Source organism: Saccoglossus kowalevskii, chromosome 8 (assembly GCF_978046115.1).
Source record: "Saccoglossus kowalevskii chromosome 8, keSacKowa6.1, whole genome shotgun sequence".
NCBI classification, from domain to species: domain Eukaryota; kingdom Metazoa; phylum Hemichordata; class Enteropneusta; family Harrimaniidae; genus Saccoglossus; species Saccoglossus kowalevskii.
Window position 1 is genome coordinate 37765802 of NC_140648.1, and position 144179 is coordinate 37909980.

General features: G+C 40.3%; 4 protein-coding genes and 1 long non-coding RNA gene across 6 annotated transcripts; 4 read left to right on the plus strand and 1 right to left on the minus strand.

The window, feature by feature from the left end:
• Nucleotides 1-29428: 29428 nt before the first annotated feature.
• On the plus strand, nucleotides 29429-72990 carry LOC144354722 (uncharacterized). 2 transcript variants are annotated; one of them, XM_085502580.1, is made up of 11 exons: nucleotides 29429-29520; nucleotides 56921-57120; nucleotides 57974-58184; nucleotides 61879-62011; nucleotides 62170-62331; nucleotides 62502-62627; nucleotides 63123-63206; nucleotides 63484-63719; nucleotides 64431-64502; nucleotides 70320-70488; nucleotides 71351-72990. In XM_085502580.1, the coding sequence occupies exons 2-11, from the start codon at nucleotides 57036-57038 to the stop codon at nucleotides 71675-71677; spliced, it is 1605 nt and encodes a 534-aa protein (XP_085358706.1). In that variant the 5' UTR covers nucleotides 29429-29520; nucleotides 56921-57035; the 3' UTR covers nucleotides 71678-72990. The 2 variants fall into 2 exon arrangements, with proteins under 2 accessions (XP_085358706.1, XP_085358707.1); XM_085502581.1 differs by having other exon boundaries at nucleotides 61942-62011.
• A 7958-nt stretch (nucleotides 72991-80948) lies between these two features.
• LOC102802408 (uncharacterized) lies at nucleotides 80949-88995 on the plus strand. The gene is made up of 10 exons (XM_078013093.2): nucleotides 80949-81055; nucleotides 81786-81945; nucleotides 82147-82282; nucleotides 82456-82602; nucleotides 83008-83139; nucleotides 83413-83490; nucleotides 83717-83970; nucleotides 84158-84229; nucleotides 87670-87838; nucleotides 88479-88995. The coding sequence occupies exons 1-10, from the start codon at nucleotides 80971-80973 to the stop codon at nucleotides 88803-88805; spliced, it is 1560 nt and encodes a 519-aa protein (XP_077869219.2). The 5' UTR covers nucleotides 80949-80970; the 3' UTR covers nucleotides 88806-88995.
• A 13062-nt stretch (nucleotides 88996-102057) lies between these two features.
• Nucleotides 102058-108920, plus strand: LOC146740166 (uncharacterized). The gene is made up of 2 exons (XM_085502859.1): nucleotides 102058-102263; nucleotides 102709-108920. Exon 2 carries the CDS (start codon nucleotides 102990-102992, stop codon nucleotides 108918-108920), a length of 5931 nt encoding a protein of 1976 aa, XP_085358985.1. The 5' UTR covers nucleotides 102058-102263; nucleotides 102709-102989.
• A 264-nt stretch (nucleotides 108921-109184) lies between these two features.
• LOC146740167 (uncharacterized) lies at nucleotides 109185-109901 on the plus strand. Its single transcript, XR_014930231.1, has 2 exons — nucleotides 109185-109390; nucleotides 109836-109901. It is a non-coding gene; the product is annotated as an uncharacterized LOC146740167 (long non-coding RNA).
• Nucleotides 109902-116578: 6677 nt separating this feature from the next.
• LOC100377258 (calcium-activated chloride channel regulator 1-like) lies at nucleotides 116579-125060 on the minus strand. Its single transcript, XM_002731380.4, has 11 exons — nucleotides 124893-125060; nucleotides 124379-124670; nucleotides 123210-123484; nucleotides 120441-120689; nucleotides 120120-120344; nucleotides 119715-120014; nucleotides 119379-119615; nucleotides 119018-119294; nucleotides 118756-118923; nucleotides 118435-118665; nucleotides 116579-117236 (listed from the first exon to the last, which is right to left on the minus strand). Exons 1-11 carry the CDS (start codon nucleotides 125058-125060, stop codon nucleotides 116737-116739), a joined length of 2922 nt encoding a protein of 973 aa, XP_002731426.2. The 3' UTR covers nucleotides 116579-116736.
• Nucleotides 125061-144179: the final 19119 nt, after the last annotated feature.

A 144179-nucleotide genomic window follows, 5' to 3' on the forward strand; every position in this document is an offset into this window, starting at 1 on the left:
CCTTCTAATTTTCAAGTACAAGTTGTTCATGCCGTCGGCACGCAGTGGGTTTTATGCTGTTAACACACCGTGCAAAATTGTACAAAGTGAATGCAAAGTTGTACAAAGTTATTGCAAAGTTGGTAGATGTACTTGTATATATGACCTAAGTAGTTGGCATATAGAAACGCGCAGTTGTAAAGTCGACAAATTAAATAAAAGTTAGTTGAAAGCAGCCTATAGATGTTCACATGAGCTGACTGTGAAATGTTAGAAAAAAAAGTGTGCAAAGTTTAAGAAAACGAAAGAAATGTTGGCGGAGTTGCTTTTATATTTAACCTAAGTCATTGTCATGACAACCCCGCAGTTAAATTCCGAAAACATTAAGTAAATGTATCCATAATGCCTCATATATAAGCAGATTATCACAACAGCCAACTGAAAAATCGACAATAAACTACATACAAAATTGCAAAGTTGGTAGTTTCATTCGTGATTTTTGCCTGTGATATCATATTAACAAGTCCCATACTTAAAAGTTCGAAAATATGAATAAATATTTCTGAAAAAGCTGTTAAATTACCGTAGTGTTACTCCATGCTTGTAGAGGTCACAGGTCAATTCTACAATGTACCTGTGACAGCGATATCGATTTTAAAACATCCAAAAACATGAAATAGCCGCCAATTCGACTTAATTTCATATAATTCATGCAGCTATGTAGTTAGGTCACCTACAAATGTTTAAAGTAAGGATAATTCGGGCGTGGTTAGTACTTGCATGGGAGACTCCCTGAGTGAACGAGCTGTTGAGTTTATTTTTTTTTTGTTTCATCACACTCATGTAAAACATATAAGACAACGTTGCTGCATTCTTTCTTACTGCGATGTCAATCATTTATAGTGGAGAATTGTGGAATTTTTGTAACTATTTTAATTAATGAAAAGTGTTTAAATTCCTTCAAATTTTCAAGGACAAGTTGTTCATGCCATCGGCACGTAGTGGGTTTTAAGCTGTTAACACACCGTGCAAAGTTGTTCAAAGTGAATGCAAAGTTGTACAAAGTTATTGCAAAGTTGGTAGATGTATTTGTATATATAACCTAAGTAGTTGGCATATAGAAACGCGCAGTTGTATAGTCGACAAATTAAATAAAAGTTAGTTGAAAGCAGCTTATAGATGTTCACATGAGCTGAATGTAAAATTTTAGAGAAAAGTGTGCAAAAGTTAAGGAAACGAAAGAAATGTTGGCGGAATTGCTTTTATATTTAACCTAAGTCATTGTCATGACAACCCCGCTGTTAAATTTCGAAAACTTTAAGTAAATGTATTGATAATGCCTCATATATAAGCAGATTATCACAACAGCCAACTAAAAAATCGACAACAAACTACATACAAAGTTGCGAAAAGCGATTGCAAAGTTGGTAGTTTCATTCGTGATTTTTACCTATGAAATCAGATTAACAAATCCCATAGTTAAAAGTTCCAAAATATGAATAAATATTTCTGAGAAAGCTGTTAAATTACCGTAGTGTTACTCCATGCTTGTAGAGGTCACAGGTCAATTCTACAATGTACCTGTGCCAGCGATATCGATTTTAAAACATCCAAAAACATGAATTAGCCGCCAATTCGGCTTAATTTCAAATAATCCATGCAGCTTTGTGGTTAGGTCACCGACGAATGTTTAAAGTAAAGTGCAATCGGGCGTGGTTAGTACTTGCATGAGAGACTCCCTGAGTGAACGAGCTGTTGAATTTATTTATTTTTGTTTCATCACACACATGTAAAACATATAAGACAACGTTTCTGCATTCTTTCTTACTGTGATGTCAATCATTTATGCCGGATTAGCAACGTGTTTTGCAGTAAATCCGTTGTTTATATTTTGGTGTGTAAACGTTCGAATTTCCCTCGCGTAACCGTCAAAACTGAAACGAAGTAAATTTTTAAGTTGCGCGTTTGATACGCCCAATGTAAACAGCGGAAATATCCAAATTTGCTGTCGTTTTATGCTGAACTTAAAGAACTTATATACAACGTTGCCCGTTGTATATTTTCAACGTAAATTGACGGGAAACTCTGAGTTTGTCGTTATTTTACGTTCAACTTATTAGCCGGGTATCACACATCTTGAACTGCCGCACTACTGGCTTGACATGCTAGAAATCATTCACTTTTTATACAAACCTGCTTCTGCTTAAGTGGCCATGTCTAAAGACTATAGAAATATATTTCTAACTAATCGGTTTATAATTTACTAATTTATCGTCAACTATATAATTTTTTGTTTTACAATGGTATTGTTTGAACTAATACTCAATGATTCGATTGTGGCGAAGTGCTTAACTAGCGACTGTAACTGTACATTACATAAATATGCTATTATAGCGACATATAATAATTTATTACATACGCATCCGTAGTGACTAATAATAATATTACTCCTGTTATTGCGCCCTCGCCGATCTCAAATCCACTTTACAATTCATGCGAAGCAAAATAGCTCCTTATCATGGCTACGCAAAGGTTGTGCGACCACAGTAAATTATGTATGTTTGTCTATGGAATTAACACTTTAGCGACTATTGACATTTTGTGAAGTGGCCTTGGACCTTCCATGGATAAGGCATGGGTTTAACCAGAACTTCGCTAATCCACAGTCCCTCTATAGAGGGACTGTGGCTAATCATACGAGCACGAAATATGTTTTGAAGTTAACCTCAGAATTTGAGATTTACAGGATTCCGGCAGAGCAAGATCCCGGCGGACATTATCTCAGAAAACATGTGTTTAGATAATGTAATTTTTAAGTTACTGCCAGCACATTACAATAGAACAGGATCGACGATGAACGTTGATGTACTGTTTTAATACTTTATTTTAGCTGGAATTAATTTTTGCTGAAAAGTGTTTTTGAGTGTTTTGTATGGATTTTTTTCACTGATTTGAATGTTGAATGTGAAATATAAAAAAAGGTATATTCGCTGGATTTTATTTTCACTGAATCACTCCTTGAGCGAAAATAGCTAAAATTAATTCCAAGCGAAAAATAAAGTATTTCACAGTAGATCTAAAAGGTCACCAATTTCAATCTTTATTTTAAAATACAAATAGTCCTATTGTGGCTTTATAAATCATAATATATAATATACAGCTAAAAAATAGGTGGTTTAACAATTAACGGATAATTGTACGCTCACATTAAATGCCATTGTCTCCATGCGATGTACTGTCTGGGAGTTTGTTCTACCCGGATTGTGTCTACAGGGAATGTTTTCTATATCATCACTTATATTACAATTTTTAAACAAAATGCTATATTACTATGTAGTGTATTGCAATACTTGATGACCATGTAATTTTCAGGGAAAATTGTGTTTTTTATAAAGATGATGTCTACTCATGAGTTATTGTAGCACACGAATCTACAGGAGTGTTTTTGTGAACGGCGGGTCGGCCCTGGGATTCTGGCCCAGATTTACGCGACTAATTGACGTAATTTTAAAACATACGACAATTCGTTCCACGCAACCCACTCTGTAAAATAGCGTTATTTCAAACAACATCACTTAGCATTAAGTAGTAATTATCCCCCGAGGCGTTATATTCGGACAACTTGAAGCGGGTGAGCCAACAACCAACAGCCAACACAGCGACAGGCGTACTAACTGTTTTGACGTTACTTCTCTTTCTTTCAAGGGCTAAAAATCGTTCTACGATTACATCACTTCCGCTTTATGATCTTGTAATCGTGACAAGCACTACGGTTGACGCTGTGACATCACGTCTATTCAGTCTTCCTACTTAGAATTCATAATTGAGATTGTTCTAGCATTTACTAATATTGTTGACGTTTATTATTTGGGCTTAAATGTAATATTCAAAATAATAAATGTTGTTGGATATCGATAATAAGGTGGTTTCACATTGTAAAATAATGCAAGCTTTTGTGGAGGGGCTGTGGCTTAACTCAATTTCGAACCAAATTGTTCGGGCGGTATAAATATATCATAGCTTAGAAGAGGCCTTTGATGAAAGGGCGGTGGTCTTTGCTCAGTGCGTGTTTGAATTTTATGTAAGTAAACAACGTGTTGTATACGTCGCTATGAGTCCATATCAAACACGACGCGGCGCGACGACCATTGCATTTTAATCTCAAGGTTAGGTGGCCTAACTACAGCATGATCAAGCGCTAGATTGCGTAACCGCAACTATCATTGACCATGGAAGTATAAACAGATACCTCCATGCATTGACTAAATTAGGTTCGTGACATTTGTTTTTACAGTTGCAACAACGATAGCTGTGAGAGGTGTCAATTAGCCTGCCGAGGAAACAAAACCAATGGTTGGTATATTAAAGGAAAACTAATTTCTCAATGGTTATTCCAAAGACAGCATTGTAGAAACATAAAGCAGAGACTTCAATTTAAAACACTATTCCGATGATGCAGACTACCTTTTCGTCGAAATTTGCTACGTACAGAAAGGAAAAGACCGAGAAACAACACGCTGAGGTCCGGCGTGTTTGACACTTCTGACGTAACCAAACTGCGGCCTAAATAATAATGTGTGAAAGCGAAAAAAATAACTGACGTCGAGACACCGTGTCCAATTCCTGTTATACTGTAATCTGCATTTTCTGAATTTGCTTTGGCATCGATTTATAACTATAAATCGAACATGTATACCTTCATTGTTACTTTACTGAGTAATCATATTTAAAATGACTGAAGATTGGGTTTGGGCGTTCAGGTGGATCGGTGAAGGGTTTCGACCAGGACGGACGTCTCGGTCCTTGGTTCTCTTCTGTAAAATAAACGATCTTCAATATTTGAAATTCGCACCTATCGTTATATGTGTAGGTATCAGTTACTCGTATTTCAAACAAAAAGTATGATTTTTGGCCATTGAAAAAATGGTGTATACTTGTATTTTGTGCATGTATTTATGACCAATTTCAAGAATAAGAGTCGTAACTTTCGAAGGTACAAGTATCGTGACTCTTCCATACATTTCACTTATGTTCATTACGCTTGAATGAAGTCGCCGCTTGAAAAGAATGCTATTTACGAAGTTTAAAATAGCCAAGTCTTCCGGATTCGAGCCACTTGGTTGATTCGACAACGGTAGCTATCATTTATTCTAAAAGGTTGAAGATCGGTAAACATGAAACTAATCTAAAATATCTCCTGCTTTTCACGTGCGACATGTTTATTAAAAAACAGAGTCAAGCGAATTTATTTAGATATTAATGCGTGAATTCTGGAGGTCATTGCCCATTGCCGCACATAATTCAAACACGTTGTAATAGAGTTCATATTCATATTCACTCCATTTCAAATAAACTAATTCACCATTGGAACATCGCCCAACAAAGATGTCGCTGATATGTACCATAATACACCCAGTTTCGACTTTTGTAAAATGCGATAGTAAAAATATACGTTTCACTTGGTATCACCACGGATGTAAAAAAAGATTTTTACCTCCATGGTATCACATTAGGGTAAAGCTGCGGGTGGGGCGCTAAACGGCGGGATATTCGATACTCTTGAACATGCAATAGAAATTACGTGTATACAGTACATTCTAATTATTCTTCGCAAATAAAGCAACAATACAAATAAGAACTTTTCATTATCTAATTTACATAATACTGAACATAATAATGACTGAGAAGACTGGTTGTTACAGTTGTTTACAGAAATATTTAATACATAGTCTATTACGTGATATAAGTGATCAGTTGTTCACAGAAATATTTAATACGTCGTCAATTACGTAGTAGAGTGACTGTGCTGTGATGGTCTGAAATTCTTGATTTTTGTTATGTCAATTAAATGAACATATCTTTTAAATTACACGTGTATCAGGAAGCTTTCACGAACACAAATTACACACGCAACTCGGAATAATTTCGAAATAAGCTGTATAAAATGACAAAGATTCACAGGCACAGAGCGGAAGACAGTGTAAATCTAGGAAGATCCAAAGATGCTATGACGTCACCGGTTGCACTTCACAAGTATCAGGAGTAAATTCTTCTCCACGGGGGTTCCCCACACTTGTCAGGGGGAAATCTCGTCTCGTCTCTATATCTCATCCCCTTGAGGTACGGGATCGGGGAAGTCACTTAAGCTTTACAGTCAAATAAGACACACACAACGAAATACGTTTCAACTCTCGTCTTAGTCGATCAGTCGAGCACTCTATAAGACACAGCGCCCTGGGGAAAAATCCCCAAGACTATCTATCGCAAGACTGACCCAAGACTCGCCCAAGACTCTCTAGGACTGGACTTAGACTCTCCAGGACTGCGTCTGTTCTGGTGTACTCGCCAAGACCAACTCAAACTCTCTTTATTCATTTTCAAAACTCTAACCCATTACAAAACAGTAAAAAGACTCTAGGGCGTAACTTTCAATCATAAAGCCAATCACACTAAGTACTGAATACGTCATATATTTTGATTAATCGTTCACTACATCAATAACTACGGATACCAACTCTCAGAAATCGTAGTCAGAATAGCGACGGTTATCTCGTAATTAGTTCCAAATCACTGAGCCAAGTTCCGTCCAAAACTTCAATAGGCCTAAACGATGACAGATATAACACAGCAATTCGCTAATAATCAGCTAATTAAGTCGGTCAACAGATACGCGAAAACTAATTCATGACACAAGCATAACGCACACTGTTACCAGCGATTGGGGGATTAACATTTTAGAACAAAGGCGTTTCCCAACCGGGTGTTGAGGGACTGTGGTAGAAATAAGTACAGTCTCTTTAGAGTGTGACTATGTAGAGAGAAAAAGGAGTGCATTTTTTTAATAATTTCACTCGAGCGACGTCACAACTTTGGCGTCCCGGTCAGTTTTTGTCGCTCATTTACGCAGTGTCAGGGGTTGTTTTAGAGTTCCGGTCTGTTTATAAATATTCATGAAGGAATTACAGCCGTTCTGGGTTAGGGTTAGGACAGTCAGTTAACAATATATCTTGGAACTTTGCAAAACACTTGAGTCTTTTAAATTGTTATAACTATATGAGTCCACTTGACATAACACAATTTACAAACCAACTCCCTAGTGTCGAGTAACCCCAGGTATTAATGAACTCATTGGCGCCGCTGTAACATTAGGTGCGTTCGGACATTTAAACTCACACATTCACAAGATAATAACGGTGTGAAATATGTCTGTTTTTTTTAGAAAATGCTTTGTCACAGAATAATAGTCTGTGGAATAGTATGAAATAGTTAGAGGACAAAAACAACAAACTTGCATTGAAATCGAAAAAAATAATTGGTCTTTTGATTACCGGGGACACATTTCAATGAACTTGATTACGGGAAATGCATGGCGCAAATTTCAAGCGGAAATTCCGTTGTGTGCTCTCGCAATCGAGAATTTAGTCATTTTTACAAGGTTCGCTATTTTTTTTTGTCACGTGGTAATTGTGTGAACCATGACTATCCGATTAGTGCGAACATGGAAGGTACTAACGGAATGAGCCACGACGCCTCTCAAGTGGCCACTTAAGCTTCTTAACGGGCTTATTTTCTTTTGTTTCAACCCAAGTAAATCCTGATGAGGACCTTGTCTAGCTCATCTTTGATGTCGATGATAGTTTGCGCTTGTTTACACAAGTAAATGTTAGCGGAATATGATACAACCCCGCTGATTTCTAAATGTGACCATCAAATATATGCGCATTATGAAACTACGGTCATCACACATGCGCACTTGGTTGGTTTAGGTGTGAAGGGTCAAAATACGTATTTCGCAGCCGGAAATTTAACAGATGAACGTTTGACTTCACAGATTTCACATGTTTTAGTTATTAGCAACTGTAACAAGAACAGGGTTTCGAGTGTCTACAACAAAAATTCCTAAAGACTCCTAAAAAATATTATCACAGAGAAAGTGCCTAGACATGCCCTTCTTTTGATACTATCTTTTCTGGTGGTGTTCGCCGATGCCCGGTGGTCGAAAATTTCAATAGTTTCGGGCGTCAAACCCACTTTTGGTTAAGTCTCATCACCATTACAAATACAAAGAGATTCACGATAATTCATCAGTTCTTCTCTAATCGATGTTATATCTGCTAATTTTTCATTAAAGTTCGCCAAGATCTCCGGAAACAACAGCATTCAAACTAGACGCCATTTTCAGCATTTTACATGCGAGGTTCGTCTATCGCTTCCGAACATGCTCCGAATATTACCGAATGCTCGAGACTTGCGTAACCCATTGTACGAAGGTGTTAAGAACTAACAGTTCCAATGTTTGTGAACAAACATTGACAAACGATCATGGGGCAAAGCTAAAACAATAGCGTTGTGGCTTCTTCCGTTAGTACCTTCCTTGGTGCGAATGTGTCCCTCTATATTTAGGCTTTTGAATCATAAATTCTATAGTATGGTTCTGAATGGAACAACAGGCAGAGAACACTTTATTCAAAAACGTCATCAAACCCTTCTCACTAACTTAACGTGACCATGGAAGGTACTCCTTCCATGTCGTGACAATAGCATAACACCAGACTAGTAATATAACAAGTCTGATGCTTAACGGTCCAGTGGCCGACATCCTGTGTGTATTGCAAACAAATTGCGGAGGGAGGGAGAGAGGGAGGGAGGGAGAGAGGGAGAGAGAAAAAAAGAGAGAGAGAGAGAGAAAGAGAGAGGCAGTGCAGGGTGATCGGGATGGGGCGGTGTGCACCACGACGATACAGTGGGTGGGTGTGATGGTGCAGGAGGGCGGAAGAGATGGTGTGCACCACGGTGATAGAGGGAGTGGGTATGGTGGTGCAGGGAGGTTGGGAGAGGTGGTGCAGAGAGGTCGGGAGAGGCGGTGCAGGTAGTTGGGAGAGGTGGTGTGCACCACAGAGATATACAATGTAGTGCACAATGGAGATACAGAGAGTAAGTGTGGAGGTGCAGGGGGATCGGGAGAGGCGGTGCAGGGAGGTCAGGAGAGATGGTGCAGAATGGTTGGGTGTGGGCTGCAGGGAGGTCAGAAGAGGCAGTGCAGGGAAGTTGGGAAATCTGTATGCACCACGGTGATACAGGGAGTGGGTATGGTGGTGCTGGGAGGTCGGGAGAGGTGGTGCAGAGAGGTCGGGAGAGGCGGTGCAGGGAGTTGGGAGAGGCGGTGTGCACCACAGAGATATACAAAGTAGTACACAATGGAGATACAGAGAGTAAGTCTGGAGGTGCAGGGGGATCGGGAGAGGCGGTGCAGGGAGGTCGGAAGAGGTGGTGTGCACCACGGAAATACAAGAAGTGGGTATTGTGGTGCATGGAGTTCAGAAGAGGCGATGTGCACTACAGAGATACAGAGAGTGAGTGTGCTGGTGTAGAGAGGTCGGGAGAGGCAGTGCAGGGCATTCCGGCGAGGAGGTGCAGGGAGGTTTGGAGAGGCGGTGAAGGAAGGCCGGGAGAGGCGGTGTGCACCACAGAGATATAGGGAGTATATGTGGCGGTGCAGGGAGGTCGAGAGAGGTGGTGCAGGGAGGTCAGTAGAGGCAGTGCAGGAATGTAAGGAGAGGCGGTGAAGGTTGATTGGGAGAGGCGTGCAAAAAGGTCGGGAGATGCGGTGCAGGGATGACGGGAAAGGCGTTGTACACCACAGAGATACTGGTAGTTGGTGTGGCGGTGCAAGAAGGTCGGGAGAGGCGGTGTGTATCACAGAGATGTATGGAGTGGGTGTGACAGTGCAGGGAGGTCGAGAGAGTCGGTGCAGGTAGGTCGGAGAGGTGATTCAGGGAGGTCAGGAGAGGTCATGCAGGGAAGGCGGTTGTGGCAGTGCATGAAGTTCGGAAGAGATGGTGCAGTAAGGTCGAGAGAGGCAGTGTGCACCACGAAGATACAAGGAGTGGGTGTGGCCGTGCAGGAAGTTCCGTAGAGGCAGTGCAGGGAGGTCGGGATAGGTGTTGTGCACCACAGAGATATAGGGAGTGAATGTGACGGTACAGGGAGGTCGAGAGAGGTGGTGCAGGGAAGTCAGTAGAGGCAGTGCAGGAATGTAAGGAGAGGAGGTGAAGGTTGGTTGGGAGAGGCGGTGCATGGACGTCAGGAGAGGCAGTACAGGGAAGTCTGGAGAGGCGGTGCAGATAGTTCTGGGGTGTTTGTGCAGGAAGGTCGAATGAGACGGTGAAGGTTGGTCGGAAGAAGCAATGCAGAGAGGTCGAGACAGACGGTGCAGTGAGGAAGGGAGAGGCAGTGTGCATCACGGAGATAGAGGGAGTGGGCGTTGCAGTGCAGGGATGTCGGGAGAGGCCGTGCAGGGTTGTCGGGTGTGGGGTGCAGGAAGGTCTGGTGTGGCTGTGCAAAAAGGTCGAGAGAAGCGATGAAGGGAGTTCAGGAGAGGCGGTGCAGAGAGGTCGGGTGTATCGGTGCAGGGCGGTCCAGCGAGGCGATGCAGGGAGGTCGGGAAAAACAGTGTAACCCACGGAGATACAGGGAGTGTGTGTGGTGGTGCAGGGAGGTTGCGAGAAGTGGTGCAGAGAGGTATGGAAAGACGCTGCAGGGAGGTCAGGAGAGGCGGTGCAGGTAGGTCGGAAGAGGCAGTGTAGGAAGGTCAAGAGAGGCGGTGAAGGTTGGTCAGAAAAGGCAGTGCACAGAGTTTGTGAGAGGCGGTCTTCACTACAGAGATACAGTGAGTGGTTGTTGCGGTGTAGAGAGGTCGGGAGAGGCAGTATAGGGAGGTCGGGAGATGCGGTGCAGGAAGGTCAGAAGAGACAATGCAGGGAGGTCTGGAGAGGCAGTGTACACCACGGAGATACAGGGAGTGGGTGTGGCGGTGCACGGAGTTCGAGAGTGACGGTGTGCATCACAGAGACACAGGGAGTGGGTGTGGCGATGCAGGGAAGTCAGGAGGATGGAGCAGCGAGATGCAGGAAGGACAGGTGTGGTGGTGCAAAGAGGACGGGTTTTGCATGCATGGAGGTCCGGAGATGCTGTGCAGGGAGGTCGAGTGGGACGGTGTAGTACAGTCGAAGAGACTGTGTGCACCACAGACATACAAGGAGTGGGTATAGCGGTGGAGGGAGTTCGGGGGAGGTGATGCAGAAAGGTCGGGAGAGGCGTTGTGCACCACAGAGATACAAGGAGTGGGTAAATCGGTGCAGAGAGTTCGGGAGAGGCGGTGTGCACTACAGAGATACAGAGAGTGGGTGTGGTGGTGTAGATAGGTTGGGTGAGGCAGTGCAGGGCAGTCAGGCGATTCAGTGCAGGGAGATTGGGAGAGGCATTGAAGTAAGGTCGGGAGAGGTGGTGTGCACCACGGAGCTACAGGGAGTGGGTGTGATGGTGCAGGGAGGTCGGGAGAGGCGGTACAGGGAGGTTGGGAGAGGCTGTGGAGAGAGGTTGGGAGAGGCGGTGCAGAAAGGTCGGGAGAGGCGGTGTGCACAACGGAGATACTGGGAGTGGGTGTAGCGGTGCAGGGAGGTTGGTAGAGGCGGTGCAGGGAGGTTGGGAGAGGCGGTGCAGGAAGTTCGGTAGAGACGGTGTGCATCACGGAGATACAAAGAGTGGGTGTGGCGGTGCAGGGAGGTTGTGAGGTGGTGCAGGGAGGTTTGGAGAGACGGTGTACACCACCGAGATACAGAGATGGGTGTGGCAGTGCAAGGAGTTCAGGAGAAGCGGTGCAGGGAGGTCTGGAGAGGCAGTGCAGAGAGTTTGGGTGTATCGGTGCAGGGCGGTCCGGCGAGGCGGTGCAGGGAGGTCGGGAAAAACAGTGTACACCACAGAGATACAGAGAGTGGGTGTGGCGGTGCAGGGAGGTCGGGAGAAGTGGTGCAGGGAGGTAGGGAGAGATGGTGAAGGGAGATCAGGAAAGGCGGTGCTGGGAGGTCGAGAGAGACAGTGCATGGAGGTTGGGGGAGGCAGTGCTTGGAGGTCGGGAGAAGGCGTGAACCACTGAGATACAGGGGTGAATGTGGTGGTGCAGGGAGTTTGGGAGAGGCTGTGCATGAAGGTTGGGAGATGCAGTGCAGGTATTTCAGGAGAGATGGTGTGTACTAAGGAGATACAGAGAGTGGGTGTAGGGAGGTCGGGAGAGGCATTGTAGGGAGGTCGGGAAATGCGGTGTGCACCACGGAGGGAGGTGGAGAGAGACGGTGAAGTAAGGTCGGAAGAGGTGGTGTGCACCACGGAAATACAAGGAGTGGGTATAGCAGTGCAGGGAGTTCGGAAGAGGCGGTGTGCACTACAGAGGTACAGAGAGTGAGTGTGGTGGTGTAGGGAGGTTAGGAGAGGCAGTGCATGGCAGTCCGGCGAGGAGGTGCAGGGAGGTTGGGAGAGGTGGTGAAGGAAGGCTGGAAGAGGCGGTGTGCACCACGGAGATACAGGGAGTGGATGTGCGGTGTTGGGAGGTTGAGAGAGGCGTGCAGTGAGGTCGAGAGAGGCGGAACAGAGAGCTCGGGAGAGGCAGTGCAGAGAGGTCGGGGGATGCAGTGCAGGAAGGTCGGGAGAGGCGGTGCAGGGTTGTTGGGTGTGGGGTGCAGGAAGGTCGGGTGTGGCTGTGCAAAAAGGTCGGGAGATGTGGTGCAGGGATGATGGAAAAGGCGTTGTACACCACGGAGATACTGGTAGTTGATGTGGCAGTGCAAGAAAGTCGGGAGAGGCGGTGTGTATCACAGAGATGCATGTAGTGGGTGTGACGGTGCAGGGAGGTCGAGAGAGTTGGTGCAGGTAGGTCGGGTGAGGCGAATCAGGGAGGTCAGGAGAGGTCATCCAGGGAGGGCGGTTGTGGCGATGCATGAAGGTCGGGAGAGATGGTGCAGTGAGGTCGAGAGAGGCAGTGTGCACCATGGAGATACAGGGAGTGGGTGTGCGATGTTGGGAATTTGAGAGAGGCGTGCAGTGAGGTCGAGAGAGGCGGAACAGAGAGCTCGGGAGAGGCAGTGCAGAGAGGTCAGGGGATGCGGTGCAGGAAGGTCGGGAGAGGCGGTGCAGGGTTGTCGGGTATTGCGTGCAGGAATGTCGGGTGTGGCTGTGCAAAAAGTTTGGGAGATGCGGTGCAGGGATGACGGAAATGGCATTGTACACCACGGAGATACTGGTAGTTGATGTGGCGGTGCAAGAAGGTCGGGAGAGGTGGTGTGTATCACAGAGATGTATGTAGTGGGTGTGACGGTGCAGGGAGGTCGAGAGAGTCGGTGCAGGTAGGTCGGGAGAGGCGATTCAGGGAGGTCAGGAAAGGTCATGCAGGGAGGGCGGTTGTGGCGATGCAAGAAGGTCGGGAGAGATGGTGCAGTGAGGTTGAGAGTGGCAGTGTGCACCACAGAGATATAGGGAGTGGGTGTGGCAGTGCGGGGAGGTTGGGAGAGGCAGTGCAGTGAGGTCAGGAAAAGCGGTGTGCATCATGCAGGGAGGTCGAGAGAGACGGTGAAGTAAGGTCGGAAGAGGCGGTGTGCACCACGGAAATACAAGGAGTGGGTATAGTGGTGCAGGGAGTTCGGAAGAAGCGGTGTGCACTACAGAGATACAGTTAGTGAGTGTGGTGGTGTAGGATGGTCGGGAGAGGCAGTGCAGGGCAGTCCGGCGAGGAGGTGCAGGGAGGTTGGGAGAGGCGTTGAAGTAAGGACGGGAGAGGCAGTTTACACCATGGAAATACAGGGAGTGGGTGTGCGGTGTTGGGAGGTTGAGAGAGGCGTGCAGTGAGGATGAGAGAGGCGGAACAGAGAACTCGGGAGAGGCAGTGCAGAGATGTCGGGGGTGCGGTGCAGGAAGGTCGGGAGAGGTGGTGCAGGGTTGTCGGGTGTGGGGTGTAGGAAGGTCGGGTGTGGCTGTGCAAAAAGGTCGGGAGATGCGGTGCAGGGATGACGGGAAAGGTGTTGTACACCACAGAGATACTGGTAGTTGATGTGGCAGTTGAAGAAGGTCGGGAGAGGCGGTGTGTATCACAGAGATGCATGTAGTGGGTGTGACGGTGCAGGGAGGTCGAGAGAGTCGGTGCAGGTAGGTCGGGAGAGGCGATTCAGGGAGGTCAGGAGAGGTCATGCAGGGAGGGCGGTTGTGGCGATGCATGAAGGTCGGGAGAGATGGTGCAGTGAGGTCGATAGAGGCAGTGTGCACCACGGAGATACAGGGAGTGGGTGTGCGGTGTTGGGAGGTTGAGAGAGGCGTGCAGTGAGGTCGAGAGAGGCGGAACAGAGAGCTCGGGAGAGGCAGTGCAGAGAGGTCAGGGGATGCGGTGCAGGAAGGTCGGGAGAGGCGGTGCAGGGTTGTCGGGTGTGGGGTGCAGGAAGGTTGGGTGTGGCTGTGCAAAGAGGTCGGGAGATGTGGTGTAGGGATGATGGAAAAGGCGTTGTACACCACGGAGATACTGGTAGTTGATGTGGCGGTGCAAGAAAGTCGGGAGAGGCGGTGTGTATCACAGAGATGCATGTAGTGGGTGTGACGGTGCAGGGAGGTCGAGAGAGTCGGTGCAGGTAGGTCAGGTGAGGCAAATCAGGGAGGTCAGGAGAGGTCATCCAGGGAGGGCAGTTGTGGCAATGCATGAAGGTCGGGAGAGATGGTGCAGTGAGGTCGAGAGAGGCAGTGTGCACCATGGAGATACAGGGAGTGGGTGTGCGGTGTTGGGAATTTGAGAGAGGCGTGCAGTGAGGTCGAGAGAGGTGGAACAGAGAGCTCGGGAGAGGCAGTGCAGAGAGGTCAGGGGATGCGGTGCAGGAAGGTCGGGAGAGGCGGTGCAGGGTTGTCGGGTATTGGGTGCAGGAAGGTTGGGTGTGGCTGTGCAAAAAGGTCAGGAGATGCGGTGCAGGGATGACGGAAATGGCATTGTACACCACGGAGATACTGGTAGTTGATGTGGCGGTGCAAGAAGGTCGGGAGAGGTGGTGTGTATCACAGAGATGTATGTAGTGGGTGTGACGGTGCAGGGAGGTCGAGAGAGTCGGTGCAGGTAGGTCGGCAGAGGCGATTCAGGGAGGTCAGGAAAGGTCATGCAGGGAGGGCGGTTGTGGCGATGCAAGAAGGTCGGAAGAGATGGTGCAGTGAGGTTGAGAGTGGGCAGTGTGCGCCACAGAGATATAGGGAGTGGGTGTGGCAGTGCGGGGAGGTCGGGAGAGGCAGTGCAGAGAGGTCAGGAAAAGCGGTGTGCATCATGCAGGGAGGTCGAGAGAGACGGTGAAGTAAGGTCGGAAGAGGCGGTGTGCACCACGGAAATACAAGGAGTGGGTATAGTGGTGCAGGGAGTTCGGAAGAAGCGGTGTGCACTACAGAGATACAGATAGTGAGTGTGGTGGTGTAGGATGGTCGGGAGAGGCAGTGCAGGGCAGTCCGGCGAGGAGGTGCAGGGAGGTTGGGAGAGGCGTTGAAGTAAGGACGGGAGAGGCAGTGTACACCACGGAAATACAGGGAGTGGGTGTGCGGTGTTGGGAGGTTGAGAGAGGCGTGCAGTGAGGACGAGAGAGGCGGAACAGAGAGCTCGGGAGAGGCAGTGCAGAGATGTCGGGGTGCGGTGCAGGAAGGTCGGGAGAGGTGGTGCAGGGTTGTCGGGTGTGGGGTGTAAGAAGGTCGGGTGTGGCTGTGCAAAAAGGTCGGGAGATGCGGTGCAGGGATGACGGGAAAGGTGTTGTACACCACAGAGATACTGGTAGTTGGTGTGGCGGTGCAAGAAGGTCGGGAGATGCAGTGCAGGAAGTTCGGGAGAGATGGTGCTGGGGTGTCTGGAGAGGTGGTGTACACCACGTAGATACTGGGAGTGGGTGAGGCAGTGCATGAAGGTCGAGAGAGATGGTGTGCAGCACAGAGATACAGGGAGTGGGTGTGGTGTTCCTTGGCAGTCAGGAGGACGGTGCAGGGAGTTCGGGAGAGGCGGTGCAAAGAGGACAGGTTTTGCGTGCATGGAGTTCCGGAGATGATGTGCAGAGAGGTCGAGAGGGATGGTGTAGTACAGTCGAAGAGATTGTGTGCACCACGGACATACAAGCAGTGGGTATAGCGGTGCAGGGATGTCAGGAGAGGTGGTGCAGAAAGGTCGGGAGAGGCGTTGTTCACCACAGGAGATACAGAGAGTGGGTGTGGTGGTGCAGGGAGGTCGGTAGAGGCAGTATGCACCACGGAGATACAGGAAGTGGGTGTAGCGGTGAAGGGAGGTTGGGAGAGGTGGTGCAGGGAGGTCGGGGGAGGCAGTGCAGAGAGTTCCGGAGAGGCGGGGCAGGAAGGTCGGGAGAGGTGGTGCAGGAAGGTCAGAGGAGGCGATGCAGAGAGGTCTGTAGATGCGGTGTGCACCACGAAGATACAGGTAGTGGGTGTGGCGGCGCAGGGAGGGCGGTAGAGCCGGTGCAGGGAGGTCGGGAGAGGTGGTGCATGGTGATCGGGAGGGGCGGTGTGCATCGCAGAGATATACAGAGTAGTGCAAAATGGAGATACAGAGAGTAAGTGTGGAGGTGCAGCGAGATCGGGAGAGGCGGTGCAAGGATGTCTGGAGAGGCGGTGCAAGAAGGTTGGGTGTGACAGTGCAAGGTGGTCAGGAGATATGGTGCGGGGAGGTCAGGAAAGATTTTGTATACCACAGATATACAGGCGGTGGGTGTGGCGGTGCAGGGAGGTCAGGAGAGACGGTGTGGGAGGTCGGGAGAGGTGATGTGCAACATGGATATACAGGGAGTAGGTGTGGTGGTGCAGGAAGGTTGGGAGAGGCAAAGCAGGGAGGTCGGGAGAGGTGCTGCAGGGAGTTCGGGAGAGGCGGTGTGCACCACAGAGATATACAGAGTAGTGCACAATGGAGATACAGAGAGTAAGTGTGATGGTGCAGGGAGATCGGAAGAGGCAGTGCAGGGAGGTCTGGAGAGGCGGTGCAGGAAGGTCGAGTGTGGCGGGTCAAGGAGGTCGGGAGAGGTGGTGCAGGGAGGTCGGGAGACACGTTGCTGGGAGGTTGGGAGAGGCGATGTGCACCCACATGGAGTGGGTGTTTCGGTGCAAAAAGGTCGGGAGAGGCGGTGTCGAGAGATCGGGAGAGGCGGAGTGCACCATGGATATACATGGAGTAGGCGTGGCGGTGCAGGAAAGTTGGGAGAGGCAGTGCAGAAAGGTCGGGGGAGGTGAGGCGGTGCAGGGAGGTCGGCAGAGGTGGTGCAGAGAGGTAGGGATGTGGTGCTGGAAGGTTGGTGGAGGTGGTGCAGTGAGGTCGGAAGTGGCGACGTGCACCACGGAAATACAAGGAACGAGTGTGATGGTGCAGGGAGGTCGGTTGGAGGTGGTGCAGAAAGGTCGAGAGAGGCATTGTGCACCACGGAGATATATGAAGTGGGTGTGACAGTGGAGGTAGGTCGGGAGAGGCGGTGCAGGGAGGTTTGGAGAGGCAGTGCAGAAAGGTTGAGTGTGGTGGTGCAGAGGTCGAGAGAAGCAGTGCAGAAAGATCGGGAGAAGCGGTGAAGGGAAGTCAGGAGACGCAGTGCAGGGAGGTCGGCAGAGGCGGTGCAGAGAGGTTGGGATGTGGTGCTGGAAGGTTGGTAGAGGCGGTGCAGTGTGGTCGGAAGTGGTGGCGTGCACCACGGAAATACAAGGAGTGAGTGTAATGGTGCAGGGAGGTCGGGGGAGGTGGTGCAGAAAGGTCGAGAGAGGCGTTGTGCACCACGGAGATATATGAAGTGGGTGTGACGGTGCAGGTAGGTTGGGAGAGGCGGTGCAGGGAGGTTTGGAGAGGCTGTGGAGGGAGGTTGCAAGGGGCTGTGCAGGAGGTTGGGGGAGGCGGTGTGCACCACGGAGATACAGGTAGTGGGTGTGGCGGCGCAGGGAGGGCGGTAGAGCCGGTGCAGGGAGGTCGGGAGAGGTGGTGCATGGTGATCGGGAGGGGCGGTGTGCATCGCAGAGATATACAGAGTAGTGCAAAATGGAGATACAGAGAGTAAGTGTGGAGGTGCAGCGAGATCGGGAGAGGTGGTGCAAGGATGTCTGGAGAGGCGGTGCAAGAAGGTTGGGTGTGACGGTGCAAGGTGGTCAGGAGATATGGTGCGGGGAGGTCAGGAAAGATTTTGTATACCACAGATATACAGGCGGTGGGTGTGGCGGTGCAGGGAGGTCAGGAGAGACGGTGTGGGAGGTCGGGAGAGGTGATGTGCAACATGGATATACAGGGAGTAGGTGTGGTGGTGCAGGAAGGTTGGGAGAGGCAAAGCAGGGAGGTCGGGAGAGGTGCTGCAGGGAGTTCGGGAGAGGCGGTGTGCACCACAGAGATATACAGAGTAGTGCACAATGGAGATACAGAGAGTAAGTGTGATGGTGCAGGGAGATCGGAAGAGGCAGTGCAGGGAGGTCTGGAGAGGCGGTGCAGGAAGGTCGAGTGTGGCGGGTCAAGGAGGTCGGGAGAGGTGGTGCAGGGAGGTCGGGAGACACGTTGCTGGGAGGTTGGGAGAGGCGATGTGCACCCACATGGAGTGGGTGTTTCGGTGCAAAAAGGTCGGGAGAGGCGGTGTCGAGAGATCGGGAGAGGCGGAGTGCACCATGGATATACATGGAGTAGGCGTGGCGGTGCAGGAAAGTTGGGAGAGGCAGTGCAGAAAGGTCGGGGGAGGTGAGGCGGTGCAGGGAGGTCGGCAGAGGTGGTGCAGAGAGGTAGGGATGTGGTGCTGGAAGGTTGGTGGAGGTGGTGCAGTGAGGTCGGAAGTGGCGACGTGCACCACGGAAATACAAGGAACGAGTGTGATGGTGCAGGGAGGTCGGTTGGAGGTGGTGCAGAAAGGTCGAGAGAGGCATTGTGCACCACGGAGATATATGAAGTGGGTGTGACAGTGGAGGTAGGTCGGGAGAGGCGGTGCAGGGAGGTTTGGAGAGGCAGTGCAGAAAGGTTGAGTGTGGTGGTGCAGAGGTCGAGAGAAGCAGTGCAGAAAGATCGGGAGAAGCGGTGAAGGGAAGTCAGGAGACGCAGTGCAGGGAGGTCGGCAGAGGCGGTGCAGAGAGGTTGGGATGTGGTGCTGGAAGGTTGGTAGAGGCGGTGCAGTGTGGTCGGAAGTGGTGGCGTGCACCACGGAAATACAAGGAGTGAGTGTAATGGTGCAGGGAGGTCGGGGGAGGTGGTGCAGAAAGGTCGAGAGAGGCGTTGTGCACCACGGAGATATATGAAGTGGGTGTGACGGTGCAGGTAGGTTGGGAGAGGCGGTGCAGGGAGGTTTGGAGAGGCTGTGGAGGGAGGTTGCAAGGGGCTGTGCAGGAGGTTGGGGGAGGCGGTGTGCACCACGGAGATATAGGGAGTGGGTGTGGCGGTGCAGGAAGGTTGGGAGAGGCGGTCCAGGGAGGTTGATAGAGACAGTGCAGGAAGTTCGAGAGAGACGGTGTGCATCACAGAGATACAGGGAGTGGGTGTGGCAGTGCAGGGAGGTCGGAAGAAACGGTGCAGGGAGGTCGGGAGAAGCAGTGCACCACGGGGATACAGGGGGGTGAGTGTGGCGGTGCAGAAAGTTCAGGAGAGGCAGTACAGAGAGGTCGAGAAAAGCGGTGTAGGGAGGACGGGTTTTGCGTCCAATTAGGTCGGGAGATGCGGTGCAGGGAGGCCGAGAGAGACGGTGCAGTCAGGTTGGAAGGGGCGGAGATACAAGTAGTGGGTAAATCAGTGCAGAGAGTTTGGGAGAGGCGGTGTGCACTACAGAGATACAGAGAGTGGGTGTGGCGGTGTAGAGAGGTTGGGCAAGGCATTGCAGGGCAGTCAGGTGAGGCGGTGCAGGAAGGTTGGGAGAGGCGGTGAAGTAAGGTCGGGAGAAGGAGTGTGCACCATGGAGCTACAGGAAGTGGGTGTTGCGGTGCAGGGAGGTTGAGAGAGGCGTGCAGGGAGGTCTAGAAAGGTGGTGCATGAAGGTCGAGGGACGGTGCTGCGAGTTCGGAAGAGGTGGTGTGCACCACAGAAATACAGGGAGTGGGTGTGACGGTGCAGGGAGGTTGGTAGAGGCGATGCAGGTGAGGTTGGGAGAGGCGGTGCAGGAAGTTCGCGAGAGATGGTGTACATCACGGAGATACAGAGAGTGGGTGTGATGGTGCAGGGAGGTTGTGAGGTGGTGCAGGGAGTTCTGGTGAGGTGGTGTACACCACGGAGATACAGGGAGTGGGTGTGGCAGTGCAGGGAGGTCAGGAGAAGCAGTGCAGGGAGATCTGGAGAGGCGGTGCAGAGAGTTTGGGTGCATCTGTGCAGGGTGGTCCGGCGAGGCAGTGCACGGAGATCGGCAAAACAGTGTACACCACGGATATACAGAGAGTGCACGTGGCTGTGCAGGGAGGCCGGGAGAAGCTGTGCAGGGAGGTAGAGAGATATGGTGAAGGGACGTCAGCAAAGGTGGTGCTGGGAGGTCGACAGTGACAGTGCAGGGAGGTCGGGAGAGGTGGTGCAGGGCGGTCGGGAGAAAGCGTGCACCACTGAGATACAGGGGTGAGTGTAGCGGTGCAGAGAGTTCAGGAGAGGTGGTGCAGGAAGGTCGTGAGAGGCAGTGCAGGGAGTTCGGGAAAAGCGGTGTGCACCACAGAGATACAGGGAGTGGGTTTGGTGGTGTTGGGAGGTCAGGAGATGCGGTGCAGGAAAGTCGGGAGAGATGGTGCAGAGAGGTCTGGAGAGGCGGTGCACACCACGGAGATACTGGGAGTGGGTGTGGCGTTGCAGGGTAGTCTGGAGGACGGTGCAGGGAGGTCGGAATGGCGGTGCAGGGAATACGGGTTTTGCGTGCATGTAGGTTGGGAGATGCAGTGCATGGAGGTCGAGAGAGACGGTGCAGTAAGGTCGGAAGAGGCGGTATGCACCACGGAAATACAAAAAGTGGGTATAGTGGTGCTGGAAGTTCGGGAGAGGCGGTGTGCACTACAGAGATACAGGGGGTGGGTGTGACTGTGCAGGGAGGTCGGGAGAGGCAGTGCAGGGAGGTTGGGAGAGGCTATGGAGAGAGGTTGGGAGAGGCGGTGCAGGAAGGTCGGGAGAGGTGGTGTGCACCACGGAGATACAGGGAGTGGGTGTGGCGGTGCAGGGAGGTTGGGAGAGGTGGTGCAGGGAGGTTGGGAGAGGTGGTGCAGGAAGTTCAGGAGAGGTGGTGTGCACCACGGAGATACAGGGAGTGGGTGTGGCGGTGCAGGGAGGTTGTGAGGTGGAGCAGGGAGGTCTGGAGAGGCGATGTACACCACGGAGATACAGGGACTGGGTGTGGCAGTGCATGGAGTTCAGGAGAAGCAGTGCAGGGAGGTCTGGAGAGGCAGTCAGAGAGTTTGGGTGTATTGGTGCAGGGCGGTCTGGCGAGGCGGTGCAGGGAGGTCGGGAAAAACAGTGTACACCATGGAGGTACAGAGAGTGGGTGTGACGGTGCAGGGAGGTCAGGAGAAGCGGTGCAGGGAGGGGGGGAGAGATGGTGAGAGAGATCAGGAAAGGCGGTGCTGGGAGGTCGAGAGAGACCGTGCATGGGGGTCGGGAGAGGCGGTGCTTGGAGGTCGGGAGAAGGCGTGAACCACTGAGATACAGGGGTGAATGTGGCAGTGCAGGGTTTTCAGGAGAGGCGGTGTAGGGAGGTCGGGAAAGGTGGTGCAGGAAGGTCGGGAGAAGCAGTGCACCACAGCGATACAGGGGTGAGTGTGGCAGTGCAGAAAGTTCGGGAGAGACAGTGCAGAGAAGTCGGGAAAAGTGGTGTGCACCACGGAGGGAGGTCGAGAGAGACAGTACAGTAAGGTCGAAAGAGGTGGTGTGCACCACGGAAATACAAGAAGTGGGTATTGCGGTGCAGGGAGTTCAGAAGAGGCGATGTGCACTACGGAGATACAGAGAGTGAGTGTGCTGGTGTAGAGAGGTCGGGAGAGGAAGTGCAGGGAGGTTGGGAGAGGCGGTGAAGGAAGGCCGGGAGTGGCGGTGTGCACCACAGAGATATAGGGAGTGTATGTGGCGGTGCAGGGAGGTCGAGAGAGGTGGTGCAGGGAGGTCAGTAGAGGCAGTGCAGGAATGTAAGGAGAGGCGGTGAAGGTTGATTGTGAGAGGCGGTGCAAAAAGTTCGGGAGATGCGGTGCAGGGATGACGGGAAAGGCGTTGTACACCACAGAGATACTGGTAGTTGGTGTGGCGGTGCAAGAAGGTCGGGAGAGGTGGTGTGTATCACAGAGATGTATGGAGTGGGTGTGACGGTGCAGGGAGGTCAGGAGAGGTCATGCAGGGAGGGCGGTTGTGGCGGTGCATGAAGTTCGGAAGAGATGGTGCAGTAAGGTCGAGAGAGGAAGTGTGCACCACGGAGATACAGGGAGTGGGTGTGGCCATGCAGGAAGTTCCGTAGAGGCAGTGCAGGGAGGTCGGGATAGGTGTTGTGCACCACAGATATAGGGAGTGTATGTGGCGGTGCAGGGAGGTCGTGAGAGGTGGTGCAGGGAAGTCAGTAGAGGCAGTGCAGGAATGTAAGGAGAGGAGGTGAAGGTTGGTTGGAAGAGGCAGTGCATGGACGTCAGGAGAGGCAGTGCAGGGAGGTCTGGAGAGGTGGTGCAGATAGTTTTGGGGTGTTTGTGCAGGAAGGTCGAATGAGATGGTGAAGGTTGGTCGGAAGAAGCGACGCAGAGAGGTTGAGACAGACGGTGCAGTGAGGAAGGGAGAGGCAGTGTGCATCACGGAGATAGAGGGAGTGGGCATTGCAGTGCAGGGAGGTCGGGAGAGGCCGTGCAGGTTTGTCGGGTGTAGGGTGCAGGAAGGTCTGGTGTGGCTGTGCAAAAAGGTCGGGAGAAGCGGTGAAGGGAGGTCGGGAGAGGCGGTGCAGAGAGGTCGGGTGTATCGGTGCAGGGCGGTCCAGCGAGGCGATGCAGGGAGGTTGGGAAAAACAGTGTAAACCACAGAGATACAGGGAGTGTGTGCGGTGGTGCAGGGAGGTTGCGAGAAGCGGTGCAGAGAGGTATGGAAAGACGCTGCAGGGCGGTCAGGAGAGGCGGTGCAGGTAGATCGGAAGAGGCAGTGTAGGAAGGTCAATAGAGGCGGTGAAGGTTGGTCAGAAGTGGCGGTGCACAGAGTTCCTGAGAGGTGGTGTTCACTACAGAGATACAGAGAGTGGTTGTTGCGGTGTAGGGAGGTCGGGAGAGGCAGTATAGGGAGGTCGGGAGATGCGGTGCAGGAAGGTCAGAAGAGACAGTGCAGGGAGGTCTGGAGAGGCAGTGTACACCACGGAGATACAGGGAGTGGGTGTGGCGGTGCACGGAGTTCGAGAGTGACGGTGTGCATCACAGAGACACAGGGAGTGGGTGTGGCGATGCAGGGAAGTCAGCAGGATGGAGCAGCGAGATGCAGGAAGGACAGGTGTGGTGGTGCAAAGGGGTAGGGTTTTGCCTGCATGGAGGTCTGGAGATGCTGTGCAGGGAGGTCGAGTGGGACGGTGTAGTACAGTCGAAGCGACTGTGTGCACCACGGACATACAAGGAGTTGGTATAGCGGTGCAGGGAGTTCGGGGAAGGTGGTGCAGAAAGGTCGGGAGAGGCGTTGTGCACCACAGAGATACAAGGAGTGGGTAAATCGGTGCAGAGAGTTCGGGAGAGGCGGTGTGCACTACAGAGATACAGAGAGTGGGTGTGGTGGTGTAGATAGGTTGGGTGAGGCAGTGCAGGGCAGTCAGGCGATTCAGTGCAGGGAGATTGGGAGAGGCGTTGAAGTAAGGTCGGGAGAGGTGGTGTGCACCATGGAGCTACAGGGAGTGGGTGTGAGGGTGCAGGGAGGTCGGGAGAGGCGGTGCAGGGAGGTTGGGAGAGGCTGTGGAGAGAGGTTGGGAGAGGCGGTGAAGAAAGGTCGGGAGAGGCGGTGTGCACAACGGAGATACTGGGAGTGGGTGTGGCGGTGCAGGGAGGTTGGTAGAGGCGGTGCAGGGAGGTTGGGAGAGGCGGTGCAGGAAGTTCGGTAAAGACAGTGTGCATCACGGAGATACAAAGAGTGGGTGTGGCGGTGCAGGGAGGTTGTGAGGTGGTGCAGGGAGGTTTGGAGAGACGGTGTACACCACCGAGATACAGAGACTGGGTGTGGCAGTGCAAGGAGTTCAGGAGAAGCAGTGCAGGGAGGTCTGGAGAGGCAGTGCAGAGAGTTTGGGTGTATCGGTGCAGGGCGGTCTGGCGAGGCGGTGCAGGGAGGTCGGGAAAAACAGTGTACACAACAGAGATACAGAGAGTGGGTGTGGCGGTGCAGGGAGGTCGGGAGAAATGGTGCAGGGAGGTAGGGAGAGATGGTGAAGGGAGATCAGGAAAGGCGGTGCTGGGAGGTCGAGAGAGACAGTGCATGGAGGTTGGGAGAGGCGGTGCTTGGAGGTCGGGAGAAGGCGTGAACCACTGAGATACAGGAGTGAATGTGGCGGTGCAGGGAGTTTGGGAGAGGCTGTGCAGGAAGGTCGGGAGATGCAGTGCAGGGATTTCAGGAGAGACGGTGTGTACTAAGGAGATACAGAGAGCCCACTCTCGGTGTAGGGAGGTCGAGAGAGGCATTGTAGGGAGGTCGGGAAATGCGGTGTGCTCCACGGAGGGAGGTGGAGAGAGACGGTGAAGTAAGGTGGGAAGAGGTGGTGTGCACCACGGAAATACAAGGAGTGGGTATAGCGGTGCAGGGAGTTCGGAAAAGGCGGTGTGCACTACAGAGGTACAGAGAGTGAGTGTGGTGGTGTAGGGAGGTCAGGAGAGGCAGTGCAGGGCAGTCCGGCGAGGAGGTGCAGGGAGGTTGGGAGAGGTGGTGAAGGAAGGCTGGAAGAGGCAGTGTGCACCACGGAGATACAGGGAGTGGGTGTGCAGTGTTGGGAGGTTGAGAGAGGCGTGCAGTGAGGTCGAGAGAGGCGGAACAGAGAGCTCGGGAGAGGTAGTGCAGAGAGCTCGGGGGATGCGGTGCAGGAAGGTCGGGAGAGGCGGTTTAGGTAGGTCGGGAGAGGCGATTCAGGGAGGTCAGGAGAGGTCATGCAGGGAGGGCGGTTGTGGCGATGCATGAAGGTCGGAAGAGATGGTGCAGTGAGGTCGAGAGAGGCAGTGTGCACCACAGAGATACAGGGAGTGGGAGTGCAGTGTTGGGAGGTTGAGAGAGGCGTGCAGTGAGGTCGAGAGAGGCGGAACAGAGAGCTCGGGAGAGGCAGTGCAGAGAGGTCGGGGGATGTGGTGCAGGAAGGTCGGGAGAGGCGGTGCAGGGTTGTCGGGTGTGGGGTGCAGGAAGGTCGGGTGTGGCTGTGCAAAAAGGTCGGGAGATGCAGTGCAGGGATGACGGAAAAGGCGTTGTACACCACGGAGATACTGGTAGTTGAAGTGGCGGTGCAAGAAGGTCAGGAGAGGCGGTGTGTATCACAGAGATACATGTAGTGGGTGTGACAGTGCAGGGAGGTCGAGAGAGTCGGTTTAGGTAGGTCGGGAGAGGCGATTCAGGGAGGTCAGGAGAGGTCATGCAGGGAGGGCGGTTGTGGCGATGCATGAAGGTCGGGAGAGATGGTGCAGTGAGGTCGAGAGAGGCAGTGTACACCACGGAGATACAGGGAGTGGGTGTGCAGTGTTGGGAGGTTGAGAGAGGCATGCAGTGAGGTCGAGAGAGGCGGAACAGAGAGCTTGGGAGAGGCAGTGCAGAGAGGTCGGGGGATGTGGTGCAGGAAGGTCGGGAGAGGTGGTGCAGGGTTGTCGGGTGTGGGGTGCAGGAAGGTTGGGTGTGGCTGTGCAAAAAGATCGGGAGATACGGTGCAGGGATGACGGAAAAGGCATTGTACACCTCGGAGATACTGGTAGTTTATGTGGCGGTGCAAGAAGGTCGGAAGATGCGGTGTGTATCACAGAGATGCATGTAGTGGGTGTGACGGTGCAGGGAGGTCGAGAGAGTCGGTGCAGGTAGGTCGGGAGAGGCGATTCAGGGAGGTCAGGAGAGGTCATGCAGGGAGGGCGGTTGTGGCGATGCATGAAGGTCGGGAGAGATGGTGCAGTGAGGTCGAGAGAGGCAGTGTGCACCATGGAGATACAGGGAGTGGGTGTGCGGTGTTGGGAATTTGAGAGAGGCGTGCAGTGAGGTCGAGAGAGGCGGAACAGAGAGCTCGGGAGAGGCAGTGCAGAGAGGTCAGGGGATGCGGTGCAGGAAGGTCGGGAGAGGCGGTGCAGGGTTGTCGGGTATTGGGTGCAGGAAGGTCGGGTGTGGCTGTGCAAAAAGGTCGGGAGATGCGGTGCAGGTATGACGGAAAAGGCATTGTACACCACGGAGATACTGGTAGTTGATGTGGCAGTGCAAGAAGGTCGGGAGAGGCGGTGTGTATCACAGAGATGTATGTAGTGGGTGTGACGGTGCAGGGAGGTCGAGAGAGTCGGTGCAGGTAGGTCGGGAGAAGCGATTCAGGGAGGTCAGGAGAGGTCATGCAGGGAGGGCGGTTGTGGCGATGCAAGAAGGTCGGGAGAGATGGTGCAGTGAGGTCGAGAGAGGCAGTGTGCACCACGGAGATATAGGGAGTGGGTGTGGCAGTGCGGGGAGGTCGGGAGAGGCAGTGCAGAGAGGTCAGGAAAAGCGGTGTGCATCATGGAGGGAGGTCGAGAGAGACGGTGAAGTAAGGTCGGAAGAGGCTGTGTGCACCACGGAAATACAAGGAGTGGGTATAGTGGTGCCGGGAGTTTGGAAGAAGCGATGTGCACTACAGAGATACAGATAGTGAGTGTGGTGGTGTAGGATGGTCGGGAGAGGCAGTGCAGGGCAGTCTGGCGAGGAGGTGCAGGGAGGTTGGGAGAGGCGTTGAAGTAAGGACGGGAGAGGCAGTGTGCACCACAGAGATACAGGGAGTGGGTGTGCGGTGTTGGGAGGTTGAGAGAGGCGTGCAGTGAGGACGAGAGAGGCGGAACAGAGAGCTCGGGAGAGGCAGTGCAGAGATGTCGGGGTGTGGTGCAGGAAGGTCGGGAGAGGCGGTGCAGGGTTGTCGGGTGTGGGGTGTAGGAAGGTCGGGTGTGGCTGTGCAAAAAGGTCGGGAGATGCGGTGCAGGGATGACGGGAAAGGTGAGATACTGGTAGTTGGTGTGGCGGTGCAAGATGGTCGGGAGATGCGGTGCAGGAAGTTCGGGAGAGACGGTGCAGGGATGTCTGGAGAGGCGGTGTAAACCACGTAGATACTGGAAGTGGGTGAGGCAGTGCATGAAGGTCGAGAGAGATGGTGTGCACCACAGAGATACAGGGAGTGGGTGTGGCGTTGCTTGGCAGTCAGGAGGATGGTGCAGGGAGTTCGGGAGAGGCGGTGCAAAGAGGACGGGTTTTGCGTGCATGGAGTTCCGGAGATGCTGTGCAGGGAGGTCGAGAGGGACGGTGTAGTACAGTTGAAGAGACTGTGTGCACCACGGACATACAAGGAGTGGGTATAGCGGTGCAGGGAGGTCGGGAGAGGTGGTGCAGAAAGGTCGGGAGAGGCGTTGTTCACCACGGAGATACAGAGAGTGGGTGTGGTGGTGCAGGGAGGTCGGGAGAGGCGGTGCAGGGAGGTTGGGTGAGGCTGTGGAGAGAGGTTGGGAGAGGCAGTGCAGGAAGGTGGGGAGAGGCGGCGTGCGCCACGGAGATACATGGAGTGGGTGTGGCGGTGCAGGTAGATCGGGAGAGGCGGTGCAGGGAGGTTTTGAAAGGCTGTGGAGGGAGGTTGGGAGAGGCGGTGCAGGAAGGTCGGGAGAGGCGGTTTGCACCACGGATTTATAGGGAGTGGGTGTGGCGGTGCAGGGAGATTGGGAGAGGCGGTGCAGGGAGGTTGATAGAGGCGGTGCAGGAAGTTCAGGGGAGACGGTGTGCATCACGGAGATACAGGGAGTGGGTGTGGCGTTTCAGGGAGGTCGGGAGAAACGGTGCAGGGAGGTCGGGAGAAGCAGCTAGTGCACCATGGACATACAGGGGGTGAGTGTGGCGGTGCAGAAAGTTCGGGAGAGGCAGTACAGAGAGGTCGAGAAAAGCGGTGCAGGGAGGACAGGTTTTGCATGCAATGAGGTCCAGAGATGCGGTGCAGGGAGGCTGAGAGAGACGGTGCAGTAAGGTTGGAAGGAGCGGTGTGCAACACGGAGATACAAGGAGTGGGTAAATCGGTGCAGAGAGTTCGGGTTAGGCGGTGTGCACTACAGAGATACAGAGAGTGGGTGTGACGGTGTAGAGAGGTTGGGCGAGGCAGTGCAGGGCAGTCAGGCGAGGCGGTGCAGGGAGGTAGGGAGGGGCAGTGAAGTAAGGTCGGGAGAGACGGTGTGCACCACGGAGCTACAGGGACGTAACTCTTATTTCCTCGGCGTCGACTCCCGGTAAATGTAACAGTCCGGGCACAGTTTGTATAAATAAACGAAAGTATCCGTGTTCCCAGGTGTGTATCTGTTTATTTATACAGTGAGATTAAAATCACTGTTGGTTCTCTTTCTAGGATGGCTAACACCCACTGGCTTTCCGGTTATGTTCGTTCGCCCGCTACGCTACGTTTGGCTTCATAGTATTCGTCAAATCCCCGCCCTCCCGTGAAATTTAAAAGAACTATTACACAGAAAGAACAGTTGCCAATAATATCTACCTTGATTGTTTGAAAACACTAGTGGGATGGGGTAACGATACAACTACGTACATGTGCCCGGGTACGCATCCCTACGCACAGTCAATCCAGCTGGACCACGGCGGCGATCTAGCGTAGTGTAGTGCAAGTCGTGGTGAACACCAATACGGCGCACCAGTCCCAGGTACCAGTCACGGTGTGCCGTTCGCTCGGGCGATCACTGTAATGCTACTCCATATCACACATCAGTCACTCATTCACTCGCAATGTAAATGAGTTCAATACAATTATATTTGATGGATTAAAACTAGTTTCTTCCTTCCTTTGCCATGTGAAATTGTGGAAACAATTTCCAGAAAGACATTTTAAATTATTCAGATTCACGGGCCAGTGACTTTGAAAATATTCTGTTCAAGCACACTTTGAACAGAATATCGCTTCGTACATATATGTCGCACAAAGCACAGTCACTCTCCTAGTAGAGTGACTGTGCACAAAGTGAGCTTTCGCCCATTATGGGTTGGCGGGTCGTTCATTATTGTTTAAATAAACCAATGTCACGTGATTTATGAGTAGGCGTCTTCCTTAAGTGAAATGTTGTTGAAAAATATTTGAAATCTCGACTTCATGCAAATTTTAATAGCATAGAAGTATAGCATACTGTATATATACGGAAAAAGAGGCCTACTGGCTTGGAGAAATCCGGTCAGGGCTATCAAATAAAACTAAATGCTTCTGTATGAAATTCAAACAATTCGTGAGTGTATTGCTATAATAACGAGCCTTGGTTATATAGATGCAATGGATTCCAAGACAAATTACAATTCCACAGAATAGCCTGAATACCCATTGTACATGTATCTTCAAACAGGAACTATCATCATATTCATTTCAGAGTCGGAAGCGAATCGGGACCGAATCTGAATCAAACGCCAGCTTTACGCTCACTATTGACCCGCAGGTCAACATTGAGATTATCACCTGACTGTGGTTCAAAAGTGCGCCTTCTCGCGGCGAGATGTGTCGGAACTGTTTGCTTCCAAGTAATGCAGAGTAATGCCGGAACGTGAGAAATGACTAAGCCCACGGAACAGCGAGTGTTAACAGTTAACTGCTGGTGAGTTTGCTTGTTTATTTTTTATTAGATCATGTAATGATTACCGTAGATCCCATCCATGGTCACGTGACATACGGAGAAAAGTATCCTCGTCGCCGGGATCCGTCCCTTCATCGACTTTGCACTGCGTCAGTGGTGGGTTTTCTAGTAACCTTGTAACCATATGTAAAAGTCTGTGAGTCTCAGGTATGACTGTGTGTACGTATTTATTTTCAAAAAGTAGGAGAATATACAATGTACCTACCGGGGCCGGGGTGCATGAGTTTATTTATTTATTTATTTATTTATTTACACACAACATCCACCGGAGGGGATGAAAAGGGTTACAAATCAGATATTAGTAAAAAAAAAATAACTACATAAATAGTAAAGAAACAAAAAGCATAAAGAAAAAAAATGATAAAAATTTGTATACAAGGAATGTGTTACTGTCACTTAGTAATGATATGAATTTATTTTCATTACTAAATTTGTCAAAATTAACATCGAGGTACCAGGAGGTTTTTGCTGGCGTCGTTTCAGCGTTACTCAGTTTTAAATAAAGATTACCAACGCCAAATGAGCAACATTTTAACTGGTAATCAAGACTCATTCAATCCATGGTGAGAAAGCAACATCACAAACAAAGTTGTTGTAGCGTGCGCTCAGCAGCAACCGCTGTCGACGAAAGTTATCCCGTCAGTGGAGTCCCGCAGTTGCACGGCATGTTTGCCAATGCACAATTTTGTGGAGGAACCTTTAACCTCAACATAAACTGTGTATCATAGTCATCCAGTTGGTTCTGTCGTGGTACCAACTAAATGCCCATGAGTTATTTACTTGGACAGTGACTCAGATTAGACGTCTGGTTATTTTATTTTCACACAGACAGTGACACGCGTTCTACACTGACACACGTTTTGTAGGGTGTAACACTATCTTGGAACATATTAATGGGCAATAGGTTTATGTTATAACAAGTGTGTATTGTACCTAGTATTTAAATGTTAAATAAATCTTTTGTTGTGTAAATATAATTGTTTATAAAAGTTCTTTAATTATTCTGGGATCTTTGCTTGAGAGTATATATGTGAATTGTTTATTTTTATTTTTGGATCATAATTTTTCTGATGAAGTTTTCCCTGTGTGTGTTATAGTTTGGGTAATTCAATAGAAAATGTTCTTCATCTTCAATTGAATTTGTGTCACAGTTATTACGTATTATTTTGCTTATAGGTTTCTTAGGAAATGAATATCTGCCTTCCTCTATTGCTAAGTTATGATTACTAATTCTAAATATGGCTCAAAGATGTATTCTTTTTTAAATTTAGCAGAGGTTCACAGTTTGCTATTGTCTTTGGAAATCATGTCTTTCCAGAAACTGGCGTATTTATTTTCAAGGGAAGTTTTTAAAATTTGATTAATTTGAATTTTTTGTTTCATAGTGAGTGTTTTTTTCTTTTATTACGTTTAGTGAATTGTCTTTCAATATTGTATGTATTTTATTCAGCCATTTGTATTGTATTGTATAGTATTGTATTGTGTTTGTTCTAGGTATGCCTGTTTTGTAAGATTGTCATCTGGGAGATCCTTTATATGCAGCCAGTAATTAATAGCTTGAACTTTTGCACTGAGTAGTAGTGGATAATTACCCACCTCTGCTCCTGATGCTAAGTTACAGGGTTTTTTATTTACTTGTAAGATTTGTTTGCATTATTTAAATTTGATTTTTTCAATTAATGTTTTGTCCCATTTAGCATTGTCCTGAATTTCTGCATGTCTAGGGCCCATAATTTTGAGCCATAAAGCAAAATTGATTTTATATAAATGTTAAATAGTTTCATTTTTAGTTTTATGTCGAGGTTTCCTAAAAGTACTTTGTTCATGATGTAAATTGATTTACCAGCTTTACCTGCCAAATTTACTCATCTGAGACTCTTGAACAAAACATATCAACCCAACAAAAATGTACCATGGCAAAATAGTAAAGAAGATATTTGCACCAACAGTTAGTGAGGCTACTACCTACATTCACAATGTTAAAAACATTGATAATGTAAATAGAGTAATAATGCATAATGGGACAAATGACATTAAGAATGACATTGACTTTGTCAGTGGACAATTGGATAGTCCGATTGATAATATGCGCAACAAGTTTTCTGGTGCACAGATTGCTGTATAAACTATAACAGAACAAAATTGAATCAGAGAATAAAGAACAAATATGATGCAACTGAACAATGTATTTATATAGAGCACAGGAAACTCAGTGGGAATGAAGAATTCTATTGTGATGATGGAATACACATTACTATCAATGGTACACATGTATCAATAGGTGATATTAAATACACATTTCTATCAATGGTACACGTGTATCAATAGGTGATATTAAATACACATTTCTATCAATGCTACACATGCATCAATAGGTGATATTAAATACACATTACTATCAGTGGTACACGTGTATCAATAGGTGATATTAAATACACATTTCTATCAATGGTACACGTGTATCAATAGGTGATATTAAATACACATTACTATCAATGGTACACGTGTACCAATAGGTGATATTAAATACACATTTCTATCAATGGTACACATGTATCAATAGGTGATATTAAATACACATTTCTATCAATGGTACACGTGTATCAATAGGTGATATTAAATACACATTACTATCAGTGGTACACGTGTATCAATAGGTGATATTAAATACACATTACTATCAGTGGTACACATGTATCAATAGGTGATATTAAATACACATTACTATCAATGGTACACGTGTATCAATAGGTGATATTAAATACACATATCTATCAATGCTACACGTGTATCAATAGGTGATATTAAATACACATTACTATCAGTGGTACACGTGTATCAATAGGTGATATTAAATACACATTTCTATCAATGGTACACGTGTATCAATAGGTGATATTAAATACACATTACTATCAATGGTACACGTGTACCAATAGGTGATATTAAATACACATTTCTATCAATGGTACACATGTATCAATAGGTGATATTAAATACACATTTCTATCAATGGTACACGTGTATCAATAGGTGATATTAAATACACATTACTATCAGTGGTACACGTGTATCAATAGGTGATATTAAATACACATTACTATCAGTGGTACACATGTATCAATAGGTGATATTAAATACACATTACTATCAATGGTACACGTGTATCAATAGGTGATATTAAATACACATTACTATAAATGGTACACGTGTACCAATAGGTGATATTAAATACACATATCTATCAATGCTACATGTGTATCAATAGGTGATATTAAATACACATTTCTATCAATGGTACACGTGTATCAATAGGTGATATTAAATACACATTTCTATCAATGGTACACGTGTATCAATAGGTGATATTAAATACACATTTCTATCAATGCTACACGTGTATCAATAGGTGATATTAAATACACATTACTATCAGTGGTACACATGTATCAATAGGTGATATTAAATACACATTTCTATCAATGGTACACGGGTACCAATAGGTGATATTAAATACACATTTCTATCAATGGTACACATGTATCAATAGGTGATATTAAATACACATTTCTATCAATGCTACACGTGTATCAATAGGTGATATTAAATACACATTTCTATCAATGGTACACGTGTATCAATAGGTGATATTAAATACACATTTCTATCAATGGTACACGTGTACCAATAGGTGATATTAAATACACATTACTATCAGTGGTACACATGTATCAATAGGTGATATTAAATACACATTTCTATCAATGCTACACGTGTATCAATAGGTGATATTAAATACACATTTCTATCAATCGTACACGTGTATCAATAGGTGATATTAAATACACATTTCTATCAATCGTACACGTGTATCAATAGGTGATATTAAATACACATTTCTATCAATCGTACACGTGTATCAATAGGTGATATTAAATACACATTTCTATCAATGGTACACATGTATCAATAGGTGATATTAAATACACATTACTATCAATGGTACACGTGTACCAATAGGTGATATTAAATACACATTTCTATCAATGGTACACATGTATCAATAGGTGATATTAAATACACATTTTTATCAATCGTACACGTGTATCAATAGGTGATATTAAATACACATTTCTATCAATGGTACACATGTATCAATAGGTGATATTAAATACACATTTCTATCAATGATACACGTGTATCAATAGGTGATATTAAATACACATTTCTATCAATGGTACACATGTATCAATAGGTGATATTAAATACACATTACTATCAATGGTACACGTGATATTAAATACACATTTCTATCAATGGTACACGTGTATCAATAGGTGATATTAAATACACATTTCTATCAATGGTACACATGTATCAATAGGTGATATTAAATACACATTTCTATCAATGGTACACATGTATCAATAGGTGATATTAAATACACATTTCTATCAATGGTACATATGTATCAATAGGTGATATTAAATACACATTTCTATCAATGGTACACATGTATCAATAGGTGATATTAAATACACATTTCTATCAATGGTACACATGTATCAATAGGTGATATTAAATACACATTTCTATCAATGGTACACGTGTACCAATAGGTGATATTAAATACACATTTCTATCAATGGTACACATGTATCAATAGGTGATATTAAATACACATTTCTATCAATGGTACACGTGTATCAATAGGTGATATTAAATACACATTTCTATCAATGGTACACATGTATCAATAGGTGATATTAAATACACATTACTATCAATGGTACACGTGTATCAATAGGTGATATTAAATACACATTTCTATCAATGCTACACGTGTATCAATAGGTGATATTTAATACACATTTCTATCAATCGTACACGTGTATCAATAGGTGATATTAAATACACATTACTATCAATGGTACACGTGTATTAATAGGTGATATTAAATACACATTTCTATCAATGGTACACGTGTATCAATAGGTGATATTAAATACACATTTCTATCAATGGTACACGTGTATCAATAGTTGATATTAAATACACATTTCTATCAATGGTACACATGTATCAATAGGTGATATTAAATACACATTTCTATCAATCGTACACGTGTATCAATAGGTGATATTAAATACACATTTCTATCAATGCTACACGTGTATCAATAGGTGATATTAAATACACATTTCTATCAATCGTACACGTGTATCAATAGGTGATATTAAATACACATTTCTATCAATCGTACACGTGTATCAATAGGTGATATTAAATACACATTACTATCAATGGTACACGTGTACCAATAGGTGATATTAAATACACATTTCTATCAATGGTACACATGTATCAATAGGTGATATTAAATACACATTTCTATCAATGGTACACGTGTATCAATAGGTGATATTAAATACACATTTCTATCAATGCTACACATGTATCAATAGGTGATATTAAATACACATTTCTATCAATCGTACACGTGTATCAATAGGTGATATTAAATACACATTTCTATCAATGGTACACATGTATCAATAGGTGATATTAAATACACATTTTTATCAATGCTACACATGTATCAATAGGTGATATTAAATACACATTTCTATCAATCGTACACGTGTATCAATAGGTGATATTAAATACACATTTCTATCAATGGTACACATGTATCAATAGGTGATATTAAATACACATTTCTATCAATGCTACACATGTATCAATAGGTGATATTAAATACACATTTCTATCAATGCTACACATGTATCAATAGGTGATATTAAATACACATTTCTATCAATCGTACACGTGTATCAATAGGTGATATTAAATACACATTTCTATCAATGGTACACATGTATCAATAGGTGATATTAAATACACATTTCTATCAATGGTACACATGTATCAATAGGTGATATTAAATACACATTTCTATCAATGCTACACATGTATCAATAGGTGATATTAAATACACATTTCTATCAATCGTACACGTGTATCAATAGGTGATATTAAATACACATTTCTATCAATGGTACACATGTATCAATAGGTGATATTAAATACACATTTTTATCAATCGTACACGTGTATCAATAGGTGATATTAAATACACATTTCTATCAATGGTACACATGTATCAATAGGTGATATTAAATACACATTTCTATCAATGATACACGTGTATCAATAGGTGATATTAAATACACATTTCTATCAATGGTACACATGTATCAATAGGTGATATTAAATACACATTACTATCAATGGTACACGTGATATTAAATACACATTTCTATCAATGGTACACGTGTATCAATAGGTGATATTAAATACACATTTCTATCAATGGTACACATGTATCAATAGGTGATATTAAATACACATTTCTATCAATGGTACACATGTATCAATAGGTGATATTAAATACACATTTCTATCAATGGTACACATGTATCAATAGGTGATATTAAATACTCATTTCTATCAATGGTACACATGTATCAATAGGTGATATTAAATACACATTTCTATCAATCGTACACATGTATCAATAGGTGATATTAAATACACATTTCTATCAATGGTACACTTGTATCAATAGGTGATATTAAATACACATATCTATCAATGCTACACGTGTATCAATAGGTGATATTAAATACACATTTCTATCAATGGTACACGTGTATCAATAGGTGATATTAAATACACATTACTATCAATGCTACACGTGTTTCAATAGGTGATATTAAATACACATTTCTATCAATGCTACACATGTATCAATAGGTGATATTAAATACACATTACTATCAATGGTACACGTTGATCAATAGGTGATATTAAATACACATTACTATCAATGGTACACGTGTATCAATAGGTGATATTAAATACACATATCTATCAATGCTACACGTGTATCAATAGGTGATATTAAATACACATTTCTATCAATGGTACACATGTATCAATAGGTGATATTAAATACACATTTCTATCAATGCTACACGTGTATCAATAGGTGATATTAAATACACATTACTATCAATGGTACACGTGTATCAATAGGTGATATTAAATACACATTTCTATCAATGGTACACATGTATCAATAGGTGATATTAAATACACATTTCTATCAATGCTACACATGTATCAATAGGTGATATTAAATACACATTACTATCAATGGTACACGTGTACCAATAGGTGATATTAAATACACATTACTATCAATGGTACACATGTATCAATAGGTGATATTAAATACACATTTCTATCAATGCTACACGTGTATCAATAGGTGATATTAAATACACATTTCTTTCAATGGTACACATGTATCAATAGGTGATATTAAATACACATTACTATCATTGGTACACGTGTATTAATAGGTGATATTAAATACACATTTCTATCAATGGTACACGTGTATCAATAGGTGATATTAAATACACATTTCTATCAATGGTACACATGTATCAATAGGTGATATTAAATACACATTTCTATCAATGGTACACGTGTACCAATAGGTGATATTAAATACACATTTCTATCAATCGTACACGTGTATCAATAGGTGATATTAAATACACATTTCTATCAATCGTACACGTGTATCAATAGGTGATATTAAATACACATTACTATCAATGGTACACGTGTACCAATAGGTGATATTAAATACACATTTCTATCAATGGTACACGTGTATCAATAGGTGATATTAAATACACATTTCTATCAATGGTACACATGTATCAATAGGTGATATTAAATACACATTTTTATCAATCATACACGTGTATCAATAGATGATATTAAATACACATTTCTATCAATGGTACACATGTATCAATAGGTGATATTAAATACACATTTCTATCAATGATACACGTGTATCAATAGGTGATATTAAATACACATTTCTATCAATGGTACACATGTATCAATAGGTGATATTAAATACACATTACTATCAATGGTACACGTGATATTAAATACACATTTCTATCAATGGTACACGTGTATCAATAGGTGATATTAAATACACATTTCTATCAATGGTACACATGTATCAATAGGTGATATTAAATACACATTTCTATCAATGGTACACATGTATCAATAGGTGATATTAAATACACATTTCTATCAATGGTACACATGTATCAATAGGTGATATTAAATACACATTTCTCTCAATGGTACACGTGTATCAATAGGTGATATTAAATACACATTTCTATCAATGGTACACATGTATCAATAGGTGATATTAAATACACATTTCTATCAATGCTACACGTGTATCAATAGGTGATATTAAATACACATTACTATCAATGCTACACATGTATCAATAGGTGATATTAAATACACATTTCTATCAATGCTACACGTGTATCAATAGGTGATATTAAATACACATTACTATCAATGGTACACGTGTACCAATAGGTGATATTAAATACACATTTCTATCAATCGTACACATGTATCAATAGGTGATATTAAATACACATTTCTATCAATGGTACACGTGTATCAATAGGTGATATTAAATACACATTTCTATCAATGGTACACATGTATCAATAGGTGATATTAAATACACATTTCTATCAATGCTACACGTGTACCAATAGGTGATATTAAATACACATTTCTATCAATGGTACACATGTATCAATAGGTGATATTAAATACACATTTCTATCAATGGTACACGTGTATCAATAGGTGATATTAAATACACATTTCTATCAATGGTACACATGTATCAATAGGTGATATTAAATACACATTACTATCAATGATACACGTGTATCAATAGGTGATATTAAATACACATTTCTATCAATGCTACACGTGTATCAATAGGTGATATTTAATACACATTTCTATCAATCGTACACGTGTATCAATAGGTGATATTAAATACACATTACTATCAATGGTACACGTGTATTAATAGGTGATATTAAATACACATTTCTATCAATGGTACACGTGTATCAATAGGTGATATTAAATACACATTTCTATCAATGGTACACGTGTATCAATAGTTGATATTAAATACACATTTCTATCAATGGTACACATGTATCAATAGGTGATATTAAATACACATTTCTATCAATCGTACACGTGTATCAATAGGTGATATTAAATACACATTTCTATCAATGCTACACGTGTATCAATAGGTGATATTAAATACACATTTCTATCAATCATACACGTGTATCAATAGGTGATATTAAATACACATTTCTATCAATCGTACACGTGTATTAATAGGTGATATTAAATACACATTTCTATCAATGGTACACGTGTACCAATAGGTGATATTAAATACACATTTCTATCAATGATACACGTGTATCAATAGGTGATATTAAATACACATTTCTATCAATGGTACACATGTATCAATAGGTGATATTAAATACACATTTTTATCAATCGTACACGTGTATCAATAGGTGATATTAAATACACATTTCTATCAATGGTACACATGTATCAATAGGTGATATTAAATACACATTTCTATCAATGATACACGTGTATCAATAGGTGATATTAAATACACATTTCTATCAATGGTACACATGTATCAATAGGTGATATTAAATACACATTACTATCAATGGTACACGTGATATTAAATACACATTTCTATCAATGGTACATGTGTATCAATAGGTGATATTAAATACACATTTCTATCAATGGTACACATGTATCAATAGGTGATATTAAATACACATTTCTATCAATGGTACATATGTATCAATAGGTGATATTAAATACACATTTCTATCAATGCTACACATGTATCAATAGGTGATATTAAATACATATTTCTATCAATGGTACACATGTATCAATAGGTGATATTAAATACATATTTCTATCAATGCTACACGTGTTTCAATAGGTGATATTAAATACACATTTCTATCAATGCTACACATGTATCAATAGGTGATATTAAATACATATTACTATCAATGGTACACATGTATCAATAGGTGATATTAAATACACATTTCTATCAATCGTACACGTGTATCAATAGGTGATATTAAATACACATATCTATCAATGCTACACGTGTATCAATAGGTGATATTAAATACACATTACTATCAATGGTACACATGTATCAATAGGTGATATTAAATACACATTTCTATCAATGCTACACGTGTATCAATAGGTGATATTAAATACACATTACTATCAATGGTACACGTGTATCAATAGGTGTTATTAAATACACATTACTATCAATGGTACACGTGTACCAATAGGTGATATTAAATACACATTTCTATCAATGCTACACATGTATCAATAGGTGATATTAAATACACATTTCTATCAATGCTACACATGCATCAATAGGTGATATTAAATACACATTACGTAATGTATCACAGCGTGTCCATGGCAGATACAGAGACGATCTCATTCCAACAAGACAAAACACAAAACAGATGACAGGATCACAATGCAATAATGGATATAGACGTCAACAGAAATGACAAAATGATAATAACAATGAATATCGCAGTCGTCATTACTACCAGTACAGAAATGAAAGACAAAGAAACTATGACAACATGCATAATAATCAATATCGTGATGATGCATTATATGAAGGCCATAATAAAAAGTTTAACCAAAGAGACTTGTACCAACATGCCCCAAGGATGTATTGTTATGACAGATATGACGACAATCTACACTACAATTATGATTCTGAATATTATAAAGACAATAAACAAAGAAGAGATTATATGTATAATCACCAGTATGATGAGTACATGCAAATTATTATTTTTCCTTTTTTGTAGTAGTACAAAATTATAATATATTTTGTATACAAGAAACATGGCTTGGTAGTATTAGTAATAGTTTAGTATTAGATGTAGAAAATTATAGCCATTTCAGGTCAGATAGGATAAGAAAATCTAATAGGAGCAGAATAAATTCGGGATGTGTTGCACTGTTGTTTAAATCAACATTAAGAAATGGGTTACATGAAATTTCTTCTGACATTTTATAATTTTATGTGGTGCAAACTGGATAAAAGCTATTTTTCTCTGGACAAAGATATCTGAGTTGCATTTATATACCGCCAGAGAATTCTGTATACCATTTAGACCATGATTATTTTGGAACTTTAGAAAAAGATATTACAAGGTTTTCCCAGAAGGATTACATGTAGGTGATTATTATTGGTGATATGAACAGTCTAACAGGAAACCTTACTGACTTCGTACCATTTGATGGCAATGTGCATATTCCTGTTCCAACTACTTATACTTCAGATAATTTCAGTAAAAGACAAACGCAAGACAGTAAAATTAATAAGTTTGGTAAGCAGTTGATTGATCTTTGTATTGGTAATAATATGATAATTGTTAATGGGAGGACAGTTGGTGACCTAGTGGGAAATTATACATGTTATCATCCAGCTGGATCCAGTTTGGTTGATTATTGTGTATGTACTGAAAGCATGTATAAATACATACAGCATTTTAAAGTGAATGACTTAAACTACCTGTCAGATTACTGTTCAATTAAAATGGAATTGGCAATTAAGTGAGAAAGAAACAAACAATGAAATGATGGTTAGGTTAAACCCACTCCCTCCCCAATACATATGGAATGAAGACTCAAAAAATAACTTCAAAAATATAATAATTTATCCCATTTCCACTTCCTAGGCATTGGCAAATATTCAAATTTGTTGAGAAGATCAGTTGTTGCTAAGCCATAGTCTGCCATACTGTTACCATTCCAGTGATAACATGTAGTTTCCACAAATATCACCTGCTATGCTATGATTGGAATTCTCAAATTACAGTATTTACAAAGATTTCATAGTATATTCCAATTGCTGTTTGTGTTTTTATCCATGTTACAGCGGTTCAAATTAGTATCGATCATATGATTTTGAGGTAGTGGTACATGTCTTGTCAATTTGGATGAAATTATGGAATAAAGCAGTTCTTCCATTTATTTCTCCCATTATTAAAATAGAACCCTTTGAACCCATCTCACTAATTATTTTTTCTAACTGTTCAAAAAATGTGTCTGAGTTGGTGTTGGAATTTGCTGGTGGATTGTATACAAAACATATGTATATATCTGTGGGCGTATTGAAAAAAATGTTTTTGTAATTTACACCAAATCATATCTTCGTGCTCAGTATCAATTATTTGTATACCACTCCTTATTGAATTACGAATTAGAATTGTCAGCCCGCCTCGTTTTTGCTCTTTACGTACTATTGAATAGTCCCAGTATTTGTCAATGTTAACGTTTTTATTTTCATTGGTTAACCATGTTTCCCCTAAACCAATTATATCATGGTCTGTAAGATGATTGATAAAGTGTTTATCCTGTATTTTGTCTTTGTTTAAACCCTGTACATTCCAATATGAAATAGATATAGCTGTTTTTATTGTATTCTGTTTTAGTTTCCTTTTGTAAACGATTAAATACTGTTCAGTTTGAACCCATGGCTTTTGATTCCCAGTACATGAATGGGTTATGTGGTAAAAAATAATTTTGTAAATTTTGATTGTTATGTATTTCACATCTTTACTTTGATATCTGCTATGAATGAAATTGTAACTCATTCATTTCCCTCTATTAATCCCTAATTTTTGTCCTAGTCTATCTTTAATATTTCTTACTAATATGTAGCTGTTCCCAGTCTATTCAAATGAACATTATAATAAAGGTGCCTGTCTGGTACCATATAATGGTATGGTATGTGAATATTCCTCATGGTATGTGAATAACATAGACATGAACCCTTACCAGGCTATTGAACAAGAAATACAAAATTACAAAGAGAAAGGTGCAATAATGATACAAGGCGATTTTAATGCCAGAACTAAAAATTTAATTGACACAATAACAGATGATGAGGACAATTATACTCCAATGCCAGACAATTATATTTATGATAATGATATGAAAAAGAGAAACAATATGGACACAAGGAAAAATACATTTGGAGATCACCTTATACAACTATGTAAAAGTAATCAACTACATATATTGAATGATAGATATAATGGTGACATACTTGGTCACTTTACTTGTCATGCGGACAATGGAGGTGCCAGCACTGTTGATTACTTTCTAGCTTACAATAGATTAAGTAAATATATTTTGAACTTTAAAGTCAAAACATTAGTACCAGGAAGTGACCACTGTCCTATATCAACAACAATACAAATGCCAACATTTACAGAAACAGAGTTTAACATAAACAAAAACCTGCAATATCACCCAGGAAGCTATAAATGGACGAAGTCAGCAACAGATATTTACAAGATATTTTTAAAAACAAAAGAAGGTGAACAATTAATAAAGTCATTTACAGAAACTGATTTTACAAAAAAACATGTAAATGAGATAACCCCAAAATTTCAAAATTTATTAGAAAACATTGCCAAAAAATGTAACATAAAAAAGACAAAACACAGAAAAAACATTAAGAAAAGTAAAGTAAAATACACTGACTCAAACTGTATGAAAATGAAGAAACAACTAGAAACTCTTGCCAAGCACATACAACAGAGACCTTACGATGAAAACTTGAGAAAAGTATATCATGAAGAAAGAAAACTATTCAGAAAATATGTCAAAACACTTCAAAAGGAAAGATGGCAAATGATGAAACAAAAACTAGACAACCTAGATAATGAAGAAAATACAGTGAAATTTTGGGAGGTAATAAGACAATACACAAAGAGAAAACAAGACAGCATTGTGACTGAAATACCATACAATGATTGGATAAACCATTTCCAGAATATCAGTCAAAATACTAGTACTTCAGAAAAGAGACAATCAGAAATACAGAAACTATTAAGGCAATTAGAAAATATGAGTTTCCTAAATAATATGTTGAATGCTGAAATATCACTTAAAGAAATCAATGAAGCTTTGAAAAAGATAAAAGCAAGAAAATCAGTTGGAATTGATGGCATCCCATCTGAAATGCTAAAGCATAGTCATCCATTAATAGCAGAAGCATTACAAAAGATTTTTAATATCATTTTACAAAGGGGAGAATATCCAGATTGTTGGAACACAAATATAATCACACCAGTACATAAAAAGGAAGACAAATATGATCCGGCCAATTACAGAGGCATATCAACAAGTAACACAATTGGAAAATTATTGGCAATAATTTTAAATAAACGTATAACACAACATCTTGAAACCAGCAACATAATCCATAAAAACCAAGCCGGCTTTAGACGCAATCACAGAACAACTGATCATATACTGACATTACATACACTGATCAAAAAATACCAATCAAAAAACAAAAAGCTTTACACTTGCTTTATAGACTTAAAAAAATGTTTTGATAAAGTTTGGAGAGAGGGACTATTCATAAAATTATTACAAAACAACATATGTGGTGGTGCATATCGAGTCCTAAAACATATGTATATGAATATGCAATTCAAAATTAAATTAGATGACAAAGTGACCGAGAGCTTTAAAATGCAAGAAGGTGTCAAACAAGGGTGTCCATTAAGCCCAACATTATTTAACATTTTTATAAACGACTTGGTAGCCAACATTGATAACTGTACAATGAATAGTCCAAACCTAAGTAGTCAAAACATCTCTTCACTTCTATTCGCTGATGATATAGTTCTAACAGCTATTAACAAAGAAGACTTACAAAGGTCATTAGACACACTCTATGAATATACAAAACAATGGGGTCTACAGTTGAATATGAGAAAAACAAAAATTATGATTTTCACAAAAAATTGTCATAAATCAAAAAATACAGAATTCTCATATGGGCTAAACACGATTGAAAAAACAAACCAATTCACATATCTAGGAGTAACATTTAATACAAATGGGGCAATGAACATGACCATGGAAAGATTGGTAGATAAAGCAAAAAAAGCTGATGCAGCAATCAAACCAGTATTAACATCAAACAAGTTAAACATGCTTTTACAATTGAAATTATTTGAGGGCAACCAGACACCAATTTTAACTTATGCTGCAGAAATTTGGGGAATCAATAGCAGACCAGAGTACTGGGACAAAACGTGTACAGAAAAACACCATTTAATGTTCTGTAGACGATTATTAAATGTTAATAACAGAACAAATAACATTGGTAGTAGAATGGAAATTGGACGACTACCCTTACTAGCAAAAATACAACTGAATGCAATCATATACTACCAAAATAATATTAAGAATGGCCCAATCAGTCTAGTATATGATGCAATAAAAGATCAACAACAAAACAAATATAATGACACATGGTTAATGAATCTGCATAAAATAAAACAGCTGTATGATATTAAGAATTTAGAAACAATTAAAAAAGACCAGTTTAAACAAAAAGTGAATGAATATTACAATTATAAATGGAACCAAGATAATCAAAGACCAGATTCAAAACTAAGAACTTATACATTACTGAAGAAAAATATAAATACTGAACCATACATTAAAATCCTTGATAATAAAGAAAACATTGGTCTATTAGCAAAATTGAGACTAAGTGCCCATAAACTAAACATCGAGATGGGAAGGCACAAAAGACCAAAAATAAAAACAGAAGACAGAAAATGTACTAAATGCAACCTACTTGAGGATGAAATTCATTACATCACAAAATGTGAACTTTACACAGATGAAAGAGAGTTGTTATATTCACATTTTTCAAAGAAAATTAACAATTTTCAACACTGTACAAACAAAGAAAAATTCATTCATATATTGAATACAAACAACAAATATTTACTAACAGAGCTTATCAAATTTATAAAAACAGCAAATACCATTAGAGAAAACCACCTAATGGGTCATTATTTTTTTTTTTTTTACATTATTTCATGTAACTGTATTGTAGTAGATTTTAGATATCTAACTTGTTATGTTTATTTTAACACCTTTATTGCATTTCATAAACCAAAATAGATATGTAATTCATTCTATAAGGTTGTAATAAAGAACTATCTTATCTTATCTTATCTTATCTATAATGCTGTAGAAATATAAGGCCTTCTTTCTCACATAGATTTTTCACCAAAGTGTTAACATGTCTTGAAGTTTTCGAAAAGTATTGATTATTGCGTCTGGGTATAATAAATGAAATATATATTGTGGATTTAGGAAAACATTCTTTGGCCTTTTGTATTAAAGAGTGATAATCATTCATACATGTGTCACTGACTGATGAGCCACGATCAATATCATTTGTGCCTACATGAATTATGATATGTTCTATATCTGTATACTTTACATGAGATAAATATTGTTCTACTTCCACTATTTTACTACCTCGGAATGTTCTTACTTGAGTGTTTCCGTATACTTTGGATGGTTCAATATCTTTCAATATAGAGTCACCTACTATCAGAGTTTGAGTGGTTGTTGGTTTACTCTTCTTTCTTGGTGATTCCCACTGGTATTGGTATTCTTGTCTATGCTCTAATGACAAGGTGGAGTTTGAACTGGTATTGTTCAGTAGCGTAGCAAATGGGTTTGTTGACATTTTCTGTTGTAGACTGGTATTTTGTTGCAAATGCTACATATCACCCAATTTTTCTTCCAGTTTGTTGTTTTCTTTGATTACTGCTTCTATCTTAGTTCTATCTATCTGACAGTGATTGTTGTAACATTTTCTTTTCATTTTGTAGGGTGTGAATTTGTCCTTCATAATTCACATTTGATGTTATGATTTTATCCAATTTAGTTTGGTTCTGTTTTATTGTGTCCTGCAGTTTGTGTATTGATGTATCTATGTTCCTTAATTTCTCACTAATTTTTTTAGTAGACTGTGATGTTGACAATACTTTCATTGTCACAGTGAAATAGGACCCTCTTTCCATGCCACAAACTCCCCCAAATTGAACAAGCGAGGAAGATTGGAGTAGAATAGAATAGAATAGAATAGAATAGAATAGAATAGAATAGAATAGAATAGAATGGATTTATTCCACCAGAAAAAAGAGACAATTGTACAGGGAACTTTATCTGAATGAATATTAAATATATATATTATTCCTAGTGGGGACCAGAGAGGTAGTTCTAGCAGAACTAATCTAGTCCCTGGCCCCAAAACCATAGTCAACTGTTAAAATATACGTTGTTGTGAATAGTGATACACAAAAAATTATATTGTTAAGTTAAAAATAAATAAATAAATACATAATTAAGTAAGTAAAGAGACTACAAACTCTCATAATCAATAATAATGAAGAAAACAAAAATAGACAATACTAATACATATACTGCAATAACGCAAGTATTTATACATTAGTTAAGAGATATTTTTTTAATGCCGTTTTGAACGAGTTTCGTAAAGTTAATGTTTTTAACGAAGTTGGGAGCTCATTCCAATGTTTTACAAGAGAAAATGTCAGACTTTTCTTAGTTGAACTTAAATTAATTTGTGGTGTGGCAAGTTTCTCAGAGGTTACTGATCGTGTATGGTATGGATGTGATATTGATAAGGCGAAGTGATCCAGAGAGTGTGCATGGCGGCCATTTTTCAAATCGTATGCAAATAAACATGTATTGTACTTACCGGTACATAATTTATACACATCAAGAATGCCAAGTTGCAGGAAAAGTGGTGTGGTACTTGCTCGAAAATGAGAGAAAGAAATTAATCTGACAAACTTTTTTTGTAATTTAAAAATTGGATCAATATATGTGCTAAAAGTGTGTCCCCATATTTCTATACAATAAGCAATGTGTGGGAGAATCAACGAGTTGTAAAGTAATATCATAATGGATTTTGGTAAATAATGCCTCAGAGAGAGTCCATTTTGATTGAAGTCCCGCCACCACTGTAGATCGCGGTGGAAAGGCTGAGTTAATGTTAAATGTTGCTGGAGCTTAGTTACGGTAATTGAGAGATTGATCATGCGACGCAGGAATGTCCGACCTGCAGGAATGCATTTGCAGGCAAAGCTAAGTATGCCAATTAATGACAGCAGTTTGCGTTTTGTGCATGATGTTATCAAGGACCATTTTTCCAAAGTTTCTGTAATTTCACGTAACTTGTCGTCTGGCAAACGGAGTACCATTTTAGTGGTGTCTAATTCAATTCCTAGGAATGTGAGTATTGTTGAAGGACCCTCAAGTTTTTCTGGTGCAATGGTAACGCTGAGATCTTTACAAACAGATAACATTGTCTGTAAATTGTTATTGCAAATGTCAGAATTAGGTGGTCTTGCGATGAGGTAGTCGTCTAAGTAATGGAGAATGTTATTATTGTGAGATCGATTGCAAACAATCCAATTGATTGCCTCAGCAATCTGGTTGAAGAGAAAGGGTGCTGACCTAAGTCCAAATGGTAAGACACGATCGAAGAAATAGTATCCATTTCACTTGTAACCTAGGAGATGCCAATCTTCACGTCTGACAGGACACAAGCGTAATGTTGTATGTCAATTTTAGCAAGCTGGGTACCTGATCCAAATTGATTAATCATGCTGACAGCATCGTCGACTGTCGAGTTGTGGAGCGAGAAATCCTCTTTGCAAATGTTGTCATTGACGCTGTCAGAAATTGGTTGAGATAAATCCATTAGAATTTGATGACCCCCATTTTTTCTTTGGTCGCAACCCCAAGGAGTTGACAATGAAGTTGGGAAAAGGAGGTTGAATAAAGGACCTACCGCATGTCCTGCACCAATTTCTTTAATGATGGAGTCTGTAATGATTTGTGGATTCATGTTGGCTTCCTGAAAAACCCAAGTCTGCACGTCTTTGAAATGTCTAAAATAACGGATGCTTATAGATGGTTATGAAGTTCGCGTGTGAAAACCTCTTGATTGAGCGATGTTGTAGAAAAAAGGGAATCCACAAATTCAATAGGTTTTATCATTCCCGCAAAATGGCTGTGGTGTAGGTCCTTGTTGATTTGTTGAGTTGATTGCGGCACGAAAAAACTGGCTACCTTGTTTTCGATGGAATTGTGCAACGTGATTTCTGGAATAACAAACTCTGCATTGATGTCGGCAGCCATTTTGACATGGGTTGGAGCAGCACCCTCTATTGTAATCCCTGCAAGTTTGTTGTTGTCGTCGTCTGGTTTGTCGGGAATGCGTGTTTGGAGTCTGTCTGCTGGTCCATGTGTAGCATTGTCAGAATCGCACGGTCCTGTGTCTTCCACCTATAGGCCTCTACACGATACCGTGCGTGATCGCATAGGCTAATTGCGTATTTTAAGCAGTGAGATCTGATTGGGCGCACCTCGAAACAAGGAGGTACCAAATTATAAAACAAAATTCCACTTTCTTTTTTTGTTGCTATGAAGACATCCTTCCCACACAAAACTGCGTCGATTGCCTGTACCTGATGAGGCTTGAGGGCACCAACACCGAAAACTTTCACAATTTTATCATCACAAATATCACGATTCATGGGCACCGCCATTTTGTTTAAAATGAATAGCCAAAGAAGGACTTTAACACGCAAACTGATTGGCTACTGGGGGCGCTGTTTATTGACTGTTTATTGCTTCTTTTTTTTTATTATTATTTCATCTATTTTTTTTCAATTTTTCAATATTATTACCTACATATATATCAATAGTTGTAATTGTAGTTTTTTTTAAAACCATTGTCGTGCTTTAGACAGTGTAATTCTTGTAAAATTTGTATGTTTTATATATGTGTTTTAGCAGTTAGTGTAACCATTTTAATTCCTTCTGAGGATTTTTAAGTGTTTCAATAAACCAGATAGAATACGCATATTTGATGGTCGTTCTGCCACGGTTTGTATAGAGGATTGGCTGAATAAACTTAGACCTTGGCTAGCGAAGATGTGAAGGGATTAGAACGCTGTAAATGTCAAGCCTGGGTTGGGGTTGCCACTGTTTACTGATAGGTGTGTATTGAGGGGTGCCCCGATGTTTGGAAGAATGTTGTCTGGGTGGAATTCGAATAAATCTATGAACTTATCGCGAATGGCGAGAGCATTGAGCAGTTGATGAATCGACTTGTGGCATTTATAGGTGCATCGGAGGGACGACTGCAGGAGCAATGTTGCTGACTTGCCCTGTAGCATGTGCTTGTTGTGCCAATATGTGGGTTAGACAGCTGGTTGGTTGTACTGTGCGTAAATGTGTTGTTGTTGAGCAACTGGTTGGTGTGGTTGAATGACTGGTTGGTTTGCTGCAATGAGTTGTGGTTGAACAACTGGTTGATTTGCTGCAATGAGTTGTGGTTGAATGACTGGTTGATTTGCTGCAATGAGTTGTGGTTGAATGACTGGTTGATTTGCTGCAATGAATTGTGGTTGAATGACTGGCTGATTTGCTGCAATGAGTTGTGGTTGAATGACCGGTTCATTTGCTGCAATGAGTTGTGGTTGAATGACTGGTTGATTTGCTGCAATGAGGTGTGGTTGAATGACTGGTTGATTTGCTGCAATGAGTTGTGGTTGAATGACTGGTTGGTTTGCTGCAATGAATTGTGGTTGAATGACTGGCTGATTTGCTGCAATGAGTTGTGGTTGAATGACCGGTTCATTTGCTGCAATGAGTTGTGGTTGAATGACTGGTTGATTTGCTGCAATGAGTTGAGGTTGGATGACTGGTTGGTGTGCTGCAATGAGTTGTGGATGAGCGACTGATTGGTGTGCTGCAATGAGTTGTGGTTGAATGACTGGTTAGTGTGCTGCAATGAGTTGTGGATGAGCGACTGGTTGGTTTGCTGCAATGAGTTGTGGTTGAATGACTGGTTGATTTGCTGCAATGAGTTGTGGTTGAATGACTGGTTGATTTGCTGCAATGAGTTGTGGTTGAACGACTGATTGGTTTGCTGCAATGAGTTGTGGATGAGCGACTGGTTGGTTTGCTGCAATGAGTTGTGGTTGAATGACTGGTTGATTTGCTGCAATGAGTTGTGGTTGAATGACTGGTTGGTTTGCTGCAATGAGTTGTGGTTGAATGACTGGTTGATTTGCTGCAATGAGTTGTGGTTGAATGCCTTGTTAGTTTGCTGCAATGAGTTGTGGTTGAACGACTGGTTGATTTGCTGCAATGAGTTGTGGTTGAATGACTGGTTGATTTGCTGCAATGAGTTGTGGTTGAATGACTGGTTGGTTTGCTGCAATGAGTTGTGGATGAGCGACTGGTTGGTTTGCTGCAATGAGTTGTGGATGAGCGACTGGTTGGTTTGCTGCAATGAGTTGTGGTTGAATGACTGGTTGATTTGCTGCAATGAGTTGTGGATGAGTGACTGGTTGGTTTGCTGCAATGAGTTGTGGTTGAACGACTGGTTGATTTGCTGCAATGAGTTGTGGTTGAATGACTGGTTGGTTTGCTGCAATGAGTTGTGGTTGAACGACTGGTTGATTTGCTGCAATGAGTTGTGGTTGAATGACTGGTTTGTAGCGGACTAGTCATAGTGGCGGAGTTCAGTGTTGAGTTTTTGTCGGCGTTGGTTACTAGTTTTCGTGGCTGTACATTGTTTTTTGTTCAAAGTACGGGGTTGGTTGTTGGTCTTGAGAAAATCGTGCAGGATTTTTCTAGGATCGAGTTGGTCTTCATCGTTTCTTCTGTGCTGGCATGATGAATGAAGATGGTCAACTTAAAAAGTTTGAGGAAAAAATCTGTGATATGACTGATTGTAGTGTTTTACTACCTTATACTAAAATATATTTGGATATTTAGAGTACTAACAAATTCCCACTTCCGGTCCGGTTAGACTTAAAATACACCACGAATATTCACTTTTGAGATATAATTTTTGGTATGTGTTGGTTCTTGGATATTTCAGCTTCGTCGGCCTGTACTTCATTTACTAATTCGAACTTCCCAGACCTAAAAACATTAGGTAATCAAATTCACTGGAAGTTGACAATCCCTAATATTGCTAAATCGCCAGTTGTGAACTTTATCAGGATTCCTGTTTGAAGTTACACATCATTCTAGTAAGGACAAATATTGATATTTACTTTTTGTGCAGTTTATATAATAAAATATGAAATAATTTATATTTTATTTTTGTTAGTATATCTTTATTTATTAAAATATGTACACATTATATCTAATTACTCGGTATTGCCAAGCAAGTTTATCAAATTATAAACAAATATTTTCGTAAATAACACTGATCGCAATATACGCCTTTGAGAAGTCCATGTATTACTGATGGAATATTTTATATTGCTATTTTTTTCAATTTGAATTAGTCGTATTGCAATGCATTAGTAATAATGTAAATATATATATATATATACATTCCTTTATTTCATTGTTGACACTGAGTTATACATTTTGTTACGTACTACAATTTATCTATATTGGAAAACTGTTATGGGGATTATTAATTTCAATAAACAATATTCAACTATCCTTTGCAACACCAAAAAGATCATAATGGTAATGTTTATTGGTCCTTAAAACTAGAGGTATTAACAGAGCATGGGTCTTATTTTGGAACTCCTGCTAGGTTGCTATTCCCAGAATAGCGCAAGTTGTTAAAGAAACATAAAACTTTAATTCTCAACAAGGATGAAAGGACCAGTTACTGAGACAAAGTCCTACTTCCTGCGAAACCCACCAGATATGAAACCCACTCACCGCGAAGCTACTAGTCAACCATCAATAATATGTTTAATCACACCAGCCATAATTACACTTGTTTCTCCTTTGTTTATATTACTTCTGTTGCCCTTATACAAGAGTATAATGGTTGCCACTTAAAACAGTCACAGTAAACAAAGCTTGTCACAGTTCTTTTTACCAACTACAAAGGAAGGATTCAATGGTAGCACATACAGTAATAATAATAATAACAATAATAAAATATAATAATAATAAAAAAGAGAGTAAAAAAAAGATAATTTATAAAAAAGATGTATAGTAAAAAAAGAAAATAGTGTTTCTTTGTTATGAGGCAACTGGAAATCTTTCCCTTATATTAAAACACTGGTAAATACATTTACTTTATACCTCTTTTAATATTTGTCTATCTTTTAGTTTTAGTATGTTTATCAAAGAAATATAAGTATAAGAAATAGCATCTTACAATGTATTTACATGTATATGCACAATCAGACAATCAACTGTTTCTTCTTCCTTTTGGCAGTGTTGTCAAGTTCTGTATAAATATGCATACATCTGCCTAAATTTACAAAATTCCATTTTTCCAGTCCTATCCTTCATCTACAGACACACTGACGCAAATGTTCCCATTCGCAAACTTCTCACAGGTGCATCAAAATCAGATTATGATTGTTCTTGTTGAACCCATAAGTTGTCTTTGATAGGTTGTCTTCAATTCAATTGAAATTTGGCATACATCTAATATATGATGAGTAGATGTGCTGATTGGATTTTGGTGCAATTCCATGCATATTAATTAGCTAATTATTACATTAATTAATTTAAACTCAGTCGTCTTTGAAATTTCTGAACAAATATTTGACTTGGGTGAGTAGCCTAATTTGCATATTGCGATAACATATTCCGTCGCAAGAATACTGGTAATATTTCATTGGAAGGTCTGAAAATTTGTGAGTTTTAGTATATAATGATTTATAAAGTCATGATGGATGTTATTTGAGCAGATACAATGACTAAAAGCATCAAATGTATGCGTTTTTCAGTATGGCGAGTACGCATACGTACAAGAGTGACGCAGCCATTTTTTCAGTTTGACGAAAAAGCAGGACCCTTTCTGATTTTCATAAACCAAATTCAATTTCACTTTGTGCGTCATATTCATCAATAGACAAAATCGAAGGCAGAATCCCGTACAACTTTCTGCAAATCTTGATTCAAATGTGTTGGTTACATGTACAGTATTCTCCTCTGGCCTTTCAAGCACCACGGGCATGCGTCGCTTAGACAAATAGCTTTTGTTTCGCCCATGATTCTTGAAATCTGATCTGCGATGCTTAAGTTGTTGTATTGTTTACAAGTGTCAGCCTCGTCTTGCACATCTTTAAAACAATAACATGCATTGATCGAAAGCTAATTCTGCCTTTGTTAGCCTTACAAAAACAGTGATAAAACTGAAGTCTACAAGAAGTCTTTCGAGAGAGCGGGCCTGCAAAGTAATAATTTGCCCATTGCATCGAGAAGATCTTTCCCGATTTGCTGCACTGCGGTTTCTCGGCTGTTTACAGATGGATTTTGTTCAATCGTGGTATATACGTTGGACATTATAGGACCTTGATGCACATCATTTTGTTTTTCAGATAAAATTCAAAATGGCCAACTGGCGGCCATTTTGTTTCAATGAATGAGGTTCTAGTGCCATATCTCTGACTTGCTTTGACTAATTATGTTCAAATTTTAAATATTCATTATAAATCATGTCATAGATACACAGATATATTGGTTTGGAGATTCTATTAAAAATGGCCGAATTTATTTTTCAGATTGGATTCAAAAAGGCTGACTGGCGGCCATTTTGTTTTAATGGTTGGGATTCCAGAGCCATATCTCTTAAATGCTTTGACTGATTATATATTCAAATTTTATACATTCGTTATACATCATGTTATATATATATACATGTATTCAAAATGGCTGATTTTGAATGCTGTTCCACAGCAATATCTCTCAATATGGACAAGTACTTGTTTGACGATCAGATACAAATGTCAATCATTTTAATGTTAAAAAATCATATTTCTGACATGGTTATATTTCAGCTATATTACTATAAACAAGACTATATATCCTAAATTTGATAGCATGGACTGTGCCATGCATGGCTTGTTACTACTCCATCGCCGGTTACACTAATTACCAAGAATTAAAATAGTGAAATTATGTCGCATTGGGAAAAAAAACGTAAATAAATCGAAAAAAAACGGCCGAAGAAGAAAAAACAAACCCTGACCTCTGGAAATACCTCATTCATAGAGTGCTTCATTAGCGAGGAATGCCACTGAAGTGACTGATGCATGCTGGGTTACAAGGGGATTCAATTGAGGTAATAAAGATGGTGATGCAAAGTGCATGCCGTTGTAGAAAAAAAATGTCATTATTGATTTATTAAATTTCTAAGTCATATTTTGATAACCCACAATCTGGCAGACTATACAAATTTAAGCAAAAAATGTTTTTCCTCACGTCATATGAACTGACTGTACTTGTTGTACACAAAATAATGATGAACCAGTTACCTCCATGGATAACAATATATTCATAACAGTACAAATTTCAAACTGTATTTGAGTTGATGCACACATAAAATACAATGAAGTGATATAAAAATGATAAAAAATATATGAGCTATAAAAATATCTCTGTTTTAGTTTCTGTATCACTAATTATTATGCAAATAAATTATGCAAATTAGATGTGTTGTCATGCAAATGCCATGATGCTTGGCATGGAGTCTGGGGAGAACACTGATGAGTAATAAAAATACTGGGCACAAATGTAGTTACGTTTGTTAAAATCTGAGCGAATCCGATGGAATCACAGGTGTTCGTTAGACCTGGGATCGCCGGTTTTCTGCCAAAGTATAAGAAAATCATTCCTATTTGCAAATTGATTGTAATAAGAGAACCAGTGAGATATTTAAGAGCCACATTTTAAAATGAAAATCCATACTTTACCATTATTTACGGATCGCTGCCAATATCCCCAACATTGCGCTCGGAAAACCTCAAAAGCTAACACTTACGTGACAACTGCTGCAATAAAAACCAACCGTGTCACAAATATCACAAAATACTCTTAACCCACATCTCTGGAAAAATTAACTTGAAATAAATAAATTTTATGTTTTTCCATAAAAAAAATTGACGAGAGTACCAATGTCTTCATACGAGCAGCTGTTTTTACAGTGATAGAGTCCTCACATGTTCAATATTTGATGTTCTTAATCAGAACTGGAACTGCATAGTTAACAAATATTTTTGAAGTTAATTTAATGAAATAGCTGATCCTTTACCATAATCTTCGTGGTTTCAGAAAAGTCATTTCAAATTTTTACATTTTATAAAAAATAATTATTTTAAATAATTTTAAAACTGCTGTTTATATAATCAGAATGATTGTCTTGATGTTACCAAAGTCAACCAAGAATTGTGTTCTAAAGTGGTTGTCAATCAATTGACTTAGTTGTGTTGATTAGAATCCGATTGGTCTGTGCAGCTCATCCTGGAAATTATTAAATCCAGTTGTCTCAATTAGGGTTTGAATGAAATGAATTTTTGAATTCATTTTTTCGAAACCATTAAGCCAAGACCCATTAAATTAAATTTACTTCAAATTAAAGTTGTATTTCTTTGAAATTAGGATATTGTAATGAATTATAGTTTTGCCATTGTAACTCCAATAAAAGTCTGCTCCAATTAAAATGTCAACATTGAAAGTTTCATCCTTAGGAACATATAGATATGACAGTAGTAATATATAGATATCAGGAGTCAACAAAGCATGTAAATATTTCATCATTCATGTCTTGTATTTGTTTTTACACCAGTATTTGTGTTTTCAAATCTGATAAATCCAATAGTTCAGCCCTGTTACAGCCATTTTAAGAATTATCAGGACAGTCAATTAGTAAGATTGCTTGCAAACAATGTGACTTTTGATAGCAATGTTTGACTGGGCTTACTTTTATAGCTTTCCATGGAACAAAATGTTGAGTTTATACTAATTTTATGAATTGATACCCCTCCCCCATGCACCTGGTCTAATCAAATTCAAACTGTATGCATACATCACACATATCCATGTCATTTTGTTTCATAATCTGATTCAAGATCAGATGGATGAATGGCAGCCATTTTTATGCTAAAAATTCACTAAAATCAAGCATTTTTGCTATTCCACCACTAGATTTTGGATTATTAGCATATTTAATTAAAACTAATTGTAAACTATAATTGAACATTATGAGAACTTGATGCACTACATTTTGTTTTTAAGATCAGATTAAAAATGACTAACTAGCGTTTAATTAAATATTAAATGCATTTCCAGAACCATCTCTCTTACACGCCTTGACTGATTATGTTAAACTCGCATAGCCTATGTAATGCAATAACCCTTCTCAGTTTCCAAGGTCGGGGGGGGCATAGTTCAGTTAAGCATTCAGTAGACCTAGATTATGTTAAAACAAGCCTATGCTAACTTGACCCAAATTAAATGCCTGTATGTATCCTACTCTGGTCCACAAATGCCAGGGATTGTGCATATCTCCAATATTCTACCCATCCTTCTCAATTATTTTTTATTTGCAGTAAATATTTTAGTGTTGTGTATTTGTACATCTACATAAATTTATATTTTTTCTCAGCACTATTATTTGGGACTGTAGGCGCTGTCTCGATCTCACCATTGGACTGTAGGTGGCGCTGTATAGATCTCACCATTGAATTGTAGGTGGCGCTGTCCAGATTTCACCATTCCATATGAATAAATTGATGAAAAAAGCTGTTATCTGTATTATCATTACATCTACACTATCAGTGTTATTTCTATTTTTGACTGATTCAGGTGAGTTAACAGCACTACAGATTATGCAGTTCTAGAATATATATCCACAGAACATATAATCCTAGAATAAATCCACAGAACACATAATCCCACTGTTGTGTTGGCCTGTGCTGTTCTTCACATGTTGCAGTGGTTTTACTGAAAATTACCTCACACAATTTGAAAGTGAACCACAGGAATTCAAGGGTGATACAAAATATTAACTGTAAACTTTTAGGGTATATGAAGATTTTCTCCCTAATGTGACAATTATTCACTTCGGCAAGGAGATAAATCTTTATGTACCTCTCACTTGTGCTTGATAATTGCTTATTATATATTTTCTGGTAATATTATTGATTGATAATAATTATTATTATACATCTGTCACCGTATCGCCATAAGCTACAGCGTGCCATAGTTTTGCTGTATTTTACGGGTTTTTTCATCCTACCAAATTAGGAAATGCGAATTCCAAATATGGAATGGAATGATAATAATAATAAAAACAAATATGGCTGCCACCAGAGTTTGACCGGATTCAACACAAAAAAGTCCGCTGATTTTAAACTTTTAAACTTGTTGGATTTCGGCATTCCCATGTTATATCCTTGGAAGGAAAAGATGTATAATAATAAGGTCATTACAAGAATACCTCAAAGTATACACTTAGACAGTACGCTGTTGCATTAACTCTGCTGCGTGTTGGTGTGTGTCGGTAGCTGTACTGTCTTTGTGCATACTTTGAGGTATCCTCGTAATAACCTAATTATATTTATAATATCAATGGCTTTATTTTATGGATAATGTTTTATCTCATTGAATTGTGATTCACAATTTGTCCTTATATTGTCTGAACTTAATCTCTCTGCAGATGACAAAAGCAAAACTATTAAGAAATTAAACAATATCATTAATGCAGATCCTGGAATTGGGCGAATTTTTCCAAATTTGAATAAGAAGTGCAAACATTTATTGATGATCAGGGAACAAGGCAATGCATTATGGGAAATATGTCGTGACCTTACTGAGGGTATTACCCTGGATAGTCCCTGGGCAGGTGATTGTGTAGGCTTTACAATCAGGTATGTATTCGACACACTGTGTGTTTATGCAGTCAGTCTGGTAGAAGTCCACCACCATTCCATTTATGGTCATTTATATGATGAGTTTTGTGTGCAGGCCTATAATTATCATTTTATTTTGTATATTTCTTGCAAACAGTCCAATCTTTACAACTTTATGTGGACATGTCAGCACATAAAGTTCAAATATTTGAGTCTTTAAAAGTGGCAATAGCTTAAATATAACCACATAAAAATGGCCAAATTTTGCAGAAATATTGTTTTAGACACGATTGCATGTGCAAAGTGTCCCTATACAAGGCTAATGTAATATTAGAGTCCCCGGTCTGGGAATTCTTGGCAGTCTATTGTCCCAGGGCTGGTTGCAGGTAAATAGACCATTCACACCTTGGACAGCTGAGCATACACAAACTTAAACATAGCAATCAAAAACTGCGAACAGATCAGCACATATTACCGTGATTTATCAAAATACAAACATCTGAGAGAAAAACTTACCACATCAACAAAAAGTAAATGTACATAAAAAATTCTCTATTTTCTTACTATAAATAGACCAACCCACTGACCATGCATTGAGTAAGTTTAGTAAATCAAAAACAAAATCCGGGCAAAAAAAAGTCTTCCTACTCAATTCCTGGCAGTGCTAAAGAATTGATACTGCAGGATGTTATTCTTAGAGACATGTCACCAGCATTGTAAACTACATTCCAAATATATGCTTGGAAACAAAAATAATGACACGAAAATTCGAATGGCAATGAAGCAGCTGTATATTATACAGTAGATAATATATTAAAACAAGCACAATAAACAATGACAACTAGATTTAAGCAATCTTTTAAAGGATAAAACATTGATCTTTCTGAAACAAATGATGAATAGAAGGGGCCAACCGATCAACAAGTGTTCCAAGTTGCGGCCCTTGACAGAGTACTTCAAATTTAAGTGTGATATTCATAAATAATATGTCAATATGCTACTATAGAAAGACTTACCGGCTAAAGAATTGTGTTGAGCTTCTAAATCTATATAAAGTATCAAAATTTTTGGTTGTAAAAACTAGAATATGCAGGGAACAATGAATCTATTGTTTCAATAAATTGCTCTGCTATTAAGACTATGCTTTGCGGAAAGCCATATCCTGGGCTTTTCAAGCACTGAGGGTAATTTACAACTTAGACAATAGCCGTTTCCAGACCGGGGTTAGAGGGACTGTGGTGTAAACTAAGGGTTGAATAGCTGAAATCAGTCAAGTGATGGGGACTTGCTTAACACACACTGTTATGGGAAAATTATTAGTTAGTTCATCAGAGAGAGGCTTAGCCTATCAAGATGGTGACATAATTGACATTTCAGGAACCCAGTAAGTTGTTATCTTGTATCATAATCCCTGAGGTTTGCTTGACAAGACTTGATTTCAATAGATAGGGCCCTCTAGTGACCTGGACACAACCCAGCGACCATCTTTTTTCAAATCATCTATGGTACAATTTCAGTATATAGTATATGGTGTTGTCTCTGTGTGTTTATAACATAATGGGGTTTAAGTGACTAATAATAAATGATCATGAGTAGACTGGTGTTAATCCGTAATTTGAAAAAAAAAGAATATTGTAGGTCAATACCAGTGAATGTGCTGCCACTAAAAGTTCTCAGTGAAGGAAACAGTTTCACAGTTACTGGCCCTCGAATCTACATAATTTCATTCTTGTCATTCTCTCATATGATAAACTAACAAAGAAACTAGTTTTAGTCCATCTAATATTATATTTAAATAATTTATATTGTGAATGGATGAGTGACTGATGTGTCGTGTGAAGTAGCATTGTAATGATCATGACCAGTACACCATATTGATTCCCACCGTGGCAGTGCACTACGCTATGTTAGATCACTGCTGTGGGTTGACTGCATTGACTGTGCATATAGGGGTTCGTGCCTGGGGTACATGTATGTAGATGTATCATTAGTCATTCCACAAGGTGGATGTTTTTGGCAACTGTCCTGTCTATGTAATATTTTCAAATTCTATGAGTGGCTGGTGATTTGATGAATACTTTGAAACCAAATTAAAACTTACAGGCGTAGCGAGTGTACGAACATGGCTGGAAAGCTAGTGGGTGTTAGCCATCGTAGAAGAAGAACCAGCAGTGATTTTAGTTTGACTTTATAAATAAAAAAAACATATCGGTTACTGATACTTTCATTTGTTTATGCAAACTGTGCCCTAGACTGTGACATTTACCAAGAAGGTGGCGCTGAGGAAATGCAAGTCGTGTCGTTTATCAACTATGTATCTAATTTTGCGATTAATGTAGTAATACTCACTACAAAAACAGAACAAATCCATCTCTCTGTACTCAGGTTCTGTAAACATACTCCCACTTCGTTTAACACATTTGCTTGGATAAATCACTCCTGGCTGACATTAATTCATAGACAAGATAGGGCAGCCCAGTCAGAAGGCCACAATGACGGCAGCCCCATCAACCGAGGAATCTAGAAGCACATGCTCTAGATGGGACACTGTGCCTGAGTGTACATAGTACAAAGTAGATGATGCTCCAACCAAATTATTGAAAATTAAAGATTTCATAATTTGATAGAAGTCGAACTAACACCCAACAGTATTTCTATTAATTATGAATTGCGCCCTCAAATGTTATAATAATTATTGTGTGTGCTTTTGTTTAATTTCACTGTGTTCAAGGGGGATGCCATGATGAAATTGTTAATTGTTATAGAAAGATATCGTACACCTATATACAACCGATAACTAATACCTACTGTAACTAAAATACATCTAGTTTATATACAAGTACTGATAGCCATGAGGCTGTGTCATAATATAAGAAGTAAACATTTTGAAAAAGGAATCTGTGATGCGGTTTTAAAGTGTTGTTGTTTGTATTACTTTGTATTAAGATTATTTAATACCTCAACAGCATGTATATGGTCACTTATTTATATATGATGATTTAATTCAAATTGGCCAACTGTCGGTCATCTTGCTTTCTCAAAAATACATTGACAAATTTTGTTCAATTTAGGTTCAAAAACAAGATATAATATACGTATACACAATAGTTTTTTGTTTCATTGACCTTTGACTGAGTAGTGGTTATTTTAGTCATAAATCAACATTTCAACATGTCATCAACGTTTTACATATACATGTATGCCTGGTCTGATGATATTTAAAACTTGTTGTTTAAACACACATAGTGAGTTATTGATGCACATTGTTTATGGTCAATCTAAAACAATTATCAACAGATTTTGACATGAGTTATTGTCATCTCTATGTGTATATCCTTGGGGAAGACATCCAGGCATTTTCATAACCTGGAAACCATCATGTTGAAAACAAAGGCAGAAAACTCTGATCAGAAAACTGTACTTTGGGATAGTGGCAAGATCACTCATATATGTAAAACACATATTAAATTGGTTGCTAACGATTACCTCAAAATTTTCACTTACTCTTCATCCAATAGAAATACATGGTACACCTCTTAGCAACATAGAATTTTCTGTGGCGTGGCTCCACCTCCAACGATATACACAAATCTGTGCAGACATGTCAAAAATGCACAAGTGGCATTTTACATAAAATAGATTTAATCCTGATATTGTAGTGAATAATTTACCTGATACTATCTCTAGTGTACCATTTGTATTTTTTTTGTAGTTCCCATGGAAACAAGAATCGTGATGCAGTACTTATAAATCATTTGGTGTTTATATTTAATAGGTGTGTTTTTAACCACATTGAAGTGGATGATACTTTAGAAGAATTTATAAGAAGAATAAATATTTCTGATGTAAGTCAAAGTAATCATAGTATGAGATAATTACATTATACGAGATATCTATAGGCCAGCATCTCAGTACAAAGGATATTTATATGGAGGTTTATTTATACATGGGATATGTATCGATATACCTTAATTTTATTTTCATTTGTGATATTTTTTTGCAGATTCAATTATTAAAACTAGATATTGATAAACAGAGTTGGTCTCTGCTTGAAAAATTGATTTCTTCTGGGATATTACATCGAGTGAAACAGTTGCTTTTAAGGATAGAATTCAGTCCAAAGGATCATCTTCCAGTAGAATTCCAAGATGAAGAAACAGAAAAGGTATGCAAGTTGATAAAGAGATCTACCAAACTTTTTCTGTCATTCAGTACACTCAAGAACACCTCAACTTTGTGATTTCAGTGAATGCTGCACAATTGTTTTTGAAAACTAGTCTAAGAGTAGAATAAAAACATATATTTCAATAATTTTTCTTGTTGATCCCTCGATAGAGATTAAAGCAGCTACCAAAGCTACATGATTTTGGATTTTCATTGACGTTCTCTGAGTTTGTACCAGAGCATAGCAAGACTATACAGAAGTATACAACATGCTGCTATTATTCTACATGGGTAAAGGTATAGACATTTTCACTGCTATTATATTCTATATTATTCTGACGTTTTAATAATGTTCTTGGTCACTGAAGATAAGCGCATCTATCAAAGCTACAAGATTTTGAAATATTTTAATGCACTTGACTTTGAAATGACCATTCTAATGCATCCATTTGCTGTGAATATTCATGTGAATCTGCAAGAGCTCAGTAATTGATGGTTGTGGTTGGTGTGTGGTAAAATTAGGAGATGCTCACACTTTTGGTCAGAATCATTTAAATATGTCACTCACATTTGTGTGATATCCTGACTCCAGACCAAAAATGTGGAGTTAAATTCAATAACTCACCTTCCCAAATTTCAAAGACATGTAGCAATAACACATTGAAGGCTTAAGTGACAATGTACTGACAAGATGTCACAGACAATGTTCTGCTATGATGTCATCACATTGAAGGCTTAATCACACATCTTTCCTTAGTTTCAGCTTAACTATTTTTTAATATTTTTCTAAAGTTTCTGCAAGGAAATGAAACATTCAGACCAGAAAAACTACGATGGCTTCCTGATGTACATACATTTCATGATGGACATACAGAAGTAAGTGTAGGTAGAATCAAAATGTATCCTTGGTGATATCAGTGGTACATTTCAAACTAGTGTGGCATAAAATTGAATTCTGACGCACAGTACCCAAATGTAATAATAATAATAATGTCAAATTTGACCAAATGAAAAGCCAACCCTAAGTCATTGAGGTTAAGCTGTCCCATGAATGTGCATAGAGTCTGAATATCATATATTTTGTAATATTACTGTTGAAAGTGAAATACAAACTTGGTTGTTTTTATAATTTAATCTTTCTTGATTTCTTTAGAAACTAAAAAAACCTGTCTTAATAGAACCAAAAGCCAACAAGACTGTTGAACATAAAAGAAGGGAATTTTATACACAAGATGTTGAGGCAGAACGTTTGCTTGCAAGCTTTAATAAAAAACATATCAATTGCCCAAAAAGTGAACGTATGGGCAATGCTGAAGATGGTGGATGGGATATTTGTCTTGATCCAAGCTTGGGACTGAATTCATCACATTGTCTGGTGTATTCAATCGGGTAAGTTCACTGAATTTATACAAAAATACAGTTTATAGCTCACTGGAGCCATTAGGATGGTGATCATTTATTGTTTAATCATTTGTTTGTGAATGATTTCCTCTCAAAAACTACTGGACCAATTGACTTGCTGTTTGGTGTGTAGCTATCTTGATGAGTGCAAGTAAGATTTTGTTCATCATTAGCTGATGGTCTTTTTTTCATTGACACTGTTTGATGATGCAGTGCTAATATTTGTTGTGTTGATGTCTTGAGTAATCTATCAAATTTATTTATTCTGTGATGACAATTTCAGTTTTCTAATTATTGATTAAATATTATATTTTTGACTTAAAAATGAATCACTCATTTGCTTGACCGGTTCATTTTATGACGATAATTTTTAATTTGTAGTAAAACAAATAATATTTTCAATGTTTTTTTTTAAACTTTCCTTTCAATTGTTTATTAAGTTGTACGTAAACACCAGACCTGATTAGATTTTGGTACAAATTTGTGCATGTTGATTACAATAGGTAATTTGTATGTTAATTAGTTTTATCATGTTAATAATAATATATAATTTATATAGCGTCTGATATTCATAAAATGATGCCCAATGACGCTCACAATTCACAGGAATGCTTGATGAAACAGATGAGTTTTACTCCAGTTTGTCATGCAAAATTTTAGAATTCACTAAGGTTACGTAATGTAATGTTTCATCTGCAGTATTGGTGGTGATTTTTCTTTTGATGAAGACATGGCTGACTATGGGTGTGATGTTTTTGCGTTTGATCCAAGGTGGGACACGACTTCCATTTATTCCCATACACACAATATGTACCACCTATTCATAGAATGTTAATACAGTCAAAAACAGGGATGTAATAGATGAGACGTATATAATGAACAAATGTATCATGCCAATTTGCTAATGGTATCACAGTGTTAATTCACCAGTGTTATCACAGTGTTAATTCACCAGTGGTATTACAGTGTTAATTCACCAGTGTTATCACAGTGTTAATTCACCAGTGTTATCACAGTGTTAATTCACCAGTGTTGTCACAGTGTTAATTAACCAGTGTTATCACCGTGTTAATTCACCAGTGTTATCACAGTGTTAATTCACCAGTGTTATCACAGTGTTAATTCACCAGTGTTATCACCGTGTTAATTCACCAGTGTTATCACAGTGTTAATTCACCAGTGTTATCACAGTGTTAATTCACCAGTGTTATCACAGTGTTAATTCACCAGTTTTATCACAGTGTTAATTCACCAGTGTTATCACATTGTTAATTCACCAGTGTTATCACAGTGTTAATTCACCAGTGTTATCACAGTGTTAATTCACCAGTGGTAACAGTGTTAATTCACCAGTGTTATCACAGTGTTAATTCACCAGTGTTATCACAGTGTTGATTAACCAGTGATAACAGATTTAATTGACCAGTGGTATCACAGTGTCAATTGACCAGTGTTATCACAATGTTAATTCACCAGTGTTATCACAGTGTTAATTCACCAGTGTTATCACAGTGTTAATTCACCAGTGGTATTACAGTGTTAATTCACCAGTGTTATCACAGTGTTAATTCACCAGTGTTATCACAGTGTTAATTCACCAGTGGTATTACAGTGTTAATTCACCAGTGTTATCACAGTGTAAATTCACCAGTGTTATCACAGTGTTAATTCACCAGTGGTATCACAGTGTTAATTCACCAGTGTTATCACAGTGTTAATTCACCAGTGTTATCACCGTGTTAGTTCACCAGTGTTATCACAGTGTTAATTCACCAGTGCTATCACAGTGTTAATTCACCAGTGTTATCACAGTGTTAATTCACCAGTGTTATCACAGTGTTAATTCACCAGTGTTATCACCGTGTTAGTTCACCAGTGTTATCACAGTGTTAATTCACCAGTGGTATCACAGTGTTAATTCACCAGTGTTATCACAGTGTTAATTCACCAGTGTTATCACCGTGTTAGTTCACCAGTGTTATCACAGTGTTAATTCACCAGTGCTATCACAGTGTTAATTCACCAGTGTTATCACAGTGTTAATTCACCAGTGTTATCACAGTGTTAATTCACCAGTGTTATCACCGTGTTAGTTCACCAGTGTTATCACAGTGTTAATTCACCAGTGCTATCACAGTGTTAATTCACCAGTGTTATCACAGTGTTAATTCACCAGTGGTAACAGTGTTAATTCACCAGTGTTATCACAGTGTTAATTCACCAGTGTTATCACAGTGTTGATTAACCAGTGATAACAGATTTAATTCACCAGTGGTATCACAGTGTCAATTGACCAGTGTTATCACAATGTTAATTCACCAGTGTTATCACAGTGTTAATTCACCAGTGTTATCACAGTGTTAAGTCACCAGTGTTATCACAGTGTTAATTCACCAGTGTTATCACAGTGTTAATTCACCAGTGGTATCACAGTGTTAATTCACCAGTGTTATCACCTTGTTAATTCACCAGTGTTATCACAGTGTTAATTCACCAGTGTTATCACAGTGTTAATTCACCAGTGGTATCACAGTGTTAATTGACCAGTGTTATCACAGTGTTAATTGACCAGTGTTATCACAGTGTTAATTGACCAGTGTTATCACAGTGTTAATTCACCAGTGTTATCACAGTGTTAATTCACCAGTGGTATTACAGTGTTAATTCACCAGTGTTATCACAGTGTTAATTCACCAGTGGTATCACAGTGTTAATTCACCAGTGGTATCACAGTGTTAATTCACCAGTGTTATCACAGTGTTAATTCACCAGTGTTATCACAGTGTTAATTCACCAGTGTTATCACAGTGTTAATTCACCAGTGGTAACAGTGTTAATTCACCAGTGTTATCACAGTGTTAATTCACCAGTGTTATCACAGTGTTGATTAACCAGTGATAACAGATTTAATTCACCAGTGGTATCACAGTGTCAATTGACCAGTGTTATCACAATGTTAATTCACCAGTGTTATCACAGTGTTAATTCACCAGTGTTATCACAGTGTTAATTCACCAGTGGTATTACAGTGTTAATTCACCAGTGTTATCACAGTGTTAATTCACCAGTGTTATCACAGTGTTAATTCACCAGTGGTATCACAGTGTTAGTTCACCAGTGTTATCACCGTGTTAATTCACCAGTGTTATCACAGTGTCAATTGACCAGTGTTATCACAATGTTAATTCACCAGTGTTATCACAGTGTTAATTCACCAGTGGTACCACAGTGTTAATTCACCAGTGGTATCACAGTGTTAATTCACGAGTGTTAATTGGGCAGTGGTATCACAGTGTGAATTCACCAGTGTTATCACAGTGTCAACTCACCAGTGGTGCCACAGTGTTAATTCACCAGTGGTATCACAGTGTGAATTCACCAGTGTTATCACAGTGTTAATTCACCAGTGGTACCACAGTGTTAATTCACCAGTGGTACCACAGTGTTAATTCACCAGTGTTATCACAGTGTTAATTCACCAGTGGTAATTGACCAGTGTTATCACAGTGTTAATTGACCAGTATTATCACATTGTTAATTCACCAGTGGTATCACAGTGTGAATTCACCAGTGGTACCACAGTGTTTATTCACCAGTGGTATCACAGTGTTAATTCACGAGTGTTAATTGGCCGGTAGTATCACAGTGTGAATTCACCAGTGTTATCACAGTGTTAACTCACCAGTGGTGTCACAGTGTTAATTCACCAGTGGTATCACAGTGTTAATTCACCAGTGTTAATTGACCAGTGTTATTACAGTGTTAATTGACCAGTGGTATCACATTGTTAATTCACCAGTGTTAATTGACCAGTATTATCACAGTGTTAATTCACCAGTGGTATCACAGTGTGAATTCACCAGTGGTATCACAGTGTGAATTCACCAGTTGTACCGCAGTGTTAATTCACCAGTGGTACCACAGTGTTAATTGACCAGTGGTATCACAGTGTTAATTCACCAGTAGTACCACAGTGTTAATTGACCAGTATTATCACAGTGTTAATTGACCAGTATTATCACAGTGTTAATTCACCAGTGGTATCACAGTGTTAATTCACCAGTGTTAATTGACCAGTGTTATTACAGTGTTAATTGACCAGTATTATCACAGTGTTAATTCACCAGTGGTATCACAGTGTGAATTCACCAGTGGTATCACAGTGTTAATTCACCAGTGGTATCACAGTGTGAATTCACCAGTTGTACCGCAGTGTTAATTCACCAGTAGTACCACAGTGTTAATTGACCAGTGGTATCACAGTGTTAATTCACCAGTAGTACCACAGTGTTAATTGACCAGTATTATCACTGTGTTAATTCACCAGTGTTATCACAGTGTTAATTCACCAGTGTTATCACAGTGTGAATTCACCAGTGGTATCACAGTGTGAATTCACCAGTGGTACCACAGTGTGAATTCACCAGTCGTATCACAGTGTTAATTCGCCAGTGTTAATTGACCAGTGTTATCACAGTGTTAATTCACCAGTATTATCACAGTGTTAATTCACCAGTGGTATCACAGTGTGAATTCACCAGTGTTATCATAGTGTTAATTCACCAGTGGTATCACAGTGTGAATTCACCAGTTGTACCACAGTGTTAATTCACCAGTGTTATCACAGTGTTAATTCACGAGTGTTAATTGGGCAGTGGTATCACAGTGTGAATTCACCAGTGTTATCACAGTGTCAACTCACCAGTGGTGCCACAGTGTTAATTCACCAGTGGTATCACAGTGTGAATTCACCAGTGTTATCACAGTGTTAATTCACCAGTGGTACCACAGTGTTAATTCACCAGTGGTACCACAGTGTTAATTCACCAGTGTTATCACAGTGTTAATTCACCAGTGGTAATTGACCAGTGTTATCACAGTGTTAATTGACCAGTATTATCACATTGTTAATTCACCAGTGGTATCACAGTGTGAATTCACCAGTGGTACCACAGTGTTTATTCACCAGTGGTATCACAGTGTTAATTCACGAGTGTTAATTGGCCGGTAGTATCACAGTGTGAATTCACCAGTGTTATCACAGTGTTAACTCACCAGTGGTGTCACAGTGTTAATTCACCAGTGGTATCACAGTGTTAATTCACCAGTGTTAATTGACCAGTGTTATTACAGTGTTAATTGACCAGTGGTATCACATTGTTAATTCACCAGTGTTAATTGACCAGTATTATCACAGTGTTAATTCACCAGTGGTATCACAGTGTGAATTCACCAGTGGTATCACAGTGTGAATTCACCAGTTGTACCGCAGTGTTAATTCACCAGTGGTACCACAGTGTTAATTGACCAGTGGTATCACAGTGTTAATTCACCAGTAGTACCACAGTGTTAATTGACCAGTATTATCACAGTGTTAATTGACCAGTATTATCACAGTGTTAATTCACCAGTGGTATCACAGTGTTAATTCACCAGTGTTAATTGACCAGTGTTATTACAGTGTTAATTGACCAGTATTATCACAGTGTTAATTCACCAGTGGTATCACAGTGTGAATTCACCAGTGGTATCACAGTGTTAATTCACCAGTGGTATCACAGTGTGAATTCACCAGTTGTACCGCAGTGTTAATTCACCAGTAGTACCACAGTGTTAATTGACCAGTGGTATCACAGTGTTAATTCACCAGTAGTACCACAGTGTTAATTGACCAGTATTATCACTGTGTTAATTCACCAGTGTTATCACAGTGTTAATTCACCAGTGTTATCACAGTGTTAATTCACCAGTCATATCACAGTGTTAATTCACCAGTGTTAATTGACCAGTGTTATCACAGTGTTAATTCACCAGTCATATCACAGTGTTAATTCACCAGTGTTAATTGACCAGTGTTATCACAGTGTTAATTCACCAGTATTATCACAGTGTTAATTCACCAGTGGTATCACAGTGTGAATTCACCAGTGTTATCATAGTGTTAATTCACCAGTGGTATCACAGTGTGAATTCACCAGTTGTACCACAGTGTTAATTCACCAGTGTTATCACAGTGTTAATTCACCAGTGGTATCACAGTGTTAATTCACCAGTGTTATCACAGTGTTAATTCACCAGTGTTATCACAGTGTTAATTCACCAGTGTTATCACAGTGTTAATTCGCCAGTGTTATCACAGTGTTAATTCACCAGTGTTATCACAGTGTTAATTCACCAGTATTATCACAGTGTTAATTCACCAGTGGTATCACAGTGTGAATTCACCAGTTGTACCACAGTGTTAATTCACCAGTGTTATCACAGTGTTAATTCACCAGTGGTATCACAGTGTGAATTCGCCAGTGTTATCACAGTGTTAATTCGCCAGTGTTATCACAGTGTTAATTCACCAGTGTTATCACAGTGTTAATTCACCAGTGTTATCACAGTGTTAATTCACCAGTGTTATCACAGTGTTAATTCGCCAGTGTTATCACAGTGTTAATTCACCAGTGTTATCACAGTGTTAATTCACCAATTATATTTGGTCAATATATTTAATATATATTTAAGCATTATAATAGTATCTATTGAAGATACACCATTATACTGAATGTTTTCAGAATACTGATGCATTTCATATTACAGTATGAATCTAGGAAGTCACAAACATTCAGAGAGAGTTTGGTTCTTTGACTTTGGACTTTTAGATGTTAATAGTAATGGTTATTATGGCACTGGAATGAAAGCCAATACAAACAGTATATGGAAAGTTAGAACATTGGAAGGCCTTATGGCAGAGATGAACCATCAACATGTAAGTACAGTGCACAGGAGTCTTAACTGTGACAAGTGAGATAATGCATTGTATTCGGCTTGTACCAACAACCAACACAATTTGTCAAAGTATGTCTGATAAACAAAATCTGAGGTATATGATCATATGCCTGAAGATCTACACATTCCCATTCTGCCAGAGTTAAATAATAACACATGCTTGTGAGAGTAATATCACAATTTGTTGCCTGCCCAGAGCTGAAGGTTGGGGCACCATCAATATTATATATCAATATTGAAAGACAAGACATAATGGTTGCATGTTGAGTTTAGTTGTTTTTTGATTTCGATGAAATTTAACCAACTGACATTAATATCCAACTTCATCTTCATTGTTTATAATTGACACAGTCATCAAAACCCTGGATTTGGATTGTTTTTAAATAAAATAAAATTTAATTTAAAATTGACATGACAATGTAGTTTATGTACTACTGGTAACACCTGAGAAAATCAAACCTTAAACCAGCCTGCCCTGGTTCTCCTTTAGTGAACCACATCAGTGAACATGGAGACTCAACAGGTTATATCCAGAAGAGTGGTAACAAACCGCCGATATATTCAGTTTTATTTGTATAGTGTAAACAAATTTTAGACCATTATATTGAAATATAGCACATGTGAACCAGTAAAACTAGAAATGACACCTGAATCACATTCCCTCAGAATAATATACTAAGTGACCATTGGTGGAAAGGGTAGACACCAGAATGTATGCATGATAAAGTTAAGACAAAATGTGTACTGTTTGTCAAAACCAAAGTATATATTAATTAACCTCAAACCGAACATACTCTGGCCTGTTAACTGTTATTAATGAAATAATTCTATTTATACTGCAGAAAGTCATTGATGTTCTGAAAATTGACATAGAGGGCGCTGAATGGTCATCATTACATAATATGCTAGAAGAAGGGATATTGCACTATGTTAAACAATTAGTAGTTGAAGTTCATTTGTGGAAACTGGAATATCGAAATGAAGAAGCAGACATACGCAAACGATACAGTATCATAAAATCACTGGAAAAACAAGGATTCAAGCTGTGGCACTATCACATGAATGCATATAGTGTTTCTGTTCAACTTGGTGATAACTATTTTAAACATGAACCTTGTTGTTTTGAACTTGGATGGATAAATACACAATATCATGAGTGGAAATCTTAGGTATTTATTTACAACATGTAGTTCCATTTGTAAACTACAAATTCAAATTGTTGATCTACATTTCAGAGATCAAAGATGTTTTGAGGCATAATACATTAACCTAATTCAGGAATATTTCCCACCAAAATATTTGGCTAAATTTATTTGATATAAAACTATCTAGTCTGTAAAATTTCAAATACATATAGTGATTGTATATTTTTCAACTTGATAATGTTATATAGTATATTCACATAATTTACATTATGAAGATAGATAGAAACACATGATAAAACACTTTTTGGTAGTTTTTAATCTTTTGGTAATTCATCTTTGAATGATACCAGAATAGGATAAGAGCAAAATGAGGTAATTGTTTGATATCACATTGAGAATAATCACATTGATGATCATAGATATATCTAAATGAGGTCAATACTGTGAAGAGTACAGTGAGTGTGATGGTGTATGTCATATTGTGTGGTTATACTCTGCTGTGTGCATGTGGATGTGTTCTGGTATGTCATATTGTGTGGATATGTTGTGGTATGCCATGCTGTGTGGATGTGTTGTGGTATGCCATGCTGTGTGGATGTGTTGTGGTATGCCATGCCATGCTGTGTGGATGTGTTGTGGTATGCCATGCTGTGTGGATGTGTTGTGGTATGCCATGCTGTGTGGATGTGTTGTGGTATGCCATGCTGTGTGGATGTGTTGTGGTATGCCATGCTGTGTGGATGTGTTGTGGTATGCCATGCTGTGTGGATGTGTTGTGGTATGCCATGCCATGCTGTGTGGATGTGTTGTGGTATGCCATGCTGTGTGGATGTGTTGTGGTATGCCATGCTGTGTGGATGTGTTGTGGTATGCCATGCTGTGTGGATGTGTTGTGGTATGCCATGCTGTGTGGATGTGTTGTGGTATGCCATGCCATGCTGTGTGGATGTGTTGTGGTATGCCATGCCATGCTGTGTGGATGTGTTGTGGTATGCCATGCTGTGTGGATGTGTTGTGGTATGCGAGGCTAAATGGATGTGTTGTGGTATGCCATGCTGTGTGGATGTGTTGTAGTATGCCATGCTACATCGATGTGTTGTGGTATGCCATGCTGTGTGGATATGTTGTGGTATGCCACGCTGTGTGGATGTGTTGTGGTATGCCATGCTGTGTGGATGTGTTGTGGTATGCCATGCTGTGTGGATGTGTTATGGTATGCCATGCTGTGTGGATGTGTTCTGGTATGCCATGCTGTGTGGATGTGTTCTGGTATGCCATGCTGTGTGGATGTGTTGTAATATGCCATGCTGTGTGGATGTGTTGTGGTATGCCATGCTGTGTGGATGTGTTGTGGTATGCCAGGCTGCATGGATGTGTTGTGGTATGCCATGCTGTGTGGATGTGTTGTGGTATGCCATGCTGCATCGATGTGTAGTGGTATGCCATGCTGTGTGGATGTGTTGTGGTATGCCATGATGTGTGGATGTGTTGTGGTATGCCATGCTGTGTGGATGTGTTGTGGTATGCCATGCCATGCTGTGTGGATGTGTTGTGGTATGCCATGCTGTGTGGATGTGTTGTGGTATGCCATGCTGTGTGGATGTGTTGTGGTATGCCATGCTGTGTGGATGTGTTGTGGTATGCCATGCTGTGTGGATGTGTTGTGGTATGCCATGCTGTGTGGATGTGTTGTGGTATGCCATGCCATGCTGTGTGGATGTGTTGTGGTATGCCATGCTGTGTGGATGTGTTGTGGTATGCCATGCTGTGTGGATGTGTTGTGGTATGCCATGCTGTGTGGATGTGTTGTGGTATGCCATGCTGTGTGGATGTGTTGTGGTATGCCATGCCATGCTGTGTGGATGTGTTGTGGTATGCCATGCCATGCTGTGTGGATGTGTTGTGGTATGCCATGCTGTGTGGATGTGTTGTGGTATGCGAGGCTAAATGGATGTGTTGTGGTATGCCATGCTGTGTGGATGTGTTGTAGTATGCCATGCTACATCGATGTGTTGTGGTATGCCATGCTGTGTGGATATGTTGTGGTATGCCACGCTGTGTGGATGTGTTGTGGTATGCCATGCTGTGTGGATGTGTTGTGGTATGCCATGCTGTGTGGATGTGTTATGGTATGCCATGCTGTGTGGATGTGTTCTGGTATGCCATGCTGTGTGGATGTGTTCTGGTATGCCATGCTGTGTGGATGTGTTGTAATATGCCATGCTGTGTGGATGTGTTGTGGTATGCCATGCTGTGTGGATGTGTTGTGGTATGCCAGGCTGCATGGATGTGTTGTGGTATGCCATGCTGTGTGGATGTGTTGTGGTATGCCATGCTGCATCGATGTGTAGTGGTATGCCATGCTGTGTGGATGTGTTGTGGTATGCCATGATGTGTGGATGTGTTGTGGTATGCCATGCTGTGTGGATGTGTTGTGGTATGCCATACTTCGTGAATGTGTTGTGGTATGCCATGCTGTGTGGATGTGTTGTGGTATGCCATGCTGTGTGGATGTGTTGTGGTATGCCATGCTGTGTGGATGTGTTGTGGTATGCCATGCTGTGTGGATGTGTTGTGATATGCCATGCTGTGTGGATGTGTTGTGGTATGCGAGGCTACATGGATGTGTTGTGGTATGCCATGCTGTGTGGATGTGTTGTGGTATGCCATGCTACATCGATGTGTTGTGGTATGCCATGCTGTGTGGATGTGTTGTGGTATGCCATGCTGTGTGGATGTGTTGTGGTATGCCATGCTGTGTGGATGTGTTGTGGTATGCCATGCTGTGTGGATGTGTTGTGGTATGCCATGCTGTGTGGATGTGTTATGGTATGCCATGCTGTGTGGATGTGTTCTGGTATGCCATGCTGTGTGGATGTGTTGTAATATGCCATGCTGTGTGGATGTGTTGTGGTATGCCAGGCTGCATGGATGTGTTGTGGTATGCCATGCTGTGTGGATGTGTTGTGGTATGCCATGCTGCATCGATGTGTAGTGGTATGTCATGCTGTGTGGATGTGTTGTGGTATGCCATGATGTGTGGATGTGTTGTGGTATGCCATGATGTGTGGATGTGTCGTGGTATGCCATGCTGTGTGGATGTGTTCTGGTATGCCATGCTGTGTGGATGTGTTTTGGTATGCCACGCTGTGTGGATGTGTTCTGGTATGCCATGCTGTGTGGATGTGTTCTGGTATGCCATGCTGTGTGGATGTGTTCTGGTATGCCATGCTGTGTGGATGTGTTGTAATATGCCATGCTGTGTGGATGTGTTGTGGTATGCCATGCTGTGTGGATGTGTTGTGGTATGCCAGGCTGCATGGATGTGTTGTGGTATGCCATGCTGTGTGGATGTGTTGTGGTATGCCATGTTGCATCGATGTGTAGTGGTATGCCATGCTGTGTGGATGTGTTGTGGTATGCCATGATGTGTGGATGTGTTGTGGTATGCCATGCTGTGTGGATGTGTTGTGGTATGCCATGCTGTGTGAATGTGTTGTGGTATGCCATGCTGTGTGGATGTGTTGTGGTATGCCATGCTGTGTGGATGTGTTGTGGTATGCCATGCTGTGTGGATGTGTTGTGGTATGCCATGCTGTGTGGATGTGTTGTGGTATGCCATGCTGTGTGGATGTGTTGTGGTATGCCATGCTGTGTGGATGTGTTGTGATATGCCATGCTGTGTGGATGTGTTGTGGTATGCGAGGCTACATGGATGTGTTGTGGTATGCCATGCTGTGTGGATGTGTTGTGGTATGCCATGCTACATCGATGTGTTGTGGTATGCCATGCTGTGTGGATGTGTTGTGGTATGCCATGCTGTGTGGATGTGTTGTGGTATGCCATGCTATGTGGATGTGTTGTGGTATGCCATGCTGTGTGGATGTGTTATGGTATGCCATGCTGTGTGGATGTGTTCTGGTATGCCATGCTGTGTGGATGTGTTGTAATATGCCATGCTGTGTGGATGTGTTGTGGTATGCCATGCTGTGTGGATGTGTTGTGGTATGCCAGGCTGCATGGATGTGTTGTGGTATGCCATGCTGTGTGGATGTGTTGTGGTATGCCATGCTGCATCGATGTGTAGTGGTATGTCATGCTGTGTGGATGTGTTGTGGTATGCCATGCTGTGTGGATGTGTTGTGGTATGCCATGCTGTGTGGATGTGTCGTGGTATGCCATGCTGTGTGGATGTGTTGTGGTATGCGAGGCTACATGGATGTGTTGTGGTATGCAATGCTGTGTGGATGTGTTGTGGTATGCCATGCTACATCGATGTGTTGTGGTATGCCATGCTGTGTGGATGTGTTGTGGTATGCCATGCTGTGTGGATGTGTTGTGGTATGCCATGCTGTGTGGATGTGTTGTGGTATGCCATGCTGTGTGGATGTGTTATGGTATGCCATGCTGTGTGGATGTGTTCTGGTATGCCATGCTGTGTGGATGTGTTGTAATATGCCATGCTGTGTGGATGTGTTGTGGTATGCCATGCTGTGTGGATGTGTTGTGGTATGCCAGGCTGCATGGATGTGTTGTGGTATGCCATGCTGTGTGGATGTGTTGTGGTATGCCATGCTGCATCGATGTGTAGTGGTATGTCATGCTGTGTGGATGTGTTGTGGTATGCCATGATGTGTGGATGTGTTGTGGTATGCCATGCTGTGTGGATGTGTCGTGGTATGCCATGCTGTGTGGATGTGTTCTGGTATGCCATGCTGTGTGGATGTGTTTTGGTATGCCATGCTGTGTGGATGTGTTTTGGTATGCCATGCTGTGTGGATGTGTTTTGGTATGCCATGCTGTGTGGATGTGTTGTGGTATGCCATGCTGTGTGGATGTGTTATGGTATGCCATGCTGTGTGGATGTGTTGTGGTATGCCATGCTGTGTGGATGTGTTCTGGTATGCCATGCTGTGTGGATGTGTTCTGGTATGCCATGCTGTGTGGATGTGTTGTGGTATGCCATACTGTGTGGATGTGTTGTGGTATGCCACGCTGTGTGGATGTGTTGTGGTATGCCACGCTGCGTCGATGTGTTATGGTATGCCATGCTGTGTGGATGTGTTGTGGTATGCCATGCTGTGTGGATGTGTTGTGGTATGCCACGCTGTGTGGATGTGTTGTGGTATGCCACGCTGTGTGGATGTGTTGTGATATGCCATGCTGCGTCGATGTGTTATGGTATGCCATGCTGTGTGGATGTGTTATGGTATGCCATGCTGTGTGGATGTGTTATGGTTTTCCATGCTGTGTGGATGTGTTGTGGTATGCTATGCTGTGTGGATGTGTTGTGGTATGCCATGCTGTGTGGATGTGTTGTGGTATGCCATGCTGTGTGGATGTGTTGTGGTATGCCATGCTGTGGGGATGTGTTGTGGTATGCCACGCTGTGTGGATGTGTTGTGGTATGCCATGCTGTGGGGATGTGTTGTGGTATGCCATGCTGTGTGGATGTGTTGTGGTATGCCACGCTGTGTGGATGTGTTCTGGTATGCCATGCTGTGTGGATGTGTTCTGGTATGCCATGCTGTGTGGATGTGTTCTGGTATGCCATTATATTTGTATGAAGTTCACATACTCTCTGCTCATACCATTCATTATGGTAATTATGTAAAATATGTAGATATGCAGTGTACATAAACTATATTGCAGGTAATTTCATTAATAAATCTTGGGCTTTTACAATTAAATGTTTATTTGTTTAATGGTAACCAGGCAAACCTGTAGTAGGCTCGTTAATCATGAATCAAATTATGCAAAATAGGCCTGTAATCATACAATTCTTATCACAAATTCATTTTGCCAAAGAGACATGAGATCATACATACAATGCTTATCATGAATTCCATCTTGTCAATTGTTGTGATCAAGCGACCTTTATGAATTCCATTTCATTTTTTTTTCATAAATGCTATATTGCTAAAGCCTGTGATCTAACAATCCTTATTCCTGAATAACATCGTGCCACAGGGGCATGTGATCCATGTTGTAAAAGAGGCTTGTGATTATAATATCCTAGTCACAAATCTCGCCGAAGAGGACTGGTAAAACAACCCTTATCATGACTTCCTTCTTGCCAAACAGGCCTGTGACCATATGACTCTTATTAAGATTTCTGTCTGTCCAAGAGGTCTGTCATCACATGGCCCTTATCATGATTTCCATCATGCCAAAAATGCCCTTGAACATTTCACCAGGGAGCAAAACTGCAATACACTCAGTTCTGCCATAAGCAATCTTGAGGAGGGTAAGTTCATTCTACGGCCCTTGTCATGAATTCCATTTTGCCAAAGATGCATGTGATCATATGGCCCTTATTGTAAATTCCATCTTGCCAAAAAGACTACTGGGAGTTACCAGCCAGCGGAAATGCGATGCAGTCAGCTCCTTTATAATTGTTCCACAGCAATCTTGTGAGAAGGCAGGTCCATCTCTGCTAAATGGTCTGACATATAAGCCGTTCGTAGTGGAAGTCAACTAGATTACACACTTGGGCAGAACTATGTCAATCTGGTTAGTCGATGTCAGAATATATGCGGTATGATTATTGGGTCCAAGCCCTTTCGGGGATGAACCCCTTTTGTTATCGTTGGAATTTTTTTCTTTCCGTTGTGTTTTTTTTCATCAGCTCGTTTGAGAAAATGAATGAACAGAATGGTCTGAAACCCTTCATACTTATAGGCCCTGATGTGAACTGCTGCAGCTAACTTCCATAATTTTGATTGGTTAATTGTTTCGTCGGCCATATTGGATTGAAATTAAACTGGAAGTGGCTGTTTGACCACTTTCTGAGGGTCTAGGCAGCCATATTTTTTATAGCATATAGGACAACTCATGTGTAATAGACATCAGCAATAAAAACTTTAACGGTCACATGACTTTTCGCCATCTTGTTTCTCAAAAACGGTAAAAACGCTTCAAAATCTTCTTCATCAGAACCACTCGGCAAAATGTTCTCCAATATGGTATTTTATCATCTATATATGACCCACATTTGAGTTTGGAAAAAAAAATGTTATGATTGGTCACATGGTTTGGCCGCCATTTTGGTTTTCTTTTAAACAGTAAGTATTTTTTTACTTCTGCCACAATTAAGGGATTGTCTTCTAATGCTGCATTGTATCTCTATGTTGAACTTTTTCAGAAAGTTAAAAAAAAGAATTCAGATCAGTCACATGGTTTGGTCGCCGTCTTGCATTATAGGAAAAACTGACCAAAAGTTTAGGCATTTGTTTCTCAAAGGTTCATGCACAGATAAACTAAATAAATATGTATGTGACACGTCTTGTCATAGCTTTACATGAAAAATAATAAAATGTCTATCCTTCACATGGCTTGGCCGCCATCTTGGATTTTGTAAAAACAGGAAATGGGCAATTACTTGTGTTGTATTGGTCCGATTGAGGTGAAAATTTGTTTGTGCATTCTAATCTTGAGATACATTTTTTCCAACTGAATGACACATGGCTAGGTCCTATGGCTGGGCGCCCATGAGATGGGGGCTTTTAACCTCAATAAAATGCATAACTGTTATATCTCAAGCACTGTTGCAGTTAGAAAAATGTACTTAGTGTTATTATGACAATGTTGAACAAGAGATTTGATTAAAATAATAGATGACCGTATGTGTTCATGTGAGCTCATTAATATGCATAACTGTCATATCAGTAACAATGTTGCAGAACGGAACATGCAACCAGTGGCATAATGAAGGCATCAAACAAAAAATGTAGCTGACATAAGAAATGGCATAAGCAATACACCCACATTTTACCCCCAATTTGTTATCAGTCACATGGTTATGTTGATGTTGAATATAAAGAAATATTTAACATGTTTACACTTTATTATGCAGGGATATTGGTATCAACCAGTATCTGCAGATAACTTTCCTGACAATTCTGCTTGGATCCCGCGAATGCTGTTTGCAGCTTTAATTAAAAACTGTTATCGTTTGGGCATGCTAGCAACACCATGCAATATATAGACAAGCAGTATGGAAATTGTGATGATATATATGATAAAGCAGACAACAACTGTAGAGATAGTACTAACATATCTAAGGAACATATGGTACAGTTGTTGAGTTACCAAGCTACTGTTGAATCACAGTGACGTTTTTTCAGGTGAGCATGGCTTGTGAAAGATGTGACTAAGTGAAACGGGGTATAAACATGTTTCCCGGCATTGCTACAGCTTCAAGTGTATAAAGAATTTTGCTAATATAACAAGACCTCTTAATATACACTGAAGGCACAGTCGTTTGTCTGGGATGACAGCGTTGAATTGTGCAGACATGGTTGAAGAAACATTAAACATTACAACAAGAAGAAGAACAAGAAGTTTGGAAGAATGTGGGTTGGCAAACGATAGACAAAGTCAGGTGTTTTACCCGGCAAACATTCATACTTAAATGGACAAGTCTTCATACTTGGGAAAATTTCATTTTGTCGACTTTTTCTCGCATTGTGACACCATGTAAAACACTGTGCACTTCTTTAAAACGTCACTCGAGGAAACAAACATAATATTATAACGTTACACACTATTGGTGACTGAGATGAGTGGTCACCTCGTTCAGGCCCAGGTGTTACCAACAGTATATGTGATGTGAATGTGATGTATTCGCTTAGGCACACAATACTGGGGTCATCAACTGACATCTTCTGTAGTAGATGGATCCAGTTAAAATGTGCGTGCCTAGGTTCAACATTTATTATCAACGTGTTTCCGTTTTTTAACTACGTGTAATTATAATGGGGTACCTTGAGTATGCCGACTGAATGAGTGAAGTCATGGCAATAATATACCAACGTGGATTATTCATAATGTTAGCATCATTTTGAATCTGACGGCTGTCATATATTTTTATTATTTTATTAAAATATATAAAAGACCATACATACTTTGAAACGATTTTCGCCAACTCTAGCGAGAGCGATGTGACGTTTGAATAACGAAAATGTTTTACTATTGTTGTAAAATTGATTATGAACGTCCTAATAAATGAAGCTTTACTTAGGTGTTCTATTCATTCATGCGCTGTTACAATTGACGTTTTTGACACGTCGTTGGAGAGAGTACAACTACCAAACGTTGAGCAATGCTATGAATACACATACAAAAAAGAAAAACATCAAAATAGTGGTTACAAAGCTTGGGTGTAAGTGATATTATTTGTCAAAATTGTAACGTAAAACACGATTTTCACATTCCATGCTACTTAGGTGAGTGAGAATTTTATAAACTAATTATGAGCAAGTTGAGGGGATATTTTCAGATTCCTTTTCGGTGTGGAGTTAATATGATAGTAGTGAATGGCAACGTTCAGGTGTTTAGTTGCTACGTTTATAATACTTGTGTCTATTATGGTCTTGTTGCTTGTCACGTACTGGGGTACCGGTAAGATTTGTTTTCATTAACAATATTTAAACTTTCTACTATAGTGAAATATGTACACGGAATATGAGGAGTGAATCATCACAAGTAATTTTGATTCTGTCGAGCCGAGGGACCCCCAATTTTGATTTAAATTTAAATTTCTATTTATTGTATTTCTAATGTGTCTAATATAGGATATGCATATGATAGTGTATTTATTGAAATCAAACAATGGTGATGTCCTGAACAGCTGTTGGCAGATGTTACCATGGATATTATTTGAGCTCAACTTAATACTATACACACTTTGTAAACATGTGATATGTTTCACCATGTGTTTGGTGTTGAATACAATAACACTTATATTATAATACCGTGTATTATAGCCCCGTTTGCCTTGATCAGTCCGTACCATATGCATCAGACAATAACGGTATTGGGGTCAAAGCACGAATTAGACGAACAAGAATGTATTTGAATAGACAGTAAAACTGTTATTTAATTATTTTTAAAATATTGGTGAATGTACATTTGGAATTCCATTTTGCTAGGACACCTTTTCTTTCTTCGGATATTAACCACATTCCTGCGATTAAGTACAATTTAAAAATTGCAAATACAATTACTGCTTCAATAATTTGTCATGTGTACAATTATTACAGAACCAGCCAAATGTCACTAACTAACTCTCACCAGCTAACACAAACCACCCAACACCAACCAACTTTGTATGTTGTTTAAAAACAAATAGATGACCTGCCAACAATGTTTCCACTGGCGACTGTAAAATGTCATTATCAGTTGGCGATCAAGGACCATGGTCACGTGTTATGGCAGATTTGTCGTGACCTATCACAAGGGATTACACTTGATAGTCCACGGCATGGTGACTGCTACTGCTTCACCATCAGGTACAGTGCATTTATTTTATTTAAATTTAAACTATATATTAAAATAATGAATTATACTATATACTTTATGTATGATTCTGAACTAATATTCGACAATGTCGTAAAAGTGTTAATTGTATCAACTCACTGTGTAACATGGTAGTATAATGTGCAAAATATACACTAAATGTTATGGTCTTATTATTTACTTTTGTATTACAGTTCACATGGAAGAATGCATGGCAAATGGAAACTCCTGAATAATTTAACGACTGAGTTTGTTAACTGCCAGTTTAAACTCATAAATATAGACAACACTGATACCGATATAATACTTACACAAATGCTAAACACTGATGTAAGTGAAACATTCACATTGCTCAGTTTATTATAAAGTAGTAGAATAACTAATCTCACAGTTAGTGAAGGTACGATACATACAAGATCGGTATATTGTAAAACCTGTAATAAGCTCCGTCATTGATGAACTTCTCTCCAGAAATTCAATGTTAACTGTTAAATTTATTTCAGATTGAATTATTACATATAGATGTTGTAGATAAGCAAGGTTGGTTAGTTCTTATCAAGTTGATGTCTTCACACGTTTTCAAGCGTGTGAGACAAGTATTGCTGAATATAGAGTTCCACTCAAATGATGAAGATTTATTCATTGTAAAGGTATTTGTTAAATCGTATACAAGATAGATGCGCATAGCGAAATAACTCTAAATATAAAATGTGTACAATGAAACGTTGCAATACATATCGTTTCATAACTGTCATTATTGACGTGCTTTCGAGAAAGTTTACAAGTTATCTTATATCAAAAATGAAAAATTTTGAGCGAGAATAACGAGAAAAATTTGAAAAGTGTTCATTCAGTATGATGTGGCTTAATTGTGTCACCCGAAAGATTATGTTATACTAGGTATGCATCATTAACAGCCTGTTAATATATACTGCATTTGCATTTTTGGATATTTCTATCTGGTTACTTTTAATCTTGCGAGTGAATGCATTGTAGACCCATAGAATGAGCGGTTAGAAAAATCGTTCAACCTGATATTTTCTCTTCCTTGTTAGAAACTGGAGCTGATTGAACAAATATTAATAAAAAAGTTTGGTTTTGTATTAACTTTCTCGAATTTTGTACGAAAACTGAAAATGCAGTGGAGAATTATTCCAAAATTGAATTATTACTCGACGTGGGCGAAGGTAAGCGTCTGTTATCAATACAATTATATTGTGTTTAAATAATGTTCAATTAAATTCATTTTAGGGTAATTCTTGGCACTTTTGGCGAACATATTACTGCGCATATGCGCACAGCATTCTGGGAAAGTAATGTTTGTAATGGACACCTTGTATCATACTGGAAATAGAAGATAAGTTTGGATGTTGTTGTTTATTGTTGTTTGGAGATGTGTTATAATGATGATAATATCATGTTTTTATGACACTGAGTGAATTTATGTTGTATATTTAAAGCTTCACACTAAAAAGTTCAGACCTAAGAAATTACAGTGGCTCCCAAACGTGCATGTATTGCGAAATGGCCACCAACATGTAAGTAACTCACAATAAAACATACGTTAACACAACATAATTTCACAACACAACACTATTCAATACAATTTGAGATACGAACCTATACAGTACAATAATATGATAAATACATACTAATTTATTGGGGATGTGGAGTGGAATCTCAAAATTCTAATTTGACAATACTTTGTATGCTCGTGTTGAAAACTGAACATGTTCGATCATTAGTTATATATGTTTTCTCTAGAAACTTAACAAAGCTTTCCAGCTCGAAGGGGCAGCCACGAAAACGGATGCCGAAGAAGAATACATGGACTTATTCTACCCAGCAGATTTAGAAGCAAATCGACTACTTGAATATATCACAAAAACACATATTAAAATAAACTGTTCAATAAGTAAACACATGGGAAAAGATGAAGACAAAGATGGTGGATGGGATATTTGCTTTGATCCTATATTAGGACTAAATTCAACACAGTGTTTAGTATATTCAATAGGGTAAGTTATCGTAGTACAAGAATATATACATGATTACTGTATCATACTTTTCATATTAAGTTTAGATTATTTTTTATTCGGGGTCATTAATGTCATGGTTGATTCCGATACAGGTTTTGTAAATTAATTTAGAAAATACGGGGTAACAGCGATGATATTTGTATGCGTTGTTCATATTTGTACACAGGATCGGGGAGGACTTTTCATTTGACGAAGCCATGGCGAAGTACGGATGTAATGTTTTCTCGTTTGATCCCAGGTAAGTAGATTAGGATTAATTGTGATTTAGCTAGATATACCAGCGAATTGCAGTCAGTGGTGTTTTCCATTGTATATATATATATAGCTCAACAAATAATAAATTTAAATCTAAGTTATTCGGATGGCGGGTACTTCATTTTACTTTGTTTAAATGGTATAGTATTGTTTCAAAGTGAAAGAATTATGTTGACTAATTGTCGCATACGACTTATTTACCACTTTCGTGTCACTGAGAATATTCTAGAACCGTACTGTGTCTGGGTGGAATATTCTAGATTTTTTTTAGAAAATGGTTGAATAGGTAATAGAACACTGTAGGAGGCAGTAGAAGGTAATGGAACATTCTAGAAATTGGTAGTAAGTTCCAGACTCATTATGTATGCTGATGTAATGGTCTATTTATAGACAGTGGGGGTATATATAGGGGAGTTGTTCAGTTCAGATCGAAGATCTCCTTGAATTGTGTTGGAGTTTAAGGTAGCGAGACTATTATTTGTGTTGAAAATTACGATTTTCACATTTATTTATTAATTGATGAAATGCACTATAAACTTTCATGTGATAAAGTCAACATAACATAGAATGTCATGTAAGTTGGTTAAAATGTAGATTTCCTGAAGGGAAGCAAGGCAGCCTCAGTAGTGTTTTCCAAAATCAACAACACAGGTTTAATCTGTGTGCCTATAAGTTTCAAAGATACACTCAAGACAAAGCAATGTTAGGATGTGTTATCAGTAGCTATCTGACACACAATGAATGTTTCCAAACATTTGAGTGGTTTGTCTCCGCCCCTGTTTGTTTCACAGATTAGTCATTTGCATATGAATGTGTCAGACACAAGGTCACACAGCCACTGAAAAAAAATCAATGATTTTGGTGTTTTCATATGCCGAATTTATCCAATTATAGCTATCCCATTCCTTTATTTTTTTTGGTTTCCAATAGCCTTACACATTTGGATGTCCTTACACATGTTAAAACAGACCTTGATGGGAAAACAAATTGATTGTGCCAATAAACAAGCTTGAAAATCTTTGCTGTTACTTCATGGACGTTTTCTAGGAGTTTATGTTTTTCAAAATACAATGTCTTTAACAAAAAATAACGTATACTTATTTTCGTCGGATTAACACCAAATTTTCACAGCTTTAAGGTGACAGTGAGAGGAACTTGAATGTGTCCAGACAGACTATTTCATTGATTATTTACCAACGAGTTGTGGTTTGAGTTGGGGCAATGCGACTAAAACAGTAATTGAAATTCAGCACACTATTTTTTAAAACGCGTTGCTTAAATAAAACAGACCAGACACATTCAATTTACCAGACTATTGAACAACTAGGAAAAGTGAAAAAAATACTTCTTATCGCCAGCAGAAATGCGTAATTATTTTTTTTACAGAAAAAGTAATTTTTTACCTTTGATTGAGTAACGCGTCGTAGAATGCAGATACAGGCATGCAAAATACACTTGTGAATAGCTTGAAGTCTGGCGATTCTAAAAATATATACTTTCCTGGGTCTATTTGTAGTCATTTAGTCACAATTAGAAGATGAAAATAAGTATGCAAATACTAGTCCCGCTACCTTAAGTATCTAGTTATTGGAGGTGTCATGATTTATATTTCAGCCTAACGGTAGTTGCCATGGCATCTACTGATAGGGGTTAAATGACGAGGTCAGTCAGTTTGACAGTGGTTGCCATGACATCTACTGATAAAGGTTAATGACAAGGCCAGATGGCGAGCTAGTCGAAATCAGCCAAAGACATCTTATGAGTCTGCAGTTTTAAAAGATTACAGTACAGTAGCTGTAATCCTAAACCAATCTTGTTTGCAATTCTAACTAATGTGGTATCTTTGTGGAATGTTATTGCAAGACTATTACCCCATAAATATTAGTTAGTGTTGACAATATAGTAGTGGTTTTCTAAATAGCTTGACGATTAATCAATTGATTATGATGTGTAAAACTTTCATGTGATTGGTTGGTTGTTTGAAGGCAACGCCTTGGAGTACCTTATACTGATTGTAATTGGTTAAGGAGTGACAAGAAATAAAGAGTGATTTAATGCTGTCTCGGGTGAAAACCAGGGACTGAGCAGAGAATCGTTGGAACATGAATGGAGCTTGTGTGTGTTTCTTGTGAGTCTAGCGTGGAAAACGACCGAATCCCGGTTACCTAAGTGAAAGGTTTTTAAACATCAAATTTACCTATCACAGAGGTTTGGAGTTTTACCGCGTTATTGTACTTGAGTATAATAATACCAGTACCAGTTGAAACCTCATCTGTTGGCTCGGTGTTCGTATGTTATCATCGCTGCCAGGGAAGTCTTTATGTTACTGTTGCCATTTTGGTATTTGAACCGTCACACCTGTACTATACCAATTACGCTAATATTACGTTGCGTGTGACACTAATACATTTATTGGTGAACATTACTACTAGATCAAAGTTGGGTAATAATTTGAAAACATAACAGATTAGAAACTATATATTTCATGCTTACACATACCTACCAGAAAGTTAATGTTTAGAATGACATCTTCGAGTTTAATGTACTTTTCGAAACGTTTTATTAAAACGATAATCCATCTGTTCCATGAATGTAAATATGTAAAACAAAGAAATTGGAAAGATGCCGTAGATTACATTTCGACCTCGGATCGGAAACCGTCATCTTAAACGACATCCTTCATTCAACTTTATCCAACTGAATGATTTTCGCAGCCAAAAAGGTTAGTTTTAGACTCCAACAAAGGTCACAATTCATAATTGTAACATACAGTATACACAAGATTGACACATATGTACAGAAAGTACAGCCAGAGTGAGCATTAGCAAAATATGTATGTAGTAGAAATATAAAACACTACGGTAATTAAACAGTTATTTGGTCCATCTACACACATTCCTAGGAATGATTTGGTTGCAACTACTTAAGATAGATTTGATCATTTTTTTATCTTTAGAAATTTGTCCTAGCTATTTAAATTTCTTTAATTGCTCAAAATTGAAACCATGGCGTATCTTACGTCAACTTACAATCATTTCAAGGCTTTTCGTCAATCTTTCTACGTGCATTATGTCAACTATATGTAGTAATGAATCTTTGATTCTACTATTAATGCTGTGCCGTCGGAACAACGGAAATTTGTGACATTGTTTTAGTATTCACACCTGACGTATCAGCTGTTCGAAAAAAAATCTCTGTATACTATTCTGCATAACATGCAGCCTCAGCGAACCTCCCTTTTGATTTGTAATTTGGTTGGTTCACCTAGCATTGGTTTCAGTACTGTCTTGTTTCACATATGATGACCTTATAACATACTAAAAATGTAATTATTTATTTACAAAGAGTGTCTAGTTTGTAGTATTAGATTAATTAAATTATGTCTTGGTAATGTGTACTGAATTATATACATGGTTATTGTAGCATGCGTCAACCTAGTCACAAGCAGTCTGAGAGAGTTTGGTTCTTCGATTATGGCATAGCAGATGTGAATAGCAATTCTTTCTACGGAAGAGGAATGAGAGATGTATATGAAAGTAAATGGAAAGTTAGAACATTAGAAGGACTTATGGCTGAAATGAACCATCAACATGTAAGTGATGCCTTATTATTTCCGACACGTTGCTGTCAGGATATATAGTAGTTACCAGTGTGTCCGTACGTCCGCACGGAGCCATATCAGGAGCATTATTGTTTAAAACCTCAATTCAAAGTCAGATGTACTTTTTTCTACTGTCATGTGAGATATCTTTGCAGGGGATGAGACATAACTGCTGCTATTTGATGACAGATCTAGTCAGATTCTTACGTATAGATCATCTTCACCAATGTTCATTTAATTGATATTGGCCTCACCACCTTGGCAAACTTCATACTACAAATCTGTGTTTACTGCCAACGATTTTTTTAGTAGCTAAGCTATGATATAGGACAGCAAAATGTATTAGTTTCAATTTGAGATTGATGCGTATTGTTGTTACAGGAACGCTGTTTGATGTATCCCACTCTCTATCAAATCGTTCAACTTTAAGATCGAACATACCTTGTTCACGATCACGCACGAATTCGTAGGGACAGCCATAGGTGGTCGGTCAGCTTCATCGATTCGGACGATGAATAAAATATACATGTAATTTTGTATGATGACAGACCTATGCAATTGAGTACGTACATAAATAACCTGGTTTTGATTATTTAGACATAATTACTGTGACTATTATTTGTCTTGTTAGAAGCCAATTGATGTTCTGAAAATTGATATAGAAGGTGGTGAATGGTCATCACTAAAGAAGATGCTGGAACAGGGAATATTGCACTATGTTAAACAACTCGTATTTGAAATTCATATGTGGGAACTAGACTACACTGATAATGGAGCGAAGATACGGGAATGGTACAGCATCCTACAGAGCTTAGAAAGACAAGGATTTAGGATGTGGCATTGGCATTTAAACCCCCGTAGTATAGATGTGTATCTTGGAGACTATTATTTCATGAATGAACCTTGCTGCTATGAGTTCTCTTGGATAAATACACAATTTAATGACTGGTGGCTCTAAATGTTGTATTTTAAAATATACCCATATAGACTTAACAATCTAGTAGACGAAGAAGGTGATTTCATAACATATACAGAATTATGAGATGAAGATATATATATAAAGATAAATCTTTCTTTTTGCCACTGTTTTCATTTGATTTTTTTATTTCTAATAAAGACATATTGAATGAACGTTTTGTTTAACAAAATGTTTTAATTGTTTGACATTGTCGTATATCTGATCTCAGAGGTCTCGAGTTTTACAAATTCACGATTCTTATTAATTAACCAGTATTTCTTGGGTTGACTCTGTTTATTTATTTATTTATTTTAATTTGCGAATCTCGTACCACATAAGATCCTTGGCTCTATGTCATGGTGTGCAAATATGTGTTCTATTGAAAAAGGTTCACAGAAACTTATGATATAGTCTATATCAGGCCCACGGCTGTTGTCGACCTTTAATCACCAGACTTAATAACACACCAAGAATATCATAATCTCTTCATTGACACGTCACATTTGTTTCGCCATGGTAGCTCAGGTCATGAAATGTTTGCGGGGAACAATGAAATTATCTAATGAATGGCATGTCCAGATAAAATATGTTTTTTGTTATTTTTGGAAGTAGAAAAGTATTGTTATTGAGTAAAGACGGTATGAAACAGTCATTCCTAATTTAAGGCTCAAATTTTGAAGAATTGACAGTACTAGTATACAAAATCCTTATCTCAGTGTTGGTGATATAGTGCACTACAAATATGCTGTGCTGGCTGCTGCATCCAATTTTGCGAAGTGATCGTGATAAACTGATTGCTGCTGCTGCATGGAAAGGTGAATCTACCAATTGTATGTTTCTCATCTGATTTGAATTCAGGAGTGGTTTGATGCTGTTATTGAATACAACTGTGTCTGTGAATCCATACTTCAACACATGGGTAATTGTCATGACCCATACACTTACTTCCATTGACTTGCACTAATTGTCTATGACTCATCTAAACTGTTTGACAAAACATGAAGTTCATGGTGTAAGCTCTAGTGAATGCCGGGTTGCACTTTATTCAAACTCTTCTGAGCATCACAGTCTTGAGACGTCACAGCAATCAAGCGTCCAGGCAATTTACCGTTTTGCATAATACCTGAAAATGGCGGTTTGTATGTTGTTTAATTTTAGTTACTAATTATTCAGATGGGAACATATTTTTGAGATGTCCTTAACCATTAACAATCATCACATGTATATAGCATTTAATTAAGTGTACAACTAATTCGCAATATCACATATGTTGAATGCCATGCAATGTTTTGACCACTATAATTCTGTAACCCCTGTTTTTGCAATTGATTTTACGCATAATGCGAGATCTCGCAGTTCACAGAAATTATTGAAAGAAACTGAGGGCGGCTTAGCTTGCACTATGAAGCTTTCTGCTACATGTATCTATGTAGGGCTGATCAATTCAATTCAAAAGGTTCATACTTGACCATATTTGTCATTTCAACTCGGCGCTGGTGATTCTCTTCTTGTGCACCCAGCATGTTCTACACGAGTGCAGACATATCAACTTTTTGCTAAAACATTGACCTGTTTGAAACACAAATAAACACCCAAAAGCTACTTAACATGCGCCCCATGTCGTCAGCAATGGCGTGTTATGTGTTATTCATCAGCTGGAACAACCTTGATATGTTAATTATGTTTACAATCAATCTTCTATCTCACATGTTTCATTACCAAACGCTTCAGCGTGGTATTAAGATTTTGTTTTCAGGCTTGGGTGGTACCAAGGTGGAAAATGGTTGCACATATGGGGGGGGGGAATTCCTGGAATTGCAATAGAGAGGGTTCAGGCCGAAATACATATATATAGTGTTTCCATGTTTCGTCTGATATTTCTGTGGTATTCTGCTGCTGTAAATAATGCAAGATTTGTTCCGAAATTCAGTGTGTTGTGTGCACTCCAGGGTTATTCGTTTTTTTGCTCAAAACACCCCTATTTTTTAATGGGAGAGTCGAATAGTTTCACTCCCACTGGGAAATCTGCATTGTTACTTGAATGAGAGATAACTAAACACATTTTCCAGACCGGCGAAAGTGTATGCAACAGCCAATGTTAACAGCCTGTCACGTGATTTTAGTCTGGTTGTCAACATCAAAAGAGGCTAATCCATTTACGCAGGTAAAACTGGGAATAGAATATGTGAGGGATTGTATCAACAGAGATGTGTATAATGAAAAGTAACATCTATCCTTCTTTTGCATCGCTGAGCATTTCTGTTTTAGTATACTGGTTTGAAAATGTTGAATTTGCATGATTTGCAATGTGTTTTTTTACTGAAACTCCCCTATTGATCGAATCCCGGGTTTGAAAGCGAACGGCACACCACGTGATTCGTTTGAATACAATGGTGAAGGCACGCAAGCATGACTTACGTTGTCAGCAGTAGTCGCTGAGCTTCACGCTACAACTTCACTTGTGATGTTGCTTGTTAGCCGTGGATTGAATTAATCTTGATTACCGGTTAAAATGTTGCTTATTTGGCGTTGGTGATCTTTATTTGGAACTGGGTAACGTCGCCAGCAGAAACCTCCTGCGATTTTGATGTTGATGGTTGCGCCTCCATGGCAATCGCTAATTTTACTGCGGGTGGATCTTCCAAGAGCCCTTCGGAGTTTATAAAACTCATTCAACATACATAAAGTTCTCTCAGTCGTAGTAGTCCATGTGATGTACACCTAATATGCCAAACATGTTGCTGAACGATTTTGCCAATGAAAACAAGCCGGTTGGCGATCCACTCCACTAAAAAAAAAACTAGCAATATGTTTTCGGCTGTTGCCATGGTAGGACATGAACGTGAACCTAACGTTGGTTTATAACTAAAACCGGGCACCGTATACAAAGTTCGCAAAAAAACATTCAGTCCTTAGAAGTCATTTTATTTTATTGCTAGGGATTGTTGTTAGGGATTGGTCAGTTACTTCGGCCTGGGGGTGGATCAGTAGGGGGGTTACCCTGATTTTGATTTTGCGAATGGGGGGGGCACCCTGTTTTCCACAATTCACACACGCGCTTATGCATATATTTTTTTAAATTTTATTTCAGAACAATAGATTAAAAAGTTAATCGTACAAATGTGTTCTTAATAATAACTATTACCCATATTGCCTATAAATTTGTTGATGCAAAAAATGTTATAGGCTAAATATTTTGGGGTTGAAGTTGACAAATAACTAACAGATTATGCAATGCGGCAGAGACCCATGCAATTATACAGTTAAGTTTTGAACACATCCCAAGTCCATGTGATATCAGATTATTTTATTTAAAGTCTGAAGTCACCATTGTATAAGATATTTACTGGATTAATCCAATTGTAGCTGGAGACGGAAAAACACAGCAATTAGTACAAAGAGCAGTGGCAGTTTTTGTTCAGCAAATCAAAAAAGTTAAATGGATTCATGTATATGAATAAATAGTTTTTTTTTGTTTTTTTAACTTTTAAATATGCATATTTTGCTCTGTAAAATACCAAAATCCAACACAAATTTATACAAAAATCAAAGTGTCCCTTGTTTTCATAAGCACAGACTGTGCTTCAGGTGTAAAGCTTTCCTGGTCTATAAGATATGAAAGATATATTAAATCCAAATTAGTTTTCAAACCGCCTAGATTCAAATCCTCTTTTCCTATCTTATAAGGGCGTTTATCAAGTGAGTACTCCACAGCTTTGTTTTTATTTACTATCTTTAGCAGCATAGATTTCCCTACTTCCTGCAGCCTTTTCTGTAGTCGTTTTTTGGCTTTATGCTTCCCCTCCCCTCCTAAGGTGACTGGTCTATTAAATGCAAACACTAAAAATTACGGCAAACCACGATATTTTCAATGCACATCATACATTTTGTAATCATGTCAGAGCCAAAACTGTTAATGTTTCTTTGTTTTTCGGGGGGGGGGGGGGGGGTCAGCATGTTTTAAAATATAATGTTAGGGGGTCGCCCACTTTTCTTTGTTGATAGGGATGGGTCAACTGAGATTTAAAGCTGACAAAATGGAATCTGCCAACCCCCCCCCCCCCAGGCCAGAGTAACTGAACAATCCCTTAAATTTATTATTTCCAACCGATAGTATTTTCTAGATTGCAGGCAGCATTTACAGTTCATTCAAAATTCAAAGTTGCGTCGGGATTACGTTGATACAGTGTAACAATGTCGGCGTCGGTGATCTCTTACCGGTGTCCAACGTAGCCAAAGTAAAAGGCATGAATACAAGACTAGTGGGAGGTAATAAATTTGGGGTCGAAAGTATTCAAGAAACAGTTTTTGGCTGTTGCCATGGTAGCTGTGGACCAGGATTGTTTTGCCAATTAGTGACGGTACGACCTGCCTGTCAATTATAAACAAAATTAGCCAAGCCAAAAAAAATCTCAGTAAATTGTTGCCCACACTCAAGCGGATTAGAATGAGCTACGTCCATGCTTTTTAATCATAGAAATGTAGGGTGTGATACATTTGGCGTGAAGGTATTAAAAAATTTAGTTGTTGGCTGTTTCCATGGAAACGGTGGTCAGAATTTGTTTTCAGATTTTACCAATAGTAACTTTGTGCCCACACTCAAGCTGAGCAAAATGAGCTATGTCTGAGGAGTTGTTTCCACAATTTGTAGGAGATACATTTCCTGATAACTAGGGTGAAGGTGTGACCTACCTGCTAAGTTTGAGCGAAATCGGCCAAGCCAAACAAATCACAGAAGAATTAATACGTGAAAACACTAGAAATCACACACACACACACACACACACACAGATACACAAAATTAAAGTGATTTTAAGGGCAATCCAAGTGGAGCGAATCGCCAATACCATGTTCATTTGCATATTGACCGTGAAAATACCAAAAACATCATTGCATGGGTGATATGCAAATTAGTTTTAGTCAAAATAAGTTACTGCTTAGAAGTACCATTACTGTTGTTCAAATTTCATTTCACTCGGCAAATATATTCATGTACCCAAACGTAAAGTATCGTACTTCTAAATATTGTTTATTTCTGCTATGTTTCGAAAAACGCTACTCTTGAACGGACTACTTTATTCGCTCTCAGACCTCATTTGCATATGGGGTGTGGAAGTACCGATTTTGATTTCAGGGACGAATCAAAATAAACTGCAGTATATATGTAATAATGTGGAATACTTCCTTTCACTGTGAACATTTTTCCGCTAAAATAAATTCCAGTGAAAATGCCATTTCCCTCATACTCTATTGAGACTTGACACAGCACAGTGAAAATTTGATTCACACCGTATGCTTGAAAACTTTTCATCGAAAATAAATTAAGTGAAATTCTGTGTGATTTCATGAGAGTTGAAAATGAAAAAATTATATGACACCCAACCCTACCACTCCATACACAATGTAACCACACCTCCAAAACATCCTTTCACCAGTGTATTCTATTTGAATTCATTAGAAATTTAAATAAACAAATTATATGACAACGAACTTAATTATAATTTCAACCTCTACTTCAGCACTGATTAAATAAACTACCTCGTCTTTATGCCAACTTGAAGTTATTCAATGCCTACACCAGTGACTTCAAAATCTATGTTTCAATTCCAGGAATTTCACTTGCTATTAATTGTATGGGAGTGCCAGTCTTTTATTTTCTATTGTAATGTCAATTTCTTGTGATTACTCGGAAAATGAAGCTGTAACCACAGACCACAGTGCTGCAACTAAATCCTGGTATAAGCACCGGTTAGGCAGTCTTGAACTATGCATGTGAAGCCAGCTGAGAGGTATATCCAATCCTATAGATTTCTCATTGTTTGGTAACTATTTGCTGCAAATGCAACAAAAATCAATATAAAAATATTACCCACACAGCATTCTACAGGTTACTTGTATTTTACTGTATTGCAATGCAATTAGCATATTTATGTTACAATATTTACGTGTTTATACGACCTACCAGCACACGTGAGAGATAAGTCCAACACGCTCCTGTGAGATTCAACTCTGCTATAACGTGGAAACGCGTGATATAATGGTGAGGCATATATGAGATGTTTATTTCCCTGCAGGGGTTTTCAATTTCCAAGGTAAGGACATACCAAATAACCAAGTATTATTTGCTTATACCATAATAGAAATGGAGAAAGCCACGTAAGTAAAACACACTTTGATCACAAATTTCACGTCAATTGTGCGTAAACACATTGAATACAGTATTCGCAATATGACTATATTTTTCTTTAATGACTCAGCGGACTACTATTTTAAGATTGACATGTTCAGTCGTTGCTATTATAGGATATTATAGGCTGTCGATCTGGACGTGTAAAAATAACAGTTTTATATGACTTTGTTATTATTTGTTCTCCAGCTTGTTTGTTAAAAATAGGGAAAAACTAATTGTAGACGATATGTGCAAGCTCTGCTGATATTGACAACAATCACAAATGTCTGCATTAACTAGAATACCAAAGCTGATTAATAAGTCTAGCGTGAGTGACTTCACTAATGTTTGGATAATTACGACAGCTAGTTATGGTATCTATGGAAATGTTCCCACGGTATGTTGCTGTTTAAATTGCAGCGATGTGAGCTGTATCGTGTATAATATGATATAATTAATGCTTCCTTCTTAAAGCGTGAATACATTTGTTGCAATATACGTATACTATTCAGAATTTATACAGCGATAATTACAACTTTGTTTTGTTAGTACAGCTGTCATCGTTCACGATTTTTGTATCTTGTGTCTGTTGATGAAGATGACCTTTTATATATGATTGATTTGTCGTAGTTTAATTCTGTAAATAATAATGTTGACACGACATCTGATTCCATGCTCTTATTATCAACCCACTTTGTCATTAGTGGCTTGCTCACGGAAGTCAATTCACATTTTTCAAGCGAGCTCGCCACCAACTATTCAAAATTTGATTCAACAGTTCCCACTATAAATTTACTTCCCTTGAAAACTGTCACGTTTTTTGATTTGTTAATATTTGTAATAAGTTTGATACGCCGGGAAATCTAATATCATGGCATTTACTGTCGCGTTGTTCAGTTGTCGTAAATAAGACAGTGTAGCAGCTTTTATTTGTTCGTAGTTCAAATAAACGAAATGGAATAATTTGAATATATTCTATTATAGGTACAAACAGACCACGCGAATGTGCGAAGTATAAGTATTTCATTGTTCAAAACTAAAACGTATTGTTCAAATTTATTTTAAAGATTTGTTTTTTTTAACGATTGTTTACTCAATTCAGTATATTGTGACCGGTGTTTGTTGTGTATTTACTCAGATTGAAGGCGCTGTGGCCATGATTGAGTGGTTGCATTGGATGGGGGGTGCTGTTGTAGACGTTGCCGGTGATATCGCAATGAGAAAGATAAGAAAGTACAGGAATTCAGAGGGTATGCGTCATACTCCAAATCAATGATCTACTTATAGATATACTAAATGAAATCAGTATACAGATTACATACAATAGTAAACTACATTAGTAAATTAATTGTTTCTGGCTTTGCAAAATAAAATTAATCGTATTCACATAACGGAAAATGCATACATGTACGTTTCTTCTAGTTTGTTTTCAATAAATAATGTTAGTTCATTTTTTCTAAACACTAATCTTTGACGAATCGTTTTGCATTGTTATAATGTCATCTATACTTTCAGGAAACGGCCAGACTTTGTTAAGTTTAGATGCAATTTCTGCATTTGGGGCTAATGGTGCCGTGATTCATTACTCGTAAGTGGTGTTTATATGTTATCAAACAGTGTGTTTATATTGTAAAAGCTATTAAACATCTAGCATCGAAAACAAAAGGATTTACCGGTCCGTAAAAAGGCCTTATTTTGTTATTGTTTTAGATATTCAATCCTCATCGCTTCATATATTTTGAGCCCGTGTTATTTTTGTACCCCAAAGTTTATTTTTCGGGTCCGAGATAAAAAATATAAAAATGGTACACAAAGCGCAACAAACATATTCAGATTTTTCATCCATGGTTTTTAGTCTAGTTAACTCCATTGCACCTCTGTGATTAATTCAATTTAAATCTGATTTTTTAGATATCAGAAATGGGCTAATAATTAGATAATCAATATGCATGTTTATCAACATTAAACAAATCATGTCTGTGGATTACCTCAATGAACCAAATGAGGTTTAAAAAGTGGGAAGTTGGGCAAAATGAGTACTGTGGTTCAAGTGATATTAGCATATTTCTCATTTAGTTTTAACTCGTACAATATTTATTCACTCACTTTTTACTATAGCCAGAACGCTGTAGTGTTGTCATGAATTTGTTTTTGCGTATCTGTTGACCGACTTAATTAACTGATTATTAGCGAATTGCTGTGTTATGTCTGTCATCGTTTAGGCCTATTTGAAGTTTTGGACGGAACTTGGCTCAGTGGTTTGGAACTAATTACAAGATACCGTCGCTATTCTGACATCCGTAGTTATTAATGTAGTGAACGATTAATCAAAAGATATGACGTATTCAGTACTTAGTGTGATTGGCTTTATGATTGAAGGTTACGCCCTAGAGTCTTTTACTGTTTTGTAATTGGTTAGAGTTTTGAAAATGAATAAAGAGAGTTTGAGTTGGTCTTGGCGAATACTCCACGACAGACGCAGTTCGAGAGAGTCCAGGGGCGAGCCTTGAGGCAGTCCAGTCTTGGGCGAGTCTTGGTTCAGCCTTGTGAGAGTCTTGGGGACTTTTCCCCAGGGCGCTGTGTCTTATAGAGTGCTCCAAAAGATCGACTAAGACGAGAGCTGAAACGTATTTCGTTGTGTGTGTCTTATTTGACTGTAAAGTTAAAGTGACTTTCCCGATCCCGTACCTCAAGGGGACGCGATAGAGAGACGAGACGAGTTTCCCCCCTGACAAGTGTGGAGAACCCCGAGAGAAGAGAATTTCCCCCCTGATACGTGAGTGGAGATCCCGGGCAGGTGTTTAACACACATTGACATCCTGTGAAGAGAAGTGAAATGGCGAAGATGTGTCTTTCTTGTGAACCGAACTAACTGGCTCGATGGCAGAGACGACTCAGAAACCGCGCTTGACGACTAACGACTTTACCAGTATGGCACCGATGTACAACGCTGAAGAGAAGAAGATTTCAGAACCCCTTCGGAAGGACGAATATCGTATAGGACTGTATAATTCAGAATTGAGCGACATTAAAGACAAGAAGATGATAAAGAACGACCCGGAATAACTCGACAAGAGAAGAGATGCTTATAGACTTTAACTTTAGCTATCTGTGTATTGCTTAGAGAACCGCTCATTGGACACTGTAACGGACGCTGTAACTCAAGGACGTTGAACTCTTTTCCAGAACCCTAACCCTATTGCTCAGTAATGTAATGTATTGCCTGCTTTTTATTATCGTTTTTACCTTTTTTTTGTGATGTTGAATTGTATGTTGTGTAAGCGCCCAGAGCTTTTGTTTTGAAGTGATATTTAGTGACGTTCGAGGTCCTTTATAACGATTTAAGCGCGCCTCAGTGGACAAGTATTTGCAACACAGTGTTATGAGTTTTGTGGAGTTTTATGGTGTTTTAATGAGTTTATGAGTATGGATTATGATGGGGAAAGTAATGCCCCAATGAGTTTTTAAGAGTTTTGAGATTTGTCGAGTACAGAGATACCGACGTTTAAGAGTTGTTTTTGTTTATGTGTTGTTTCCGGAATACTTCTGACGCTTTTTTGAGTTGATAGCACCTTTGTAACGTTTTTTTATGTCTTTTGGAATGAGAGGTGGTGCGCTTATATACATATTGTTTGATATCGCAAGCTTTTGTTCATGATTGACAGGATTATATGTAACTCAGTAGTGTATATCGTTTTAGTCTTTTCCCCGTCTTTATTGCCAGAGAAGTAATGTGTTATGATAGCTTTGTCTTTGCATTCTGTTTCCACGCTGTATGACTTTTGTTTAGATTAACGACTTGTGAGTTCAGTTGAAGTTTATAAGCGTATATGAAAGGAGTTTGATTAATAGCTTGTTTATTCATTGTTTATTAGTTACCGCTTTGCAATGCTTTAACCGAGAGACGCATCCCTGGTAATCACGTGATCATGCTGTCGACTGCAGCGATTGGCTGATCGCTTGGTTACACCGCCACGCCTTAGCTTTTTGACCTTTTGATATAGAGTTTGTAACTTTAGTAACGGAGACAGTGCAGCGAAGGGTTTCCCTCGGCGACCTGTTTGAGAAAAGCGAGTCGATTGGTAGCCTTTCCCTTGTTTTTGATTTATAACCATTGGTATTTGTGACTTTATAACCATTGTATTTAGACTTTATAATCATTGTATTTAATTAGTGTGTTTTTCTCTTTTTGATTTATACCTTTTCTTAGTATTGTATTTAACCCGTATGACGATGAGTGGCTGACGGTATCTTTGATTTGTGAACGTGCAATGCTGAGAGGCATATCTCAGTTTGGGTGAAGGGATGTGTCATGAATTTGTTTTTGCATATCTGTTGACCGACTTAATTAACTGATTATTAGCGAATTGCTGTGTTATGTCTGTCATCGTTTAGGCCTATTTGAAGTTTTGGACGGAACTTGGCTCAGTGGTTTGGAACTAATTACAAGATACCGTCGCTATTCTGACATCCGTAGTTATTAATGTAGTGAACGATTAATCAAAAGATATGATGTATTCAGTACTTAGAGTGATTGGCTTTATGATTGAAGGTTACGCCCTAGAGTCTTTTACTGTTTTGTAATTGGTTAGAGTTTTGAAAATGAATAAAGAGAGTTTGAGTTGGTCTTGGCGAATACTCCACGACAGACGCAGTCCGAGAGAGTCCAGGGGCGAGCCTTGAGGCAGTCCAGTCTTGGGCGAGTCTTGGTTCAGCCTTGTGAGAGTCTTGGGGACTTTTCCCCAGGGCGCTGTGTCTTATAGAGTGCTCCAAAAGATCGACTAAGACGAGAGCTGAAACGTATTTCGTTGTGTGTGTCTTATTTGACTGTAAAGTTAAAGTGACTTTCCTGATCCCGTACCTCAAGGGGACGCGATAGAGAGACGAGACGAGTTTCCCCCCTGACAAGTGTGGAGAACCCTGAGAGAAGAGAATTTACCCCTGATAGTGTCTTCATTTTCAGGTTAGTTCTTCTGCCGATTTCTCGCAACCAACAACGTGATTTTTTATTTGGGATTTCAAGAAACTTAGCATGAATTGTTATGGCATTCATAACACAAAACTTCGCCATGTTACAACTTTTAAATTGACAGTTAACAAGGTCTTTCATAGTAGCATTTCTATGGGATTGACGTACTAGCATGAATGGGTTCAATTATCAGTGTTCACTGATGACATCATTTGACTGGCCCTCTAGAGGCGAAATGACGCCAGGAAAAGCGGACGTTTGTCGTCTGCTTCACAGCCCGTTTTATACCCGATATTTAGGGCATTTCGCAGCACATACAAGTTGCTTTTATTGACAGAGTTCATTCATAGATTTCAAATTTCATGTACAGAGTGTCAAAAGCCACACCTCTGCTCCCCTTTAATAATAATAGACAAGAGATAGTAACAATACCCATAATTAGTGATACAAACATGTGATTAAATAGTCAGATACTACGATTACGATTTGCTTGGCTTCTTCCCTCGGTTAGAAGGTAGTCCACGCCTCGTGTTAAGAAAATCTGATCTTGCATTTTCTGGTAATTCGATTTCTTCATTGCCTTTAATTGTTTTCAGACAGTGTTTCCACGGCTTGGATGTTAATCGCTGTACACGGATTTTCTCCCTTGCAGACATTTCTGATTTCTTACGCACATGATTCAGTGAACGCACTAATAGTCGCAAGTCTGGACAAAACTTAGTAGCGTCTTGCAAGAAGTGCTTGGAGTTGTAAGTATCTTTAAGAAATTTCATAGTTTTATCCTCGTCTAGTAGTTTATCGTCATCTTCATCCAAAACCTGTGACAGGTCCGACATGTCAGACAGAACTGACTCAACGTCGTCCCTATCGTTCAAAGCTTCAGATGATGTGCTTTTTGTATCAAAAACATCAAAGGAGTCAACACGTGTTTCCCTCGAAAAAGGAAGTGAAGAAAGTAAGTTTGAGTGGTGGGTTTTTACCACCTCCTCACTAATTATCGGTGTGTTCGGTCCCTTTTCATCCGTACTATCGGATTGTGTCTTGCCAGGGTCACTAGTTCGTTGACCTACTGTTTGTATCGTCTCTATGGAGATACTACTATCAACAGGTAGGTTATTTATAGGCCCATAACAGCTGTCAGTGACCTTGGTATCTTCACAGTCATTACCATTAAGATTATTCGGTTCATCGTTTGTATCATATATATTGTGTTGATCGTTTCCAGTAGTTTGTATTTCCATATTGTTTTCAGTACCAGTGTTTGTTTCATTAACAGTTTTTGTATACGTTTCAGTCAGTGTTTGAGAGCCAGTATTGTTAGAGGTAGCAATGTTATCAGTTGAATGTGATTTTTCACTTGCCTTAGTAATAACAATGGAAGAACAGTTTCTCTGTATGTGTCTCTTTTGATGACATTTATGACATGTTGGTTCATCAGTTGACAAGTAAATTCTGTAAGTTCGCTCATTGTGAACTACATTAAAAACACCATTAATATTATCGTGTCCAGAAACCATGTAGACCTGTCTACGAAAAGACATAACATGACGCAACTCGGGTTGCTTCAAGCCAAGCGGTATCATTCGCACAGAACTTACAATTCTGCCATATCGTTTGAGCTGTTCCTCGAGTAGTGAATTCGGAATGAACGGTGGTACACCTGACAAAACCACTTTAGTGGCTGGTTTAATTAGCGGTTCAATATTAATAAATGTGTCACCAATGTCAGTAATGCCGGTAGCGCACACTTGGTCGACAGTAGCTATTGAGTCGAGGAAAATAATCACGCTGCCATTTGCCCTAGATACAGCAATAATATTCTTAGCACCAACATTTTTTGAGATGGAATCAACATAAGAAACAATCGGAATACCACTGACTGACTCACACTTGATTCCATGTTTACGAGTCAGCCCCAAGAAAGGTGTTGTCAACGGCCTGGCAGCCATCTTGCTTGCCAGCGTGGCAGCTCGCCACGAGTCAACTGTAGCTGACGAGGTGCACTGAGACTTCACGGCATTTTTGTTTAACAGCGCCCTCTAATGTTAGTCGTGAACGGAACAAAGACTAGGTAGTTTTATTAAATAGTTTCTTATTTCATGTAATTATTTCATGTTAAATTATTATTATTTGTAGCAATATATATTTTGTATTTATAGGGCAGATTTATTGTCTGCACGAGTTTTTTGTAGCGTATTACCGTGGATTGTTTGTCCCATGATGCAACAGTAGCCATGTTTCCATTGTTCGTAATGTTGATCGCTAGGACGCAATTTCGTCGATAATCACTCTCGGAGTACCAACTAAATAGGCCCACGAGGTAATATACAGCTGTATTATTTGTACTTTGAGTATTCAGAGAGCAGTTTTGTTGTAGTATGGATCGACATAGAGCCTTTTTGATGTTATACTGACTTGTGTTTTCTAGCTTTACATTACTATGTGTACGATTTCATCATCACCGTGTTTAGCATAGTATCAATCATTGTTAGTAAGTTATTATATGGACTCATGAAAGGACTGAAGTGTATCCACATTCATTGTAGTGGAAGAATTATTGTTGTATTGTTGAAGAATCGGTTTTATCATGTTTGCTGAAATACTGTAATTATTATTTGTCATGTTGTGACCTTCAGCGATAGCGCCATCTATGGTGAAATAGTGAAGTACTGAACTGTAGTATTTAGAGATATTTTAGTACTGTATATTTTACACCGTACTTGTATTAAGATTTAGTGATTTGTTATGTTTTTGTTAATTGCTAGATCTTACGGTGTTGGTATATTTAAGTTGAAGATGCGATTAAAGAGATATGCCACATCAGTCAAGAACGTGATCGCCTGTCTTTAGTGTATTAGTTGGTGCTGCCACAGTAAGATCTCAGCCATCTGAGGCGATGTTAATAGAAGCAAGATATAAGGCAACATACACAGATAAGTAAGACTACAAGCCAGCAACCAGAAATAGTTAACAATAGTGGTTAGCTGAAAAAGAGACTGTGTATTGAGCATTATAAACAACATATTACTGTGTTATATTTGGCAATATGGAGATAGAAGAAGAGATCAAACATTTAGAACAGAAGATAGAAGAATTCCAGGATGCCCTTGAGACAGAAACCAACTATGTAGAAAGGGAGAGAATTCTGGAAGGTATGAAAGAAATGCAAGAAGAAATATTAGAGCTCAGCAAACCAGCTGATCCACGCAGAAGTGAAAGAACTCGCATATTGACAGAGAAAATGGCTGAGTATCAGGAAAGGGAGAGGGTGAAGGATCAAAAACATAGGATAAAGGCCTTCAATCAGAAATATGAATCGTGGAAATTGGCAACTAAATCTGGACGTACACGTTTAAAGGGTTATTGTACTGAAGATATGCTAGATAGTATGTATACGACATTGAACATGGCCAAAGATGAAGTCATCAATGCATATGAAGCCCTGCGTGAAGTTTGTCCACCGGGCCAGGAAATTCTACGTCAGACTGACACTTGCACTGCCATTACTACCCAACTTCTGCAAATAGTTACAAACAAGAAAGAAAACACCAGTGGTGAAATAACACATGGTCAGCAACTACATAACTTGCTGCAACATGATGACAATAGATCTATATTCAGTACCACAACATCTAGATCATCCCATGTGTCAATGAGTTCAGTAGAAAAACGTGCAGATGCTGCTGCTGAAATTGCAGCACATGAAGCAGAGTTAGAGATGTTAAAGGCCACTGAAGCTAAACAAGCGGAGCTAGAAGATCTTGAGCATCAACAAGAAATTTTGCGTCATAAACAAGAGCTGAAAAAAAGAGAAATGGAACGTATAGAAAAGGAGAAACTGTTAGAGAAGGCTAAAGCCAAGTTTAGAGTGTATGACCAAGTATGCCAGGATGTTTGCAAAGTTGAAGACAAGGATAAGAACATTTTGGCAAGTAAACAGTTTCCTCATGCTTCAAATGATAACACAAAGCCGAATCCAACACAGCCGTCTATGGATTCATCCTCTCTGGCCTGTGCTTTACAGAATAGCTTGATGATGAGTCGGTTGCCATTGCCAGAACCGCCCATATTCACTGGGGATCCCTTGCAGTATGTTCAATGGAAGACAAGCTTCAAGAGTCTCATTGAGAGTAGAGGTATCTCAGCTGCCGAGAAAATGTACTATTTGAGGAGGTATGTAGGTGGTATAGCACTGAAGGCAGTAGAAGGGTTTTTCTACAGCAATTCTGAGGAATCTTATACAGGAGCATGGAACCTGCTAGAAGAAAGATATGGCCATCCTTTTAAAGTTCAAAGGGCCTTCAAGGATAAGTTATTCAAGTGGCAAAGGATTGGTGTCAGAGATGCAGCAGGTCTACAAGAATTTGCAGATTTCCTTAAGGCCTGCAAAGATGCCATCCCGCACATACCTGGGCTGAAAATTTTGAATGACTGTGAGGAAAATCAAAAATTATTAATAAAGCTACCGGATTGGGCTGCTAAACAATGGAATCGAGAGGTGACGCAAGCGTTGGATCAAAAAGGCGAATATCCAAGCTTTGAAGACTTTGTCAAGTTTGTGTCAAAGGAAGCACGCATCGCATGTAATCCAATTTCATCGCTGGGTGCTATTAGAGAATCAAGCTTCACAGAAACTGTAAGAGAGCCCAAAGATAAAGTTAAAAAGTTCAACCGAAACAGAGGTACAACATTTAGTACAGAGTCAAAGCAGGTCAACAAAGAATCTGATGCTAAAGAAACAGTTAACTCCACTACGTATGTACCCAAACCATGTCTTTTTTGTCAGAAGACTGACCATCAACTAAGTTCATGCACTGAGTTTGAGAGAAAATCCCAGGAAGAGAAAAGGCAATACATACAGGAAAACAGGGTATGCTTTAGCTGTCTCAAGAAAGGACACATTTCCAGAGAATGTCGAAGAAGACTAACATGTGAGAAGTGCCAAGGGAAACACCCAACAATCATCCATGACAACTATAAAGATAGAAACACAACCAAACCAACGTCAGAAGCATCAGCAGTGTCATGTAAGGTTCAACTTGGTGACGGCAATAGTACATCTATGATAGTACCAGTTTGGGTGTCCTCCAAAGGGTCTCTTTCTAAGGAAGTGCTAACATATGCATTATTAGACACACAAAGTGACTCCTCATTTATTCTAGAAGATATAGCAAAGGCTCTGTCAATTCAATGTAAACCAGTCCGACTGAAACTTTCAACAATGGCTTCAGCATCATCCATTGTTGATTGCAATGTTGTTTCAGACTTGCGTGTCAGAGGAATGTCTTCATCTGTATGCATAGACATCCCACAATTGTATACCAGAGATATTATTCCAACTGATAGATCACATATTCCAACCACAGATACAGCAAAGAGATGGTCTCACCTGCAGAGAATAGCTCACGAGCTCCCTCCCCTGCAAGGCTGTGAAGTAGGTATGCTTATTGGCTACAACTGCCCACAAGCATTGGCACCAAGGGAGACTATCATTGGTAAAGGTAATGAACCGTATGCTGTGATGACAGATCTGGGATGGAGTGTCGTTGGATATGAAGATCCAGCATGCAATAGCGCTACACGTATTTGCCACCGTATCTCAGTGAAAGAAGTTCCTTTTATAGCTCCTAAACAAATTCTCAATGTTTTGGAAGCTGACTTTCTAGAGAAGAGTCAAGGAGAGAAAGCAGTTTCACAAGATGATATCAAGTTTCTCAATATTCTAGAGACTGGTATCCATCAAACAGAAAGTGGCCATTACAGTATGCCACTTCCCTTTAAATCTGGAAAACCTATACTTCCTAACAGCAAGAGAATGGTGTCAATTCGTCTGCAACATTTGAAGAAGAAATTCAACACCAACCCAAAATATTATTCTGACTACAAGAGATTCATGAATGATGTCATAGAAAAGGGTGAGGTAGAGAAAGTTGATGACCAAGTGACAGATGGAAAGGTCTGGTACATACCGCATCATGGGGTGTACCACCCTAACAAGCCTGAGAAGATAAGGGTAGTTTTTGATTGCTCAGCTCGCCATGGTGGGACTTCCCTGAATGACCATCTTCTCACTGGACCTGACTTAATAAACTCTTTGATTGGTGTACTTTGCAGATTCAGGAAAAATCCCATAGCCATTATGTGTGACATAGAGAAGATGTTTCACCAGTTTTTTGTACATGTAGAAGATCGCAACTACCTAAGGTTCTTATGGTGGGAGAATGGTGACATCAATACTGAACCCCAAGAATACCGCATGAAGGTGCACTTGTTTGGAGCAGCATCATCTCCAGGGTGTGCAAATTATGGCATGAAGTATCTAGCTAACCAGAATAAGATAGAGTTTCCCCTAGCAGCAAGTTTCTTACAGGGAGACTTTTATGTTGATGATGGGCTTATCAGTACAGAATCAACAAATGATGCAAGTAAATTAGTGAAGGAGGTACAAACCGTGTGTGCTAAAGGAGGACTACATCTTCACAAGTTTATTTCAAACAGCAGAGAAGTAATGAAAGCCATACCCATTAGTGAAAGAGCCAATGGAATTAAGAATGTTGATTTGAGTCATGACAGTCTGCCAATAGAGAGAGTACTTGGGATCCAGTGGTGCGTAGAATCAGATACGTTCAAGTTTAACATACAGGCTAAAGATCAACCTCCCACCCGACGTGGAATTCTTTCCACAGTAGCTTCAATTTACGATCCACTGGGATTTCTCGCTCCATTCATCCTCATTGGCAAACAAATTCTTCAAGAAATGTGTAGGAAAAACATAGGTTGGGATGAGCCGCTATCTGATAATTTACGGCCAATATGGGATAGGTGGAAAGCTGATTTTGAGAATTTAAAAGCAGTTCAAGTACCAAGGAGTTACAATCCACACGACTTTGGCAAGATCCTGAGCACTGAGCTGCATCACTTCTCGGATGCCAGCTCCAGTGGTTATGGTCAATGTTCCTACCTTCGACTTGTTGGCGAGAATCGAGTACACTGTACTTTGATTGTTGGAAAGGCCAGAGTTGCCCCAATTAAAGTAGTTACCATCCCGCGTCTAGAGTTGACTGCTGCAGTAGTGTCTGCAAACATGAGCCATAGACTGAAGGAAGAATTAAATGTCAATATTGATGGAGAGTACTTCTGGACAGACTCTCGGGTTGTTTTAGGATATATCACAAATGAAGCCAGAAGGTTCCACGTATTTGTAGCAAATAGAATCCAAAGAATCAGGCATTTGTCTAACTGCAGTCAATGGTATTATGTTTCATCTGGAGAAAATCCTGCTGATCACGCCTCTAGGGGAGTTTTCGCTTCTGAGCTGCTTGACTCAAACTGGTTTCAGGGACCGAAGTTTCTATGGGAAAGAGAATTGGAAATAGTGGAAGAACCAACCTATGAATTGAATGTTGGAGATCCTGAAGTGAGAAATGTGACAACTTTCTCAGCTGCGACACAAGAAGAACCATTCAACTTGGAGACTTGCATGTCCCGCTTCTCTAAATGGTCCGGAGCTGTTGGAGCACTGGCACGTATTAAAAGAGTTATAAGAGAGAGAAAGGGAACGAGTGATCCTTGTAGTTCCCAAGAAAGACAGGAAGCTGAAAGATTTATAATTAAATCAATCCAAAGTCAAGCCTTTGCTGAAGAAATTAGAGCTATTAAGAGGTCAGCCAGAGTGAATGGAAGTAGTAGTATTTATAATTTGGACCCATTCCTTGATGACGCTGGTGTTCTAAGAGTTGGAGGTCGTTTGAAGAGAGCTAGGGTTCCAGATATCGTCAAACACCCTGTCATTCTGCCGAGAGATAGTCATGTCACTAGGTTGATCATCACACACTTCCATAGTAAAGTCCAGCACCAAGGACGAGGAATGACACTTAATGAAATGAGAACCAATGGCTATTGGGTCATTGGAGGAACCAAAATTGTAGCCAGTCACATTCACAAGTGTGTCAAATGTCGTCGTCTTCGCCGTCCTGTAGAAGAGCAAAAAATGGCAGATCTACCAGAAGACAGAGTAGAGCCTTCACCTCCATTTGCATATTGTGGCATGGACTGTTTTGGTCCTTTTATTGTTAAAGATGGAAGGAAACAGCACAAGAAGTATGGACTTCTGTTCACGTGCATGTGTTCCAGGGCTGTCCATATTGAAATGCTTGATGATATGTCAACAGATTGTTTTATTAACAGTCTTCGATGTTTCATTGCGATTAGAGGTTCTGTGCTACAGCTTCGATCTGACCAGGGTAGTAACTTCGTAGGAGCGCGGAATGAATTACAAGAAGCTCTGCGGGAGTTAGACACAGAAAGAATCCAAGTATTTCTGGCAGAGCATCAGTGTGAATTTGTTATGAATCCTCCATATGCTAGTCATACAGGTGGTGTGTGGGAGCGACAAGTCAGGACAATCAGAAGCGTACTGTCATCACTTCTACTACAGTCTTCTGGTCGTCTTGATTCTGCATCACTACGTACATTTCTGTATGAAGTTATGGCCATTGTTAATAGCCGTCCACTCACAGTGGAGATGCTGAATGATCCTACAAGTCCTGAACCTTTAACTCCAAACCATTTACTCACCATGAAAACATCATTAGCACTGCCCCCTCCAGGTAAATTTGTAAAGGAAGATTTGTACATCAGGAAACGCTGGAGAAGAGTACAGTATTTAGCTGAGCAGTTCTGGGGTAGATGGAAAAATGAATACCTGAATACACTGACAAAACGACAGAAGTGGAACACACACAGACGTAATATCAAGGTGGGAGACATAGTCTTATTGAAAGATGAACAACTTCATCGAATGCAGTGGCCATTGGGCATCGTAACTGAGATTGCGGCAAGCGATGATGGTTTAGTCAGAAAGGTTAAAGTTCAGATTGGTACCAAGAACATTGATAAGAAAGGCAGAAGAGAAAGCAAGCTATCAGTATTGGAAAGACCTGTCCAGAAACTGATTCTTCTTCTGGAAAGCGAGTGAAGCCTGTACTGTGATCAAGCTTTTATAAGATATATATATACTAACTCTCAGGAACTCTTATATTAATTTTGAAATCACTCAAGTATAAACAATATTACTTTTATGTACCTTTATGAATGAGTGATTTGGTGGGAGTGTAGCTGACGAGGTGCACTGAGACTTCACGGCATTTTTGTTTAACAGCGCCCTCTAATGTTAGTCGTGAACGGAACAAAGACTAGGTAGTTTTATTAAATAGTTTCTTATTTCATGTAATTATTTCATGTTAAATTATTATTATTTGTAGCAATATATATTTTGTATTTATAGGGCAGATTTATTGTCTGCACGAGTTTTTTGTAGCGTATTACCGTGGATTGTTTGTCCCATGATGCAACAGTAGCCATGTTTCCATTGTTCGTAATGTTGATCGCTAGGACGCAATTTCGTCGATAATCACTCTCGGAGTACCAACTAAATAGGCCCACGAGGTAATATACAGCTGTATTATTTGTACTTTGAGTATTCAGAGAGCAGTTTTGTTGTAGTATGGATCGACATAGAGCCTTTTTGATGTTATACTGACTTGTGTTTTCTAGCTTTACATTACTATGTGTACGATTTCATCATCACCGTGTTTAGCATAGTATCAATCATTGTTAGTAAGTTATTATATGGACTCATGAAAGGACTGAAGTGTATCCACATTCATTGTAGTGGAAGAATTATTGTTGTATTGTTGAAGAATCGGTTTTATCATGTTTGCTGAAATACTGTAATTATTATTTGTCATGTTGTGACCTTCAGCGATAGCGCCATCTATGGTGAAATAGTGAAGTACTGAACTGTAGTATTTAGAGATATTTTAGTACTGTATATTTTACACCGTACTTGTATTAAGATTTAGTGATTTGTTATGTTTTTGTTAATTGCTAGATCTTACGGTGTTGGTATATTTAAGTTGAAGATGCGATTAAAGAGATATGCCACATCAGTCAAGAACGTGATCGCCTGTCTTTAGTGTATTAGTTGGTGCTGCCACATCAACAACACCGAGAAAACAAAAAACGACCAAAATCAAGGCAGATTTATGCCAAAAAATAAGCTACAGCGTTATCGCCTAAATGAATGGCGTTATTGGCATCTTTAGATAGTTAAGACATTAACTTATGCTAATTGCCTATGTGGATCACGAATTTAATGTTTGCCGCACTATTTATGCCGAAATCCTTTACAAGTGTGACGTTACTGACATTTACGTTTGATATAAAACGTAAAAATTACATTGAACATATCATCCAAAACACTTTGTTATCGACAAATCGCCATTGATAAAGCCTCGATGATTTGATTTATTTCTAAACACCATTGACTACTTCTCAGTTAGTTATTTCTTCATGGTTAAACACTTATAATACGTTTATATCGATATCGCTTAAAACCAAATATGATCTATTGATAACTCTTCTTGCTAAACACTTGTGCAATCGTTATTGCTTCCCAGCTAAACACTGTTTAATTGTTAACGTCGATATCGCCATTTAGTAGCAACTTCATGTCGATATCGACTTTCAGTCTAAACACTTGTTACCCCACCACGTCAATAACGACCCAGTGATGTCGTTCTCGCCTAATTAACAGCGTTATCGCCAAACGCTTCTCAATAACGCTGCGTTATTTTTGCACTAACGGCGCATAAATATCGATAACGATGTTAGAACAACGATAACGACAAATATACATCGATAACGACGTTTGGGCTTTCTGATTGGGTAATTTTAGTCGATATCGTCTTATATTTTTGTCGTTATTGCCATCGCTTAGTCGATATCGACGCATGCTATTTATTGCGCTAATGGCCCGTCATATGCGCCACTCTGTAGCGCCAAATGCTCCAGCAAACTGTTCCTTCACTGTACTCAATGAATGCTCCCATCTTTCTCAGTTGAGTTAGCACTTTGATAGCGTCTCCGGATGTGTTGGATAATAACACGAAACGCGGCATTGCTATGTATACGAATTTGCAGTAGACAGCGGTGGTGATCACAGTTACTAAACCGACATTGAATAGTCTTGCATTTGATTGAAAATGGTTCCAAGAAGTGGGAATTATGGGATATCATGGCAACTTCCGCCGTAGGACTCGGAGAAGGAGAGTTTTGCCGCGACAAGTGATAGTTTTGTTGCGAAGTAACAGAGCTTTCCCGCAACTAATTAAAGTTTTACTGTAATTAAAGTTTTACTGTAAACTATTAGTGTATTTCCGTGAAATAATAGGGCTTTTCCGTGGGTTCATGGAGTTTTCATGTGAAATAATGATGTTTTTTAGTTAGTAAAAATTAATGTTTTTCAGTTGAAAAAAAAGTAATAGTTTGTTTTTTTTCGTAAAATAGTAACATTTGCCGAGAAATAATTGGGTTTTGCCGGGAAATTATAGATCTTTGACGTGAAAAAAGATTTGTCGTTAACAATTAATGTTTTGCCGTGAAATTGTGGAGTTTTGTCGTGAAGTAACATAGTTTTGCTTTGAAATAATAGTATTTTGCCGTGAAGTAATAACGTTTTGCTGGAAGTAATATAGTTTTGCCGTGAAATAAAAGATTTTAGTCGTGAAGTAATACTGTTTTGCCGTCAAATAATAGAGTTTTGCCGCGATGAATTAGATATATGTTGTCACAAATGTCTTCCATCAAGTCAAGTTTGTATTTGAATATTAACCAATCGCATTGTCAAGTTAGATTGGAAAAGTCTAGCTGTGGTCAATAGCTCTTCTTTTGTCGGTCTTTAGTCTTTGTGATGGTATTTTAGTCATTTCCTGTACATTTGGTGTCATTACATTTGCTATTTTCAGATATTAGGATTTTTATAAACAAAGAAGAGCTATGCTTTCTCCCATAGACTTGCGTAACACAAACATGCCACGCCAAATGGCATCGCAAATAAAAGTCGATAAAAGTATACCAATTTCACATAGCACGCAACAGAAACTATAACCAATCGATAGTATGTTTATTAAACACTCGCCAGCACGAAAATCGTGACAAAAATCTGTTTGAAGTTGTTTTCCCGAGATTTAGCTCGGTTAAAGCGGGAGGGTCGTCACCTGCGCATGCGTCAGATGGTCATATCGTGTCATTGTTTACAAACAATCGTCTACCAATGAGCCTTAAGAATAAGGTATTAGGGTATTTAACATGAAAAACATTACTTGAATGTGTGACTGACTGACGTGTGACATGACGGGAAACTCGTATCTGATGTTCTCTGTTTTGATTCCTAAGATCTGGAGGAAAATACAAATGGATAACTGTACCTTGAAAATACTTTTTGTCTACCTTATATCGCGTTTCCCTGAAGGTGTACGGCGTATTTAGTGTCTGCTTGAATTAAATTACTTTTCAAATATTGTGATATGTTCTAAGCCATGCAGCAATTACAAACTTTAAAGCCGGGAAGTCGTCATCTGCGCATGCGTCAGATGGCCATAGCGTGTCATTGTTTACAAACAAGCGTCTACCCATGAGCCTTTGCGTTTTAGCATGAGTTGTTCTCGTCGCTTGGGACTCAATGCCCGCGCGTGCGCAGGTGACGACCCCTCCGCTCTAACCTAATGTTTTCCCGATAGCGTAGTCACATAGTTATCGTGTGCATTACACATACTGTAAGCAAATAACACCGAATAAACGGCAAGGTAAAGACTATGTCTAATTATAGTAAACACGTACTGCGTGCGTGACTCGAACCGGCGCTCGCGTACGGCACCTAATCGCCTAGCTACACGCCACTACACGTCTTCCCCTCGGCCACCGGGCATCCCCAAAAAAGGATGCTTAATAACCGAGCTTATTACGTGCAGAGAACGTGAAACCCGTCCACGCGATACGCGCCACACAGCATGGCCAGAATGCGGCAAAGGCCTTCAGATCTGGCTGTAGTAGGATGGTGAAAGTAATGATACAGCATTTTAACAGTGAATAAGTACTGAGAAATAATTTTTAAACTCATAGTTGCTGTCGACATAGGAAGTAAAGTAAGCAAATAACACCGAATAAACGGCAAGGTAAAGACTATGTCTAATTATAGTAAACACGTACTGCGTGCGTGACTCGAACCGGCGCTCGCGTACGGCACCTAATCGCCTAGCTACACGCCACTACACGTCTTCCCCTCGGCCACCGGGCATCCCCAAAAAAGGATGCTTAATAACCGAGCTTATTACGTGCAGAGAACGTGAAACCCGTCCACGCGATACGCGCCACACAGCATGGCCAGAATGCGGCAAAGGCCTTCAGATCTGGCTGTAGTAGGATGGTGAAAGTAATGGTACAGCATTTTAACAGTGAATAAGTACTGAGAAATAATTTTTAAACTCATAGTTGCTGTCGACATAGGAAGTAAAGTAAGCAAATAACACCGAATAAACGGCAAGGTAAAGACTATGTCTAATTATAGTAAACACGTACTGCGTGCGTGACTCGAACCGGCGCTCGCGTACGGCACCTAATCGCCTAGCTACACGCCACTACACGTCTTCCCCTCGGCCACCGGGCATCCCCAAAAAAGGATGCTTAATAACCGAGCTTATTACGTGCAGAGAACGTGAAACCCGTCCACGCGATACGCGATACTATAATTAGACATAGTCTTTACCTTGCCGTTTATTCGGTGTTATTTGCTTACTTTACTTCCTATGTCGACAGCAACTATGAGTTTAAAAATTATTTCTCAGTACTTATTCACTGTTAAAATGCTGTACCATTACTTTCACCATCCTACTACAGCCAGATCTGAAGGCCTTTGCCGCATTCTGGCCATGCTGTGTGGCGCGTATCGCGTGGACGGGTTTCACGTTCTCTGCACGTAATAAGCTCGGTTATTAAGCATCCTTTTTTGGGGATGCCCGGTGGCCGAGGGGAAGACGTGTAGTGGCGTGTAGCTAGGCGATTAGGTGCCGTACGCGAGCGCCGGTTCGAGTCACGCACGCAGTACGTGTTTACTATAATTAGACATAGTCTTTACCTTGCCGTTTATTCGGTGTTATTTGCTTACTTTACTTCCTATGTCGACAGCAACTATGAGTTTAAAAATTATTTCTCAGTACTTATTCACTGTTAAAATGCTGTACCATTACTTTCACCATCCTCCTACAGCCAGATCTGAAGGCCTTTGCCGCATTCTGGCCATGCTGTGTGGCGCGTATCGCGTGGACGGGTTTCACGTTCTCTGCACGTAATAAGCTCGGTTATTAAGCATCCTTTTTTGGGGATGCCCGGTGGCCGAGGGGAAGACGTGTAGTGGCGTGTAGCTAGGCGATTAGGTGCCGTACGCGAGCGCCGGTTCGAGTCACGCACGCAGTACGTGTTTACTATAATTAGACATAGTCTTTACCTTGCCGTTTATTCGGTGTTATTTGCTTACTTTACTTCCTATGTCGACAGCAACTATGAGTTTAAAAATTACACATACTGGACAGATACAGTCAACGTTAACCAACGTATGTCTCCAGTTATATAATATATTTGGGACAATGTAATGCAGGAAAAGTTAGATCATACATATACTTGCTGCCGCAGCAAAAATGCTTTAATTATGAAATCGACACCATGTCGGATTCAAGTGTCGATTTCTTACCTTAAAATGCTAAACAAAAAGTTCAGAGGGAATCGGGTGTTACGTTAATAACCATTGTTCATAATCGCTAACTTGATTTTATTCAAAACTGCACAAATCCCGCGTTTTCTGATGATATCCGACGATTTCATGAACGAAAATGGCCATCAGTCAGAATCAAGGGGGATTCGCACAGAGTTCTGGGTAAGTCAAGGAAATACTCGCTGTTACGGCACGCCTGATTGGCTGAAAATGAGAGTAACTTCCGTGTTTACAACACTTGTTTGTGTCTAGTGCGCAGACTCACAACTTAATTAAACCAAACGTCCACGATAATACGGAATAACGTCTAGTACTGTTTCGACCCATAAAAAGACCCCGAATCAAAAATTAACATCGAGGTCAACACGAGTCAAAATATCACCGCATTTAAAACAATATGACACCATCACAGTTGATCCGTCATATGATAATGCGCATATTACTTTACCCGTGTTGAACATGTGCACTACTGTGAAACGTATAAAGATGGAAATTTTGTCTTCCAGTCGTGGCGTTGTGCTCAAACATAAACACAATTCTCATTTTAAATACTGACAGAAAACTTAAATCCAGTCTTCATATACACTCAAATAATGCATTGAAATACTTGTCAATGAATGGTCCATATGAACATTTCTGCTTAGAAATCTTCCCATGGTGATTTTGATTATAACATAATCTAAATCTTACTTTAAGCCAATAAACTTTCCTTTGTGTTTAGTGCTGAGTTCATTTGTTAAGTACAACAGCCACTATTAGTGTTGGTGTCCAGAAATGGGACAGCCATCACACCTTTATGAGGAAAACGTCAAAACTCAATTATTTACGTTATTACATGTAATATTAGCATTATGAATCTGAATGCAAACACTGAATGAAAATACAGATGTAACAAAACGAGAAAACGCGCCGGTTTCATATCCAATTAAAAACAATGTAAGCAGAAATGTTCATATGTCGATGGAAGGCGATTTTGAAGTTGTTGTACAGTTAAGTAGAGAATACCCATAATTCTTTGCTTCATTATACATTTTTTTCTATTGTAATGCTATACATGCGAATATGTTTTAATATAGAATACCTGTGAATATGTGCACAGAACGGTGTTGGGTCAGTAAGTTACTTTTAGAGGGGTGGGTGCTTTATGAAGCATCATGACTTGGCGGCGAATGACTTGTTTGCTTGTTCATGGTATTATAGACAGCTGAAACTGCATAACATAAATACGAGACTACGTGACATAAATACGAGACTACATGACATGAATACGAGACTACATAACTGCATAACATAAATACGGGACTGCATAACATGAAGATGGGACTGCATAACATAAAGATAGGACTACATAACATAACGATAGGACTACATAACATAAAGATAGGACTGCATAACATAAAGATAGGACTGCATAACATAAAGATAGGACTGCATAACATAAAGATAGGACTGCATATCATAGAGATAGGACTGCATAACATAGATAGGACTGCATAACATAAAGATGGGACTGCATAACATAAAGATAGGACTGCATAACAAACATGGGACTGCATAACATAAAGATAGGACTGCATAACATAAAGTTAGGACTGCATAACATAAAGATATGACTGTATAACATAAAGATATGACTGCATAACATAAAGATAGGACTGCATAACATAAACATGGGACTGCATAACATAAACATGGGACTGCATAACATAAAGATAGGACTGCATAACATAAAGTTAGGACTGTATAACATAAAGATAGGACTGCATAACATAAAGATAGGACTGCATAACATAAAAAAAGGTCTACATAACATAAAGATAGAACATCACATAAGACAGTTATGGCGCTCCATACATATTTCAGGAGGTATACAAGTGTTTATTAAAATGATATTGTAAAGCATGTAAAACAATTATATAGTGACCTCGTAAATATTATATTTATATAGCTTAACAAATCCAACAAATTATAACACGTCATACTGTATGAGTTTACCAGATGTGTGAATAAACAGCTATTTTCAGACATACATATATGTTGAAGAACTTTATTATTAATGAATAGCATAAACTCTATCATTGACAATTAGAAGTGTGTTACTTATAATTCAAGAGAAATGAGTAGCACCCACAAATTATATATTATCATTGTTCACTGAAATAGAACCGATAAACGTTCATGTTTATTACACCATATTTCCAAATTTCCTGGCATTCCTGGCATCAGCTTTATTGCAATTGATGTTTATATCATGAACCTTTGTTGAAAGCTTTGACATCTTACAACACATACACAGACAAACTATCATGCATAAGAATACAAACACGATTAAAATAATGAGTGCTACAGCTACAATTTTATGGGAGTTATCAGATATCTCTTCTTCTGGGACTGTAGATGTAATAGCAGCAGGAGTGGGTACAGCTTGTATTATTATAGTAGTTTGGGCTACATTTGATATATGTCCTACATTGCCAACATCGTCAATAGCTCGGACGGAGAAGTAATAGGTGATGTTTGCTCCACGATATGGTAGTATAGCTGTCACCATTTCCTTCATACCACTTGCTTTTGGATCTGATAATGTGCCCTCAGTGAGATCATCATCAAACAGCCGTGCACTGTTATCAAAATCATTCACTAGCTTTGCAAAGTTTGTTTCATATCTCAGGTCATACAAAGAACCTGTGAAAATTAATTTAAATAAACCTAATACTGATAACTAAATAAAATGATTAAGGTAGCGAGAAGGGAAATTTTAACTTTTTTCTTGATTTTTCAAAAAATGATTACTAATGGTTACTTTAGACCTTGATACATCGTCCCAGATTTACGGAAGATCGAAATTGCGAAATAACGTTGCTCAAATTAGTGTTTTAAAACGCTAGCATAGTTCTCACAAACAATATTTTCGATTAAAAACGGCCACATGCCCTGAAAAAATCGAACAGAGCTTGAGCTTGTATGAATAATTTATTGGGCTTAAAAAACACGTCTCAAATTTAGTTATACTATAAATATTTGGTGGCCAGTCGATGAACAATTCGAAACTCAGGATTCGCATAGAAGTCCCTCAGGGCTGAAAATCATCGACCCTACTCTGGTTTACTTTATTTCACAACTTGCAGAGAAAACTGATTCGCGTAGTCTCTAATGTATCTCAGCCTAGTATTTTCTTTTTGAACTGAGGTCAAATTCCATCCGTTTGTCAAAATATATCGATGTTTTTCAGTGAATAATTTTGAAGCCTATCACAGCACAAAAAACACTATGTGAATCGACGCCAGAGATTGGATGGTACGACAACCCTTCAATTAGCGTCAAATGTGCTTTGTTACAACATCATTGTTTGGCTGAGAGTCACCTGATCGGAGCACGACCTGGGTCACAGAACTATATTTGTCCGTATTATCAACACGACCTCGCAAAAGAACCATACCCATATTTTCAATCTTTTTAGCGCGGAAGTTGACAACAAATGTAAAAAAAAAAAACTCGTGAATTTCATGGATTCGAATAAATAAAGCAAGCGATTGATAAGAATGATTATTAATATTTTCCCCGATGCTCTTCGAATTTTTATTTTTTTTTATTTCAAGGTAAGAAATGGCTAGTTGAAGTTGCATCGTCTTCAATGCGGCTGTTTCACCGCGATCAACTCATAGCTCTGTTGTAGTTTTGCGATGTAAAATAAAATATCATGTATTATAATAATAATACTTGTTTAATTATTTGGGATTTCGGCCCACAAATTACGAACATGATCCCCATGAATTACGGTCAATGTTTGTCCTGTCTCGGCTGATTGTGTTAATCGACGCCCTTCCTAAATTCAGTATGAAGAAACCAACGAAGATCGACATTCCCATAAGTCATTACATACCTGTCCCTTGGTCAAGGTCATCACCTGTAGCCGTCCATTCAAGTGTAACAGTCTGGTTTTCATAGGATGTACCACTAACACGTATATCCATTATTCGTGCGGGAGGGAATGGGTCGTCACTGGGATCACTCCAATCAATATAAGTCACACTGTCGTCCACCTTAATTCCTCCACCAGATGCAACTCTAATAAAATCACCAATGGATGTTGGTTCTTCTTCTGGAATTTGATCTAACAGACACGAAAATGTATATTCAAGATTGTTTAACTCAAACCGTTTATACGTTACACAACACAGTCTTTGAATAAACAATGACTCACAATAATTCCTTGGCATTGCTCCTCCTTTAATGGTTAGACTGAACACAGCAGCTCCTCCATTATCATCTGCAGCGACCTGAATGCTGTAATAACACGTGGTGCATGAAGACTCAACAAAATCTACAAAATACGCACTGTAAGTACCATCGTCCTTGGTTATATCAGCACCTGTATAAAAACAACATTATATTAAATAATTATAATAATTAGCTTTGAGGTACGAATGCACATAATGCAAGGTGTGATACTAAAAGATCCCTACCAGATCCATTGTCAGATAACTGTAAATCTACAGGAGAATGGGGACTTGGTCTCTCCACGGTGGCTATTACTTTTGCCTGCATAATCGGTGTATGGCCTTGTCTCAGATGTGCATAGATGATAACCATTGGTGGTGACTGGTCTACAAAACTGGAACTCGGAAAAGTGCTCAATCTCATTGGTTCTGTAGAAGGGTCAGCAGATCTTGAGTCGATATGTACTTCCACTGTCTGAGCATTGTAATCTGGATTATAGATATCATATGTCCATGTGCCAGACTGTAACACAGGTAAGATATGAATTATTCAGAATCAGGTTCAATCATTAATATTGTTTTTTTATTGTTGAATTTAAGCACATACCTCTGCTATACCGTCAATTCTGATTACTACTGAACGTTTGGCAGCGTTAGTGTGGTACTGGGCATCCGTGTGATCTATCACACTGCCATCTGGGCGAATCACCTGTACAACAATCTCGCTTGTACTTGAAAGGTCCCAAAAAAAGAAGAAATTCGTGTCCCGGCCAATAGTAGTGTCGAGATCAATATAACCAGTCTTAGTAAGTTTAGCATCAACAACGATCTTATCACTAACCAACTGTGAATATAAATAAAGATAATTTTGATTCACATGCACATGATGATCCATGCTTCCTGATCGACGGCTGCTGGAAGTACAGTTTGTTGTCATACTGACCTCTACAATTGTCTCCGTGTCTGACTTCATTCGTTCGGTCACCGATGCAGTGAAAGAATCGTGCAATGCCGTTGAAGTCACAAGTTCGGAATACCACGCAAATCGTCCACCCGTTTCTTCAGCAAGGTTCTGTAGTGTCTCGTCTGCGTCATCACCAAATGCCAAACAATCAACTCTCACCTCCTTCACCAGTAACTCTGGCAGTACATCTTCAATGTATGGTGAACTGTTCTCTTCGCCATCAGTGGTAAGGAATATGACTCCACCACCTGCATCACCAAATGGACTATTCTCTAGGACCTAGAATGCGGTACAATACTATGATTCAAGTAATATGTTCAATGTTTTATTACAAATTGAAAAGTAGTTCGTTCATATACTGTACATGAAATATATAGCACATACCTCTATGCCAAGCTCTAATCCACATCCAATACAGGTTGAGCCACCTGTGTTACTTGGAAGTTTCGAAATCAGATCCATTCTGGTTTCTTCACTGTCCAATTTGGTGAGGTCTGCGACTACGAGTGCATCTGTGTCAAATCTGACAATGCCAACCCAAGTGTCATTAGGGAGTGTGTTTCCAATGTATCTTGTGGCTGCTTGTAGCTGAAGATCAACGCGGTTATACTAAAATAAAGAATACATTAATCACATCGGTTACATAAACTGTTACTGTGAACAGAAGTAACCTCTAAATAAAATGAAAATAAATGATGCACTTACTGAATCCATGCTGCCAGAAAGATCCATAACCAACACTGTCCGAAATGGAGTTTCTTTCACAATACTGAATATTGGACTCGTGTCTAAGCCATCTTTTGGTGGGTTTGCATTATTAGTAAAATCCGGCGTCGTAAGCATTACATCCCATGCGCTCTTCCATACACATTGAGCATTGTGTTTGTTTGGTGCAAACGAGTTATGTCTTGATTTAGAGTCACCATCTTCTTCACTGTGACAGAAATCTGTCACCTTGAAAAGCAACCCAATATGAAAGTAATAAAAGAGTACATACAATATACATGCATTTTGACAATTGACAGCATTTGGTAGATAATTTAATTAATTTGTGAAATTTACATAAGTTAATGAATGTCTATATTACCATGATGCATGAACACAGTGAGAGAATGAATCAAATAGGTGATAACGTTGTTTCATTGTGAAGCAGATGGCTTGTCTTAGAGTGATTGTAAATGCCTTTTAGACAATGTTAATACATTGTAACTACAGTATTATGTCGAAGTTGATTATTCCAACTTTTTGAACAAGCGGCTCCAGTTTGATATAAATGGACACTACGAGGTAAGATAATTGGGTACAATTCTTTAGCTGCCCTCTACGTTCACATTAAAAAATCATAATACCTTCAAGTTTGAAAAATGATACGCGTTTCGCAGATTATCATACAATTGATATATATTGGCTATTCCTATATATGCCATCCATGTCATTGGTTGACTGTATTGTAATACTGTAATTATTTGGTGATTTTATTTTGCTGACAAACGAACATGGTTGGTTTGTGTATGGAACGAACGCTAAAAAAGCAACCATATTGTATGTGTATGTTATTTATTGTTCTTATCTATAATTTCACATAGTTTTGACCTTGTTGTGACAGTGGCTACAGTGCTTTAAATTTTTGCTTAAATCACCATTTGTAATTTTACAGCGAAGTCAAGAGTGACTTCCAATATGCGAGATGGCAGATTGAGAACAACAAATGCTTCATTACTGTTAGTATCGACTGGAGTCAACAGCCCCGCTAAATTATCCGGAAAAGAATTGGAAATAAATATTATTGTGAATGTTACACCCACTGACTGGTGGCAACTATGGCTTCCTACCTTTCACTGCATCGTTTCGGAATGATTGAAAACATAGACATCACCATTCATTCACTTTATTTCACATAGCCTAATGACAACTTTATATTAGATTACGATAACTTAGTGATCGCCTAGTCTGCCATAGTATTGCATCGTTATGGATGGAATTACAAATCAAATGTAAATTTCAGTTGCCCATTTCAATTCAATTTTACTGCTGTCAGTTTGCAGTTATTTAAGTGTTTAAATACTTATAAACATGTGCATCATATCAGAGTGTATTGACCTGTGCAAACAATGATTGGCAGAGATTGTATATATATAATGACTTTCACTGAAAGTAGGAAACGTTGTTAACGTTGCTAAACACTATTATTTTTACTAATATTTTATTGTAATTTTTTGTATTTATATAATTTTCTTGAGAATAAACCTATTCGATGATATATAGATTTCGAGGGTCAGTGAATATAATATAAACTATCAATGTAATATTTATTATCTAACTATCATTCAAAACAGTATGGTGAATTTGTTTGCGTGTATCTGTTGATCGACTTATTCAGCTGATTACTAGCGAATGGCTGTGTTATATCTGTCATCGTTTAGTCCCATGCGAGGTTCTGGGCGGAACTTGGTTCAGTGATTTGGAACTAATTACGAGATAACCGTCGCTATCCGGACTACTATTTCTGACAGTTGGTATTCGCAGTTACTAATATAGTGAACGATTAATCAAAAGATATGACGTGTCCAATACTTAGTGTGATTGGCTTTATGATTGAAGGTTACGCCTTAGAGTCTTTTAACTGCTTTGTAATTGGTTAGAGTTTTGAAAGTGAATAAAGTTGTTTTTAGTTGGTATGGCGAGGACACCACGAGAGGCGCAGTCTTGGGAGAGTCTTGGGCCAGCCTTGCGATAGTCTTGGGGACTTTTCCCCAGGGTGTGTCTTATAGAGTACTCGACTGACCGACTACAGACGAGAATTGAAACGTATTTTGTTGTGTGCGTCTATTTGACTGAAAGGTTTTAAGTGACTTTCCCGATCCCGTGCCTCAAGGTGACGCGATAGAGAGGCAAGACGAGACGATATTCCCCCCTGACACGTGTGGAGGACCTCAGAGAGAAGAATTTCCCCCTGATAACAGTACAGCTGCAAACAGTGCGTAATCAATGTAGTGTTCAGTGGTAGTAAAGTCATATTCAAATGCATTTCATGTTACTTTGGAATATGTAACAAAATTAGTCTAGCGGTAGCATTGTGAAATGGTAGTCATAGCGATAAATAACAAAACACTAACATAGTACTGATAAAATAGTACATATTTTACGTACTTGACATGGATACGCTATTCCGTCATAGCTATGTCGCAGCTAGTATCAAATAAGGTTAAATAGGTGGAACACCAACGTTACTATGAAGTATGTCTGATGGACTCACATGGATGATTCAACTGATTATTGGCGATCAGCTAGGATTACCCTTATAACCACTATAATCACTACCCTTATAACGGATCGCCAATCAACCTACTGTCTTATTTGTTGTATTATGTTTTACTTATTTATTAATTTACAATGGCGTTATTGTCATATTCAAATATACCCTGTCATCAATGAATGCATGTCTTGGGAATATAATTTAATAAACAAACTCACAGAATCAACATAGGTAACGTATAAGTAGGAGCCTGTTCCAGTATTGTCCTCATGTGGGTAGAATCTACATTCTCTTTTGTCCAAGGACCTTAAATCCGTGGTGTCAAGATCACATATCCTATGTTGTGAATCCCATGTATCACCTGTGATAGTCTCTGAGCATCTTGTGGGTTCCGCCTTGCCATCGTGAAGATAGAAGTGATTGTAATCTTCGGTAGGGTACTCATCAAACAAGCCCCATTGCAAATGTCCCCATTCGTGAACTATTACCTTACCTATACACAAAAACAAATCAATAATATGTACTTTTTCGGTCAACCTTGATCCAAAGTTGCTGTAGACACCGCCAGGCAATTACTATGCTTATTAAATCAGGTCAACCCATTATTGAGTTTGAAATTTAGTTTCAAATGAAAAGTTGCTGCGCAAAAAAATATAAAGAAACGACGCTCTCCCACGTCACTAAAATACGGCAACTAACCCGTCATGACCAGATACTATAGTGCATCAACTATCAGTCGTGCATACAAGTGTTCGAGTACAGTTACTTGTAACGAAAATTAAGAATTTAATTAAAATTAAAAAAAATTTCAGTCTGGTAGTTATTTTTTGGACATATACATTTTGTTCAGTATTATAGCGACGTGTTGACTGCTGCACCTGGTCACATAACGAATAATATATTTTTAATTAGCGTAACCTGGGTTGGAATGTCGGGTTGCAGCGTTTCTAAGCGTTGTATTGTCGCTCTGTATTCCCGTGGTGATAAATCATAAATATCCAAACCAATGCCCGGATGTCTCTAATGCCAACACATACTTTATGTGTTCAACACCAATTCGAGCTGTTTTTGACATTGACAATATTACTCGCTATGATGAAAACGAATGAAACGCTTGGAGATAAAATGTTTGGAGGTTTGGATGAGTTCCCTAGTCAGTCTACGTATGTTAGTAGCGTAGAAAAGGAGTAGTCTGCTCATATTTATTCGGGCGCGTCGACTTTTCTGCTGAAATATTTGATGATAACTATGGATAAATTGCGTTACAGCACCCACCCCCCACCCCTCCCCGGGCGTGGCGCTATCCAATTTGCAGTGGGACGACTCAACGGCTGGAAAATAAACAGTGAAAAAACACTGACACAAACCACGTTAGATTGGTGCTTACCTTGTGGTCCCCAGTTTGCTATAACAGTGTCTGAACCTGTAATCCAATTAGGTGTCAAGTGCATATATTCGCCAGGCTGCCCACAAGGTGAATGCTGAGATACATACGGATTATGACCATATATGGGGTTCGGATCGTCAATAATAATGTTGGCTGTATCATAGGACTCAGTTGTCGCTCTTACATGAGGATTGTATTTCCATGTATGTGGAATTACAATAGTTATGTCTTTAAAGTGAGCACGGTGACGTGTAGCTTCATAGAGATATGCAGAGGCTTCAGTGAATAAGTCCTTTAAATAAAATTAAACATCAACTTTCGTTTTGAATCAGTATCAGAAAGTCTTACAGCATACAAATAAACAATATGTGCCTCTTATTTTTATAAAATCTGTTCGTTCTAAATTATTTAATCGTCAGGACAAATTGGGTTCCGTTGCAAAAATGTTGTTCTTTAAACAACAAATATTTCACAAGGAAATAATGTAAGATGATGAAATGAATTATAAATGTACCTCAATATCGTCAATCATGGCTGCATTTTCCTCCACATCGCTATGTATGGCAATATGTATGGGTGTATACTTATTGTCTACCAGATAAATTGGATTACGTTCAGATCCGTGTACGATGTACAACGCGTTCACAGCTAAACATAACAGGACGAGTATCAAACGTGCCATTGTGGTATGAGATGTTGACAGAAGTGGTGTCTCATTTAATATGTCTCATCCTATTTATGGCTTGAACTTTGACCTATGGGTCTATTGTAATTGCGATGACCGTATATCAAAGTTAAACTCTGCAAAGCTCCTGTGTGAATACGAACGGGCAATGCTTTAGCTTACCCAGGCTAAAATGAGACAGTATGCAAATTATCTACTTAAGGTGCATGGTAATGGTTCCAATACTAACCATGTTTGCACAGGGTACCTATGTACCAAATTTGATCAAAATCTTATAAGTTTTTTGAGATTTTGCTTACACATGAAATAAGATAATTAAGATGCAAGTTACTACTTAACATACATGGACATGGCGCTAAAACTAGTCATGCCTGCGCATTATCCAAAGATACCTATGATATGTATTAAAGCGGAGGAGTCGTCACCTGCGCACGCGCGGGAATTGAGTCCCAAGCGACGATAACAACACAAGCTAAAAACGCAAAGGCTCATGGGTAGACGCATGTTTTTAAACAATGACATGCTATGGCCATCTGATGCATGCGCAGGCGACGACTCCCCCGCTTTAAATTTAGTTTTTGAGATTTTGCTTACACTATGCACAGACAGAAACACAGACACTAAACAAACTCATTACCTTGTGTGCTTTGCAGACACGGAAGCTAAAAATGACTGTCTTGGCGTGGGTTGACAACGCTGGTTGATAGATATGTATCATAATTTATTATCTTAATATCATTATTTATTATTTATTACCTATTGTAATACAACTATTTGCACAAATGAGCGCCATTTATCGCTGACTATTCAGGCATGTTTTAGTTTGCACTTGTTTGTATCGGTTGAATGCTTAGAATAGACTTGTTTTGATTCATTATTACTTTATAGGTGCTAGAAAAGTACTGTCTATTATATTACGGTTACTTGATGAAGGTAGCGTGACTATTATTTGTATACTTGTTTTCATCTTCTAATTGTGACTAAATAGCTACCAAAAGACCGAGGAAAGTATATATTTTTGGAATCGCCACACTTCAAGCTTTTCAAAAGTGTGTTTTCCATGCCCGTGTCTGCATTCTACGACGCGTTACTCAATCGAAGGGATGCAAATATCAACATAACGAATGGTGGCGAATAAACATTGCATTGTCTTGAATTAAGCTTTGAAACACTACTGAGGCTGCCTTGCTTCCCTTCAGAAAATCTACATTTTAACCACCTTACATGTTATTCTATTTTATGTTTACTTTATTATATGGAAGTTTATAGTGCATTTCATCAATTATTAAATAAATATGAAAATCGTAACTTTCAACACAAATGATAGTCTCGCTACCTTAAGTATTGTTATGTTAGTCCAAAGTTATACGCATTTCAACATGTTGATCACTGGTGTATTCACCTCACTTTAACATTGATTCCTATGGCTAAGAAGCACACTTTCAGTAATTACAATCCATTTTAATAGATATTACGTTATTGGTAGTTTAATAGATTTTTCACCCAATCATTGCCATGGCGTGGGATTAAGATCTTTACTTTCAGGATTAAGATCACGTTATAAATAAGGTTACTTTGACCATGGAAGGTACTAGTACCTTCCATGCTTTGATCTATAGAATTAGATATCACCCAAGTGAGTGTGTACGAAGTTGACTGCTGTCATACCTGTAATTTAGTTTTAGACCAACTGTGTAGTCAAGTTCGTATAAATGGTTAACCTGTATCCTGTTGGCTAATTCATGCGTGATTGACTGAATGCACGATCTCACAAAGGGATTCGGAAAGGGACCACCCGGGGATGTCGTTGATATAATACGAAACAACATACTCATTTATTATTTCGGTAGAGCATTTCTAACGATGACATCATATGCTATTAATTATATCAGCCGTGACTATCAGGGACTTGTAGAAATGTATAAAGTATAATGACGTCACTGAGGTCGGGCCATTAAAGTACAGGGTTGTGTAATAGCTATATTTATAATTTTAGCTATATTTATAATAAGTTATAATTTTAGATTCAAATTTAGAAAACTAAATTAGAAATATCTAAATCTATTTCTAAATTCATAAAGTTTAGATTCAAATCTAAAAAGCTAAATTAGAAATAATTAACTAAGACGCTATTTATATTAGAAGCTGGGAGGAAAGTAGGATATACATGTAGCATTTGCTGACTTTCCCAAATTACTAGATGTTGATGTTGAGGAAATTAATATATTCAAGACAATGGACGTATTTAATCTGCGGTTTTACAATCCCCTCTATGTATTAAGGTAGAAGCCTACTCATAAATTAACATGTACCCAGAAATTAATCATTTCGCACTAAATTGTACTCCAAGGCAATATGAGGATACTGACTTAAAAAAAGTTGGGAGGAAGTTGGAGAAATTGATGGTTGTATTAGTGGCATAAAAAGCATTATAAAGTCGCCATTTTGGAACTATTATAATGCTTTTACCACAGGTTCCTATGGCAGAGATATTATGCAATATCTCAAAACCTAGTCTGGTGACATAGGCTGAAAAAATGATATATTGTTAATGAAGGAGTACTTTTTGTTGTTCTGAATTATTTAAAAAAATCTTTAACACTGTGTTCTATGGAATTGTTCTAAAAATAGTGATTTTCAAGAAATATTTGGACATGTTTTTCAAAAAGCTTAACTGTAACACACAAAATAATGCTATTTCATTGTACCATGAGACATTAGCTTCATGATTGTACATAATAAACTAATGAACATCACAGTTGACCCGTCATATGAATGAACTTTGACCCAGACAATTATCCCCCAAGGTTTTCGATGACCGATTTCCGCGTGACCGGAGTGGAACAGAAATTTAACTTCGTAGGCGTGGGTTGACTGTACCACGTGATTAACTGAGAGAGAAAGCTTGTGTAGTAGTTAAAAAACATTGAATTTTGTGGAAGCATTTCAATCAAACTAGAGTTTGGGAGTCTCAAGTTCCAAATTAGACAGACTAAACTTACTAAGTTGCGTCTTGTTATTGGACTGAGCGAGCTGTTATCTCTAGAAGATACCTAGTACTGACAATGAAGGTACGATCTAATCCTGTGTGACCTAAGTGACGAAGAATCACAACAATTATTTGTCACACTATCATAGATACGATATAACTGTCAATCATAGCGTTGTTTCCATGTGTATGGGTATGCTGAGACCTCAGACAAATATTTAACATACTGCCATGGTAGTACCCAACCACTCAAACCATATTGCCATGGTAGTACCCAACCACTCAAACCATATTGCCATGTTTGCACCCAACAACTAAAACCATATTGCCATGGTAGTACCAAACCACTCAAACCATATTGCAATGGTAGTACCAAACCACTCAAACCATATTGCCATGGTAGTACCCAACCACTCAAACCATATTGCCATGGTAGTACCCAACCACTCAAACCATATTGCCATGGTAGTACCCAACCACTCAAACCATATTGCCATGGCAGTACCCAACCACTCAAACCATATTGCCATGGTAGTACCCAACCACTAAAATCATATTGCCATGGTAGTACCCAACCACTCAAACCATATTGCCATGGTAGTACCCAACCACTCAAACCATATTGCCATGGTAGTACCCAGCCACTCAAATTATATTGCCATGGTAGTACCCAACCACTCAAACCATATTGCCATGGTAGTACCCAACCACTCAAACCATATTGCCATGGTAGTACCCAACCACTCAAACCATATTGCCATGGCAGTACCCAACCACTCAAACCATATTGCCATGGTAGTACCCAACCACACAAAACATATTGTCATGGCAGTACCCAACCACTCAAACCATATTGCAATGATAGTACCCAACCACTCAAACCATATTGCCATGGTAGTAGCAACCACTCAAACCATATTGCCATGTTAGTACCCAACCACTCAAACCATATTGCCATGTTTGTACCCAACCACTAAAACCATATTGCCATGGTAGTACCCAACCACTCAAACCATATTTCCATGGTAGTACCAACCACTCAAACCATATTGTCATGGTACTGCCCAACCACTCAAACCGTATTGCCATAGTAGTACCCAACCACTCAAACCATATTGTCATGGTAGTACCCAACCACTCAATCCATATTGCCAAGATAGTACCCAACCACTCAAACCATATTGCTATGGTAGTACCCAACCATCAAACCATATTGTCATGGTAGTACCCAACCACTCAAACCATATTGCCATGGTAGTACCCAACCACTCAAACCATATTGCCATGGTAGTACCCAACCACTCAAACCATATTGCCATGGTAGTACCCAACCACTCAAACCATATTGCCATGGTAAAACCCAACCACTCAAACCACATTGCCATGGTATTACCCAACCGCTCAAACCATATTGCCCTGGTAGTATCCAACCACTCAAACCATATTGCCGTGGTAGTACCTAACCACTAAAACCATATTGCCACGGTAGTACCCAACCACTCAAACCATATTGCCATGGTAGTACACATCCACTCAAGCCATATTGTCATGGTCGTACCCAACCACTCAAACCATATTGTCATGGTAGTACCTAACCAGTCAAACAATACTGCCATGGTTGTACCCAACCACTCAAACCATACTGCCATGGTTGTACCCAACCACTAAAACCATATTGCTATGTTGTACCCAACCACTCAAACCATATTGCCATGGTAGTACCCAACCACTCAAACCATATTGCCATGGTAGTACCCAACCACTCAAACCATATTGCCATGGTAGTACATAACCACTCAAACCATATTGCCATGGTTGTACCCAACCACTAAAACCATATTGCCATGTTGTACCCAACCACTCAAACCATATTGCCATGGTAGTACCCAACCACTCAAACCATATTGCCATGGTAGTACCCAACCACTCAAACCATATTGCCATGGTAGTACCCAACCACTCAAAGCATACTGCCATGGTTGTACCCAACCACTCAATCCATATTGCCATGGTAGTACCTAACCACTCAAACCATACTGCCATGGTTGTACCCAACCACTCAAAACATTGCCATGGTAGTACCCAACCACTAAAACCATATTGCCATGGTAGTACCTAATCACTCAAACCATACTGCCATGGTTGTACCCAACCACTCAAACCATATTGCCATTTTAGTACCTAACCACTAAAACCATATTGCCATGGCAGTACCCAACCACTCAATCCATATTGCCATGGTAGTATCCAACCACTCGAATCATGTTGCCATGGTAGTACCCAACCACTCAAACCATATTGCCATGGTAGTACCCAACCACTCAAACCATATTTCCATGGTAGTACCAACCACTCAAACCATATTGTCATGGTACTGCCCAACCACTCAAACCGTATTGCCATAGTAGTACCCAACCACTCAAACCATATTGTCATGGTAGTACCCAACCACTCAATCCATATTGCCAAGGTAGTACCCAACCACTCAAACCATATTGCTATGGTAGTACCCAACCATCAAACCATATTGTCATGGTAGTACCCAACCACTCAAACCATATTGCCATGGTAGTACCCAACCACTCAAACCATATTGCCATGGTAGTACCCAACCACTCAAACCATATTGCCATGGTAGTACCCAACCACTCAAACCATATTGCCATGGTAAAACCCAACCACTCAAACCATATTGCCATGGTATTACCCAACCACTCAAACCATATAGCCCTGGTAGTACCCAACCACTCAAACCATATTGCCATGGTAGTATCCAACCACTCAAACCATATTGCCATGTTAGTACCTAACCACTAAAACCATATTGCCACGGTAGTACCCAACCACTCAAACCATATTGCCATGGTAGTACACATCCACTCAAGCCATATTGTCATGGTCGTAACCAACCACTCAAACCATATTGTCATGGTAGTACCTAACCAGTCAAACCATACTGCCATGGTTGTACCCAACCACTCGAACCATGTTGCCATGGTAGTACCCAACCACTCAAACCATATTGCCATGGTAGTACCCAACCACTCAAACCATATTTCCATGGTAGTACCAACCACTCAAACCATATTGTCATGGTACTGCCCAACCACTCAAACCGTATTGCCATAGTAGTACCCAACCACTCAAACCATATTGTCATGGTAGTACCCAACCACTCAATCCATATTGCCAAGATAGTACCCAACCACTCAAACCATATTGCTATGGTAGTACCCAACCATCAAACCATATTGTCATGGTAGTACCCAACCACTCAAACCATATTGCCATGGTAGTACCCAACCATCAAACCATATTGTTATGGTAGAACCCAACCACTCAAACCATATTGCCATGGTAGTACCCAACCACTCAAACCATATTGTCATGGTAGTACCCAACCACTCAAACCATATTGCCATGGTAGTACCCAACCACTCAAACCATATTGCCATGGTAAAACCCAACCACTCAAACCATATTGCCATGGTATTACCCAACCACTCAAACCATATTGCCATGGTAGTACCCAACCACTCAAACCATATTGCCATGGTAGTACCCAACCACTCAAACCATATTGCCATGGTAAAACCCAACCACTCAAACGATATTGCCATGGTAGTACACATCCACTCAAGCCATATTGTCATGATCGTACCCAACCACTCAAACCATATTGTCATGGTAGTACCTAACCAGTCAAACAATACTGCCATGGTTGTACCCAACCACTCAAACCATACTGCCATGGTTGTACCCAACCACTAAAACCATATTGCCATGTTGTACTCAACCACTCAAACCATATTGCCATGGTAGTACCCAACCACTCAAACCATATTGCCATGGTAGTACCCAACCACTCAAACCATATTGCCATGGTAGTACATAACCACTCAAACCATATTGCCATGGTTGTACCCAACCACTAAAACCATATTGCCATGTTGTACCCAACCACTCAAACCATATTGCCATGGTAGTACCCAACCACTCAAACCATATTGCCATGGTAGTACCCAACCACTCAAACCATATTGCCATGGTAGTACCCAACCACTCAAAGCATACTGCCATGGTTGTACCAACCACTCAATCCATATTGCCATGGTAGTACCTAACCACTCAAACCATACTGCCATGGTTGTACCCAACCACTCAAAACATTGCCATGGTAGTACCCAACCACTAAAACCATATTGCCATGGTAGTACCTAATCACTCAAACCATACTGCCATGGTTGTACCCAACCACTCAAACCATATTGCCATTTTAGTACCTAACCACTAAAACCATATTGCCACGGCAGTACCCAACCACTCAATCCATATTGCCATGGTAGTATCCAACCACTCGAACCATGTTGCCATGGTAGTACCCAACCACTCAAAGCATATTGCCATGGTAGTACGCAACCACTCAAACCATATTTCCATGGTAGTACCAACCACTCAAACCATATTGTCATGGTACTGCCCAACCACTCAAACCGTATTGCCATAGTAGTACCCAACCATCAAACCATATTGTCATGGTAGTACCCAACCACTCAAACCATATTGCCATGGTAGTACCCAACCACTCAAACCATATTGCCATGGTAGTACCCAACCACTCAAACCATATTGCCATGGTAGTACCCAACCACTCAATCCATATTGCCATGGTAAAACCCAACCACTCAAACCATATTGCCATGGTATTACCCAACCACTCAAACCATATAGCCCTGGTAGTACCCAACCACTCAAACCATATTACCATGGTAGTATCCAACCACTCAAACCATATTGCCATGGTAGTACCTAACCACTAAAACCATATTGCCACGGTAGTACCCAACCACTCAAACCATATTGCCATGGTAGTACACATCCACTCAAGCCATATTGTCATGGTCGTACCCAACCACTCAAACCATATTGTCATGGTAGTACCTAACCAGTCAAACCATACTGCCATGGTTGTACCCAACCACTCGAACCATGTTGCCATGGTAGTACCCAACCACTCAAACCATATTGCCATGGTAGTACCCAATCACTCAAACCATATTTCCATGGTAGTACCAACCACTCAAACCATATTGTCATGGTACTGCCCAACCACTCAAACCGTATTGCCATAGTAGTACCCAACCACTCAAACCATATTGTCATGGTAGTACCCAACCACTCAATCCATATTGCCAAGATAGTACCCAACCACTCAAACCATATTGCTATGGTAGTACCCAACCATCAAACCATATTGCCATGGTAGTACCCAACCACTCAAACCATATTGCCATGGTAGTACCCAACCACTCAAACCATATTGCCATGGTAGTACCCAACCACTCAAACCATATTGCCATGGTAAAACCCAACCACTCAAACCATATTGCCATGGTATTACCCAACCACTCAAACCATATTGCCCTGGTAGTATCCAACCACTCAAACCATATTGCCGTGGTAGTACCTAACCACTAAAACCATATTGCCACGGTAGTACCCAACCACTCAAACCATATTGCCATGGTAGTACACATCCACTCAAGCCATATTGTCATGGTCGTACCCAACCACTCAAACCATATTGTCATGGTAGTACCTAACCAGTCAAACCATACTGCCATGTTGTACCCAACCACTCAAATCATATTGCCATGGTAGTACCCAACCACTCAAACCATATTGCCATGGTAGTACCCAACCACTCAAACCATATTGCCATGGTAGTACCCAACCATACAAACCATATTGCCATATTTGCACCCAACCACTCAAACCATATTGCCATGGTAGTACCCAACCACTCAAACCATATTGCCATGGTAGTACCCAACCACTCAAACCATATTGCCATGGTAAAACCCAACCACTCAAACCATATTGCCATGGTATTACCCAACCACTCAAACCATATAGCCCTGGTAGTACCCAACCACTCAAACCATATTGCCATGGTAGTATCCAACCACTCAAACCATATTGCCATGGTAGTACCTAACCACTAAAACAATATTGCCACAGTAGTACCCAACCACTCAAACCATATTGCCATGGTAGTACACATCCACTCAAGCCATATTGTCATGGTCGTACCCAACCACTCAAACCATATTGTCATGGTAGTACCTAACCAGTCAAACCATACTGCCATGGTTGTACCCAACCACTCGAACCATGTTGCCATGGTAGTACCCAACCACTCAAACCATATTGCCATGGTAGTACCCAACCACTCAAACCATATTTCCATGGTAGTACCAACCACTCAAACCATATTGTCATGGTACTGCCCAACCACTCAAACCGTATTGCCATAGTAGTACCCAACCACTCAAACCATATTGCTATGGTAGTACCCAACCATCAAACCATATTGTCATGGTAGTACCCAACCACTCAAACCATATTGCCATGGTAGTACCCAACCATCAAACCATATTGTTATGTTAGTACCCAACCACTCAAACCATATTGCCATGGTAGTACCCAACCACTCAAACCATATTGTCATGGTAGTACCCAACCACTCAAACCATATTGCCATGGTAGTACCCAACCACTCAAACCATATTGCCATGGTAAAACCCAACCACTCAAACCATATTGCCATGGTATTACCCAACCACTCAAACCATATAGTCCTGGTAGTACCCAACCATTCAAACCATATTGCAATGGTAGTATCCAACCACTCAAACCATATTGCCATGGTAGTACCTAACCACTAAAACCATATTGCCACGGTAGTACCCAACCACTCAAACTATATTGCCATGGTAGTACACATCCACTCAAGCCATATTGTCATGGTCGTACCCAACCACTCAAACCATATTGTCATGGTAGTACCTAACCAGTCAAACAATACTGCCATGGTTGTACCCAACCACTCAAACCATACTGCCATGGTTGTACCCAACCACTAAAACCATATTGCCATGTTGTACCCAACCACTCAAACCATATTGCCATGGTAGTACCCAACCACTCAAACCATATTGCCATGGTAGTACCCAACCACTCAAACCATATTGCCATGGTAGTACATAACCACTCAAACCATATTGCCATGGTTGTACCCAACCACTAAAACCATATTGCCATGTTGTACCCAACCACTCAAACCATATTGCCATGGTAGTACCCAACCACTCAAACCATATTGCCATGGTAGTACCCAACCACTCAAACCATATTGCCATGGTAGTACCCAACCACTCAAAGCATACTGCCATGGTTGTACCAACCACTCAATCCATATTGCCATGGTAGTACCTAACCACTCAAAGCATACTGCCATGGTTGTACCCAACCACTCAAAACATTGCCATGGTAGTACCCAACCACTAAAACCATATTGCCATGGTAGTACCTAATCACTCAAACCATACTGCCATGGTTGTACCCAACCACTCAAACCATATTGCCATTTTAGTACCTAACCACTAAAACCATATTGCCACGGCAGTACCCAACCACTCAATCCATATTGCCATGGTAGTATCCAACCACTCGAACCATGTTGCCATGGTAGTACCCAACCACTCAAACCATATTGCCATGGTAGTACCCAACCACTCAAACCATATTTCCATGGTAGTACCAACCACTCAAACCATATTGTCATGGTACTGCCCAACCACTCAAACCGTATTGCCATAGTAGTACCCAACCACTCAAACCATATTGTCATGGTAGTACCCAACCACTCAATCCATATTGCCAAGGTAGTACCCAACCACTCAAACCATATTGCTATGGTACTACCCAACCATCAAACCATATTGTCATGGTAGTACCCAACCACTCAAACCATATTGCCATGGTAGTACCCAACCACTCAAACCATATTGCCATGGTAGTACCCAACCACTCAAACCATATTGCCATGGTAGTACCCAACCACTCAAACCATATTGCCATGGTAAAACCCAACCACTCAAACCATATTGCCATGGTATTACCCAACCACTCAAACCATATAGCCCTGGTAGTACCCAACCACTCAATCCATATTGCCATGGTAGTATCCAACCACTCAAACCATATTGCCATGGTAGTACCCAACCACTCAAACCATATTTCCATGGTAGTACCAACCACTCAAACCATATTGTCATGGTACTGCCCAACCACTCAAACCGTATTGCCATAGTAGTACCCAACCACTCAAACCATATTGTCATGGTAGTACCCAACCACTCAATCCATATTGCCAAGATAGTACCCAACCACTCAAACCATATTGCTATGGTAGTACCCAACCATCAAACCATATTGTCATGGTAGTACCCAACCACTCAAACCATATTGCCATGGTAGTACCCAACCATCAAACCATATTGTTATGGTAGAACCCAACCACTCAAACCATATTGCCATGGTAGTACCCAACCACTCAAACCATATTGTCATGGTAGTACCCAACCACTCAAACCATATTGCCATGGTAGTACCCAACCACTCAAACCATATTGCCATGGTAAAACCCAACCACTCAAACCATATTGCCATGGTATTACCCAACCACTCAAACCATATTGCCATGGTAGTACCCAACCACTCAAACCATATTGCCATGGTAGTACCCAACCACTCAAACCATATTGCCATGGTAAAACCCAACCACTCAAACGATATTGCCATGGTAGTACACATCCACTCAAGCCATATTGTCATGATCGTACCCAACCACTCAAACCATATTGTCATGGTAGTACCTAACCAGTCAAACAATACTGCCATGGTTGTACCCAACCACTTTAACCATACTGCCATGGTTGTACCCAACCACTAAAACCATATTGCCATGTTGTACTCAACCACTCAAACCATATTGCCATGGTAGTACCCAACCACTCAAACCATATTGCCATGGTAGTACCCAACCACTCAAACCATATTGCCATGGTAGTACATAACCACTCAAACCATATTGCCATGGTTGTACCCAACCACTAAAACCATATTGCCATGTTGTACCCAACCACTCAAACCATATTGCCATGGTAGTACCCAACCACTCAAACCATATTGCCATGGTAGTACCCAACCACTCAAACCATATTGCCATGGTAGTACCCAACCACTCAAAGCATACTGCCATGGTTGTACCAACCACTCAATCCATATTGCCATGGTAGTACCTAACCACTCAAACCATACTGCCATGGTTGTACCCAACCACTCAAAACATTGCCATGGTAGTACCCAACCACTAAAACCATATTGCCATGGTAGTACCTAATCACTCAAACCATACTGCCATGGTTGTACCCAACCACTCAAACCATATTGCCATTTTAGTACCTAACCACTAAAACCATATTGCCACGGCAGTACCCAACCGCTCAATCCATATTGCCATGGTAGTATCCAACCACTCGAACCATGTTGCCATGGTAGTACCCAACCACTCAAAGCATATTGCCATGGTAGTACGCAACCACTCAAACCATATTTCCATGGTAGTACCAACCACTCAAACCATATTGTCATGGTACTGCCCAACCACTCAAACCGTATTGCCATAGTAGTACCCAACCATCAAACCATATTGTCATGGTAGTACCCAACCACTCAAACCATATTGCCATGGTAGTACCCAACCACTCAAACCATATTGCCATGGTAGTACCCAACCACTCAAACCATATTGCCATGGTAGTACCCAACCACTCAATCCATATTGCCATGGTAAAACCCAACCACTCAAACCATATTGCCATGGTATTACCCAACCACTCAAACCATATAGCCCTGGTAGTACCCAACCACTCAAACCATATTACCATGGTAGTATCCAACCACTCAAACCATATTGCCATGGTAGTACCTAACCACTAAAACCATATTGCCACGGTAGTACCCAACCACTCAAACCATATTGCCATGGTAGTACACATCCACTCAAGCCATATTGTCATGGTCGTACCCAACCACTCAAACCATATTGTCATGGTAGTACCTAACCAGTCAAACCATACTGCCATGGTTGTACCCAACCACTCGAACCATGTTGCCATGGTAGTACCCAACCACTCAAACCATATTGCCATGGTAGTACCCAATCACTCAAACCATATTTCCATGGTAGTACCAACCACTCAAACCATATTGTCATGGTACTGCCCAACCACTCAAACCGTATTGCCATAGTAGTACCCAACCACTCAAACCATATTGTCATGGTAGTACCCAACCACTCAATCCATATTGCCAAGATAGTACCCAACCACTCAAACCATATTGCTATGGTAGTACCCAACCATCAAACCATATTGCCATGGTAGTACCCAACCACTCAAACCATATTGCCATGGTAGTACCCAACCACTCAAACCATATTGCCATGGTAGTACCCAACCACTCAAACCATATTGCCATGGTAAAACCCAACCACTCAAACCATATTGCCATGGTATTACCCAACCACTCAAACCATATTGCCCTGGTAGTATCCAACCACTCAAACCATATTGCCGTGGTAGTACCTAACCACTAAAACCATATTGCCACGGTAGTACCCAACCACTCAAACCATATTGCCATGGTAGTACACATCCACTCAAGCCATATTGTCATGGTCGTACCCAACCACTCAAACCATATTGTCATGGTAGTACCTAACCAGTCAAACCATACTGCCATGTTGTACCCAACCACTCAAATCATATTGCCATGGTAGTACCCAACCACTCAAACCATATTGCCATGGTAGTACCCAACCACTCAAACCATATTGCCATGGTAGTACCCAACCATACAAACCATATTGCCATATTTGCACCCAACCACTCAAACCATATTGCCATGGTAGTACCCAACCACTCAAACCATATTGCCATGGTAGTACCCAACCACTCAAACCATATTGCCATGGTAAAACCCAACCACTCAAACCATATTGCCATGGTATTACCCAACCACTCAAACCATATAGCCCTGGTAGTACCCAACCACTCAAACCATATTGCCATGGTAGTATCCAACCACTCAAACCATATTGCCATGGTAGTACCTAACCACTAAAACAATATTGCCACAGTAGTACCCAACCACTCAAACCATATTGCCATGGTAGTACACATCCACTCAAGCCATATTGTCATGGTCGTACCCAACCACTCAAACCATATTGTCATGGTAGTACCTAACCAGTCAAACCATACTGCCATGGTTGTACCCAACCACTCGAACCATGTTGCCATGGTAGTACCCAACCACTCAAACCATATTGCCATGGTAGTACCCAACCACTCAAACCATATTTCCATGGTAGTACCAACCACTCAAACCATATTGTCATGGTACTGCCCAACCACTCAAACCGTATTGCCATAGTAGTACCCAACCACTCAAACCATATTGCTATGGTAGTACCCAACCATCAAACCATATTGTCATGGTAGTACCCAACCACTCAAACCATATTGCCATGGTAGTACCCAACCATCAAACCATATTGTTATGTTAGTACCCAACCACTCAAACCATATTGCCATGGTAGTACCCAACCACTCAAACCATATTGTCATGGTAGTACCCAACCACTCAAACCATATTGCCATGGTAGTACCCAACCACTCAAACCATATTGCCATGGTAAAACCCAACCACTCAAACCATATTGCCATGGTATTACCCAACCACTCAAACCATATAGTCCTGGTAGTACCCAACCATTCAAACCATATTGCAATGGTAGTATCCAACCACTCAAACCATATTGCCATGGTAGTACCTAACCACTAAAACCATATTGCCACGGTAGTACCCAACCACTCAAACTATATTGCCATGGTAGTACACATCCACTCAAGCCATATTGTCATGGTCGTACCCAACCACTCAAACCATATTGTCATGGTAGTACCTAACCAGTCAAACAATACTGCCATGGTTGTACCCAACCACTCAAACCATACTGCCATGGTTGTACCCAACCACTAAAACCATATTGCCATGTTGTACCCAACCACTCAAACCATATTGCCATGGTAGTACCCAACCACTCAAACCATATTGCCATGGTAGTACCCAACCACTCAAACCATATTGCCATGGTAGTACATAACCACTCAAACCATATTGCCATGGTTGTACCCAACCACTAAAACCATATTGCCATGTTGTACCCAACCACTCAAACCATATTGCCGTGGTAGTACCCAACCACTCAAACCATATTGCCATGGTAGTACCCAACCACTCAAACCATATTGCCATGGTAGTACCCAACCACTCAAAGCATACTGCCATGGTTGTACCAACCACTCAATCCATATTGCCATGGTAGTACCTAACCACTCAAAGCATACTGCCATGGTTGTACCCAACCACTCAAAACATTGCCATGGTAGTACCCAACCACTAAAACCATATTGCCATGGTAGTACCTAATCACTCAAACCATACTGCCATGGTTGTACCCAACCACTCAAACCATATTGCCATTTTAGTACCTAACCACTAAAACCATATTGCCACGGCAGTACCCAACCACTCAATCCATATTGCCATGGTAGTATCCAACCACTCGAACCATGTTGCCATGGTAGTACCCAACCACTCAAACCATATTGCCATGGTAGTACCCAACCACTCAAACCATATTTCCATGGTAGTACCAACCACTCAAACCATATTGTCATGGTACTGCCCAACCACTCAAACCGTATTGCCATAGTAGTACCCAACCACTCAAACCATATTGTCATGGTAGTACCCAACCACTCAATCCATATTGCCAAGGTAGTACCCAACCACTCAAACCATATTGCTATGGTACTACCCAACCATCAAACCATATTGTCATGGTAGTACCCAACCACTCAAACCATATTGCCATGGTAGTACCCAACCACTCAAACCATATTGCCATGGTAGTACCCAACCACTCAAACCATATTGCCATGGTAGTACCCAACCACTCAAACCATATTGCCATGGTAAAACCCAACCACTCAAACCATATTGCCATGGTATTACCCAACCACTCAAACCATATAGCCCTGGTAGTACCCAACCACTCAAAACATATTGCCATGGTAGTATCCAACCACTCAAACCATATTGCCATGGTAGTACCTAACCACTAAAACCATATTGCCACGGTAGTACCCAACCACTCAAACCATATTGCCATGGTAGTACACATGCACTCAAGCCATATTGTCATGGTCGTACCCAACCACTCAAACCATGTTGTCATGGTAGTACCTAACCAGTCAAACCATACTGCCATGGTTGTACCCAACCACTCGAACCATGTTGCCATGGTAGTACCCAACCACTCAAACCATATTGCCATGGTAGTACCCAACCACTCAAACCATATTTCCATGGTAGTACCAACCACTCAAACCATATTGTCATGGTACTACCCAACCACTCAAACCGTATTGCCATAGTAGTACCCAACCACTCAAACCATATTGTCATGGTAGTACCCAACCACTCAATCCATATTGCCAAGATAGTACCCAACCACTCAAACCATATTGCTATGGTAGTACCCAACCATCAAACCATATTGTCATGATAGTACCCAACCACTCAAACCATCTTGCCATGGTAGTACCCAACCACTCAAACCATATTGCCATGGTAGTACCCAACCACTCAAACCATATTGCCATGGTAGTACCCAACCACTCAAACCATATTGCCATGGTAAAACCCAACCACTCAAACCATATTGCCATGGTATTACCCAACCACTCAAAACCATATTGCCCTGGTAGTATCCAACCACTCAAACCATATTGCTGTGGTAGTACCTAACCACTAAAACCATATTGCCACGGTAGTACCCAACCACTCAAACCATATTGCCATGGTAGTACACATCCACTCAAGCCATATTGTCATGGTCGTACCCAACCACTCAAACCATATTGTCATGGTAGTACCTAACCAGTCAAACCATACTGCCATGTTGTACCCAACCACTCAAATCATATTGCCATGGTAGTACCCAACCACTCAAACCATATTGCCATGGTAGTACCCAACCACTCAAACCATATTGCCATGGTAGTACCCAACCATACAAACCATATTGCCATGTTTGCACCCAACCACTAAATCCATATTGCCATGGTAGTACCCAACCACACAAAACACATTGTCATGGCAGTACCCAACCACTCAAACCATATTGCAATGATAGTACCCAACCACTCAAACCATATTGCCATGGTGGTACCAACCACTCAAACCATATTGCCATGTTAGTACCCAACCACTCAAACCATATTGCCATGTTTGTACCCAACCACTCAAACCATATTGCCATGGTAGTACCCAACCACTCGAACCATGTTGCCATGGTAGTACCCAACCACTCAAACCATATTGCCATGGTAGTACCCAACCACTCAAACCATATTTCCATGGTAGTACCAACCACTCAAACCATATTGTCATGGTACTGCCCAACCACTCAAACCGTATTGCCATAGTAGTACCCAACCACTCAAACCATATTGTCATGGTAGTACCCAACCACTCAATCCATATTGCCAAGGTAGTACCCAACCACTCAAACCATATTGCTATGGTAGTACCCAACCATCAAACCATATTGTCATGGTAGTACCCAACCACTCAAACCATATTGCCATGGTAGTACCCAACCACTCAAACCATATTGCCATGGTAGTACCCAACCACTCAAACCATATTGCCATGGTAGTACCCAACCACTCAAACCATATTGCCATGGTAAAACCCAACCACTCAAACGATATTGCCATGGTATTACCCAACCACTCAAACCATATAGCCCTGGTAGTACCCAACCACTCAAACCATATTGCCATGGTAGTATCCAACCACTCAAACCATATTGCCATGGTAGTACCTAACCACTAAAACCATATTGCCACGGTAGTACCCAACCACTCAAACCATATTGCCATGGTAGTACACATCCACTCAAACCATATTGTCATGGTAGTACCTAACCAGTCAAACCATACTGCCATGGTTGTACCCAACCACTCAAACCATACTGCCATGGTTGTACCCAACCACTAAAACCATATTGCCATGTTGTACTCAACCACTCAAACCATATTGCCATGGTAGTACCCAACCACTCAAACCATATTGCCATGGTAGTACCCAACCACTCAAACCATATTGCCATGGTAGTACCCAACCACTCAAACCATATTGCCATGGTTGTACCCAACCACTAAAACCATATTGCCATGGTATTACCCAACCACTCAAACCATATAGCCCTGGTAGTACCCAACCACTCAAACCATATTGCCATGGTAGTACCTAACCACTCAAACCATATTGCCATGGTAAAACCCAACCACTCAAACCATATTGCCATGGTATTACCCAACCACTCAAACCATATTGCCCTGGTAGTATCCAACCACTCAAACCATATTGCCGTGGTAGTACCTAACCACTAAAACCATATTGCCACGGTAGTACCCAACCACTCAAACCATATTGCCATGGTAGTACACATCCACTCAAGCCATATTGTCATGGTCGTACCCAACCACTCAAACCATATTGTCATGGTAGTACCTAACCAGTCAAACCATACTGCCATGTTGTACCCAACCACTCAAATCATATTGCCATGGTAGTACCCAACCACTCAAACCATATTGCCATGGTAGTACCCAACCACTCAAACCATATTGCCATGGTAGTACCCAACCATACAAACCATATTGCCATGTTTGCACCCAACCACTAAATCCATATTGCCATGGTAGTACCCAACCACACAAAACATATTGTCATGGCAGTACCCAACCACTCAAACCATATTGCAATGATAGTACCCAACCACTCAAACCATATTGCCATGGTGGTACCAACCACTCAAACCATATTGCCATGTTAGTACCCAACCACTCAAACCATATTGCCATGTTTGTACCCAACCACTCAAACCATATTGCCATGGTAGTACCCAACCACTCGAACCATGTTGCCATGGTAGTACCCAACCACTCAAACCATATTGCCATGGTAGTACCCAACCACTCAAACCATATTTCCATGGTAGTACCAACCACTCAAACCATATTGTCATGGTACTGCCCAACCACTCAAACCGTATTGCCATAGTAGTACCCAACCACTCA

Bases quoted from the DNA above. Each gene is read 5' to 3' on its own strand.
- LOC102802408 (XM_078013093.2), top strand. From the start codon at position 80,971: ATGGCAACGTTCAGGTGTTTAGTTGCTACGTTTATAATACTTGTGTCT. The intron at 83,491-83,716 runs GTAAGTAACTCA...TGTTTTCTCTAG, and splicing joins TGCGAAATGGCCACCAACAT to AAACTTAACAAAGCTTTCCA. The intron at 87,839-88,478 runs GTAAGTGATGCC...TTGTCTTGTTAG, and splicing joins CTGAAATGAACCATCAACAT to AAGCCAATTGATGTTCTGAA.
- LOC100377258 (XM_002731380.4), bottom strand. From the start codon at position 125,060: ATGGCACGTTTGATACTCGTCCTGTTATGTTTAGCTGTGAACGCGTTG. The intron at 120,690-123,209 runs GTGAGTTTGTTT...TTGCTTTTCAAG, and splicing joins ACGTTACCTATGTTGATTCT to GTGACAGATTTCTGTCACAG. The intron at 117,237-118,434 runs GTATGTAATGAC...TAATTTTCACAG, and splicing joins TGACCTTGACCAAGGGACAG to GTTCTTTGTATGACCTGAGA.
- LOC146740166 (XM_085502859.1), top strand. From the start codon at position 102,990: ATGGAGATAGAAGAAGAGATCAAACATTTAGAACAGAAGATAGAAGAA.
- LOC144354722 (XM_085502580.1), top strand. From the start codon at position 57,036: ATGAATAAATTGATGAAAAAAGCTGTTATCTGTATTATCATTACATCT. The intron at 58,185-61,878 runs GTATGTATTCGA...TTTTTTTTGTAG, and splicing joins TGTGTAGGCTTTACAATCAG to TTCCCATGGAAACAAGAATC. The intron at 62,332-62,501 runs GTATGCAAGTTG...ATCCCTCGATAG, and splicing joins AAGATGAAGAAACAGAAAAG to AGATTAAAGCAGCTACCAAA.